The sequence below is a fragment of the Schistocerca nitens genome, chromosome 2, assembly GCF_023898315.1.
Source record: "Schistocerca nitens isolate TAMUIC-IGC-003100 chromosome 2, iqSchNite1.1, whole genome shotgun sequence".
Classification (NCBI taxonomy): domain Eukaryota; kingdom Metazoa; phylum Arthropoda; class Insecta; order Orthoptera; family Acrididae; genus Schistocerca; species Schistocerca nitens.
In genome coordinates, this window is record NC_064615.1 from 202,960,594 (window position 1) to 203,104,772 (window position 144,179).

The 144,179-nt window shown below is 43.9% G+C and overlaps 1 protein-coding gene across 1 annotated transcript; it reads left to right on the plus strand.

Moving 5' to 3' along the window:
* The first annotated feature begins 28,278 nt into the window (after nt 1–28,278).
* On the plus strand, nt 28,279–100,284 carry LOC126234924 (cuticle protein 21-like). The gene is made up of 5 exons (XM_049943663.1): nt 28,279–28,323; nt 28,858–29,085; nt 33,333–33,479; nt 44,151–44,351; nt 100,249–100,284. Exons 1-5 carry the CDS (start codon nt 28,279–28,281, stop codon nt 100,282–100,284), a joined length of 657 nt encoding a protein of 218 aa, XP_049799620.1.
* The last annotated feature ends 43,895 nt before the right edge of the window (nt 100,285–144,179 follow it).

Genomic DNA, 144,179 nt, shown 5'->3' on the forward strand with positions numbered 1-144,179 from the left:
TGACTAACGCATATTGGTGGTTACTTTCGAAATTTTTTTCCATTTATGCTCCACATCTTCGTCTTCACCACTGAATAGTTGAAGCTGACTTCGTGTATTAACATTCCTTGTAAAATCGTTGTCATACTGATACCACAGCCTTACAATCACTGATAACTTCCTCTACGTTAACAGCTTGGATAAGTTCAGGTCTGTTTGGTTCTAGGAGGTCTGAGATGACTAAGACGTTACCTTCATGAGTTAATTCTCTAACTATCTGCTCAAATTAGTTTTCGGATCAGACATTCAGAATTATGTTTCAGGAATCCATGTCTGTGGTACAAGTTTTGATAACATGACTCTCCCAATCTACACCTGGAAAGTTGAAGTCACCCTCGAATACAGCACCATGATCAAGAAAATTAGTAACAATATTCTGTACGTTTTATCTGAAGCGCTCTACCGCTAGAGCTCCTAACCCCGGCGGTGTATAAAAGCATCCAATTACCATTTTTGACAGTTCTTTGATACTTAACTTCACCCGGATTAATACACATACGGGATCTGTGATGACATCGCTAGAAATTATTGTTCTTTACTGCAATAAATACATCGCCACCATTGGCGACTAACCTACCCTTACAAGAAAAATTCCAGTCTGAATTTATGATTTCATTGCTATTCACTTCCGGTTTCAATCTACTTTCTGTTCCTAATACTATCTGGATATCATAATCTTCAATAAGCGATACTAATTCTGGGACCTCCCCTTCGATGCTCCTCAATTTGACTAATATCCTATTAACCTTTTCTATATTCGATCTGCAAGGACGGACATCCTCTGAGAATATCGTGGCTGATGTAACTTCGATTTTGGCAGACAATTCGTCTCTGGGGCTTTCTCTAACCTAAAGAAAACCATATGTACGCCACATGTACTTCGCTACCCTAGTAGCCGCTTCCTGCGTGTAGTGCACGCCTGCCCTGTTAAGAGGAACTGTAAAATTCTGCACCTGTTAGCCGAGGTCGAAGAATTCGCATCCGATACCGTCGCAGAGTCGTCCGAGCCTGTGGTGAAGATCTTCCACTCAGCTCCAAACCAGAGCACCGCGATCGACCCTGGGTACGCTACAAATAGACAGCTTAGCCTATACCGTACATACCGTGCTAGTTACCTTCACAAAATCAGTCATATGCGGGAAAGAGCCAAGGATTACCTGAGAACCCTAGCAGCAGGCGTCATTCTTGCCGATGTATGTCACTGTTTGCATCCTGTTGAGCCCAGTGCTCTCGATGGCTGCTGGCAGGGTCTCCACCATGTCACGGACGAAAACTCCTGGCAAACATACCCAGTGTACACTGGCATTCTTTCCCTCCCAGCACAGTATTTCGTTGCCAGACGCTGGAGCTCCCAATGACTAGCATAATCACTCTCTGCACTGTCCGGACAGAACAGCAGAATCGGCCACTGGCCCAACAGTAGTGACATCCTGTGCTGGCTCAACACTGAGTAGCACCTCTTACCAGCTGCTAATGCTTAAGGAGCCAGCCGAGCGTCCCGTTTCCGCTTTCACCTCCCACCTAGTGACAGGTGAACTCACAACTGTCCGCCACTTACTCTTCAGTCAGGAAGAATCTGTCATAATTTGCGTATAGGAAGGCACAGCGACAACCAGGTCACCAGGCGATGTCAACGGAGTCGCAGGAGTCGTCATCGGTGCCCCGATATCACCGCAAAAAAAAAAAAAAAAAAAAAAAAAAATGGCTCCGAGCACTATGGGACTTAACATCTGTGGTCATCAGTCCCCTAGAACTTAGAACTACTTAAACCTAACTAACCTAAGGACATCACACACATCCATGCCCGAGGCAGGATTCGAACCTGCGACCGTAGCAGTCGCGCGGTTCCGGACTGAGCGCCTAGAACCGCTAGACCACCGCGGCCGGCATATCACCGCAATTTCGAGCATTAGCTAGAAGCTTGTCGACGGTAGCGAACGCAGCTCCCAGCTGTTTACGGACACCAGCCAATTATCATTGTGCACGCTCACAATAAGCGCAGTCCATAGCCATACCATAGTGTGTAAAAAATTGATATAAGATCTCAAAAAATCCAAACAAAGCAGCCGAGATTAACGTAGAAAGTGCTATCAGACTCCACAAAAGAGAAAATGACCTGTCTTTGGGGCTACTGAGGTTGGAATGTAAGCAAATTATAATGAGAACAATTAGAAAACGCTAAGATCTGCTCTGCAGCTCTCTAACTATAGCCAGAAAGCACAAGTTCCGCAACCTCATAAATGATATACAAATTTCTCTACTGGAAATGGTTGTGTCAGCAGTTACTTTTTACTAGAACCTCTGCTTACCCAAAAGCTACTGCAGGAAATAAATGTGCAAACTCCAGTGCAGTGATCTAAACCGTATGCTGTGTTTCAACAAATGGTTCAAATGGTTCAAATGGCTCTGAGCACTATGGGACTTATCATCTGAGGTCATCAGTCCCCTAGAACTTAGAACTACTTAAACCTAACTAACCTAAGGACATCACACACATCCATGCCCGAGGCAGGATTCAAACCTGCGACCGTAGCGGTCACGCGGTTCCAGACTGAAGCGCCTAGAACCGCTCGGCCACAACGGCCGGCTGTGTTTTAACACGAGATTTAAATGAAGAGACGGGACGTGGTGCTTCTCACAACGGAAAATTACACGAGAAATCCGCTTTACACAAGAATGTGTACTAATATTTGCGCAAAAACGAAAACTTAGAGTAATTTGCTAAACACTAGTCTACTCTGTAAAATACACGGATATAGTTCACTCCTTTGCAGAAGTTCATGAGAAAAAAAGAAAAACACAAACTAAAGTATTCTATATCAGAAAGCAGCTGCTGCTGCTACCGCTCCAGGTGCATCCAGACACCTCGGCCTTTGCCACTCGATCCGAGTAGTTACAAGCATATTGGCACGACAGTCTCTGAAATTGGGTATTTGAGCGACGTTCGCCCGCATCTCGTGGTCGTGCGGTAGCGTTCTCGCTTCCCACGCCCGGGTTCCCTGGTTCGATTCCCGGCGGGGTCAGGGATTTTCTCTGCCTCGTGATGGTTGGGTGTTGTGTGCTGTCCTTAGGTTAGTTAGGTTTAAGTAGTTCTAAGTTCTAGGGGACTGATGACCATAGATGTTAAGTCCCATAGTGCTCAGAGCCATTTGAACCATTTTTTTTGAGCGACGTTCATATACTGCCAAGAAACAACATTAATTAATGGTGTACTTCTGTGTCTAGACCGAGTTGTTTCCATTTCCTCCACAGTATTTCAACAACCGCTCCAGTCGTCATCTTCAGGTGCTGCTAGTTGTGCGCGTGTTGCCCGCACTCCAACCAGACTGTGAACTACTATGGCCTCGCGCCGCCGTTTATACCTGAATACGAGTTCGACTCCTGACGTACACCTTGCACTATGATGCTCTATTGTTTTTCACAGCCCGCACTAATATTCTGTGAAGCGCACATTCCCTCTGTGTTACCCAGCTCTTGTGGATGTGGATGCCGGCGAGATCTTCATAAACTGAGTGCCCCCTTGTTTAAATTGAAACCTCCGTCCCCGTTTATTGGGTTTTCCAACATACACTACTTGATCAAAATCATACGGACAACAATATGTTACGGAGGACGGTAAGGGGGGGGGTGGTGGAGGGGAGGAAATCGACCACTAGATGTCAATAGAGGCAGACCCGCTGATACAAAAGAAGGCAGGACGAAAGAGCAGACACCACTCATTTATATAATCAATTCAATTAATTCGCCTGATGGGCAATGGATCCACCCACTCCAGGGCGGATGTAGACTTACGTCTGAGCTCGTGGGGGGGGGGGGGGGATGGGCTCTCAGAGTAGCGAGTGTGGAGGAAATGGACAGGGACTGCGTATAGGTGGTTTATTTACTTATTTATTTAATCGTATGGCTGGGACCCCCCCTCGGGCAGACCGTTCGCCGGGTGCCGGTCTTTCACTTTGACGCCACTTCGGCGACCTGCAGTCGATAAGGATGATAGGATGACGATAAGGACAGCACAACACCCAGTCCCTGGGCGGAGAAAATTTCCCGACCCAGCCAGGAATCGAACCCGGGCCCAGAGGATTGACAATCCGTCCCGCTGACCATTCAGCTACCGGGGGCGGACGTAATAGGTGGTGCTCGGTGACACTGCGGGTCGGCCGTAAGGCGTGCCCAGACAGTCCGTGCAGTTGCGATAATATTGTGTCCCGGATGGCGCACCTCCCTAGTAAACAGAGATCACAGGTTCGAATCCCGTCCGGTACACATTTTCACTCGCCACCTGCCGCAGTTTCCGTGTAACGTCCCGAAGCAGGTGACATCAGTAATCCCTTCCCTTTACTTTCCTTTCTCCCCTCCCCCCCCCCCCCCACTTCCACCTTCAATTTACATATAAGGAAGTATTGCCCTGTTAGCACAGAAGCAGTAGCAATGGAATAGATCGCTCAGGAGAGCTCAGTGACCTCGAACATGGACAGGTCATTGGATGTCACCTGAGCAACAAATCCATCAGGGACATTTCCACCTACTAAAGCTGCCCATGTCGAGTGTTGGTGATGTGATTGTGAAATGGAAATTGGAAAGAACGATCGTAGCTAAACCAAGACCAGGTAGACCTCATGTATTGAGAGAGAGGGACCGTGGGAGGGGGTGGGGAGTGATGAATCATGTTAAAACTTATGGCAATCCTAAGGAAGCGTTTCGGTCTGGCGAATGCCTGACGAAAATTACCTGCTGGCATGTATAGTGGTCGTGTGACTAGGGCCTCCCGTCGGGTAGACCGTCCACCGGGTGCAAGTCTTTCGATTTGACGCCACTTAGGCATCTTGCACGTCGATGGGGATGAAATGATGATGATTAGGACAACACAACACCCAGTCCCTGAGTGGAGAAAATCTCCGACCCAGCCGGGAATCGAACCCGGGCCCTTAGGATTGACAGTCTGTCGCGCTGACCACACAGCTACCGGAGGCGGACATGTATAGTGGTGACATTGAAGTACAGAGGAGGTGGTGTTACTGTATGGGGATGGTTTCAGTGGTTAGCGTATGGTCCACTTTTTGGATTGAGGAAATACTTAAGGCGGAACGGAATGAAGATGGAATGGAATGCGGAGACGATGTTTATTTCTATTAGCATGACAACGTATCCAGTCACAAAGCAGCATCCCTGAGGTAATGAATTGTGGACAAATGGTTCAAATGGCTCTGAGAACTATGGGACTTAACATCTGATGTCATCAGTCCCCTAGAACTTAGAGCTACTTAAACCTAAATAGCCTAAGGACGTCACACACATCCATGCCCAAGGCAGGATTCGAACCTGCGACCGTAGCGGTCGCGCGGTTCCAGACTGAAGCGCCTAGAACCGCTCGGCAACACCGGCCAGCACTTGTGGACAATAATAGTTATGAAATAGACTGGCCTGCCCAAAGTCCCGAGCTGATCCCAATGGAACACCTTTGTGATGAGTCAGAAAGTCGATTTCCTTTCAGACCCCGGCGCCTACCACCACTACCTTCTCTGGTTGCTACTTTTGAGGAAAATGGACTGTCATTCCTCCACAGACATTCAGACAAACAGTTAAAGATGTTGCCAGCAGAGTTCAAGCCGTCATAAAGGCGAATGGTGGAGACATCCCATTTAATGTACACTAATATGTGGGAGGATGCTTTTGAATGTGTGTGTGTGCGTGTGCATATGCCAACTCCTTTTCTCGCCCTATCCTCGCCACCCAACATGCCCTGCATTTAGGCAACGTAGCGCGTGGCACTGCCAGTCACATTAATGTGACAATCTGTCAAAAGCCTGCGTAACCGCCTTCGGCAATGCGGACTGCTGCGAGAGGTGCAGGACGACGGTCAGCGAGGTTCTAGAAGGTACCGACAAGGGGCAAGGAGCCATGCCGGCTCAAGTGCCTGGCCAGCTGCGCCAGGTTTCTCGGTTCAGGATCCATGGCGCGAACAGCCCGATCGAGGTGGTCCCACAGATTCTCGACTGGGTTTAAATACGGGGAATTTGGTGGCCGTGGGAGTATTGTAAGCTCATCCTGGTTGTCTTCGAACCGCGCACGTATACTGCGCTGATGACCTAGCTGTTTAGCGCCCTCCACCATAAATCATAATCATCATCACCTACACAGCGATTTGTGTGACACTTTCTATTGTCCTGTTGATGGACGGCGCAGTGCCGAGGAAAAACAAACTGCATGTAGGGATCGAAATGGTCCCCGAGGATAGACGCATACCTGTGTTGATCCATTGTACCTTCCGGAATGACGAGATCAGCCACTGAATGCCACAAAAATATTCCCCAGACCATGATACTTCTCCTCGTGCCTGGGTCTTTCCGACGGTTCTTGAAGGGCCATACACGCCAACTCGCATCTGTCCAGTGGTACATAGACCGCGATTCTTCTGGAAAGGCCGCCTGTCGCCACTCAATCGAAGTCCAGCTGCGGTATTGGCGTGCATATTCCAGCCTTCATCGCTGATGAACAGCAGTTAACATGGTTACATAAACCAGGGGCCTACTACGGAGTCCCATACGCAGCGATGTTCGCTGAACGGTCGTTGAGGAGATATTGTTCGTAGCCCTTCGGTTCATCTGGGAGGTCAGTTGTTCGAAAGTTGCACGTCTCTTAGCCCGTACACAGCTCCGCAGCCGTCCTTCACTCCTGTCGCCTGTGGCCCGTGATACCACGGTTGCTTCGGGGCAGTTTCTGGATGCCCTCCACTGCTAGTGCTACCACCTACCATCGTGAGTGGTTATTGCACGCTGACGTCGAACGTAGACGGTGGTGGCACTATCTCACTGGAGTGTATATATACGAGGGTTGGAACTTTTATAGTGGCAACTATTTATTTACAGCTTGTACAAAATAGATACGTGTTTCAAAGTTTTATTGACCTTCAAAGTAGTCACCAGCATTCTGTATAAACAGTTGCCAGCGATGTGGAAGTCGTAGGATACTCTTAGCAGTACCAGTTGTGATGACAGTTCGAGTAGCGGGGTCTATTGCCCGACGAATTTGTAGCAGTTCTGAAGCGAATGCTGTGAAGTGTTTCCTTCAGTTTAGAAATCGAGTTGAACTTACGAGGGCTTAAGTCAGGGGGGTGCAGTAGGTGGTATAGTACTTAGCAGCCCCGTCAGTCAAACAAATCAGTAACAAATTGCACTGTATGTGCTTGAGAACTGTCCTGCAAAATGATGGTCAGGTCCTGCAGAAAGTATCTGTCTCTAAGCTGGTCGTAAGTTGTGTTCCAAAAATGAACAGCATAGAGACAGAAGTGATAACACTTTCTGCAGGACCTGACCATAATTTTGCAGGACAATGCTCAAGCATGTACTGTGCAAGCTGTTACTGATTTGTTTGACTGTTGGGGCTGCTAAGTGCAATCCCACCTACTGCACTTCCCTGACTTAAGCTCTCGTGAGTTCAACTCGATTTCTAAACTGAAGGAAACACTTCTCGGCATTCGCTTCAGAACTGCTACAAATTCGTCGGGCAATAGACCGCACCGCTCGAACTGTCAAAACAACTGGCATTGCTAAGAGTATCCTACGACTTCCAAATCGCTGGCAACGGGTTATACACAATGCTGGTGACTACTCTGAAAGTCAGTAAAACTTTTGAACACGTATCTATTTGGTACGAGCTGTAAATAAATAGTTGCCACTATTAAAGTTCCAAGCCTCATATATATGGTGTTACAAAAAGGTACGGCCAAACTTTCAGGAAACATTCCTCACACACAAATAAAGAAAAGATGTTATGTGGACATGTGTCCGGAAACGCTTAATTTCCATGTTAGAGCTCATTTTAGTTTCGTCAGTATGTACTGTACTTCCTCGATTCAACACCAGTTGGCCCAATTGAAGGAAGGTAATGTTGACTTCAGTGCTTGTGTTGACATGCGACTCATTGCTCTACAGTACTAGCATCAAGCACATCAGTACGTAGCATCACCAGGTTAGTGTTCATCACGAACGTGGTTTTGCAGTCAGTGCAATGTTTACAAATGCGGAGTTGGCAGATGCCCATTTGATGTATGGATTAGCACGGGGCAATAGCCGTGGCGCGGTACGTTTGTATCGAGACAGATTTCCAGAACGAAGGTGTCCCGACATTGATCGGCGTCTTAGGGAGCACGGAACATTCCAGCCTATGACTCACGACTGGTGAAGACCTAGAACGACGAGGACACCTGCAATGGAAGAGGCAATTCTTCGTGCAGTTGACGATAACCCTAATGTCAGCGTCAGAGAAGTTGCTGCTGTACAAGGTAACGTTGACCACGTCACTGTATGGAGAGTGCTACGGGAGAAACATTTGTTTCCGTACCATGTACAGCGTGTGCAGGTACTATCAGCAGCTGATTGGCCTCCACGGGGACACTTCTGAGAATGGTTCATCCAACAATGTGTCAATACTCATTTCAGTGCAAATGTTCTCTTTACGGATGAGGCTTCATTCCAACGTGATCAGATTGTAAATTTTCACAATCAACATATGTGGGCTGACGAGGATCCGCACGCAATTGTGCAATCACGCCATCAACACAGATTTTCTGTGAACGTTTGGGCAGGCATTGTTGGTGATGTCATGATTGGGCCCCATGTTCTTCCACCTACGCTCAATGGAGCACGTTATCATGATTTCATACGAGATACTCTACCTTTGCTGCTAGAACATGCGCCTTTACAGGTACGACACAACATGTGGTTCATGCACGATGGAGCTCCTGCACATTTCAGTCGAAGTGTTCGTACGCTTCTCAACAACAGATTCGGTGACCGATGGATTGGTAGAGGCGAACCAATTCCATGGCCTCCACGCTCTCCTGACCTCAACCCTCTTGACTTTCATTTATGGGGGCATTTGAAAGCTCTTGTCTACGCAACCCCGGTACCAAATGTAGAGACTCTTCGTGCTCGTATTGTGGACGGCTGTGATACAATACGCCATTGTCCAGGGCTGCATCAGCGCATCAGGGATTCCATGCGACGGAGGGTGGATGCATGTATCCTCGCTAACGGAGGACATTATGAACATTTCCTGTAACAAAGTGTTTGAAGTCACGCTGGTACGTTCTGTTGCTGTGTGTTTCCATTCCATGATTAATGTGATTTGAAGAGAAGTAATAAAATGATCTCTAACATGGAAAGTAAGCGTTTCCGGACACATGTCCACATAACATATTTTCTTTCTTTGTGTGTGAGCAATGTTTCCTGAAAGTTTGGCCGTACCTTTTTGTAACACCATTTATATATATATATATATATATATATAATACCCAATTTCAGAGACTGTCGTGCCAATATGCTTGTAACTACTCGGATCGAGTGGCAAAGGCCGAGGTGTCTGGATGCACCTGGAGCGGTAGCAGCAGCAGCTGCTTTCTGATATAGAATACTTTAGTTTGTGTTTTTCTTTTTTTCTCATGAACTTCTGCAAAGGAGTGAACTATATCCGTGTATTTTACAGAGTAGACTAGTGTTTAGCAAATTACTCTAAGTTTTCGTTTTTGCGCAAATATTAGTACACACACATATATATATATATATATATATATATATATATATATATATATATATATATATAATGTGTGTGTAGGGTTTTGTAGCACGGTTTACACGGAATGAAGATTAAATGTTCGTCCCACCGACATCTTACCGAATGATGATAACAAATGCAGATGCCGTTGTCGTAATATGAGCCTGCATTAACGAGCACATGACGTCTGAGTAAGGCACAGTATCGAGTTCAACGCACACCCACTATGTAGGATAACCGCGTTGAAAATTGTGAAGAAAGAAGATTCAGGCTACAGAAGAACCCGTAAAAGCACGACTTTGGAGCGAAAGCTGGGTGCGCCTCGGATTTACGTAGCAAAGCGCTGTAAAACATGAGTTGCGTCACGTGTGTTTGCACACGTTACATCACCGCTGTCTACTTTCCCGTGATGGAGAAAATTGCAGACTGGCCGTGCCCAATTCATTGCTTTGTTTCCCTTATATCAAACGACATGACGGTTACCTAGTAAATTTACACTGAACAGCCGGTTTTGTAATCATAGAACGAGCGAAAATACTCCGAACACTCAGTTCTGTCGGAATTTGAGCTATATAAAATGTCGTGGCCATGTGATAACTTCTACATTGAAACTACAGAGAGAAGCGTGAATACACGACTGAAGGAACACAAGCCTCTTTATCAGCTAAAGAAAGTTGTAGCACATCACGCGCTTCACTCAGGAAACAATGAAGTGATGTTCCCGAAACAAAAATTGTTACTACAGTTTCGGACTGTTGAATCATGGCTCTATGGAGATACCAGAGAAATATATAAACAAGGAGACAGTTTTAACAAAAAAGAACAAGCAATGAGACTTAGTGATGTATGGACAGTAGCTACACAGAATCGATAAATAGTTTTTGGCTTTGACAACGATATATGGACAGTAGGGTTGGGTTGTTTAGGAGAAGAGACCAAACAGCGAGGTCATCGGTCTCATCGGAGTAGATAAGGACGGGGAAGGAAGTCGGCCGTGCCCTTTCAAAGGAACCATCTCGGCATTTACCTGGAGCGATTTAGAGAAATCACAGAAAACCTAAATCAGGATGGCCGAACGTGGGATTGAACCGTCGTCCTTACGAATGCAAGTCCAGTGTGCTAACCACTTCGCCACCTCGCTCGGTACATGGACAGTAGCTACACAGAATCGATAATAACTTTTTGTCTTTGACAATGATTATCTTTGCAGATAGTGAGTAATTTTCTTACCACGTCCGCTTTTCATGGTATTTATGTCGCTCCCCGGCGTCCGATGCGTCGGCCGGCAAGACTAAGATGAACCAGGAGCACCTCTGGAAATGTCCAACGCAGCCCAGGACAAAACGTCAGGATCAAAAAAGTTTCATGCAGCACGAAAATATAACCTGGAAGAATCACCAGCAACTAACCTGTTTTCTAACCACCCCCTCTTGTGTGTACTCTCCTATTTGTACGAGTGTCCTGCTTCTATCGATTTGCTTTAAGCTTATCTTTTGCGAAATACTAATCTGTTCATTTTTTCAGTCGCAGACATGTGTAGTTCTTATACTTTTAACGCATTTTTCATTTATTAGTTGTCATGTACTATTCCACTTAGTACGAGGTGCATTCAAGTTCTAAGGCCTCCGATTTTTTTCTCCGGACTGGAAAGAGATAGAAACATGCGCATTGTTTTAAAATGAGGCTGCGTTCATTGTCCATACGTCCCAGAGATGGCAGCCCTGTACGGTAGATGGAATTTTACCGCCAGCGGCGAGAATGAGAACTGTTTTAAATACTTAAAATGGCGACGTTTTCCTTACTTGAACAGCGTGCAATCATTCGTTTTCTGAATTTGCGTCGTGTGAAACCAATTGAAATTCATCGACAGTTGAAGGAGACATGTGGTGATGGAGTTATGGATGTGTCGAAAGTGCGTTCGTGGGTGCGACAGTTTAATGAAGGCAGAACATCGTGTGACAACAAACCGAAACAACCTCGGGCTCGCACAAGCCGGTCTGACGACACGGTGAAGAAAGTGGAGAGAATTGTTTTGGGGGATCGCCGAATGACTGTTGAACAGATCGCCTCCAGAGTTGGCATTTCTGTGGGTTCTGTGCACACAATCCTGCATGACGACCTGAAAATGCGAAAGGTGTCATCCAGGTGGGTGCCACGAATGCTGACGGACGACCACATGGCTGCCCGTGTGGCATGTTGCCAAGCAATGTTGACGCGCAACGACAACATGAATGGGACTTTCTTTTCGTCGGTTGTGACAATGGATGAGACGTGGATGCCATTTTTCAATCCAGAAACAAAGCGCCAGTCAGCTCAATGGAAGCACACAGATTCACCGCCACCAAAAAAATTTCGGGTAACCGCCAGTGCTGAAAAAATGATGGTGTCCATGTTCTGGGACAGCGAGGGCGTAATCCTTACCCATTGCGTTCCAAAGGGCACAATGGTAACAGGTGCATCCTACGAAAATGTTTTGAAGAACAAATTCCTTCCTGCACTGCAACAAAAACGTCCGGGAAGGGCTGCGCGTGTGCTGTTTCTCCAAGACAACGCACCCGCACATCGAGCTAACGTTACGCAACAGTTTCTTCGTGATAACAACTTTGAAGTGATTCCTCATGCTCCCTACTCACCTGACCTGGCTCCTGGTGACTTTTGGCTTTTTCCAACAATGAAAGACACTCTCCGTGGCCGCACGTTCACCAGCCGTGCTGTTATTGCCTCAGCGATTTTCCAGTGGTCAAAACACACTCCTAAAGAAGCCTTCGCCGCTGCCATGGAATCATGGCGTCAGCGTTGTGAAAAATGTGTACGTCTGCAGGGCGATTACGTCGAGAAGTAACGCCAGTTTCATCGATTTCGGGTGAGTAGTTAATTAGAAAAAAAATCGGAGGCCTTAGAACTTGAATGCACCTCGTAGATGCTAATAAATCTGATAATAATTTATTTATGCACAAAAGTTGTTGGCATTCAGTAAGTGCATCTAGTGCAGTAACGTTTTAATATTGCACTTGTTATTTCGTCAAACGTGGCATTTACGCGTTACTCCGTTTCTGTACCTATCTCAAAAGAGATTTAATACTCTATTAATTAATAACGAGCCTAATTATCACGCACTCATTAATTCGTTAACTATACGCAATGTACGTTATATTACAAAGTTTCAGTGCGAACATACTGTAGGCTATCAATAGCACATCACATTAAGGAATGGGGATAACAATCAGGCGATTTGAAACACACTGAACGTAATTGCCGTTTATCGAAGCACTTAACTCTTTTAGACGTTCCTTGCCCGCAAATTACTTCACTCAGGCATTTACATAGTTGCTGTGCAGTGAACTACATACCATCTGGGAGAGAAGTCAGTACATTCCACCTGAAAATCCTATCTTCTCATCTCTGTAAAGAAATCTTTCCACATTTAATAATTGTAGGAAAGAGTATTGTGCCTTGGAATTCTTTTCACATTTTCGAGTTTAGCCAGTTCTATAACAGAAGTTTAATACAGTTTCTTATTCCATTTTGAAATGATGGCGTTTACTTTTTATGTGTGCTGCTGTCTTTTTCTGAAATTACAAAAATTAATCCGGATTATTAAGTTGTTTCCAAATACGAAAAACTGCTCCAAGCTACAATATGGTCATGCACCTAGGCAAAAATATTCTATTCAGATTTAAAAGTGTTGCCATAGAGAAAATCTTGTCAACCTGTATTTAATAGTCCACGTGTTACTTTATTACGCTACTACACACCAATAATCAGTAAGCGAAATCAAATTAAATCCTTTTCAATGTACAAGATGATGCACAACCGACGAAGTATGACTTAACCTTTCAGACGTTATGTAATTAGTTTTAAAAATATACAGAATTTCACACAGCATAAAACTCTGAAGAATTAACAAGACCCTCCATAGGGTGTCTCAAACCTTGGGTCAAATTGAAATAGATGATAGCGGGTCTACAACCGATTATATTAATGTAGGGAACCAGTGGTCGGAAAAGCATATTTACTGTGTTATGGACATTCACAGCGTACACCGCAAAACAACAACGTAGCTCGTAGAAACTTTTCAAAGTGAATACCGCCAGTCTCAATGCATGCATGGCAACGGTGCATGAAGTTCTGCCACACTTTCTCAAAGATCCCTGGTGTCTGTTGTACCAAGAGACAGGCAGCTTGTACGTAAACAAGCAGGTCTTCATCCGTTTCTACGGGGATTTCATTCACCAACGCCTTAACGTAACCCCAGAAGTAAAGGTCCGGAGGTGTGCGATGCCCCGATCGCGCTGGCCATGTCATAGGACCTGCCCTTCCAATCCAACGATGAGGGTACGTGTTGTTCAGGTGCTCGTGGACATTATCATCGAAGTGGGCTGGTACACAATTGCGTTGAAACCACATCCTATCACGAACAGAAAAGTAGGGGTACAATCTCCAAGAACTGTGTCAGCACGCCTCGCGGGAATCACCATGGATGAATGAGGCCTAATGCGTGAACAATGCAAACTGTAAAAAGCTCGGCACTAAAGCAATAGGGTGGATAACGCATTGACAGAAGTGAACAAAAGACACCCGAGATCTCGGGGAGAGTGCGGCGGAACTGCATGCACCGTTGCAAAACATACACTGAGACTGGAGGTCGTCGCAGATAAAAATTACTATGAACTATGTTGTTTTTATGAGGTGTGGGCTGTGTATGTCCACAACACAATAAATGTATATTTCCGACCGTTGGTTCCCTGTCTCAATATAATCGATTGTGGACCAACTATCACCTGTTTCAATTTGACCCAAAAGGTTTGAGAGCCATTGTATCGTGCAGCGCTTAAGTATGTTGAACTCGTAATATTTATAATCACTGTACAAAACGTAGCCTCATGTCTCACACTAATAAAAGAGAAGGAAATGTTCTTCCTGCTTTAGGCAGCCAAAACAGGTAGCGACTCTTCCAAAAGTCTGTTCTCGTCAGAACTGGTCCTTCCGAGAACGTTGAATGTTGCTTTCAACATGGAAGTCACTCCCTGAGGTCTTAACAGATGTCCTACCATCCTGTTCCTTCTCCTTGTCAGTGTTTTCCATATATTTCTTTCCTCTCCGATTTTGCACAGAACCTCCCCATTCCTTACCTTATCAGTCCGCCTAATTTTTAGCATTAGTTTGTAGCAATTCATGTCAAACGCTTCGATTCTCTTCAGTTTCGATTTTCCCACAGTCCATGTTTCATTACAATACAATGATGTGCTCCATACGTACATGTCTCAGGGTCTCAGGCGCTTTGTCACGGTTCGCGCGGCTCCCCCCCCCCCACCCCCCTCCCGTCCGTCGGAGGTTCGAGAGTCCCCCTCGGGCATGGGTATGTGTGTTGTCCTTAGCGTGAGTTAGTTTAAGTTAGATGACCTCAGCAATTTGGTCCCATAGGATCTTACCACAAATTTCCAGTTTTTCAAAATGTACATTCTCTAGGCTTCTCTTGGCCAGGAATGCCCTTTTTCCAGTGCTAGGTTACGTTTGATGTCCTCCTTGCTCCGTCCGTCATCGTTTATTTTGCTGCCTAGGAATCAGAATTCCTTGACTTCACCTACTCCATGACCATCAATTCTCATGTTAAGTTTCTCGCTGTTTTCGTTTCTGTTACCTCTCATTACTTTCATCTTTCTTCGATTTACTCTTAATCCATATTCTGTACTCATTAGACCGTCATTCCATTCAGCAGATCACGTAACTCTTCTTCACTTTCACTCAGGATGGTAATGTCATCAGCGAATCGTATCATTGATATCATTTCATCTTGAATTTTAGTTCCTCTTCTGAAGATTTCTTTTATTTCCATAATTTCTTCTTCGATATACAGATTAAACAGTACGGACTAAAGACTAGATCCCTGTTTTACACCCTTTTTAACACAAGCACTTCGTTCTTGGTCGTAGAGTCGTATTATTCCCTCTTGACTCTTGTACATATTGTAAATTACCCGTCTCTCCCAATAGTTTACCCCTATTTTTCCCAGTATTTCGAATATCTTTCACCATTTTACATTGTCAAACGCTTTTTCCAGGTCGACAAATCCTATGAACGTCTTTTGATTTTTCTTTAGTCTTGCTTCCATTATCAACCGCGACGTCAGAATTGCTTCTCTCCTGCCTATATCTTTCGAAGGCCAAACTGATCGTCATCTAACACATCCTCAATTTTCTTTCCACCTACAGCTCTCTCCGCGCCATGTAACAATGGAATTCCCGTTACACTCATAATGTAACCCCCCTTGCTTTTAATTATACCGAAGGTTATTTTAACTTTCCTATATGCTCAGTCAGTACTTCCGACAATAATTTCTTCTTCAATTTATTCACATTTTTCATGCAGCCATTTCTTCTTAACTTCACTGGACTTCCTATTTATTTCATCCCTCAGCGACTTGTATTTCTGTATTCCTGAATTTTACTGATTATTTTTGTACTCTTTCTTTCATTGATCAACTGAAGTAATTCTTCTGTCACCCATGGTTTCTTCGCAGATACCTTCTTTGTCTACTTTTTTTCCAACGTCTGTGATTGCAATTTTTAGAGATGTCCATTCATCTTCAACTGCGCTTCCTACTGAGCTATTTCTTATTGCTGTATCCAAAGCCTTAGAGAACCTCCTTAGTACTTCTGTAATCCACTATTTTGCGTATAGATTCTTCTTGACTAATCTCTTGAACTCCAGCCTACTCTTCATCAATACTACATTCTGATCTGGGCCTGTATCTGCCTCTGGATATTCCTTACAAGTTAGTATATGATTTCGGAAGCTCAAACTGAAATCTCCCGACCTTCTCCAAGTGTACCTCCTCCTCCAGTGATTGAACAGAGTATTCGCTCATATTACCTGAAATTTCTGACAGAACTCAGTTAGTCTTTTCTTCTTTCCATTCCTTGTCCCAAGCCGTACATCGATGTTGTCACCAGTGGTCGGCGGAAGGTGCACGTGCCCGTCGACCTGGGACCGGACCGCAGCGACGCACGGATGCACGCCAAGACCGTAGGATCCTACGCAGTGCCGTAAGGGACCGCACCGCCACGTCCCAGCAAATTAGGGACACTGTTGCTCCTGGGGTATCGGCGAGGACCATTCGCAACCGTCTCCATGAAGCTGGGCTACGGTCCCGCACACCGTTAGGCCGTCTTCCGCTCACGCCCCAACATCGTGCAGCCCGTCTCCAGTGGTGTCGCGACAGGCGTGAATGGAGGGACGAATGGAGACGTGTCGTCTTCAGCGATGAGAGTCGCTTCTGCCTTGGTGCCAATGATGGTCGTATGCGTGTTTGGCGCCGTGCAGGTGAGCGCCACAATCAGGACTGCATACGACCGAGGCACACAGGGCCAACACCCGGCATCATGGTGTGGGGAGCGATCTCCTACACTGGCCGTACACCACTGGTGATCGTCGAGGGGACACTGAATAGTGCACGGTACATCCAAACCGTCATCGAACCCATCGTTCTACCATTCCTAGACCGGCAAGGGAACTTGCTGTTCCAACAGGACAATGCACGTCCGCATGTATCCCGTGCCACCCAACGTGCTCTAGAAGGTGTAAGTCAACTACCCTGGCCAGCAAGATCTGCGGATCTGTCCCCCATTGAGCATGTTTGGGACTGGATGAAGCGTCGTCTCACGCGGTCTGCACGTCCAGCACGAACGCTGGTCCAACTGAGGCGCCAGGTGGAAATGGCATGGCAAACCGTTCCACAGGACTACATCCAGCATCTCTACGATCGTCTCCATGGGAGAATAGCACCTGCATTGCTGCGAAAGGTGGATATACACTGTACTAGTACCGACATTGTGCATGCTCTGTTGCCTGTGTCTATGTGCCTGTGGTTCTGTCAGTGTGATCATGTGATGTATCTGACCCCAGGAATGTGTCAATAAAGTTTCCCCTTCCTGGGACAATGAATTCACGGTGTTCTTATTTCAATTTCCAGGAGTGTAGATTGAATACTTTCAGAAACGACTTCCTGACACTTAAATCTATACTCAATGATAACAAATTTCTCTTCTTCAGAAACGATTTCCTTGCCATTTCCAGTCTACATTTTATATCCTCTCTACTTCGACCATCATCAGTTATTTTACTCCCTAAATAGCAAAACTCCTTTACTACTTTCAGTGTCTCATTTCCTAATCTAATTCCCTCAGCATCATCCGATTTAATTTGACTACATTCCATTATCCTCGTTTTGCTTTTGTTGATGTTCATCTTATATCCTCCTTTCAAGACACTGTCCATTCCGTTCAACTGCTCTTCCAAGTCCTTTGCTGTCTCTGACAGAATTACAATGTCATCGGCGAACCTCAAAGTTTTTATTTCTTCTCCCTGGATTTTAATACCTACTCCGAATTTTTCTTTTGTTTCCTTTACTGCTTGCTCAATATATAGATTGAATAACATCGGGGAGAGGCTACAACCCTGTCTCACTTCTTTCCCAACTACTGCTTCCCTTTCATGCCCCTCGACTCTTATAACTGCCATCTGGTTTCTGTACAAATTGTAAATAGCCTTTCGCTCCCTGTATTTTACCCCTTCCACCTTCAGAATTTGAAAGAGTCTACAAATGCTAGAAACGTAGGTTTGCCTTTTCTTAATCTTTCTTCTAAGATAAGTCGTAAGGTTAGTATTGCCTCACGTGTTCCAACATTTCTACGGAATCCAAACTGATCTTCCCCGAGGTCGGCTTCTACCAGTTTTTCCATTCGTCTGTAAAGAATTCGCGTTTGTATTTTGCAGCTGTGACTTATTATACTGATATTTCGGTAATTTTCACATCTGTCAACACCTGCTTTCTTTGGGATTGGAATTATTATATTCTTCTTGAAGTCCGAGGGTATTTCGCCTGTCTCATACATCTTGCTCACCAGATGGTAGAGTTTTGTCAGGACTGGCTCTCCCAAGGCCGTCAGTAGTTCCAATGGAATGTTGTCTACTCCGGGGGCCTTGTTTTGATTCAGGTCTTTCAGTGCACTGTCAAACTCTTCACGCAGTATCTTATCTCCCATTTCGTCTTCATCTACATCCTCTTCCATTTCCATAATATTGTCCTCAAGTACATCGCCCTTGTATATACTCCTTCCACCTTTCTGCCTTCCCTTCTTTGCTTAGAACTGGGTTTCCATCAAAGCTCTTGATATTCATACGAGTGGTTCTCTTCTCTCCAAAGGTCTCTTTAATTTTCCTGTAGGCAGTATCTATCTTACCCCTAGTGAGACAGGCCTCTACATCCTTACATTTGTCCTCTAGCCATCCCTGCTTAGCCATTTTGCACTTCCTGTCGATCTCATTTTTGAGACGTTTGTATTCCTTTTTGCCTGCTTCATTTACTGCATTTTTATATTTTCTCCTTTCATCAATTAAATTCAATATTTTTTCTGTTACCCAAGGATTTCTATTAGCCGTCGTCTTTTTACCTACTTGATCGTCTGCTGCCTTCACTGCTTCATCCCTCAGAGCTACCCATTCTTCTTCTACTGTATTTCTTTCCCCCATTCTTGTCAATTGTTCCCTTATGCTCTCCCTGAAACTCTCTACAACTTCTGGTTCTTTCAGTTTATCCAGGTCCCATCTCCTTAAGGGGCTCCGGAAAGGCTCAAAATCATGAAAAGTTCAATTTTTACTTTTTTGCGTTTTCTGAATCTGCAGACTATTACCTTTTAGTATATATATAATTTATTCAATTCCGAAGACTACAACTATTTTTAAATTTTTTTTGAAATGTGTTCTATATGGGCGTGACCCACTGTGGCGCTGTTAAACTGCTGTCAAATGGTGTTATTATTAACGTCCGTGTTCATCAGGTACATTTTAGTGATGTGAGATAAAGTATGTGTTGTGGCTAACCTGTGATGGTTCAATATATATCGCTGGTGTGATTGTCGATTGTTTCATGTTTATTTACTATGTCGTTATCTCGAAAATATTCGTAATTAATTCTGTTTCTTGAGTCTCTGTTTTGTTGAAGTATAATAATGAGTAAAAGTAAAATTATTAGAAATCCTCTGAAGGCTTTTAAGAAAAGGAGAAATGTTGGAAAGCCAAAGGTATGTGTTATTACTGTAAACAATAAAGACGATGAAAATCCCCAACATAGCTTGTGTCCCAAAGAAGAAGACAGTTGGTGTAAATATAACAAAGGATTGCTAACTGGTGAAGTGTACACTCATAAGCATAGTCTGCCTCATGCAATAATGGAGGTGATAAAACCTATTTTCAGAGACTTAGCAGCACCTGAACTGTTGGAAAAGTGTATTCACGGATAAACTCAAAACCCCAATGAAGGTGTAAATAGTGTTATATGGTCGAGAATCCCCAAGACTGTATTTGTTGGAATAGAAACACTTCACTTTGGTGTGTATGATGCTGTTGCGACTTTCAATGATGGCAACATTGTAAGGTGCAAGGTATTTAGAAATATGGGAATGAAGATAGGTTCTAAAATGGTACGAGCGATGCTTGCTTTAGACAAGGAACGCCTTCGGGCTGCAGACAGGGCTGTAAAGAGTCTAGAAATACAAGCAAGAGTAAACAGGAGGAGGAACAAGAGGAAGCTGAAGGAGGAGTTTGCAGAGGATGAAGATAATCCATCCTATGGACCTGGAATGCACTAAAAAGTTAATCCAATCTTTGTCGCTCGATTCCCAAAACTTTTATTTTCTCATACTAATTACATGTTTTCTAAGGATCTTCCAAACATATTTGTTTCAAACTTTCAGTAAATGTTACACAGTACCTTCTGCATAATTTAACACAGCCTTTTTCCAAAAAACTGTATATTTTTGAATATATAAATAAAAAATTGCAAAAAAAATGTTGTGAATTTTCATTACAATTGAAAAAAAAATCATCTTTAATAACTGAACTAAAATTTTGTAAAATCCCTGTGTTAAGTTGTAGCCCATATTCCAATAAATAATCTGTAAAAAGTTCAACTTCCTACCTCAAATACTTTGTGGGGAAAGATGTAATTTATAAGCGTTATTTTAACATTGCAAGTATTCGGCGTTCCGGAGCCCCTTAAATTCCCACCTTTTTGCAGTTTCTTCAGTTTCAATCTGCAGTTCATAACCAATAGATTGTGGTCAGAATCCACATCTGCCCCTGGAAATGTCTTACAATTTAAAACCTGGTTCCTAAATCTCTGTCTTACCATTATATAATCTATCTGATACCTTTTAGTATCGCCAGGATTCTTCCAGGTATACAACCTTCTTTTATGATTCTTGAACCAAGTGTTAGCTATGATTAAGTTATGCTCTGTGCAAAATTCTACAAGGCGGCTTCCTCTTTCATTTCTTCCCCCCAATCCATATTCACCTACTATGTTTCCTTCTCTCCCTTTTCCTACACTCGAGTCACCCATGACTATTAAATTTTCGTCTCCCTTCACTACCTGAATAATTTCTTTTATCTCGTCATACATTTCATCAATTTCTTCATCATCTGCAGAGCTAGTTGGCATATAAACTTGTACTACTGTAGTAGGCATGGGCTTTGTGTCTATCTTGGCCAGAATAATGCGTTCACTATGCTGTTTGTAGTAGCTAACCCGCACTCCTATTTTTTTATTCATTATTAAACCTACTCCTGCCTTACCCCTATTTGATTTTGTATTTATAACCCTGTAATCACCTGACCAAAAGTCTTGTTCCTCCTGCCGCCGAACTTCACTAATTCCCACTATATCTAACTTTAACCTATCCATTTCCGTTTTTAAATTTTCTAATCTACCTACCCGATTAAGGGATCTGACATTCCACGCTCCGATCCGTAGAACGCCAGTTTCCTTTCTCCTGATAACGACGTCCTCTTGAGTAGTCCCCGCCAGGAGATCCGAATGGGGGACTATTTTACCTCCGGAATATTTTACCCAAGAGGACGCCATCATCATTTAATCATACAGTAAAGCTGCATGTCCTCGGGAAAAATTACGGCTATAGTTTCCCCTTGCTTTCAGCCGTTCGCAGTACCAGCACAGCAAGGCCGTTTTGGTTAATGTTACAAGGCCAGATCAGTCAATCATCCAGACTGTTGCCCGTGCAACTACTGAAAAGGCTGCTGCCCCTCTTCAGGAACCACATGTTTGTCTGGCCTCTCAACAGATACCCCTCCGTTGTGGTTGCACCTACGGTACGGCCATCTGTATCGCTGAGGCACGCAGGCCTCCCCACCAACGGCAAGGTCCATGGTTCATGGGGGGGGTAAGCAATTTAGGATACCTAAAAATCAGTGTCCCTCTAAGGTAGTCTTTAAATGTTCTGAAACTCTGTTAAGCAAGGAGATGAGGCGCCTCTACTCCTAGAAAGATGCGCTCGACAGGATTGCTTGTGATGAGTACACACAATTTGATGAACTTATGAAGGTACTAAATGCCTTTACATGGGAGTGCGGTCAACCAATTAAAGAAAGACATCATTGTAAATTTTCCCGCTTATGGAAAATTTATGCCAGTCCCATTAACAATGGTAAACCAGCTATCAGTGAAGTTTTCCCTCATGCCAAGAGAGTAGTCACTTTCACCGACTTACAGTTTAGTCATCAGCATAATGTCCTTCTAAATGAGGGCTTAAAACATTCAACCACTAATGAATGACAAACGCACCAATGATCTAATTGCTGACTTTAAACTGGCACTAGATTGTGCAGTCGATGATAATACGAGTATGTGAGCTTGTGAAGCCTGCGGTTTGATTGAGAAATTTTTTAATTCAAACAATACCAGTAGTGAACATTTAATTTTAAAGTCAGTTAATAATAAGAAACTTAAGAAGCACGATGCCATAGTGGTGGGGGCAGATAAAAGCAACGCGACCATTGTTATTTATAAGGCAGACTATACATTCAAAGTTAAGCAGTTTTTCAACGACAGTGCTATTGAACAGATAGAATGTGACCCAACGCAATACACACGTGGGAAGAAGCAGCATACTGGTTGACTATTCTAGGAATGTACGGTCTCGGAATTTGAACAGTAAACCGCACCGTGATGCAGTATGCCGCTTTTATAGTGTCTGCCACTGGAATTGGCAGAGCATCTCAGCGACTCTTTCGCACTTATTAAACGAGCCTGCAGCGAAACGCCCTACTTTTCTGTCGATCTTCTCTATTGGAATGAAATTTTCACCCTGGAGCGGAGTGTGCGCTGATATGAAACTTCCTGTAATATTAAAACTGTGTGCCGGATCGAGACTCGAACTCGGGACCTTTGGGTTTCCCGGGCAAGTGCTCTACCAACTGAGCTACCCAAGCACGACTCACACTCCCTCCTCACTACCTTGCTTCGGCCAGTACCTCGTCTCCTACGTTCCAAACTTCACAGAAGCTCTTCTGCGAAACTTGCAGAACTAGCACTCCTGGAAGAAAAGGTATTGCGGAGACATGGCTTTGCCCCAGCCTGTGGGATGGTTATAGAATGAGATTTTCACTCTGCAGCGGATGTGCGCTGATATGAAACTTTCTGCCAGATTAAAACTGTCTGCCGGACCGAGACTCGAACTCGAGGCCTTTGCCTCTATTTCTTCGCCTTCTCTATTTCTGTTATCAATCCAGTCTAACACGGACCCAGACTGAGCAGCTACGCCGAAGCATTTCTCAAACGAATATTTTCTAAGTTACCTCGTTTGGGTGGACTACACTATCTGAGGGTTCTTCCCCTGAATCTCAGTCTGGCATCTGTCTTGCCCGCAGTTAATGTTATGTGGTCGTTTTATCTGAAACTGCGCGTGTGTCTAGATGTGGAATGAATGTGCCTGTATCCAGTGATTGTTCAGCAGTCGTGTAATCATACAAATGGGTACTTCTGCCAATACGTGCCCAATACTTTTCATTTGTTTATGTTGAGCGTCATCTACCAATCACTACACCGTCAAAGCTATACATTTCTATACAGTTTTCTGACGCTGCGACTTCTCGTTATCCGACGGCAACATCCGCGATAAACGTCGTGGAATGGCTCGAATGGCTCTGAGCACTATGGGACTTAACTTCTAAGGTCATCAGTCCCCTAGAATTTAGAACTACTTAAACCTAACTAACCTAAGGACATCACACACATCCATGCCCGAGGCAGGATTCGAACCTGTGACAGTAGCGGTCGCGCGGTTCCAGACTGTAGCGCCTAGAACCGCTCGGCCACTCCGACCGGCAAACCTCGTGGAACTTCCGACCTTATACACTAGGTCATTTGTATGTTTTGTGAAAAGTAATGGCCCTATAACACTCCCATAGGTTACGACAGCACATCTGAAGACTCCTTTGTGAATGAGATGCTGTATTGTATTTGCTAGAAACTCTTCAATCAAATCACACAGCTTGTTGCATTCCGTAAACACTTATTTTGTTCATGTGTACAATGTGAACTATGTCTTTTCAAAGGCATAGACTAAAGGGGTTTTTATAGGGACAAATCTGTTTAGTATGGTGAAATTAAAGATATTAAACGACAGTCGACTAGGAACAGTATGTGTTAACCGATATCTCTGCTTCTACAGTCGTTGGTATTTTCTCGTGAGCAACAGGCATCGTCAAGACCACGAGCTGTTGGTGTGACGGGTGGCATAACTGGCAGGCGATGAAGACTAATGCTCTACGTTCCCTCGTGTTACCTATGAAATACTGTCTGTGTAGAGTAGACTCGCTCATACCTTAATGTATTACAGAACTGTCGGCTGAAATATTTAACACGTTACAGCTGGGAAAACGTAGGTTATTTTGAAAATACGGAGACACTGCGACTCGTCACTTAAATTGTACTGTTTTCACAACACGATTCCGAGCGTAAATTTCAGTCGCCGACTGGATCAATTAAAACTGCAAAGTGAAGATAGTTGTCGGCTGTAATTTTCTGGTGACATATTCACTGCATCCGCAAGTGAAAAACCGAAGATACAACCTATTATGCTGCAGTCTTTGCTTTCATCGTTTCAGTTGCAGATAGTACGACATATAGAACGAATAAAATACTGCACAAGACAATTGCACTGTGTTTCAAACAGTCAGCACATCGAGAAAATATGAAGAAGGTAATGTGAAGATGAAACCATAAAGGAAAAATATTTTACTTGCTTTTCAAATGGCGAAGTTTAATACGCATCTCCGTAAGGTCAACTAGTAAAAAAATGTGATATTGTCTACTTTGAATATCAGATATACTAACGTCCTTGAAATAAGACCAAATGATGTTCAAGTTCGAATTATTTCAAGTTACCATGGAATTTTATGTCTAGGTGAAACCATATATGAAGGAACTACGTACAAGGTCTTTCGTGCAACTTAAAGCTTTCGGAAACAGGACTGTTGTTTGTTATATATATTGTTAGTGCAACGTGGCTCGAAAACCAAACCAATTCTGTGAATAATTTCCAACTACGAAGTTGGAGAGCTATTCACTATCAAACCCGACGGTTATTTTCTTAATTCCTATAAATACTGCATGTTTAAGCAATCTGTACGTCTCTAGCCTTCGTACCCGCATGACCAAGGGCTCGAAAGTGCGATGACACGAAAGGACGCGATCAACACATTACTGTTACGAGTTCTGGGAATGAAAATTTTTATCGCCAGAATTTTGGGCAACAAAACAGAGGCGATATTAGCATACACTTAATGATTAGCTTGTATGCCCTACACTAGGGTAGACTTATAAATTTTGGTATATTTTCTTGGGATGCCTCCCCCCCCCTTTCATTCTGTATAAAAATGAACTGTGCGAAATTTGAGCTCAATAGCCCAGCCCTTAAAAAATCGAAAGAATTAGAAAAATATGATCAACTTCGTATATGGCATATGGCAAGTCCATTCACTTCCTAAAGTACTTTTTACTTTATGCTCCTTAACTGAAAACGCTTTCATTTACAGACCACATTGGTCGTGTGACGTGAAGGGTCGATGACCCCACGGCAGGTGGAGAAAGGACAGAGTAGGCCGATTCACCTCTTTTTGCGATCGTACGCGGGGCTCTCCATTGCTGGTTGAACTCTGAAGGGCAGGTATCAATCGTTACAAATATAGTGTAGTCGTTTTCAGTTCATTTGCGTGGGTATATTTACTTGCTTGGATACTATTCCTATAAAATAACTGTAGGCAAGCTGCCATACGCAATACAAATGTTAATACACTGCGCAACGCGAGTAGAGGGTCACGTTTTCGAAACCCTGTAATTGTCTCCCATTGCGACCTAGAAGTTTAAAATTTGGCTCAAAAGTGCCTACAATTTTCCTCTGTACTGCTACAAAAGCGTGGTGCCTGCAACGTCACCCACGCGCTCGGCAATGCTACAAACAGCAAGGTACGACACACGCAAAACAAAGACTAGAGAACAGAAGTTCACGTGAGGTGTAAGGTGGGTTAATGATGTCACATTGGCATCAAAATTGTGCCGAACCTCACTGTGGACCTGTTACTCGTCTCACCTCATTTTACCCTCATTTCATCCCTTCTTTTGACGCCTATGCGATGGAGGTCAGAATCGCTATGCTCGACCTCGAAATCACGTGGTTTTGTTACGCCTCACATGAACATCTATGCTGTGTCTTTTTTTCGCATGTGTCAACACCTTGCTGTTTGAGATGTTGCCGAGCCCGCGGATGAGATCTCAGTGTGTCACGCTTTTGTACCATTACAGAAGACAATAGTCAAATCAAAACACTTTCAGCCTTCTAAATTTCCAGATCTATTTCATTTTTGCTGCCAGTTCCAGCGTTTCACTATGCCATCTTCAGGCCCCCTGACCGATGTATAGGAAAATTCCACCTCTCGTAAAATCTAAACTGGGGCCAGTATATAGTCACTGGTATCCGTAGACCTCTTTCTAGCAGAGCAATCCCTTGGGACCAACACCTGCAGGTGTTGCACAATGTCGATTGGAAACTTCCTGGCGGATTAAAATGTAATTTTAATGTCCCACGAAGTTTCGGAACAACATAAATTTCGGTACAAAGAGAAAGACCCAAACTGGTAATTGTACTGACCATTCTAAAGAGGAATAATTCTTCAGACATAATACGCTCTAATATCAGTTATTTTCGTGACACAACTATTGGAGCCCTACACGGTTTCGTGTCCCACACTGTATCCAACACACGGTTTCGAACTGTCAGAAGTTTCAATAATATAACTCCTTCACGTACGAATGCGGTACCAACTCTTTAACGTTGTTGTTCTTCGTTTGGGACCTTTACCTATGTAGATTAAGGGAAGAGATATAAAAAGATTCAAATAAGAGCAACGTCCCGGGTTAGTTCAGGTAGCGTGGAAGTGTCTTAGAGACGCTGAATGAATCGCAGAGGGGGCAGGCCCGTGTCGCGAATCTAGGGCCCCGCACCACAAAAATTTAATATTAAAAATATCTTTGTTTTAATTGTATGATGCTGGCACTCTTACAGTAGTAAAAGACGTAGACGCAGCTGTATTATGCCGGCTGATTCCTCTGAAATTTTCAGTGATCTGCTGATGTGAATGAAGTCAGCATTCACCCAGCAAACTCCACGCTACAAGCGTCAAATTTGCACTGATTCCTGCTGAATGGAAAGGTCACTAAGGCTTTTAAAAGCATTGTTAATGGAAATTTGGCAGTTCGAAGTGAGTGCGATTTCGTGGAAAGCTGATCTCGTGCGCACCTCATTTCATCTACGACACAAAGTTTACGCCTTCCACAAACGCATATACTTGAGCTCTTGAAGCTGGAGACATTTCCAGATAAGTTCATTTATTGACGACATATTTCGGGAAAAGTGCAAGGCGTCCTAAGATGCTCGCGTCTGACAAATAACTTACTGTCTCGTGACGTCATACAAGTTCACGTGACCTCTGTGAGCGTTACAGTAGGAAATTCAAAAGTCGTATAAAGAAACGTGTGCGTGTGTGGGCGTTTCCTAAAAATGGCTGTATATAATTATTGGCTGAATAATTATACTACTACCAACTACTTACGGCCACAATACTATCTTTTTAATTGAAATACCGATTCATGCGTGGACGTGAATAAGGACTCTAAAGTACATACCTTAACAGGTATGAGCACTTGTTCATCCTCGATACTATGAAACAGATCTCTTCTACTGCAAGGTTTTTGCTTCCCAGTAGGAAGTGTTGACCAAAACAAGAAAAAAGTCTAGTAAACATATCGCCTAAAAAGAACAATTTAAAAGCTATTAACGCTTATTCGTCTTTTTGCTACTGTGAAAGACATCTCTTCTACTGAACAAGTGTTCAAAACTATTAAGGTATGCATTTTAAAGCCTATGTTTAATGAACATTTTTTATTGTTTTTGTCCATACTACCTCCTCCCAAAATACGTAAAGCAAAGAGCTTACAGTAAAAGAGAAGTGTTTCACAGTATCGAAAACGAACAAGTGCTCATATCTCTCAAGCTATGCACTTTAGAGACCTTGTTTACTAGATACTTCTTTTTTGTTTTGATGTAAGGAACCTGAACCTGTCCCTAAAGTTTGTCGATGTTATATGCGTACAGAAAATTGTTCATAGCTCTGTTAATTAACCGTGCTGAATACCGTAATGATTTAAATTCCTTTCAATTTTTAATCTCATCAAATCTTTAAATTGTACAATTGTGTAGTAAAATTTCGTACTGTTAGATAATAAACCTTAACTACTCCGTTTAAAGCTTTTGATTCGGAAATTGCTCTAAAATGGTCTTCCACTGTGAGGACCCAAACCACAAATTCAGCCTGCGGGTTTGAGCAGAAGATGTTACAAGAAAGACATTGTACTTCGTGGATGGGCTTGCAAAATTCCGAGTGACCACGTTCGAAAATCTACTTCCTGCAACAAAAATCTAGCGTAATGAGCTCGACGTTAAAATTTGAGAAATACGCGCCCATACTGAGGGAGCTGGACAGTCTCTCTTCCCACGCAGCATTCACAGTAACGGCATTCAGAACAGTAGTAGAATGGGATGAAAATGAGACTTGAGCACTATCTACTCTTCGCCACACATCGCGCTTGTGCTTGCTGAGAACAGTTTAGAGGATGTCCGTTTACTTCTGAAACACACTGTGCGAGCTGTACTTGGTTCGGTGTTAAAAATACCACTGTCCTGTTACGCTCAGATTCTGAAACACACTGTGTGAGGTATTGCACTTGGTTCACTGTCGCAAAACTCTGCCCAGGTACGTGCAGCTGATACAACAGAGTAAGTTATCTCGATTCAGCGTACGTAACCTGCCGCTGCCGCAACGGCGAGCCGTTTGTTCACCACCATTGCACAGGTGGCGGGCCTGCGCGGAGCTTTCTGGCTGGGCTCGGCCGGGCGGATTCGGACACAGCGGGGGATTCCCCCACCCGTCCACCCGGGGCGCGCGCCAGCCAGGGATGAGCCAGTGCCAGCAACTTGCACAACGCGCAGTCGGCTTTCGTATATAAGCTCCGGCCCGCTCACTTGGTGGTATCAGCTGAGGTCCCGACCCATCTCAACCACTACAGCCATGTCTCTCAAGGTAAGTTCCATTCTCTGCAGACCTTCAACTAGGACACAAACTTTTCAGTGCCAACGGTCTCAGCCCGATCGGAACTTTTCTTTTGGACTGGCGGAACTTCAGACTTCGCTCGATAAAACACTTCGGTGCCTTATTGAGAACCTACACTGCCCTAGGGGAAATAGGTGAAATTGTGCGATAACTAACCCACAAAAATTGCATATAAGAGCAGTTTTCGAATTAGAAGCCTATAACGCAGAATGTAAAGACTTATTTAATTTCACACAAATTTTTTGTACAATCTATGATTTAAGGATTCGATGAGATTAGAATACTGAAAAGAATAGAAATCATTAAGACTTTAAAGAAATTTTTTATAGCCAAGATCGCCTTAAAAACTGTTTTATTGACCTATTTCGACAGATAAGACTCATCTTCAGATCTTTGAAAACTTTTCGGTACGTCAGATTCGATTGACATTCATTGCTCATGCCATGTTCATCATAAAATGAACGCACAATGTAATATGACGTACAACCAAAACAGTTGTTAAAGGTCTGAAGATGGCATTTTACCTGTCGAAACTGGTCAATAAAAAAACAGTTTTGAATGCGATTTGGCTATAAAAAATTCTTTGCATACATACTGATCGCTCCTTCTCATTATGAGAAACCTTAGTCATTAAGATATTCAACACGATTTATTAACATCGCTATATATTTTTTAAAGAAAAAGAACAAAACTTAAAGGTTCATGTCCAAGCATAAGTAAGTATTTCATTTTTTTATATAACTTATTGTAACGAGAAGCACAGTTTTAAATAGTGTCTGTTACTGGCTAATTGGTTTGCACCTACACGTCATACTAATAGAGCTACTTATAATTGAGTTTTTTTAAATATCATGTTGAATACTGAGTGAAGCCGTAGCGTTGGATCAGTCTTATAGCTTTGAAGATGGGGCCTGTTTTTGATCAACTTCAGGTCTCAAAATGACCTTTTTGCACTGCTGTTCACATGTGACAAGTACAGTCGTAAAGCGATCTCGGCTTTAGAAGAACGATCTGTGACGTTTTATGGGTTCTCGTTTGTATCAAAGGAGGTATGGAATATATCGGCTTCCTTCTAAATCGATTTCAAACTGCCAAAATTCCGTTAACCGTTCCTCTATAAGTCTTAGCTGTTTTGCCGACTGAAGCGCCACGTGTTTGGCCGGAATCCACTGGGAATTTGACTCGAGGTAGCTACAGAGTTGAGAAGTGAATGCTGACTTCATTCATATCAGCTATCCACTAGAAAATTCAGGCGAAGAAGCCATTATAAGATTATTGCACCTACATCTTTTACGAATATAAGAGCACTCTCACCAGAGCATTAAGCAAAGACATTTTTTTAAGTATTATTGTGGTAAGAGACCTAGGCTAGAACTTAGCTAGCTTGCACGTGCATGCGACGATGAATAAGTTCACTTTCATCATTCATCCTTCTTTCTTCATTTATGCGTTTTTACTCCAGTAAGGCCTTCTGCATACATTATACACGACATCTTGCGTAAGGCTAGTGGTCACCTCTAGCGCAGTGTGAACAGATCAAGACCAGTCGGTGTCATTGACAACTACCAAATTCACCTGTATTCCAAGCCTGAAGAAGGCACAATTAGTTTGAAACCTGTCATTATGATAAAAATAACATACCTATATACTGTTCTTTGTTCATAAAAGCAAGCTACAAGATCACTGACGTGGTATAGCACGGAAAGAGGAACATATTCTGCTTTACATCTACATCTAAATTCCACATGTCACCTTCATGGTGAACTACCAATACCACAACTATTTCCCTCTTTGCTGTTCTATTCTCAAATTGTGCGCAGAAAGGACGACAAAAGGTCCGTATCATGGTCATTTTACAGAAGGTATGTGGGAGAAAGTAGTAAATCACCTGACTCTTCTTGAAACGCACGCTCTCTGAGTTTCAACAGTAATCTTTTTTACAACTTCTCTCTAGTAGCAGCCTAACAATGGAGTTTGAAGAGCATCTCCACAACATTTCGTGTTCACTCAACAAGAACGTGACGAAACGCACAGTTCTTCGTTGGATTTCCTCTATCTCCACTATTAATCCTACCGGAGGAAGATCCCAAACTAACGACCAATACTCAAGTATCGGTCGAGCGGATGATTTGTAAGCCTTGTGTTTCCGAATGATCCCGTGTCTGCAAGTCGTTGGAGCAACTTGCTGGCATTTTTCTTCGGATAGAATTGTTATCTTACCCGTGAACAAGGACAATGTTACTCTTGTGGTGGACAAGCGAGGTATTTTCAAAATATGCAGTGTGTAATATCAGGTCTATCTTATCACAGACTCGGTGCTGCCTCGACATAAAAGGTTGAGAGGGCCTCTCGTAACAACTTCCTGAAGAAAAGTTCCTTGCCGCAAGAGAATATCAAGAGTCTTAGCTCTTGTGCTGTCCCCTCCAGATTCTATGGTCTTCCGAAGATGCACAAGGAAGAGATTCTTCTTAGGTCTGTTGACAGTTGGCTGGTGCTCCTACATACTGTATAGCAAAACACCTTGTTACTCTGTTAATCGCACTTGTAGTTCGATGTATACATTTCATTAGGAAATCAGTGGTTTTCTTATGAGTAGGCTGATTACTTTTGAATAACTCTGATATCTGATATCGTCACTCTCTATCCACTTGCATCCCTCTGTCTGACTAATTACAGATAATTGTTTGTTTGGTGTTTCTATTTTGACATGTGCTGAGTTCCGCTTACTTTTATTCAGTACCCAGTTCCATGAGCAGACACGTAGGGTGGTCTTTGTCACCTATTATTGACAGTCTTTTTATGGAAGATTTCGAGGAGCGTGCCCTGGGGTTGGCAACATTGACGCTTCCCTGGTTTTTTTATTGAAACATAGAACACTTTTGTTGTTTGGCCTGATGGAAGTGTGAATTTGCACAGCTGTTATATCAGTTCCGTTGGTAGGCAACCAACTGACACTGATTTGCGTCTTCTGGCTAATAGTTGTCACTATCCGCTTCAGTGCGAAGGGGTACTTCTTACCTTGGATCATAGGGCCCACGTTATCGCAGACACTGAGAGCATATCAGCTGAGCTTCCCCATTCGGATGTGACCTTTTGCCAGAATAGTCAGAGAGAAAGATTGATCACACTTGTGATGCGCTATCGACTAACCGTGAATCGGTTGAGTGATGAAAATAACGAGTTAGCCCATAAATTCACGGCATCTTTGCCTTAGGCAGGTAGCATTTCCAACAGGATTGGTTGTATTTTGCGGAAATACGGTGTGAAGTCTGTTTTTTGACCACCATGTCAGATTAAGTCTCTTTTAGGATCTGTAAAGGATAATCTTCGTTCGTGGAAAGCTGGTGTCTTTCGTATTCCATACAGTTGTGGTATGTCATATATTGGTGAGATCATCGAGGTCGTGGAAAAGAGTTGCATAGAACATAAGGGTCACACACATTTACTTCAGCCAAGTGAATCTTCTATAGCAGGGCATAGCCTTGGTACTGGTCAATCTATGGAATATAACAACATAAAGAGTCTGGCGGGAGATTACAGCTAATGGGATATTGTCATTACCGAAACAGTTGAGACTCGATTAGTTAGGATCTTATTAATAGAGAGGAGGTTTTTGCTTAATGTCTGCATGGAATCCTACTATCTCTCCAGTCAAACAACAGAGGGAGAGAATTAATGCTACTTGCTCACCTGCTGGTAAGTAGAAGGTGGGCAAAACAAAAGTGCGCCGGAAAATACTCACAATAACACCGACACGGGATTGACTCTAGTCAATGAACATCTTAAAAGAAGATGCTGGGTAATGGCCATCGTTGTCGTCGTCACAGCGCTATGCTCTATTTATCAAACTGCGAGATACGTGTAGCAGTTCTGCCTCAGGGATAGCAGCAAGAGTATATTCAACGTTGTGCTGTAGCTCTTCCAGTCTGAGGGGATTATTTGAGTACATCCGATCCTCCAATTTTCCTTGCTCAGCTGTTAGAATAACTACCTCAAAACAGTAATGGTGGGGGGTTAGAGACTCGGTCCAAAACGTAGTTTTAAACTTTCAGGAAGTTTGAGACACTTTGTTATTGCTGGATAAAATGTTCTCGGTTAACTTGCCACGTCATATACGCCGTTTTTCGCTCTATTTTACGACGCCTGTGAACTGAGTTTCCAGACGACCACCCCCTCAGACGCGATGTTGTACAACTCGGCGCTGCATGTGTCCGCAGGCTCTGCAGGTGTGTGTGCTGGCGTGCGCCGTGGCCGCAGCGGCTGCCGCCCCCGGCTTGCTGGCTGCCCCCGCCGCCCCCGTCGCCGCCGCCGCCGACGTCGAGTTCGACCCCCACCCCCAGTACAACTTCGGGTACAGCGTACAGGTACGTACTGTGGGCAGTGGCAGCGACTGCGAGTGTGCAATGTCACGTGTTGTAGTCACTACAGTGTGCATCTTTTTAAGAACATCTTCAAGAGTGTAGTCACGACAACGTTGTACGGAGTCGTGCTGAAAAGTGCTGCAACCGAATTTTTTATCTCGTTCTCAACGTCGCTTGAGGCATCACATATTTCTCGGACGACTTTCCCGCTTCCCTGGCAAGTAACAACCCTCTGCCGTTAGAGGGCTTCGAATTGGAGAGTGTAACTTGGCGGTGTGTAATAGGGATGGGAAAAACCGACAGGTTAAAACCCATAAACGGTATTTTTCGGTACTTGTTTGGTCTCGATTATAACAAGTGTTTTTATTTTTTACTAATAACCGAGTAAAAAACGGAAATATCAATTAGCCATGGCAGCAGTACTAAAATTTTCAGTTTGGAAATAAACCTTTTTTAAAAAAAGGAATAGTTTTTATTCGTTAAATTAGCGTGGTTTTGAAGTATTACGGATATTGTAGAAAAGGGAAAAGCGATCAGCGCTATTTCAATAATAATAGCGACAGAAACGAACAACAAACACATGACACAAGAAATGGTACAGTATTGCCATTTGTCGTGGCTTAAGGTACGCGTGTATGTGCAAGAGATGCCCCCACCTGATCTATTCGGTAGTTTCTCGCTGTACTGCAGAGTGGCACCAACACTAGTCTGAATAGAAGTGACGTACCAATGAAGTACGATGCTTCATTCGCTTTAAATGGTTAAAGATTTGTCTGACATTCCTATGAAATAGTAAAAGAGGACGGAAATTATAGTAACAGTAATACATCAAAAACTTAGCAACAATTTATTCATAGTATAAAATAAAAATAGAAATTAGCTGATCTATTGCCTGGGTCTTCATAATATGCCTTTATCTGCTTGTATCCCTCGAAAACGGACAAATTCACGCGAAAAATACAGTTCTTCAACCTCAGTTTTCACTTTTTGGCACTTGCTATTCGTAATGTCCAAATATTGATACGATTGTAGAATTTTAGAACATTTTTTTTTTTTTGCTCGTGTATCATGTCGGTTTTGGAAACACAGAATCTACTCTGTAGGAATCAACATGGATTCCGGAAACAGCGATCGTGTGAGACCCAACTCGCTTTATTTGTTCATGAGACCCAGAAAATATTAGATACAGGCTCCCAGGTAGATGCTATTTTCCTTGACTTCCGGAAGGCGTTCGATACAGTTCCGCACTGTCGCCTGATAAACAAAGTAAGAGCCTACGGAATATCAGACCAGCTGTGTGGCTGGATTGCAAACAGAACACAGCATGTTGTTCTCAATGGAGAGACGTCTACAGACATTAAAGTAACCTCTAGCGTGCCGCAGGGGAGTGTTATGGGACCATTGCTTTTCACAATATATATAAATGACCTAGTAGATAGTGTCGGAAGTTCCATACGGCTTTCCGCGGATGATGCTGTAGTATACAGAGAAGTTGCAGCATTAGAAAATTGTAGCGAAATGCAGGAAGATCTGCAGCGGATAGGCACTTGGTGCAGGGAGTGGCAACTGACCCTTAACATAGACAAATGTAATGTATTGCGAATACACAGAAAGAAGGATCCTTTATTGTATGATTATATGATAGCGGAACAAACACTGGTAGCAGTTACTTCTGTAAAATATCTGGGAGTATGCGTGCAGAACGATTTGAAGTGGAATGATCATATAAAATTAATTGTTGGTAAGGCGGGTACCAGGTTGAGATTCATTGGGAGAGTCCATAGAAAATGTAGTCCATCAACAAAGGAGGTGGCTTACAAAACACTCGTTCGACGTATACTTGAGTATTGCTCATCAGTGTGGGATCCGTACCAGATCGGGTTGACGGAGGAGATAGAGAAGATCCAAAGAAGAGCGGCGCGTTTCGTCACAGGGTTATTTGGTAACCGTGATAGCGTTACGGAGATGTTTAGCAAACTCAAGTGGCAGACTCTGCAAGAGAGGCGCTCTGCATCGCGGTGTAGCTTGCTCGCCATGTTTCGAGAGGGTGCGTTTCTGGATGAGGTATCGAATATATTGCTTCCCCCTACTTATACCTCCCGAGGAGACCACGAATGTAAAATTAGAGAGATTCGAGTGCGCACGGAGGCTTTCAGACAGTCGTTCTTCCCGCGAACCATACGCGACAGGAACAGAAAAGGAGGTAATGACAGTGGCACGTAAAGTGCCCTCCGTCACACACCGTTGGGTGGCTTGCGGAGTATAAATGTAGATGTAGGTAGATCCCGGGTTGCAGCATGGTTTTTGAGCAGTTTCAAAAAGTTAGAATCAATAGGAAAATATAGTGATTTTTTGTAGTATTCGACGCATCGCCAGTTTTGAGAAAACCAGCAAACGGGGGCCCAAAGAAATTTTCTTTTATTTCCCTGTTTAACTTAATATTTTGATTCTATTTATCTTGAAATTGAGTCAAAAATTTTCAGTCTTCGTTCGATTTGCACGTTGATTACAGGAAATAACAGGTATAAAAAATCGAAAAGCGGTTAGTTCAGCAACCGCTTGTTCTGAGCGATTTTAACAGTCAGGTTAAATTTGGTGCGGTAAAAAACCGATTAACCGAAAACCGGTTATTTAAGCGATGACCACCATCCCTAGCGTGGAATGTAATTACGTCGGTGTGTGAGAATCAGCGGGCTGTAATCGAGTTTCTGAAAGTACGGATTCGAAGGGTTCGTTCACACTCGGAGCACTCTCTCCTTCAGCATGACAGCGCTGCGTCTGCTGCAGTCCGACACCTTGGGTTACTTATCATCGATCATCCTCCACACAGTCTCGACTCGGCACCCATCCGATTTTCGTTTGCTTCCAAAACTTAAAGAACTTCACTTGGCTAGTGATGATTACGCAATATCTGAGAGTGACAGCATTGATAATGACGAATGTAGAATCACAGAACAGGAAGTGATCCACACCATTCAAAAGCTCAAAAACAACAAGTCAGCAGGCGAGGACCAGATATCAGCAGAGATGTTAAAAGAGGGCGGAAGCAAACTACACAAAGAAATTTATAACCTTATCACAATGATTTGGAAAACTGAAACGCTGCCTAAAGATTGGAAAACTGCTATAATTTGTCCCATACACAAGAAAGGAAACAGAATGGAATGTGGAAATTACAGAGGAATCAGTTTGCTGAACATAACATGCAAAATCCTGTCAATGACCATTCTGGAAAAACTTAAACCTTACGCGGAAAACATTATTCAAGATTACCAGGCTGGATTTCGAACAAACCGCTCCACTACAGATAATTTGTTTACCATACGACAGATATTTGAGAAATACTGGGAATTTAACAAAAACATCCACTGTCTCTTCATTGACTTCCAGTGAGCCTACGACAGCATCCACAGAAGTAGCCTCTGCAACATCTTACGAGAATTTAGTATACTCAGTAAAATCATCAGGATGATACAACTGTGGCCGCGTGGCACTAGCCGAGCGGTCTGAGGTGCTGCAGTCATGCACCGTGCGGCTGATCCCGGCGGAGGTTCGAGTCCTCCCTCGGGCATGGGTATGTGTGTTTGCCCTTAGGGACTGACGACCTTAGCAGTTAAGTCCCATAAGATTTCACACACTTTTTTTTTTTAATATACAACTGTGCGTGGATGGCTCCCAGGCAGCAGTGAAGTTCAGAGGATCCATATCCCCCACCTTTGCAATTAAAACAGGCTTACGACACGGAGACGCTCTTTCATGTGTCCTCTTCAACCTTGCATTAGAGAAAGTGGTTCGGGAGAGTAATTTACATCTATACAATGGTCTCCGATTCAAACACAGTGAAGTAAAACTCCTGGCTTATGCAGATGATATAGTGTTGCTGAGTGAAACTGAAGAAGAACTGAAAGACATGTACAGATCTCTCAGGCATAGTGCCAGCAAAATCGGGCATTTGATTAACCAAGAGAAAACCGAATATATGGAAATAGATCGAGTCATAAACCCAAATCCTTAGCCGGCCGCGGTGGCCGTGCGGTTCTAGGCGCTCCAGTCCGGAGCCGCGCTGCTGCTATGGTCGCAGGTTCGAATCCTGCCTCGGGCATGGGTGTGTGTGATGTCCTTAGGTTAGTTAGGTTTAAGTAGTTCTAAGTTCTAGGGGACTGATGACCACAGCAGTTGAGTCCCATAGTGCTCAGAGCCATTTTTGAACCAAATCCTTACTCTGAAATTGACCAACATTCTAAATTCAGAAAAGTTCTCCAGTTTAAATACCTTAGGTCACGTTTCAACAGTAAAAATATAACAATGGATATAAATGGAAGAATAGCCTCAGGGTCAAGATGTCTGTACTCACTAATCAACCCACTCAAAAGTAAAGCTTTGTCAATCACCACAAAGATGATGATATACAACAGTATTATCTGCCCCATAGTACTACACGGTTCAGAAAGCTGGACGCTTACAAAGAATGAAAGACAAAAACTGAATGTTTTTGAAAGAAAAGTAATGAGAAAAATCTGGGGACCTGTGTTCGAGAATGGCGTATAGAGAATTCGAAAGAACAATGAAATTTACCTGTTAATGAAGCAACCCACTATCATCAATAAATTATAAAGTAGGAGACTGAAATGGGCTGGACATGTGGCTAGAATGGAAAACAACAGAATCACCAAGAAAGCATTTGAAGGAACTCTCCAGGCAACAAGACCATTGGGCCGACCTCGTACAAGGTGGAAAGATGACATAGAGAAGGACATCGCAGCATTAGTAATTTCCGCAGGGCGGAGAGAGGCTGCGAGAGACAGAAGACGGTGGAAGCAGATCGTTGATGCAGCGCGTGGTCTACAGGGCATGTGATCGCTGAGAAGAGAGAGAGAGAGAGAGAGTGATGAAGCGGTGCAAGCAGATGTGGGATTGTGGCTCCGTCAAACGAGTCAAACATTCTACAACGACAGTGTCAATAAACTGGTCTCTTGGTGGAAGAAATGTGTCCGTCTTCTGGTTGACTATTGAGAAATAAATATGTAGACGTAAAGAATAATGATATACAATATCAATAGCGTTTGTTTTATTCAAAGAGCTTTAAGAGTGTATGAGACATGCATTTATCTCTGAAGACTAAATGGGAGTACTTAAAAGAACAGCTATCGTAGCCGTTATCCTCTGCCTAATTTATCTGGGACGGAGATGCAACAGAATCGTGTGGGAGTGTGTCTAACACTCACCGTATTAAACGGAATTGGGTGCGTGAGGCGTGTGATAGAGACGCCCGCAACCGGCATATGGTAAATTTTATTCATTCTCTCGCACATGCAAGGGAGAATGGAGAATCAGGCCCTACTAGAGATATTTTTCATTCACAAAACTTGCGCAAAGGAAATACGTCTCCGTTTGTCCCAAAGGGGAATTTACTGAAGTAAGGGAAAATCACCTAAAGCTTCACCAGGCTCTGAGGTTCTTACTTCTTACTTGTTGGATTGATCCATTCGACGATTTGGGGGGGGGGGGGGGGCGGATTTTTTGAAATGGAAAGGAGAGAAATAAACATCACTGTAAATTTGTTATGCATATAATGGAACAAGAGGCAACGGCCTTGCCGCAGTGGATACACCGGTTCCCGTCAGATTACCGAAGTTAAGCGCTGTTGGGCGTGGCCGGCACTTGGATGAGTGACCATCCGGCCGCCATGCTCTGTTACCATTATTCGGGGTGCACTCAGCCTCGTGATGCCAATTGAGGAGCTACTCGACCGAATAGTAGCGGCTTCGATCAAGAATACCATCACAACGGCCGGGAGAGCGGTGTGCTGACCCCACGTCCCTCCTATCCGCATCCTCCACTGAGGATGACACGGCGGTCGGATGGTCCCGGTAGGCCACTCGTGGCCTGACGACGGAGTGCTATATACTGGAACAAGGGAGAAATGTGCAAGGTGGGGCTAACAATTAATGCTTGGAAAATAGAGTCTTTATTTACAAGCGACTGCACGAAATCCACGTGCACATGCCGTAACGAATTCGATAAGGTAGCGAACGTAACTGTGGGAACTGAACACGAGCAAACGAGAACGTGAGGAATCCTAGTCCTCTGTACATGCATTACCGATAGGAAGGTTATCTGCCTGAATGTATCGCACACCGCCTAAGGAAGGGAGAGCTAAGAAGAAGGAGTAGACAAAGGAAAAACGGGTGGCAGCGCCTTCTGTCTGAAGTGCAGTATAAACGTTAAGAAATACCACCACAAGCTTTGTTGTAACGGTAAATGGAGTAAATTACTAAGAAGCAACAACGGGAAGAGAGAGTAATCGTCTCAGCCGGCCGGTGTGGCCGTGCGGTTACAGGCGCTTCAGTCTGGAACCGCGTGACCGGCTTCAAATGGCTCTGAGCACTATGGGACTCAACATCTTAGGTCATAAGTCCCCTAGAACTTAGAACTACTTAAACCTAACTAACCTAAGGACATCACACACACCCATGCCCGAGGCAGGGCCAGAACCGCTAGACCACCGCGGCCGGCCCGCGTGACCGCTACGGTCGCAGGTTCTAATCCTGCCTCGGGCATGGATGTGTGTGATGTCCTTAGGTTAGTTAGGTTTAATTAGTTCTAAGCTCTAGGCGACTGATGACCTCAGCAGTTAAGTCGCATAGTGCTCAGAGCCATTTGAACCATTTGAACCATTTGAGAGTAATCGTCTGATGGACACTGCACACGTGGAGCAATCGTTTTACACAAAAGTAATAAATGGTATAACGAGTCACTGGAAAAAATTTGGAGGAGAAATGAAATAGACGTGACCGATAAATTGAAACCGAGGAGGGAGCTACATCCGAGCAATGAAATTAACACTGCTACCTGCCATTAGCGCTGAGGATGCATCACGGCCCAACGGACAAGCCCTCTACTTACAAACTGCATTATTGGAATACTCATAAAAATTTCACACGCAAAATTAACATTACACAATTCATTGCAAAAAGGGGCAGCTAATGGTGCTGATACCATCAACATAGACTGATTTCTAAATCAAACCGCATCTCGAATGACCTAAATTAGTCGTGCTCTCAGCACACGATACTCACCCACCGACGACTGGAACAACAGTGTCTTGAAAAGGCTCCTCTCTGTCTCCCTAAAGCGTAAGGTTGTTCTTCCTCCCACGCTGCCATTGAGAACCGATCGGTGACTGCGCACGGGATTAGGGGACCAGAAATCGAATTTTTATCAGAACTTCTAGCCCAACACAGCACGTGATTTGCTGGTTCTGTTTGAACAAACAACATAACGGCTGTAAAGTATCGGCAAAGCAAAGAAAACATAGTTGGCAGTGCTACATAGAAGAGTAGGAAATGATCCTCTTTGGCTGAAGGAAGAATTCTGAAACTAACCTCCCGTAACCACTGCAGATGGGGAGATGGCTCTGAGCACTATGGGACTTAACATCTGAGGTCATCAGTCCCCTAGAACTTAGAACTAGTTAAACCTAACTAACCTAAGGACATCACACACACGTCCATGCCCAAGGCAGGATTCGAACCTGCGACCGTAGCAGTCGCGCGGTTCCGGACTGAAACGACTAGAAACGCTCGGCCACCGCGGCCTGTGTAACCACTGCAGAGACAATTGCGGGAAAATGGCATCCACTGTATGGCCGCCATCAGACTAACAAAATAAAAAAAATTGAAAAATCTTCTCCATGTTGAACAGAGAGTAACAGAGCTCTCAAGGCGTACAAGATAAAATTAACGTTACAATATTATAGAAACCAATAAAAATGTGTATTTATGTAAGACGGCATTACAACATCCTTCTTACAAGTTTTCACATAAGAAATTCGGAGGCATTACTTTTCAGCATACCCTTCTAACTGTGACTGTATTGTATTGTATATTAACCGGGGGCCTAGAAACGACGGAGAGGCTCCGTCCCCGCCGCAGCCGCAGTGGTCCACAATCCCACGACGACTACCGCAGTCCACTTCACCCATCCGCCGCCCCTCACTGAACCACTCTTGCAGGGTTATTGTGCGGTTCGGCCCCCGGTGGACCCCCCCCCCCCCCCCTCCTCATGGAACGTCTCACACCAGACGAGTGTAACCCCTATGTTTGCGTGGTAGAGTGTAGAGTGATGGTGGTGTACGCATACGTGGAGAACTTGTTTGCGCAGCAATCGCCGACATAGTGTAGCTGAGGCGGAATAAGGGGAACCAGCCCGCATTTGCCGAGGCACACAGGAAACCGCCTAAAAACCATCCACAGATTGGATGGCTCACTGGACCTCGACCCAAGTCCGCCGGGCGGATTCGTGCCAGGGACCATGCGCTCCTTTCCAATTCGGAAAGCCGTGCGTTAGACCGAACAGCTAACCGGGTGGGCAACTGTGACTGACTCTTTGATCTTCCAGCGACCTGAATATACGAGTATTAAATCGTCATCGCTGTAGTACTCTGGTACTTCTGCAGTAATGTCGGACAGGTCCTAAATTTGTGTGCACGCAGTGTCAGTAGCTGCTGTATCAATAATTTATTAATACTGCTACTGTCTGCATTACCTACATCAAAATTATATAATACAGGAAAAAGGCCTGTTCATACATTAAACAATACTTTAACTGGGCGATGTATGGATACACAAGAACATGCCATTTAAATCTGGCCTTTTGTGCTTAACCTGTTAAAGTTTTGTCCAAGTCTAATGTATGAATCAGGTACTTGTCTGCATTTTGTAGTTTTGATGTAGATAACATATAGGGTTGATCTAGAAACAAATGATGATGATTGTGTACATATCCTGTAAATTAATGCTGTTTTATGTTACTATACATTAGTCATATTCTATGTATCCCGTAAAGAGCGGTCTCTGGGATATGGGAAGAAGGCAAAGCTATACACATAACTTAAGTGTAATAAAGTGAAATGACGTTACGTCACTCTATTACATTGCTTTAAATTTAAGAGTTCCTTCGAAGATGTTCTTCAGTGAAGTAGATGGAGTTGACCAACAAAAACGTCTGATTTAGCCTTAAACTCAATTACGTATTCTACATGTCATTAATGAATGTATGAGTTTTGAATTTGTTCTCAAAACACCCTGACGATGTCCCAGCAGGACAGTCTAGAATTCACAGCAGATATAATTCTCGTGGCAATATTCTGGATTCTGAAATTAACCCTAGAAAAATTTCCCTAGAAAACTGTTCCATAACGTACTAATCAATGGATAAAATGCAGAATAGTATCTTCATTTTTAAAGCCCCTATAGCAGTAACCACGTGTATTGCAAACTTAACTGAAACAAGGCGCTTCATTAATTCTACGCAATGGATTTACCAACTGAGGTTATGGTCCGTGTGTAGTCCCATTGTTTCAGAAATATATTTTTATGTCTGAGAAATCCGCGACAAATGTGGAACTGTGTCTGCTAAGACTTGTCAAAATTTAATGATAATCCATTTGCCTTGAACCATCTGCTGAAATTTCCGAATATTTTATAAGATGCCTTTGGAGCAAGAGGACTGCTGCTATTTTTAATCCTATGCTTGTATTATCTGCAGTATGTACAAAATTTCCGTCTTCTGTAACTGGAAGAGGAAGGTTGTATATCACAAACAATGATGGACCCATAATTTATCCTTGTGGTACACCACATCGTAGTTTAGTAATGTCATGTTTCGCAGTCATTTTCACGATTATTTTATCGATATGGTGTGGAACAGTCAGATTACAAGATATATATACACACATGAATAGTGCTAATATTAATATTACTGAAATTATTAGTTCTACACATGCAACTACATTTAGAGGTACAATTTTTTACCAGTTTTGAAACAAAAACTCGTCCACGAAATAGAAGGAGCTGTCTAAAAGAAAAAACTCACTATATCCGGTTCTGTACACCGAAGAGTCATACCGACAATTGATGTGGCATATGAACAGGCTCAGTTAACAGGGTAGATGTCTCCAATGTTTTTGGGTGTTCACATTGATGACAACTTGAACTGGAAGAAGCATATTACTGAGCTTCTTTTGCTCTTCATATAATCCCTAGTCTTGGTAGTAAACAGATCAGCCCCCTAACGTACTTTCCATACTTCCACTCAATAACGTCTTATGGAATAGTTTTCTGGGGTTAACTCACAACTTAGACATAAAGTACTGATTACACAAAAGAGAGCAGTGAGAATAATTAGTGGTGTTCACCCAAGGACTCCTATTTAAGGAGTTAGGTATTTTAACTGCACCATCAGACTACATATATTCGCTAATGAAATTCGTTATAAATAATCCACCTCAATTCACGAAGAAGAGTGATGTTCATACGTACAACACTAGAGGTAAAAATGACCTTTACTATCCGTTATTTCAGCTGTCAGTTGCTCAAAAATGAGTACATTATTCAGCAACAACAATCTTTGACACTTGCCCAACAACATAAGGTGTCTGGCAGGTAGCAGATCAAGTTTCAAATTCTGAGTGCCCCTTGTTATGTGATTTAGATGCCTGAGGATAGGCTTTGGTCTAAACAGGTAGTGTTAATAAAGCGACATAGAGCAGTCGAGCGCAGTCATTATTTTTCAACAAATCTCTCAGTCTTCTTGGTGGTGCAGTTTTCGGCAAGTGTTTGTGTAGTGTGACGAGTAGCGGAGGCGGGCAGTGAGAGCGCCGTGTGTCGGCAGGACGCGCTGACGGGCGACTCCAAGTCGCAGCAGGAGTCTCGCAGCGGCGACGTCGTGTCCGGCAGCTACTCGCTGGTGGAACCCGACGGCGCGCTGCGCACCGTCCACTACTCGGCCGACCCCGTCAACGGCTTCAACGCCGTCGTGTACCGCGGCGTCGGCGTCGCGGCGCCCCCGGAGCGCGTCGTGGCCGCCGCTGCCGCCCCCGCAGTCGCTGCCGCCAACGCCCTCGTAGCCTAGGCTCTCGCCGTGTACCCTGATGCCAATAAACGTTCTCGTTCCTAGCAAACACAGTCTCTTTTATTTCAAATTACACATGTACCTAGTCAGTAAGACTCATCTTCCTGGCCATTCCTCTATTGGACACCTTGTTAATCTGTGGCACAGGGAACTGTGGGAGTAGAAAGTGTCTAGCGGTTGCGTGGGCGTAAATCCTTTACAGTATTTGAATATATTTACTAACAAAGTTCAACAACTAATGGTATATACACAAGATGACTCAAGCGCTCAATTTTCCAAAATACGGAACTTAATACCTAACACAATAGAACGCACGATAAAACAATCTCCCCCTTTGAATTTCACCATAAAAGGGGTCATCAAATATTACACCAAGAATAATTAGACAATAGCGGAAGGAGAATGGACTGAGAGTAAATCGGAAAAAGACCAAAGTAATGACAAATAGCAGAAATGGAAATAGCAAGGAAAGTTACATCAAAACCATTGATCACGAAGTAGACGAAGTTAAGGGGACTTATGCCGCCCTGGAAGCGAAATACCCTTGACCGATACAAGGAAGACATAAAAAGCGGACTAACACAGGCAAAGAGTGCACTAGTGACCAAAAGAAGTCTGGTAGTATCAAATAAAGAGCTTAATCTGAGGAATAAATTTCTGAGAGTGTATGTTTGGAGTATAGAATTGTGTGGTAGTGAATCGCGGACAGCGGGAAACCGGAATAAAAGCATTTCGCATGTGGTGCTGTAGCAGAATGTCGAAAATTATGTGAACTGATCAGACAAGGAATGAGGAGGTTCCCTGCGATATCGGCGAAGAAAGGGCTAGGTGGAAAACAAGCAGGGAATAACGTGCTTGGTAAAATCTGTAGGGAAAGACAGAGATTGGTATACGTCCTGCAAAATAATTGAGAACATACAGTGCAAGTGCTGATCTGAGATGAAGAGGTTAGCACAGGAGAGGAACAGATGGTGGGCCGCGTCAAATTAGTCACAAGAATAAGAAAAACAAGAGAGAATAAGAAGGAGAACAAGGAAACACAATCAATAAATGAGAACAACAAAACACTGAACGCCAGCAATAAGAAGAGCTTTAAATTTCCACAACAATATAACAAAGTTTTCGAACTGTAACACACTAGGGCGCGGGCCGCAGTGGCCGAGCGGTTCTCGGCGTTTCAGTCCGGAACCGCGCTGCTGCTACGGCCGCAGCTTAGAATCCTTCCTCGGGCATGGATGTGTGTGATGTCCTTAGGTTAGTTAGGTTTAAGTAGTTCTAAGTCTAGGGGACTGATGACTTCAGATGTTAAGTCTCATAGTGCTTAGAGCCATTTGAACCACACTAGGCCACAGAGCAGATTCGTCGTGGTTGGAAATTGTGATCTCTTGACGAGCTAATTTGGCCAAGTCATAGACACTCGTCTGCACTGGTAACACCAAGCACAATCCCCTTTAACTGTCGTCGCCAGAAACACATCGCCGCTAATAACTCTCAGGCGCCACGTGCGCTGCATTTCCTGGATACATAAAGAAAAGCACTGCCCCGTGTTGAAAGCAAGCCACCCACAGCCCTACAAGTCCACCACACTGCCTCGCTGCTTTCCTGCACGATTTCCTGCTTCGTCACTTCCAGCCGGCTGCTCTCTTCAGCAGTGACTAGCTGTGCTGCCTTCTAGTTGGCTATCTTGATACTTCGCAGCAAAACTCGTGTGAAATTTGGCAGGCAGGAGACGAGGTACTGGAGAAATTAAATCTGTGAGGACGGATCCTGGGCCGTGCTTTGGTAGCTCAGTCGGTACAGCGCTTGTCCGCGAAAGGCAAAGGTCTCGAATCCGAGTCTCGGTCCGACACGCCGGCCGCTGTGGCCGAGCTGTTCTAGGCGCTTCAGTCCGGCACCACGCTGCTGCTACTGTCGCAGTTTCAAATCCTGCCTCGGGAATGGATATGTGTGATGTCCTTAGGTTAGTTAGGTTTAAGTAGTTCTAAGTCTAGGAGACTCAGATGTTAAGTCCCATAGCGCTTAGAGCCATTTGCACCATTTCGGTCCGGCAAGCAGTTTGAACCTGCCAGGAAGTTTCATCTTGATACTGTCTCCGCTTCGTCGAGGCCCCACTCTGCTGACGACAGTAGCAGCAGCCCCTTCTCGCATCCATGGTGCAGCCATCAACAACAACTCCCTGGACCAGCTCTGGGACATGTAAGAGCTCAGCTGGTACCGCATACATGGTTCTCCCTGAGGATAACTAAAGACTGGCGTGACGGGAAGAAAATATGGACACTACATTCAAATTAAAACAACTTGTTTCGGTCATGTTTCTCCTGACTGGTTTGAGACGACCCACTGCGACTTCTTCTCTTGTGCCAATCTCTTCATCACAGAATAGCGTTAGCGCACAATGTCCTTACTTAATTATTGGATATATTCTAATCTCTGTTATCCTCTAAAGTTTTACTATCCCTCAACTCCAGTGAAACTTATTCCTAGTCTTTTCTACATATTCGTCTTCTTACAGATTCCGTGAAAGACCTCATTTCTTACCTTATCAGTCGACTTCATTTTAAAGCCCTTATAATGCACTATGTATCACACGCTTCGAGTCTTTTCTTTTTTTGTTTTCTCCCATTACATGGTTCAGTTGCATACAGTCTTGAGCACTAAAACGCATATTCTTTGAGCTTTCTTCCTCAAATTAAGGCCCATACTTGATACTAGCACACTTCTGCTGTCCACTTTTTGCTTTTGCTAGTCTGCTTTTTTATGTCCTCCTTGTTTTTTCCGTCATGTGTTACCTTGCTTCCAAGGTAGCAGAGTCTCTTCACCTCGTCTCCCCAGTTTTAATGCAATGTTTATCACTAATCTCACTTCTACTCCTAATCATTTCCATCTTTCTTCGGTTTACTCTCAATCCGTAGGCCGGCCGAAGTGGCCGTGCGGTTAAAGGCGCTGCAGTCTGGAACCGCAAGACCGCTACGGTCGCAGGTTCGAATCCTGCCTCGGGCATGGATGTTTGTGATGTCCTTAGGTTAGTTAGGTTTAACTAGTTCTAAGTTCTAGGGGACTAATGACCTCAGCAGTTGAGTCCCATAGTGCTCAGAGCCATTTGAACCATTCTCAATCCGTAGTATGTGCTGACTGGAATATTTATTACAATCAACGGGTGCTGCAAGTCTTTGTCACGTTCACTGAGAATAAACTTCATCAAAGAATCAAATCAGTGATTTCTTGCGCACATCTTTTGCTTGCTACGTAAGCATGTGTACCTGAACTATTGTTTTCGGTGTTACCATTGCATATTCTAAGTACAGACTGAGCTGTAGGGGCGAAATACATCACTGCCCTGTATCCTTTCTAATCTGAGGACATAATTCTTGGTCTTCCATTCATACGTTTCCTTTTGGTTTTTATACATATTATATGGTAACTGTCTCTCCATACAGCTAATATCTATTTTCGTGAGAATTTCGAACGTCTTACAGCATTTTACATTGTGGAGCGCTTTTTATAGGTCTGCATATCATACAAACATGTCTTGACTTCTCTTGACAATAATAACAACAATAGTAATAGTAATAAAATAAATTTGCCAAATCGTAAAAACTGCTGACAGCGTACGACAGGATAAACGGTAGAAAAGAGAGAGAATGGATTTTCGTGGATTGCGAAGATCATATCGTGGTATGAATGGAGACAGATGTCATCAGAACAGAATTTGTGTCATAAGATCATAATTGCGGAAAGCAGGAAATTGGCACTCTGAGCAGGTGGGAGATCACTTACGCGAAATATTGGGAAAACCCTTATATCCGTGATCTAAGGCAATGCAGTATTTTATTTCTCACAAATGACCAGTGCGAGGTGCGGCCAAAAAGTAATGAATTTTGTAACATCGTTATAGTACGACTAGCGCTATTTTTACGTCGTTGTTTCGTTTATAGGTGTGGAAACCATCTGTACAGTGTCAGTCACGTCGAATATTAAGTCCAGGGGTAGACAACGTTTTTTACCTAAAGCCCACTTTTGTATCTCTGTTATTAGTAAAATTTTCTAACCTCCCACCAATTCCACAGTAATGGTAATTTATAAAGTAGGAAAGTAACTTTACTTTTATAAGATTTGTAAAGCAGAGCTACAGCAAGTTAAAGCATAGAATAGTAATACTTACTTACCAAATAATTTATGTCAAAATTTTATGAATGAAAATGTGCTTAAAACCCTTACTGCCTACAACCCGCAGTGAAAGCTGGAGCACCCACTAGTGAGCAGTAGGGACCATGTTGACTACCACTGGTTTAGTCTGTTATTTGCTGTCAAAGGGAGTACCCCCATGAATCATGGGGAGGCTTGTGTGCCTCAGCGATACAGATAGCCGTACCGTAGGTGCAACCATAACGGAGGGGAATCTGTTGAGAGGCCAGACAAACTTGTGGTTCCTGAAGAGGGGCAGCAGCCTTTTCAGTAGTTGAGGGGCAACAGTCTGGATGATTGACTGATCTGGCCTTGTAACACTAACCAAAACGGCCTTGCTGTGCTGGTACTGCGAACGGCTGAAAGCAAGGGGAAACTACGGCCGTAATTTTTCCCGAGGGCATGCAGCTTTATTGTATGATTAGATGATGATGCGTTCTCTTGGATAAAATATTCCGGAGGTAAAATAGTCCCCCATTCGGATCTCCGGGCGGGGACTACTCAAGAGGACGTCGTTATCGGAAGAAAACTGGCGTTCTACGGGTCGGAGCGTGGAATGTCAGATTCCTTAATCGGGCAGGTAGGTTAGAAAATTTGAAAAGGGAAATGGATAGGTTGCAGTTAGATATAGTGGGAATTAGTGAAGTTCTGTGGAAGGAGGAACAAGACTTCGGGTCAGGTGAATACAGGGTTATAAATACAAAATTAAATAGGGGTAACGCAGGAGTAGGTTTAATAATTAATAAAAAATAGGAGTGCGGGTAAGCTACTACAAACAGCATAGTGAACGCTTTATTGTGGCCAAGATAGACGCGAAGCCCATGCCTACTACAGTAGTTCAAGTTTGCATGCCAACTAGCTCTGCAGATGACGAAGAAATTGATGAAACGTATGATGAGATAAAAGAAATTATTCAGATAGTGAAAGGAGACGAAAATTTAATAGTCATGGGTAACTGGAATTTGATAGTAGAAAAAGTGAGAGAAAGAAACGTAGTAGGTGAATATGGATTGGGGGGAAGAAATGAAAGAGGGAGCCGCCTGATAGAGTTTTGCACAGAGCACAACTTAATCATAGTAAACACTTGGTTCAAGAATCATAAAAGAAGGTTGTATACTTGGAAGAAGCCTGGAGGTACTAGAAGGTATCAGATAGATTATATAACGGTAAGAAAGAGATTTAGGAACCAAGTTTTAAATTGTAAGACATTTCCAGGGGCGGATGTGGACTCTGACCACAATCTGTTGGTTAAGAACAGTAGATTAAAACTGAAGAAACTGCAAAAAGGTGGGAATTTAAGGAGATAGGACCTGGATAAACTGACTGAACAAGGGGTTGTACAGAGTTTCAGCGAGAGCATAAGGGAACAATTGGCAGGAATGGGGGAACGAAATAAAGTTGAAGAAGAATGGGTAGCTTTGAGGGGTGAAGTAGTGAAGGCAGCAGTGGACCAAGTAGGTAAAAAGACGAGGCCTAGTAAAAATCCTTGGGTAACAGAAGAAATATTGAATTTAATTGATGAAAGGAGAAAATATAAAAATGCAGTAAATGAAGCAGGCAAAAAGGAATACAGACGTCTCAAAAATGAGATCGACAGGAAGTCCAAAATGGCTAAGCAGGGATGGCTAGAGGACAAATGTAATGTTGTAGAGGCTTATCTCACTAGGGATAAGATAGATACTGCCTACAGGAAAATTAGAGAGACATTTGAAAAAAAAAGAACCACTTGCATGAATATCAAGAGCTCAGATGGAAACCCAGTTCTAAGCAAAGAAGGAAATGCAGAAAGGTGTAAGGAGTATATAGAGGGTCTATACAAAGGCAATGTACTTGAGGACGATATTATGGAAATGGAAGAGGATGTAGACGAAGATGAAATGGGAGATATGATACTGCGTGAAGAGTTTGAGAGAGCACTGAAAGACCTAAGTCGAAACTAGGCCCCAGGAGTAGACAACATTCCATTAGAGCTACTGACAGCCTTGGGAGAGCCAGCCCGACAAAACTCTATCATCTGGTGAGCAAGATGTATGAGACAGGTGAAATACCCTCAGACTTCAAGAAGAATATAATAATTCCAGTCCCAAAGAAAGCAGGTGTTGACAGATGTGAAAATTACCGAACTATCAGTTTAATAAGTTGCGAGGTGCCGGGGATAGCAGTGTATTTAACACTAAATTCTTCTAGAATCTTCATATGTAAATGTTGCTCTAACCCCCCCCCCCCCTCCCCTTTTCTAACTCCGTCTTTTTCTGTTGCACATGGATTAAGAAGAAACGCAAACTGACTGTAACCGACCCTGTAAGTGGAGTAGAAAAGAGTTTGGCACCTGCAATAATTTAATTTGATAGAAATTCATTAAATAAAGGTAAGTTTCATTAACGTAGTGAGAAATGAAAGGGTTGCTTTACCGATTAACAGAATGAAAGTTCTGTCCAAAATAACAATTTGATTTATTATGACTAAACACAAAATAATAAACAAAACACATCAAACGTTTAGAATACATAAAATTGGATCAAATTTGATGCTCAAATAAATGCTGTGAAGGTGAAGTTGTCCATAAACTAGATTGTGACATTTATGACGAAATGGTATGTGGAGCCAATTCCTTGCAACTCAAATCTTAAGAAAAACACCCAGCCAACACAACATTAATTGCTGATACTGTGAGAACTCAGACAATGAACATCCAAGACAGAACAAAGTTAGAAAAGACGAACAGGCGCTCTCTGCTGAGCTCTGATTATCACCTAGAAAAATTCCCTAATCTTCCGGTGCTGCGGACATACATTACCAAGCTGTCTTCTTAACTGCAAGAACACGATCTGGCGTACCGGAGGCGATGGCTGGTTGCTTCGACATCCCGTCGTGGTGATGATAATGTCGCGAGTACAGCCCGAAACAAATTATCCTGGTCTGGTTGTTCCAGACTAAAGACCTCCTAGCAATACAAATGCACCTCTGAGGGAGACGACGAAGGCCTGTCACACAATCACGGATGGTACAGTGATTGATTTTAACAAGCGAAGTAACACAGTAACTCCGATACAGTCAACTTAAGCCAAAACTGCTCAACACAGACAACAAAGGCCGCTTGTACGCAGAAAGCTCAATTCCAACTGTACTCGGAAAGTTATGTTGAAGTCGAAACTTCAGTAACTTCGTCAAACAGTTTCAATTAAATAAAAGTATATTAGACAGCCAACGGAAGGCAGGCTGTCCAGAGCAGCGAGAGCTCAGTCTTGTAACCTACTCCGACCGAAAGGCGAGAGCCGACTCCCTCAAGAGCAACCGTACAGGCCGAACACAGAACATTCCCGCCCCCACGACAGTGGCCATGGTTAAACGTTCCAATCAGCAACTCGAAAACCGGCGTAAAATTCCACTCTATTGCCGACGCACTATTAGTCTACCAATGGAGACACTTGGTGCCAATTTCTGCGCCGAATTTGCTACGTCACGGAGCTATCCCATGAGATAGCCAATCACAGTTATGATTTTGCAGAAAACGCGGCAATTTGCCCGCCAAGACTGCCTGGGAACACAAGTCATTCCCACACCTCGCTGGTAGCCCACCAGAAAGTGTTTTCACTAAGTTTCTGCGAAGTAACGGAATCTCTAGCCCAGCCGCTCCGTCAGGCCCCTGTGGGAGTGTCGCCGCCGCTCTTATGACAATGTCGGCGTCTGGAAAGCATCCACTCGACTCCCTCACACCTGTCGGCTTAACCATTTCAAGATCAGCAGTACCCGCCTGTCAATGGACCGCCCAAGTGACCAGAGACGCTTTGTGGGAAGTCCGCGTGGGAAGAAATAGCAACTTTTCACCGTATGCAATTAGAGAGGAAAATCGAATTATTCAGAGTAAGATAGAAATATGAGAGGGGCTCATGACATCTCTCAAAGTCACGGCTGCAAAATAATAACGCGAATTCTTTACAGACGAATGGAAAAACTGGTAGAAGCTGACCTCGGGGAAGATCAGTTTGGATTCCGTAGAAATGTTGGAACACGTGAGGCAATACTGACCCTACGACTTATCTTAGAAGATAGATTAAGGAAAGGCAAACCTCCGTTTCTACACTTAGAGAAAGCTGTTGACAATGTTGACTGGAATACTCTCTTTCAAATTCTGAAGGTGGCAGGGGTAAAATACAGGGAGCGAAAGGCTATTTACAATTTGTACAGAAACCAGACGGCAGTTATGAGAGTTGATGGCAATGAAAGGAAAGCAGTGGTTGGGAAGGGAGTGAGACAGGGCTGTAGCCTCTCCCCGATGTTATTCAATCTGTATATTGAGCAAGCAGTAAAGGAAACAAAAGAAAAATTCGGAGTAGGTTTTAAAATCCATGGATAAGAAATAAAAACTTTGAGGTTCGCCGATGACATTGTAATTCTGTCAGAGATAGCAAAGGACTTGCAAGAGCAGTTGAACGCAATGGACAGCGTCTTGAAAGAAGGATATAAGATGAACATTACAAAAGCAAAACGAGGATAATGGAATGTAGTCGAATTAAGTGGGGTGATGCTGAGGGAATTAGATTAGGAATTGAGACACTGAAAGTAGTAAAGGAGTTTTGCTATTTGGGGAGCAAAATAACTGATGATGGTCGAAGTATAGAGGATATAAAATGTAGACTGGCAATGGCAAGGAAAGCGTTTCTGAAGAAGAGAAATTTGTTAACATCGAGTATAGATTTAAATGTCAGGAAGTCGTTTCAGAAAGTATTAGTATGGAGTGTAGCCATGTATGGAAGTGAAACATGGACGATAAATAGTTTGGACAATAAGAGAATAGAAGCTTTCGAAATGTTGTGGTACAGAAGAATGCTGAAGATTAGATGGGTAGATCACATAACTAATGAGGAGGTATTGAATAGAATTGGGGAAACGAGGAGTTTGTGGCCCAACTTGACTAGAAGATGGGATCGGTTGGTAGGACATGTTCTGAGGCATCAAGGGATCACCAATTTAGTGTTGGAGGGCAGCGTGGACGGTAAAAATCGCAGAGGGAGACCAAGAGATGAATACACTAAACAGATTCAGAAGGATGTAGGTTGCAATAGGTACTGGGAGATGAAGAAACTTGCAGAGGATAGAGTAGAAAGGAGAGCTGCATCAAACCAGTCTCAGGACTGAAGACCACAACAACAACAACATAAAAGTTGACGAGAAAATTTGTACCATGTTTTTCTACAGGAAGGGAAGAAAGTCAAACCAAGTTTTAGAAACGTTAAATATTTCTTTTGACAAGTGTTCCCTGGGTGAAAGAAGGATTTATGAAATCTATAATCGTTTCCAAGAAGGCTCGTAAGACGTTAAAGATTATGAGCGTCCTGCATATCATAAACCGGTGAAATGGTGCAAAAACTGGAAATAATCATTATAAACGGTCGCCAAATCTCAGTCAGAGAAGTCGCTAGAAATGGTGGCGTATCAGCTGACTCATGCCGTGAAATCGAATCATACCAAGTGAAGAAACTTGGGATTACTGGTAGGACATCGAAACTAAGACACAATCTTCTGAGTAGGAACCTCCTGGAGCAGCAACACCAGCAAACACTGAACTAATGTGGTCGAATGTGAAGGCTACGCTCATTGGCTCTTCGATTTTCATGGTATAGTGTTCCATGGGTGTTTCTCACAAGGTCGAACGATCTGTAAGGAGTACTACACTGTTTGCGTGAAACAATGAGTAAGAACCTTTTGGATATGTTGCGAAACAATTCATAGCTTTTGCACCTGTTCACATTGCGTTGCTTGTTCGTGAAGTTTTGGTCAAAGTAATAATACCCCAGCCTAGACATTCATCAAATGTTAATCCAGGCGGCCTTTTTATGCTCCCAATAATAAAGAAAACCTTAAAGGTCTACCGTTTTACGACAACAGATCAGACTGAAGACGAATCACTGAGAAAGCTAAAAGTCATTCCAAAGATACAAGGATGAGTCAAAAAGTAAGGTTTCCTATTTTTTTTTGCAAGAAAAGTAAGTAGTATAAGCATAAGATAACAGCAGCAACATTCAGATAAATATGTAATTGTCTGGCGTTTCTTCATCAAGCTCGTGCTGTTGGAACATCCTGCTAAGGGCGTCAGCAACCTGATTATCAGATCCCTTAACGTGCCGAACCTTAAAATGGAAAGTCGAAATGCGGACTGCCCATCTCACGATACGCCCTGTCTTCTTAGGACGAGCTAGGACCCAACTAAGAGCCTGATTATCCGTCTCTAGGTCAAATTCTCGATGTTCGAGATAGAACCGAAATTTCTCCAGGGCAAATAACACAGCTAACACTTCGCACTCATATGCCGAGTAATTGAGCTCAGGCCCCTCCCGACGTCGGGAAGCAAATGCTAACGGACGCCTGCTATCTTGATCTTCCTGTAAAAGAACTGCTGCTACACCAGTATTGCAAGCATCGGTCTGGACCACAAATCTTTTCTTAAAGTCAGGTACGGCTAAATCCGGTGGGCTGGCAATCGCAGTTTTAATTCCTTCAAAGGCTGCCTGCTGACTTTCAGCCCAAACGAATTCTCATTATTTCTGCATAACAAACTTAACGGAGCTGCAAGTTGTGCAAAGTTTGGGGCAGATCTGCGGAAATAATTAGCCATCCCTACAAATTGGGCTACCTCCCTCTTATTTCGGGGCTGCGGAAAATTCCTCAACGGTTTAGTGCGTTCCTTGTAAATGCTAATTCCTTTCCCGGACACCAAGTGATTCAAAAATGACGCTTGACACTTAGCCAAGTTTATCTTTAAGGGTTTCACAGCTAGCCCCGCATCCCTAAGCCTGGATAGTACCTCCCGGATGTGCTTTAAATGCTAATCAAAGGAGGCACTAAATACGACCACGTCGTCCAAATAATTGAAGATACAATTGAACTTTAAATCACCTAAAATGTTATCCAATAAACTGGATAAAACTGCTGCACGGGTTGACAAACCAAACGGAACCCGGTTGAACGCATATAAATTGCAGTCCGTGACGAAGGTGGTGAGATGCTTAGATTCATCCGTTAAGGGTATCTGGAAATAAGCCTGATTAAGATGTAACACCATAAAACAAGATGCTCCCGAAAACCAGGTGAAACAGTTGTGGAGATCAGGCAGTGGCACCAGCTCCAAGATCACCTTTTTATTGAGAAGCCTGTAATGAACCACAGGTCGGAAATTCTGCCCCTGATCTTTAGGTACTAAGAAAATTGGGAAAGGATACGGGGAGGTGGACGGTCTTACGACTGCGTCTTTTAACAAGCCCTCAATTTTGTGTCGCAGTATCTTTATCTTAGGTGGTGACAAGCGATATGGAGACTGGCGAACCGGCACGTCATCCATGACACGAACATGGTATCCAAGGACGTCTGTGACTCCCAACGTGTCACAAAGTACGTCAGTAAATTCTCCCAAAAGTTTACTTAACTGTTTCCCTTGTTGAGTAGAGGGGTGGTGTACCCCAAGCAGGCACGTGCTACTACTAGTGTCACGTCCCATCCCCACATGGGAACGCGAACAAAAGGCTATTCGATCGTTGGGGGAAAATTTAAAGCAAAAGGCCCGGGTAGCAAAATCGAGCCGGCCGCGGTGGCCGAGCGGTTCTAGGTGCTTCAGTCCCGAACAACGCTGCTGCTACGGTCGCAGGTTCGAATCCTGCCTCGGGTATGGATGTGTGTGATGTCCTTAGGTTAGTCAGGTTTAAGTAGTTCTAAGTCTAGGGGACTGATGACCTCAGATGTTATGTCCCATAGTGCTTATAGCCATTTGAACCAAAATCTACACCATACCGGTCTTACGAATGAAATGATGCCCTAGAATTAACTCAGGCACCAGTCCCTTAACTAATAAAAACTTGACAGGCCATGAAAATTCACACACGAAACGATTTCCCCGCACAGAGGTAACTCTTGGCCATTGGCCAACCGACATCTCTCAGTCGAGGGAAGTACTGGAGATAATCTGCATAGTAACGGTTCATGCCCTATAGCCGCACAAACAAATGGTAAGGTACGCTTGGTGGATGCCTGTATACGAATACACCACCCCAGTCTCCGAGTATGCGACCCCACCCCCGCCTGGCGTCATTTCTCAGCGCGAGGCGTCCTTGGAACCGGGCATTCTCGTACTAAATGGTCACGTGCGCCGCATCTAAAACAAGCCCCTGATTCATTGAACCTCCCGCTCTACCTATCACGCTACCTTCTGGACAGGAGTTGGATAAGTCTTGATGTCCCCCCGTTAACTCATTTCGCTGGTTGTCGGCAAAAGACAATTTCGTAACAGAGATAACAAGATTCTCTAGCTCACGAAGAGTAAGCGGACGAGGAAAGAGTGCGATCCGAGACCTATTTTCAGACCGAATACCTTCCAAGGCATTAGCAACTAAATTCGCCTCGGGAACATCCATACGTAGTGCCGATACTGCCTCGCGAACCCGCTCTACATATACAAACAACGATTCGTGGGAGTGCTGCACGAGCCAATAATGCCTACACTCTAGCTCTTTGCGCATGCGGTCTGTCTGGTAACTTACCCTCCACGACCGATTGCCTCAGCTGCCCGATCGTCTTACCCTGTTGTAACGTTTCGAATAGCAGATTACTTAAGCTACCGCGTGCTAACGGGTAGAGCGCGATAAGTACTACGTGATGGGGGATCCTTAATGCGTCAGCATGCGACTAAAACTTAACTAGCAGCCACAATACCTGTTGTATATTTCCTAAGGTTTCAATTGACAATTTCCGAATACTATTTAAGAGACACATCATCAGGTTAGGGAGGCGGGCAAAATATTCTCCAGACCGATCACTTAGACCTCGGGCGACGGATCCACATTCGGCTATTGGATTGTCAGAAACACATTCTACACTATTTGTATCAGCCCCACTTTCTAGTTCTAAAGCTGATTTGCAAATCAAACAAAAGATTATTTAACTGAATGAAACGTGCTAACTACTCAGGGTTCGGTTCTAGAAGTTTGAGATCCTTTGCTGGTACATCGGCAAGCAAAGACCTTCTAAGGACACAACCCCCACTCTTCCTCATAGACATTGGCAATAGGGTCGGAAGAGGAATAGTCGATACTAGACCTGAGCCAGTGGCAAAAGACAGAAGAGTCTACTAACTCAATGGCGCCACGTCTCAACTTGGTTGGCCGAGATTTGCTTAGTGTGCAATGGCGGCAAATCGGAACCGACGAAGCGGTTGGTCTTGATTGCAATACGGACTGCCAGAGGTAACATCAAAACGTTGGCTGTGGGTTGGCCCTGGAGCCCCTCTCTGAGTGTGCACGCCGTTTCGAACGTTCGTTGGTTCAGTAGCGATTTGCCGTGTCTGTTGATCAGCTGTGTATTTATTGCTTTCAAAAATACTGGACTGTGGCGTGGAATACAGAGACAACATTAAAGCTGGTGGATTTTTATCGTCATTGTGAATGTTTATGCGACACTATGAACTGCAGTCTACAGCTCGTCGTCTAGTGGGTAGGATTGCTGCCTCTAGATCACGGAGTACCAGGTTCGATTCCCGGCCGGGTCGGGGATTTTCTTCGCCCAGGGACTGCGTGTTTTGTTGGCCTCATCATTTCAACACCATTTGGGAAAATGGCAAGACTGGACAGTGAAAAGATTGGGAATTTGTACGGGAGCTGATAACCACGCTGTTGAGCGCCCCATATACCAAAATCATCATCATCATATCCTCATCACTATGAGCTGCGGTAATAAAAACAAATTGAAAATATTAGATGGTTGGAGGGAAATAAGTTAGCTGTTAGTATGTAATCTTCATGATGTGAGAAAGTCAATGAAGCCTGTATTGATATGTATAGTGAAACGTCTACGTTAGATTCGTTTCATACTATTTAACTTGTCTTTCGTAGTGTCTCGTTCAGTTATTTGTAATTTAGTTTCGTACTACGTATTTGTCCCCAATCAGTGGTACACAGTTACGTTAAAGTATCAATTTGTTCAGTAAGCATCCAATCCTATGTACATTACCTACATTACGTTAAAGTATCAATTTGTTCAGTAAGCATCCAATCCTATGTACATTACCTACATTATGTGCTCCCAAATTTCCTTTCTCTCTTTATCATCTTTATGAATGAGTGAGTGAGTGTGTATGTTGAATTTGTCTTACATATATCGTAGCAGTCCAGCATCTGGCTGTCTGCAGTGGTGGCAACAGTGTAGCCAACGTAGCTTTCTCAGTCAAGGTAAAGAGATTTTTAACCTTTCGGTGGTAGTTCGACGGTAGTTAAGTTGGTGGCGGATAGGATCCCTCTTGTCTGTTCCGGCTACCTGTAGAAAGTGTGTTACAGGGAGAGCATGCTCCCTGCACTCAGGACTGGACCTCGAGTGAGTGAAGATGGTAATCTTAAGAGCGGCTTGACGTTGGTGAGTGTGTTAATGTGTGATAGTATGTAGCTATTCTGATGCACACATTTCATTTGCTGGTCAATTTTAAAGTTCGGTAGAAGAGCCAAATAAACTGGTACACTTGCCTAATATCGTGTAGGGCCCCCGCGAGCACGCAGAATCGCCGCGACACTATGTGCTATTGACTCGACTAATGTCTGAAGTAGTGCTGGAGGGAACTGACACCATTATTCCTGCAGGGCTGTCCATAAATCCGTAAGAATCCGAGGGGTTGGACATCTCTTCTGAACAGCACGTTGACAGTCATCCCAGATATGCTCAATAATATTCATGTCTGGGGAGTCTGGTGGTCAGCGGAAGTATTTAAACTCAGAAGAGTGTTCCTGGAGCCACTCCATAGCTATTCTGGACGTGTGGGGTGCCGCATTATCCTGCTGGAATTGCCCAAGTCCGTGGGAACGCATAATGAACATCAACGGATGCAGGTGATCAAACAGGATGCTTCCGTACGTTTCACCTGTCAGAGTCGTATCTAGACGTATCAAGGGTCCCATATCACTCCAACTGCACATGCCCCACACTGTTACAGAGCCTCCACCAGCTTGAACAGTCCTATGCTGACATGCAGTGTCCATGGATTGATGAGGATGTCTCCATAGCCGTACACGTCCATCCGCTCGATACAATTTGAAAGGAGACTTGTCCGACCAGGCAACATGTTTCCAGTCAACAATAGTCCAATGTCGGTGTTGACGGGCCCAGGCGAGGCGTAAATCTTTGTGTCGTGCAGTTATCAAGGGTACACGACAGGGCGATCCGCTCCGAAAGCCCATATCGATGATGTTTCGTTGAATGGTTCACACGCTGATACTTGTTGATGGCCCAGCATTGAAATCTGCAGCAATTTCCGGAGGGGTTTCACTTTTGTCACGTTGAAGGATCCTCTTCAGTCGTAGTTGGTCCCGTTCTTGGAGGATCTTTTTTCGGTGGCAGCGATGTCTGAGATTTGATGTTTTACCGGATTCCTGATATTCACGACACACTCGTGAAATGGTCGCACGGGAAAATCCCCACTTCATCGCTGCCTCGGAGATGCAGCGTCTCATCGCTCGTGCGCCGGCTATAAAACCACGTTCAAACTCACTTAAATGTTGATAATCTGCTATTGTAGCAGCAGTAACCGATCTAACTGCACCAGACACTTGTTGTATTATGTAGGCGTTGTCGACCGCAGCGTCGTATTCTGCCTGTTTCGTATATCTGTATTTGTATTCGCATACCTATACCAGTTTCTTTGGCGCTTTAGTGTATTTTTCAGAGTGCACTCACGAGCATATTTTCCGTAGTTACTAAGTTTTTCCGGTCTTTGCTTCGTGTATCCAGAACACGTGGTGTGAGAAGTTCATTACTTCAGCACAGGCCAAAAATTCAGTTGCCGGACTTCTCTTTTAACTGGAATGTATGTGTGATCTTTTCACGTGTGTATGTGTTTTATTTCTTCTACTTTTCATTTCGTTTCGATTTTCAGATTGTGCCGGGTTTGTTCATGCTGTAGCGAGTCGGGTATATATGTTACATCAAAACCTATAGATAAGCTACCTGCATAGGCGTATATGTCGGACCTGGCGGTTTAGTAGTAAAGCGCATCTCAGCAAACGGATAGGTGTTTGCATCGTTTATCGCTGGGACCGCTGGTTTTCTAGTATTCGTGTTAAATTAGCCTTCACCTCTCGACGATGTAAGGAGTCGCCAAAAACAACGTGTGGTTCTAATTCCACGTTAAACTGTAGGACCCAACTCTCCAGTTGGATAACTGAGGTAGTTAGGGACACGCAAGTCGTTGAAATGGCGTCCAATAGTGAGACTGGCATCAGGCCATTGAGCTACACGAAATAGTTATTATTATCGACATACATAATTTTCATGCGGAAGTCTCGGAGCGCGGGTCATACCAACACCGACTCAAAGGAAGGCCTCGGCGCTTGTTGGTGACGTCACGTCAGCTAGGCACGGCGAACGCCAGGTCTGTTGCAGGCAGAAACTCCTAGGCGTGCTTATCACTGTAAATCTCTTATTTTTGGACAAAATGTTTGGTATTGTTTTGGATTCTGCAGTTTTATTTAGATGAAACATTTTCTTACTATCGTAAAGCTACAAATGTAGATTATAGTTCTGTATTACTGAGTGCTGTAGAAACAAACGTAGATCAAAATGAGAAGATGCTTTACCCCATTGCAGGCTTCGGAAATTTTACATTCAAGTAACTATATTTACTTGATCCATTTTGTTATCGAAACTTACCCCAATCCCCTTACGATCAACTCGTTTCTTATATTTATTTATTTATTTTCGTTTTACATCGTCACTGGAAATGTGAACTAATTTACATGTGTAAATGTCCAACTGTTGCCAGTCATTAGATTACAGTCGCTTTCAACGAAAGGAAGTCTACACAGGAAAAAAAATAGCTTCATAGATCGAAAACACTGCTGAGCTTAAACTTTTTTAAACATGCACATTAGAAAAGATAAATTGAGAGGCATCCACATGCCTTGCTCATACTGTGGCATCAAGCAGTCAGGCCTGCAAGATGAGTAGTCTGCCAAGCGAGTGGATTCATTCTTATTTATCGAGTAACATGAACTCTCGTACTCACAATTAAGTTACAAATTATCCTCCTGTATGAATAATACGCAACGGAAACGCACATCTGACTATCAGTAATTTACAGAACTCTGACTGTTCACTACGCACTGGCAATACCACATTTTCTTTCTTTTTTATTTAATGGCTTTTATCAACACGTGGCCATCGCACTGAATATGAGTGGCGCACACATTATATATTCTGGATATCATGACAACATACAACTCAAAGGAAAAGTCCACCAATCTTTTTCTTTTCACTAACTTATTTATTCCGATAAATTCTATAACCTAAACACACAAATTCTATAACCTACAACAATAACACGTGAGAAATTCCCCCCAGTGGGCATGGCTTTACATTGGTGAATCTCTATCTTATGGTTTCGTAATTATTTAACTCTACAGTGCACTTTCTGGATGGGATGGTGGATCTTTTGCTATATCTCACACTTCGACTCTCACAACCATCATCACGAAACTTTCCTCCAGACCGAGCAGTACAAAAGGAACATGCATACCCACTACCTCTGAAACTACCTTGCTACTCTCCCATGCAAACCACACATACTTAAATTACATGACATACACCACACTGCAACATGAAATACAAGACAGGGAATAGTCACAACATTATCACTTTCAGCTTTCCCACTTCAATTAATATTTGTCCCAGTTTCACACGACACTGCGCCACTTCGTAATTCTACTTTCCTACTATGAACTCTGGAGATATATGCACGTCTTCCTGTGCAATGCAAGCCAAGTGGCGTTGCTGGATAGACGGCTGACTTACCTTGCTTCTCTCTCAGAGTATTATAGTTTGAATCAAGCATCACACGCAAGCATATCTCGCAAAGTAATATTAAGAACATATTCATCACACACACGAGTCCTCAACTGATACCATGGACGAGTACTTCTCTTTATCCTTTGTCTCATGCACAGATTGAGACACACACAGTACTCACCACGTGGAAGTACTCGTCTCTAATTTGAAGTCCTGCACACGCCATTTCTTAAATATTTCAACTTATAGTACACACGCTAGTAATTCAGCTTAACTTAAGCACACGGAAGTATTTCAACTTATTGCTACACGTGGTTTCATTGTGAGCGTTGGTCACTTCCGAAGATTACTACAATCCCATTGATATTACCTGCCTGACATTTAATTCTCCCCACAAAAGTTCCTGAAATAGAGAAATTATTATTTCAAACTACTCTTGAATATTCCACATGCATACCATGTCTCCACTCTTTTGTCTTTACGGAGCACAACTAAGACAGGTCTTAACAGCACAAGATCCAGCAGCAGAGTGCTGAAACATGGCCGTTCTTCAGGTCCTCTCGCACCTCTGCCGAAGTGGGGGAGTACCTTGCTACCGTATTGGTCAGCCACATTTCAGGCGCTCGAAGCTCAGGTAAATTTCATCTCTTTGGTCCCACCAAAGGTGGCCAAAGGATCGTCTCAAAGATTATCATATATTCACATTCACTGTCTGCGGTTAGCAGACGACCATACATTCATTCATTTCACAGATCTCACCAAACTGGATGTAGGGATTTATTTTGTGGGAGTGCACATGTGATCAATTAAATAAATAAATTGTCATTCTTTCCTACACTGGTATCCGGCTTCACTGTATTAATTGAAATTGAGTTATTTTACAAAAAAAAATGTGTTGTTCTGACAAAAATAATGAAGTATGTTGTACCTATTTTCAATGTCGGGCGGTACTGTACCCTTTCAAAGTATTCTCCTCTTGCACCTGAAAGGAGAAAGTTTATAAGATAAAAAAAATTTATTTGATAAAACAAGTATCTCTCTTTTGCCTCTTCTTCTGTCCCCCACCCCCTCCCCCAACGTGTACAATCGCAAGATATTTCATTGACATTCAGTGCTCCTCACCCCATAGTCAACCAAGAAGCCTAAAGAAGAGCACCAATATGTTCACAGTTTCTTGTAAAAGCAACCCAGTACAAACGTAACTTCCAAAGATTTAGAAATAAGGTAAAGAAGCACGAATTCTGTTGCTGCTAGACCATGACGTTGTTTTTGTATGTCAATCCTTAAAACAGGTGAAAATTTAAGTTCAGGAGAACACTATTTGTTAAGAAGTGTAACGAATTGCACAATTAATTGATTGCAGAAATCTCTCAGACCACTGTGTGTTGGTCAGCTACCGCCAGTAGTTTCACATTTTTCTGTGTCAGAGAGGGAGACACCACCATTATGAGTATGCCTGCAACAGACCTGGCGTTCGCCGCTCCTAGCTGACGTGACGTCACGAACAAGCGCCGAGGCCTTCCTCGGAGTCGGTGTTGGTCATACTCGCAATTGTTCGGTTTTCTCAGGCGCCTCGTAGATGCTACTCGACGATTGTGTGGCGCGGGAAGGCGTCGTGAGAGGCAGTGGCGAGGGAATGCGCGACCGGTGCCGGTTTCTGGGAGAGCGGCCAGCAGCCAGCAGCCAGTAGCCGGTGACAGATGGCGCAGGTGTGGATCGCCATGCAGGCCGCGGCGCGGCACGGCGGCACGTGAAGTGAAGCGGTTACCGCGCCGCTCTGCTCCCGGAAGCGCCGCTCTGTGTAGCCGGGCAAGGCGGAGCCGCTCCCTGCTCGCAACTGATCCCGCGATAGCCTTACCGGGCAGACGGATGGGGCTATCGAAAGGGCGGAGCGCCGATGCCTGCCGCGATTCGTGGGGATGGGGCTCGGCCCCGGACGAGGTCGGGCGAATGTCGGATCGTACCTCACCCGTCAGGCGGCCACTCGTGAGTCGTTGCGTTCACAGCTACTGCCAGGACGCATCCGTCGAGAGCTAAAGTAGCAAATGTGAACATCAATTCCTCCTGTGCTTCTCTGGCTGCAACTTGAGATCACTGTTTCGTAACAATATTCGAATTTAATTATGAATTTTAACAAGAAGTCTCAGAGCTAGGATCTGGGAATAGTAAGGTACTAAGTGATCATAAATAAAATAATTAAAAAAATTATTTTTTTACCACAGAGGCCTATGTTACATAAAAAAACTGATTCATCACAACAGGCAAACTTATGATTACAAGGATCAGCAAATTGAAAATAAATCTTTATACTCTAATAAACGTACAAGGATTTAACAAATATTTTAGTAGAAGTTCCTGTAATGAACAGCAATAGACAGCTGATACTGAAGGTGCTACACACGTCTGTGGAGCAGACAGTCAAACCATAAATGCAAAATAATATTTAAAGGCAAAAAATTGCACCTGTCAGTGAGGCAGACTCACTTGAGTATTGCTCATCAGTGTGGGATCCGTACCAGATCGGGTTGACGGAGGAAGTAGAGAAGATCCTAAGAAGAGCGGCGCGTTTCGTCACAGGGTTATTTGGTAAGCGTGATAGCGTTACGGAGATGTTTAGCAAACTCAAGTGGCAGACTCTTCAAGAGAGCCGCTCTGCATCGCGGTGTAGCTTGCTGTCCAGGTTGCGAGAGGGTGCGTTCCTGGATGAGGTATCGAATACATTGCTTCCCCCTACTTATACCTCCCGAGGAGATCACGAATGTAAAATTAGAGAGATTCGAGCGCGCACGGAGGCTTTCCGGCAGTCGTTCTTCCCGCGAACCATACGCGAGTCGAACAGGAAAGGAAGGTAAGGACAGTGGCACGTAAAGTGCCCTCCGCCACACACCGTTTGGTGGATTGCGGAGTATAAATGTAGAAGTAGATGTAGATGTAGAAACTTATCAAAGCATCTAAGTGAAATCATTAATGTGCGAAATTTAAAAACAATAACAAATAATAGACGTTCATAATTTAGTCAATGAAACCGTTAATCCCAAGTTTTTTAAAATAGGGGCGTTGCACACGTATGTGAAGCAGACAACATAGAATATTTTAAGATCAATGCTAAAAGGAACAGGTAACACAATCAAACGTTTCAAAAGAAACAAACTGTACACGTCTGTGTAGCAGACACAATACGATGAAAATGAAGATGTTTTAAGGAAAAATAACTAGCGCACGTCCGTGAAGTGGAAGGAGCAGAATACTGTAACAGAACTTAAATCATTCAATTATTAACGAGATATTTACTCTGAGGAGCCCAGGCGGTCGCTCGATTCAAAAAATGGTTCAAATGGCTCTGAGCACTATGGGACTGAACTTCTGAGGTCATCAGTCCCCTGGAACTTAGAACTACTTAAACCTAGCTAACCTAAGGACATCACACACATCCACGCCCGAGGTAGGATTCGAACCTGCGACCGTAGCGGTCCCGCGGTTCCAGATTGTAGCGCCTAGAACCGGTCGGCCACCCCGGCCGGCTGCTCGGTTCGAACAAATCCTAGAACATACAGAATACAAATTAGATTTACATAGCAAGCAAATGGCAAATCGTACACAGGCCAGTCGAACACAACAGTGAGATACGAACATCCAACAGAAGTTCTTTTTCCTCACAAAATCTAAGCAAAAGGAAATACTTAAATTCAGTGAAGCTGTTTTTTAGATCACGAAATACGCGCACCAATAGCTCAAATTACAATTAAATAAAATTTTGACTTACTGTAAACAGACGGAAGAGCCCGTTACACTAGACTAAAAACTTGTAATACTACGAAAACGCGTTACAACCTCCTTTCCTGAATACAATTCAGGACCACTATTTAATCTATAATAGATACTCAGAACGCAAATCAGATAGGAAGTGAAAGATCGCACAGGCTTCCCCCAAAACACACTAGCGTTAAACTTGAGACGAAGTGCTTTACTTCAAAAACACAAAAAAGTTAAATTTACAAATTCACGCCCTAACAATGCAAAGCGAAAATTAGAATCTAGTTAGGCTAAACATGTTCAGGTTTGTTCATATTTTTTTAAAAAAATGGTGTATATTTTATTGAAACTGTTAAAGCAGAAGTAGAGACATCTTGTTTGGAGCGAAATCGATACTGAAACTCTTTGATAAGATTAAAATGAAATATTAAGAAATATTACGCAAAAGGGTGTAATATTTACTTTTAAATATTGTAAAGATATTTATTTGTTATAATTACAATTATTAAATGTAAAAAGTATAAAAGATGGAGTAGTTGCGTCAGGAACGGAAAACTGTGTAAGCGTAAGAAAAGGTGGGAGCGGAAACGTTTGGCGCGCTTTGGCGGGCGCGAACAAAGTCAGTCGGTGGCCAGCCTCTAAGGAGGCAGCACGTACAGCGCCAGCATAATGTGGAGTTCGCCGTATTGTTGCATCTTGCCTCGGTTGGAAACTGCAGTTCACCAAGGCCTGGTACGGGGGGAAAACGGGCTATTGATTATAAGATGGATCATCGCTATGAAGAGGAAATAAGTCCGACATGGATAACTGCTCTTGGCCGTTCTGATATTAATGCAGTTGTTGCCATCAACGCCACCGTCGCTGATCACAGCTTACAGGGTACGGCATTTTAGCTATGTTTTATAGTGTGTGCCAGGAAGTTTAAATGAGCTTTAAGAATAATAACCATCATCCAAATTAACAATTGTGTCCACCTGGTAATTTATCCCGCTCATAAACCAAGCAGGATCCTAACCTGGTACATGAAAATTCCGAGTGACCTGTATTCAGCCAATACTGTGAAATCTTTAATATATTGTGGGCAAATCAGTGATTAATCAGTGAAATAATTGATGGAAAGAATAGCTCGATATGCTTGAGAAATATCTTTTCCCACAGTTGGAGACTGATGCGAACGACTTCGCTTACCAATAGGCCACGTTGGCATCTGGAAGTGCGGGAATTTTTAAATCAAAGGATTACTGAACGATGGGTCAGTCGCACTCGACCAAATGATTCAACCTTACATTACTGGCCTCCAAGGTCACCGGACCTGACTGTATGTGATTATTTCTTGTGAGGGTTTATAAAAGACACTGTTTATGTCCCTCCTTTAGAATGACAATGAATGAACTGAGACATCGCATATCAGCAGCTATGGAAGCTGTAACGCAAGACATGCTCGCGGCAGTGTGGGAACAATCTGAATACTGCAGTGACATATGCTGTGCATCTCATGGGCGGCATACTGAACACCCATGAAAAGGTGAAAAAAAAACTTTTTAAGTTTCCTGTTCATCAAAAAACAAAATTCATTGTATATGTTTATTCGTTTCAGAAATACAGACGTGCCAAATTGGATGATTCTTTATGATACAATATGTATATTAAATGAACTGGGCTGAAAGGAGGCTTGAACAGCTAAACACACATACGACCTGACAAAAAGGCTGAAGCACTCAGAAGACATGGATGTCATTGTACACCGAGGTGGCAAAAGTCATGGGATACCTCCCAACAAAGGGTCGGACCTCCTTTTGCTCCGCGTAGTGCAGCAAACGGACGTGGCATGGACTCAGCAGGTCGTTGGAAGTCCCCTGCAGAAATATTGATCCGTGCTGCCTTTATAGCCGTCTATAAATACGTAAGTGTCGCCGGTGCAAGATGTTGTGCGCCAACTGACCTCTCGATTATCCATTTTAAATGTTCGGTGGGATTCATGTCAGGCGATCTGGGTGGCCAAATCATTCGCTCGAATTATCCAGAATGTTTTTCAAACCAATCGCGAACAATTGTGGCCTGGTGATATGACATCGTTGCTTGGGAACATGAAGTCCATGAATGGCTGCAAATGGTCTCCAAGTAGCTGAACATAACCATTTACAGTCCATAATCGGTTAAGTTGGACCAGAGGTCCCTGTACAGTCCATGTAAACACAACCTACACCATTATGGAACCACCACCAGCTTGCACAGTCCGTTGTTGATAACATGGGTCCATGGCTTTATGTGGTCTACGCCACACTCGAACCCTACTACCAGCTGTTACCAACTAAAATCGGGATTCACCTGACCAGGCCACGGTTTTCCAGTCGTCAAGGGGCCGACAGACATGGCCACGAGCCCAGGAGCCCCTGTTTAGCAAAAGTGACAAAAAGCAGATTACAGAGTACCTGACGGCTCAACACAAAAGTTTTGTCTCAAGTATAGATAGTGTTGAGGATCAGTGGACAAAGTTCAAAACCATCGTACAATATGCTTTAGATGAGTATGTGCCAAGCAAGATCGTAAGAGATGGAAAAGAGCCACCGTGGTACAACAACCGAGTTAGAAAACCGCTGCGGAAGCAAAGGGAACTTCACAGCAAATATAAACATAGCCAAAGCCTTGCAGACAAACAAAAATTACGCGAAGCGAAATGTAGTGTGAGGAGGGCTATGCGAGAGGCGTTCAATGACTTCGAAAGTAAAGTTCTATGTACTGACTTGGCAGAAAATCCTAAGAAATTTTGGTCTTATGTCAAAGCGGTAGGTGGATCAAAACAAAATGTCCAGACACTCTGTGACCAAAATGGTACTGAAACAGAGGATGACAGACTAAAGGCCGAAATACTAAATGTCTTTTTCCAAAGCTGTTTCAGAGAGGAAGAGTGCACTGTAGTTCCTTCTCTAGATTGTCGCACAGATGACAAAATGGTAGATATCGAAATAGACGACAGAGGGATACAGAAACAATTAAAATCGCTCAAAAGAGGAAAGGCCGCTGGACCTGAAGGGATACCAGTTCGATTTTACACAGAGTACGCGAAGGAACTTGCCCCCCTTCTAGCAGCGGTGTACCGTAGGTCTCTAGAAGAGCGTAGCGTTCCAAAGGATTGGAAAAGGGCACAGGTCATCCCCGTTTTCAAGAAGGGACGTCGAACAGATGTGCAGAACTATAGACCTATATCTCTAACATCTATCAGTTGTAGAATTTTGGAACACGTATTATGTTCGAGTATAATGACTTTTCTGAAGACTAGAAATCTACTCTGTAGGAATCAGCATGGGTTTCGAAAAAGACGGTCGTGAGAAACCCAGCTCGCGCTATTCGTCCACGAGACTCAGAGGGCCATTGACACGGGTTCACAGGTAGATGCCGTGTTTCTTGACTTCCGCAAGGCGTTCGATACAGTTTCCCACAGTCGTTTAATGAATAAAGTAAGAGCATATGGACTATCAGACCAATTGTGTGATTGGATTGAAGAGTTCCTAGATAACAGAACGCAGCATGTCATTCTCAATGGAGAGAAGTCTTCCGAAGTAAGAGTGATTTCAGGTGTGCCGCAGGGTAGTGTCACAGGACCGTTGCTATTTACAATATACATAAATGACCTTGTGGATGACATCGGAAGTTCACTGAGGCTTTTTGCAGATGATGCTGTGGTGTATCGAGAGGTTGTAACAATGGAAAATTGTACTGAAATGCAGGAGGATCTGCAGCGAATTGACGCATGGTGCAGGGAATGGCAACTGAATCTCAATGTAGACAAGTGTAATGTGCTGCGAATACATAGAAAGATAGATCCCTTATCATTTAGCTACAAAATGGCAGGTCAGCAACTAGAAGCAGCTAATTCCATAAATTATCTGGGAGTACGCATTAGGAGTGATTTAAAATGGAATGATCATATAAAGTTGATCGTCGGTGAAGCTGATGCCAGACTGAGATTCATTGGAAGAATCCTAAGGAAATGCAATCCGAAAACAAAGGAAGTAGGTTACAGTACGTTTGTTCGCCCACTGCTTGAATACTGCTCAGCAGTGTGGGATCCGTACCAGATAGGGTTGATAGAAGAGATAGAGAAGATGCAACGGAGAGCAGCGCGCTTCGTTACAGGATCATTTAGTAATCGCGAAAGCGTTACGGAGATGATAGATAAACTCCAGTGGAAGACTCTGCGGGAGAGACGCTCAGTAGCTCGGTACGGGCTTTTGTTAAAGTTTCGAGAACATACCTTCACCGAAGTATATTGCTCCCTCCTACGTATATCTCGCGAAGAGACCATGAGGATAAAATCAGAGAGATTAGAGCCCACACAGAAGCATACCGACAATCCTTCTTTCCACGAACGATACGAGACTGGAATAGAAGGGAGAACCGATAGAGGTACTCAGGGTACCGTCCGCCACATACCGTCAGGTGGCTTGCGGAATATGGATGTAGATGTAGAGAGATGCGCTGCAGGCGATGTCGTGCTGTTAGGCACTGGCATTGGTCGTCTGCTGCCATAGCCCATTAACGCCATATTCCGCTGCACAGTTCTAACGGATACGTTCGAGGTACTACCCCCACATTGATTTCCGTGGCTGTTTCAAGCAGAGTTGCTTGTCTGTTAGCACTGACAACTCTACGCTGTTCTGTCGTTAAATGAAGGCTGTGGTGAGAGGTAATGCCTCAGATGTAGTATTCTCAGCACACCCTTGACACTGCGTATCTCGGGATATTGAATTCCCTAACGATTTAGGAAACTGACTGTCCCATGCGTCCAGTTCCATCTACCATTCCACGTTCGAACTCTCTTAATTCCCGTCGTTTGGCAACAATGATGTAGAAAACTTTTCACACGATCACTTGAGTAGAAGTGGCAGCTCCACCAATGTACTGCCCTTTTACACCTTGCTTGCGCGATAGTAACGTCATCTGTATTCGTGCATGCCGCTATCCCATGAATCATCATTGGATATGTAAGTGACCGGAGTTGTAATTCTCTGTGACAGGTAGAGTGACCACGAGAGCGCATTAGTGTTGTTCGTGTTTAGTGTTGTTCCGAGGCCTCGTAGGGTATATAAGAGGCTTGAAGTGAGTCAGATATATAGTGATCACTGCTAAAGACGCAGAGATGCCGCGTATTCTTGCGAGACTGCGTTATCAGCTCTGACAGAGTTTGAAAGGAGTCTCATTGTGGTTCTTCATTTGGTTGGCTGGTAGCACGTACAATTTCCAGTTTTGTGGGACATTCATATTTGACAATGACCTGATGTTGGACGGCATGAGAACATGTGGTTAAGATTACATGTCATCTATGTTCCAATCGACCAAGCCTGACCAACGCAAGGGAGGATCGCCATATTGTGCACCGGGCACGTTGTAGCCCCTTCACATCTGAGTGTACTTCGGAGGACAACTAATGGACTGCCTGCAACATTCTGTCATCCTGCACTATCGGTTGGAGACTACAAGCAGCCAGATTACAGACTGCGTAGGCTGCTATTAACACTATAACACAAACAGGTGCATTTACAGCAGTGATGTAACCAGTAAGCATGGACTGCTTATGAATGGCGGCACATCAGATTCGGAATAAATTGTGCAGGTCTGTACTACCATGTACGGTCATCATTGGCGAGTATCGCGGCGAGCTGGGGAGGTGTCCCATTCCACCAACGTTTTCGAGGCACAGCGGTGTAACTCGTGGCGCTATTGTGTGGGACGCCATCTGGTATGACCTCAGATTATGGCTGGTAGTGACTGAGTTAACTCTGACAGCACAACGGTACGTCACGCACGTCCTGCGTCCTCATGTGTTACCTCCGACGCCACAGTATCGTTGTGTCATTTTTCAACAGGACAATGCTCGTTCACACATTGCACTTATCTCTATAACTGTCAGACGTTGAGGTAATCCTGTGGACAGCGAGATTCACAGATCTGTCCCCTGTTGAATGTGTGTGGAACCAGCTCGGACGTCGGCCCAGTTGTGGGTCAGCTTGCCACAAGATGAAACGGCTTTATGACAACTTTCCAAACCGAATCAGTGCATGCATCCAGAGCAGAGGGAGTGCAACGTCATACTGATAAGCGGCAACATTAAACCAACTTCTCCGTAAATTTGACTGGATTTTGTAACATAACATAAAATACTCTGTAAAACCATGAAATTTCATTTCATTTCCTCCTTGGTGCTTGAGATTTTTGGCAAGCAGTGTACACGAAATGGACGTGTACATTATTTACGTTATGGGACCATGCCTCGTTCAGATCAATTGACCTAGATAATCGTACCCTATCGAACATAGTATTCTTGGTAGGCCTTTTGGACAGGAACACAATCTCAGACTGGGCGGGCTGTAATGGAGATTGGCACTGGGACAGAAACTCAAAAATTAAAATTCAGTAAGTAAAGTTGCTGGTTCAAATGGTTCAAATGGCTCTGAGCACTATAGGACTTAACTTCTGAGGTCATCAGTCCCCTAGAACTTAGAACTACTTAAACCTAACTAACCTACGGACATCACTCACATCCATGCCCGAGGCAGGATTCTAACCTGCGACCGTAGCGGTCGTGCGGTTCCAGACTGTAGCGCCTAGAACCGCTCGGCCACCCTGGCCGGCAAAGTTGCTGCTCCTCGCTCCTACATTATGTTGGAAATTCATACAGAAAGATCTTTTTTTGCTCTTGAGCAGTGGATTAGTGTGCACGCTGATTACTCCCCCCTACTGCTCTGCGATATCTAGAAAGGTTCTGCGTTCTGAGGACTACCACTAGTGGCCTTTGAGTGAGAGGTTTTCATCATACACTGAAGCGCCAAAGAAACTGGTACAGGCATGTGTATTCAAATACAGAGATACGTAAACAGGCAGAATACGGCGATGCGGTCGGCAACGCCCATATAAGACAACAAGTGTCTGGCGCAGTTGTTAGATAGGTTACTGCTACCACAATGGCAGGTTATCAAGATTTAAGTGAGTTTGAACTTGGTTTTATAGTCAGCGCACGAGCGATGGGACACAGCATCTCCGAGGTAACGATGAAGTTGGGATTTTCCCATATGACCATTTCACGAGTGTTCTGTGATTATTAGGAATCCGGAAAACCATCAAATCTGCGACATTGCTGCGGCCGGAAAAAGATCCTGCAAGAACGGGACCAACGCGGCTGAATAGAATCGTTCAACGTGACAGAAGTGCAACCCTTCAGCAGATTGCTGCAGTCTTCAATGCTGAGCCATCAACAAGTGTCAGCGTGCGAACCATTCAACGAAACATCATCCATATGGGCATTGATGACTGTAGGGCACAAAACTTTACACCTCGCCTGGGCCTGTCAACATCGACATTGATCTTTTGATGACTGGAAACATGTTGCCTAGTCGGACAAGTCTCGTTTCAAATTGTATCGAGCGGATGGACATGTACGATTTATGGAGACAGCCTCTTGGATCCACGTCAGCAGGGGACTCTACAAGCTGGCGGAGGCTATGTAATGGTGTGGGGCGTGTGCAGTTGGAGTGATACGGGACCCCTGTTGCGTCTAGACACTGACAGGTGACATGTACGCAAGCATCCTGTTTGATCACCTGGATCCATTCATGTCCATTGAGCATACCGACGAACTTGGGAAATTCCAGTAGGACAATGCGACACCCCACATGTCCAGAATTGCTACAGAGTGGCTCCAGAAACACTCTTTTGAGTTTCAACACTTCCGCCCGCTTGCTACAAAACTCCCCAGACATGAACATTATTGAGCATATCTGGGATGGCTTGCAACGTGCTGTTCAGAAGAGATCTCCACCCCCTCGTGCTCTTAAGGATTTATGGACAGCCCTGCAGGATTCATGGTGTCATTTCCCTCCAGCACTGCTTCGGGAATTAGTCGAGTCCATGCAACATCGTGTTGCGGCACTTCTGCGTGCTCGTGGGAGTCCTACACGATATTAGGTAGGTGTACCAGTTTCTTTGGCTCTTCTGTGTATGTTGACATGATCTTAGAAGTGGAGCAGTAAGATGAATCAGCACCGAACGTTAGAGATGACGAGTGGGTGCAGTGAGTATGCGGGGTCTGACGGAGAGATGATGGGATATCTGAGGCTCGTGTAACTCTTTTCGTCACGCCGTAATTACACGAACAAGCAGGGTGCTTTTGTGTTTCTGTTACATTTTAAATGTAATTCACCGTTACTTTTGTTGTTATTCTCTCGTGAGCTCCTAAAAAACTGTTGTATGTGTAACACTGAACAGCTCAGCGTGGCTATACTCACTGATGTGGCCCGTCATGAATTCCTCTCCTGTGCCAACCTCTTCATCTCAGAGAAACACTTTCAAATTACGTTCTCAATAAATTGGAAAATGTACTCCAATCTCTGATTCCCACTACAGTGTTTGACCTCTGCAGCTTTTTCCAGAACCAAGGAAGTCTTAACAGATATCTTACCCCAAGCTGTCTCTTCTTTTTGTCAGTGTTTTCTGTATGTTCCTTTCCTCGTCGATTTTCCTGAGAATCTCCCCAGTCCTTATCTTATCAATACACCTGATTTTCAACACACTTTTGTAGCATCGCGTCTCAAATGCTTGGACTCTCTTCTTTTTTAGTTTTCCCACAGTTCATGTTTCACTAGCATACAACGCTGTGCTCCAAACGTACATTCTCAGAAATTTATTCCTCAAATTAAGTCCTACGTTTGACAGCAGTAGACTTCTCTTGGCTAGGAATGCCCTTTTTCGCCAGTCTTCCTTCCTCCGTCTGTAATGGGTTATTTTGCTGCCTAGGTAGCAGAATTTCTTAACTTCATCTACTCTGTGACCTCAATTCTGATGTTAATTTTTTCGCTGTTCTCATTTTTGCCAGTTCTCATTACGTTCATCTTTCTTCCACTTACTCTCAATCCAAATTCTGCATTCGTTAGACTCTTCATTCCATTCAGAAGATCCTGTAATTCGCTTTCACTTTCACTGAGGATAGCAATGTCATCAGGAAATCTTAAAACTGGTGTCCTTTCACCTTGAAAATTGACCCCACTCTTGAATCTTTCTTTTACTTCCGTCACTGCTTTTTCGATGTATAGATCGAACGTAGGGGCGGAAGACTACATCCCTGTCTTACACTCTTCCTAATTCGAGTGCTTTGTTCTTGGTGTTCCATTTTTTCCCCCTCTCATCTCTCGTACATATTGTATATTATCCGTCTTTCCCTATAGCTTACCCATATTTTTCTCAGAATTTAGAACATGTAAACTATTTTACTTAGTCGGACGCTTTTTCCAAGCCTTGATTTTTCCTTAGTTTTGCTTCAACTCCCAAACTGCCTCTCTGGAGCCCTAATATTTCCTAACGCGAAATTGACGAACACCTAACACATCCTCATTATTCTACTAGTCCCTTCTTCTGTATATTATTATTGTTAGCAATTTGGACGCATGAGCTGTTAAGCTGATTGTTCGATGATTCCCACACTTGTCGACTCTTGCAATCTTCGGAATTGTGAGGATGATGCATTTCCGAAAGTTTGATGGCGTATCGCCGGACTCATACATTCTACACGAATGAGAATAGTCGTTTTGTTTCAACTTCCCCCAATGATTTTAGAAATTCTGATGGAATGTTGACTTTCCGTTCTGCGTTATATGATTTTAAGTCTTCGAAAGCTCTTTTAAATTCTGACTCTAATACTGGATCCTCTGACTTTTCTATATCGACTCCTGTTTCTTCTTCTATGACGTCATTAGGTAAGTCTTCCCCATCACAGATGCTTTCAATGGAGTCCTTCCTCCTATTCGTTCTCTCCTCTGAATTTAACAATGGAATTCTCATTGCACTCTTGAAGTTACCGCTCTAGCTTTTAATTTGACCGAAGGTTGTTTTGACTTTTCTGTATGCTGCGTCACTCCTTCCGACAATCATTTCTTTTACGATTTCTTCACATTTTTCATGCTGGCATTTCGAATTAACTTCTCTGCACTTCCTATTTATTTCATTCCTCACTGACTTGTATTTGTGTATTCCTGAGGTTCCCTCAACATTTCTGTACTTCCTTCTTTCATCGATCAGCTGAAGTGTTTCTTCTGTTCCCCATTGTTTCGTTGCACTTACCTTCTTTGTATTTATGTTTTACTTTCCAGTTTCTATGATGCTCTATGGGAGACAAATCAGGGGATTAGGCGAGCCTGTCAGGCATCTGTGAATTCCTCAAGGAGTCTGTGGTGTGGACTGCAGTGTGGTGTCTTGCATTATACTACTGAAGTATGCTGTTTGGTAACTTGGGCATGAAGAATATGACAATAGTGTTAACCATTCTTAACACATATTGGTGGAAATTTAGCGTCCTTTCATCAATTAACGAATCATATCCAATAGTGTGCTCCGCCACCCCCTCTCTCCCCCTCCCTTTCCTTATGATTTAAGAAGTTGGAGAATTTTGGGTCTCGAGGATCGCTGCTTCATGTGATTTTTCACCAGGTCGTGACAAACAGAAGCGAGACTCAGTGCCCCAGCTGTTATACTCTGTTGTATGTTATGTAGTTTCTGCGGTAAACGGGCATCGCAACTTAAGATCGCAACAAAGCTTGGAGTAATCTGTTCCCGATGGTAAGTGGTGACCTTCCATATCTGCAATTATTTTACTTCTAGTCATCCGCCTATTCATCGGAGGCAGTCTAATGATCCTATGATCCTCTCGTAGTCTTTTGGAAGGACCTATCCATACTCTTGTTGCCACACTGTTAAATTTAGCCCATCTCACCACCAACCATTCTGCAGTCACTGGACGGCAGCCAAATGTCTTTGCGATCTGTACGTATGATGCTCCATTGTCTCTCATCCCAATGGTTCAGCATTTCCCATATTCCGGAATATGGTGATAACTGCACTTGCATATCCTGCGGACATGTTGTGTTACCTTGTCCACCTGAAAAGTTTTAGCACAAACACCCAGTGCCATCACGTTCTCACACCATTCTTCGTCTGCAGCAATTCCTTTTTTTTTTCTTTGCTTAAAATACTCAAAGTAAGCTCGCAAAGGCATAAAACTGTAATCAACGTATTTTACGGCAGGGAAGTACTTGAGTATGAGTTTGGAAGTATGTGGTCACTGTGTTCAAGGTATAACACTTCTTATTTCTGTGAGTTTAGTGACAATAAAAAAACCGTATGCCAGAATGAGACGAGGGATAGTCATACAATTACTACCTTGAACAACGGTCCATTTTATCAATGAGCTGCACCATTTCATTTTGGCAACAAGTAAGACCGGATTGTTTCCTGTAATCACAATATTTTGTTTGTCCAACACCACTGATGATCATAAAGAAAGGAGTATCCAGATACGGAAATGGTTTGTCACATATAGGAACTCAGCGCAATGCGGTTCGTCGATGACGTAGCAGCAATCGCCGGAAGCGAACGGGATTTGAGACAGGTGTTTAGTGAAACAGGGACGTGTGCCAGATGACAGTTATAAAAGTACGTTACCCTAGTCATAAAAATTGCATATTACCTGTAATATAACCAGACAGTGTTGCCTGGTAGCCGACCGTATTGGCCGAGCGGTTCTAGGCACTACAGTCTCGAACCACGCGACCGCTACGGGCGCAGGTTCGAATTCTGCCTCGGGCATGGATGTGTCATTAGGTTTAAGTAGTTCTACGTTCTAGGGGACTGATGACCTCAGAAGTTAAGTCCCATAGTGCTCAAAGCCATTTTTTTTTTTTTTTTTGCCTCATAATGTTGGAGGCAATACATTTCCGGGTCAGAAGCGTCAGCGCGGCCCACGTTATGGTACGAGACTGGGAAATACGAGCTAGGCACAAAAAGGAGAAATTGGGATATGTGGATTTTTTAAAATTATTTTTTGAGTAAGTGAACTGCTTCCGACACTAATTCGTGAACTGGTTCTGGATACATTTTTTCCAGAATGATGAAACACGATTTTGAATGTATCGTTTAATCGTAGTTCTTCCGAAAATTAGTAAGATGAAAAGCAAATTAAAAGCCCGTATATCAGATACTACCAGACTAGCGATCAAGTTTAATTTTTTGGCTGCTGGTAATTCATTACAGAAGTCTGTTGAGCCTCTTTAAAATTCACTTTTCATCGACATGCTTCTTAGTATCGGACGATCGCAATGCTTTCTTGGAAGGACAAGGAATATGTTACAGCAGTTCGAAGTAGCAGTCAAATGTTTATGTTAATATTTTTGATATTTATTTCTGCAGTACAGTGACAGAACTATGAATTTCGTAAATGCAATGGGAGGTAGAAAATAATGCATACACTACAGCAATTAAAAAAGAAGACAGCTGGTAAGTTGCTGCCCATGAGCACGAAAACACACAGGATGAAACTTGTAAATAGTTTAGTGCTGTGTCGCCAGAGGATACGGTACGTAGCCATACATAGGGAAGGCTCCTCACGGCAAGCCCAGCCACCAAGTGGCGCAACGTAACTGTGGTAGGTCGTGGCAGACAGCGTACGTAACACGGACTTATGTTACACTTCGTCATACGTCATTCAGATAATCCTGAAGTGACATACATCCGCCATCAACATGGTCCGCGGACGGAAAGGGCGCACAAAGCACGATCATGCTGCAGCCTGACGTCACGCAAATATACTCTAAGGAAAAAAAAAAAAAAGACGCAGAACGAAGCAATTATCCGCATGGGATGGAAATCGGTAGATGTGATGTGCATGCACAGACAAACAAATTACTACACTTTGAGAAGAAAGAGCTTCACAATCTGAGAAAGTCAATAATGCGTTGGTCCACTTCTGGCAATTAAGCAAGTTATTCCGTTTGGAATTGATTGATAGAGTTGTTAGATGGCCTCCTGAGGGATGTCGTGTCAAATTTTGTCCGACTGGTGGGTTAGATCGTCAAAATACCGAGATGGTTGGGGGACCCTGTCCATAATTCTCGTTCTCAATTGGGAAGAGATCTAGTGACCTAGCTGGCCAAGGTATGGATTGACAAGGACGAAAACAATCAGTAGAAATTCTCACCACGTGCGGGCGGGAATTATCTTGCTGAAATGTAAGCCCAGGATGGCTTAGCATAAAGAGCAACAAAACTGGGTGCAGACTGTAGTCGACGTGCCTCTGTGCTGGAAGGGCGCCGTAGATGACAACTAAAGAGGTCCTGCCATGAAAAGGAATGGCACCCCAGACCATTACTACTTTTGGTCGGGCCGTGTGGAGGGCGTCAGTCAAGTTGGTACCTCACCGCTGTCTGGGGCGTCTCTAGACACGCCTTCGGCCTGGAATCTTGTTGACTGGAGTAGAACTGTCTTCAGTGATGAGTCCCGCTTCGAACTGAGCCCCGATGACCAGTGAAGTCGTGTCTGGAGACACCAGGACAGCAATGGCATACCAACCCGACTCCCACTCGCCATAATGTTTGACAACCAGGAGTGATGGTCTCAGGCGACATTTCTTTTCATAGCACGACCCCATTTGGATGTCATTCACGGCACACTTCCAGCACAGCGGTACGTTGACGTACGTCGACGATATTCTACGCTCCGTTTTATTGCCCTTCATGGAAAACCATTCTGGGCTTACATTCCAGCAAGATAATGGCCGCCAGCACACGACGAGAGTTTCTACTGCTTGTCGTCGTACTTGCCAAACCCTCCCTTTCCAGCAAAGTCGCCAGATCTCTCCAAAACTGAATATGTTAGGAGCATTATGGCCAGCGCCCTCCTCCCATCTCCGGATTCTGATGATCTAAGGTGCCAGTTGGACAGAATTTGGCGCGACACCCCTCAGGATGACATCCAACAAATCTGTCAATGAATGCCAAGCCGAATAACATGCTTCAGAGTCAGTGGGTTCCCAACGTGTTATTGACTCGCTCAATTTATGAAGCTCTTTCTCTTTAATAAATCCCCCTATTTTTGTCAAACTGTAATCATTTGTTTGTCTGTACATGTACATGACATCTGCCAATTTCCGTCCCATTCGGATAATACCTTCGTGGTACGACATTTTTTTGGCTTAGTTCTCAAAGAACACTCATCCGCCAATTGCGAATATAAACTGACAAATGGTTCCACTCAGTCAGTGCGTCACAGTGTTTCACAATATCCACCGAGGATCCGGCGAATGTGGCAGAATTCATTTAACGACAGTGCCTCAAGACACCATCAGGGCTTATCTACTGTCACCGCCAGGAGACTCCTACTGGGCGTTTTACTAGTTAAGATAGTCATCATTCACTGAATTCAGAATCAGAACAGTGATCGTACTTAGAAGTGCAAGTAAACTTTTATCGACGATGCTACACCTCATCTTCCTACTTAAGTTGTGTAATATTTTCTTTTATAAATTATTGTAAACTGTTGTTGATGTGCTTTACCAGTTTCTGCCCAGGTGCAGTTTTGTCAGCCGAGGTATATACAGGATGAAGCGTTGGATATTTTCTGAGGTATAGTACCTACCAAAACAGGGAAAAATGTCTAGTAAACATGTGTTCTAAAATACATACTTGAAGAACTTTGAACGCTTGTTCAATTTCACTTCTGTGAAACGAAACGCATCTCTTCTATTGAAGGTGTCCACAGTTCCTAAGGCCTGCATTTTAGGCACTCATGGTTACTAGACATTTTTTCCTTGTTTAGGTGGGTACTGCCATCTCAGTATATTCTACACTTTTTAACACCCTCTGTAATATAAAATTCACTGCATTTTTAATTCTTTGAAACAGCGTTACGTCGACATAAATATTTTACTGCCAAAGATTAATTTGGGTCTCCTTGAAAGAATGGTGCAAAACCTTTTTCAGATCTCCGTTTTACGTTTTTATGCTTATGTAAAATGTGATAGTGAGTGATTTATGACAGTTTTGTAAATATATCTTCCTGTAGCTACCTCCTAATTTTATTAAAGTGTAGTATAAAATTCACAGTTATTCACAGTTCTGTCCCCTCTTAAGACACAGAGGATAGCAAAGCATATCGATGCTGCTCTCTCGTCTTCTTCACTTCACGGCAACAGCCGACTTTTTGAAAGTACAGTTGCTTATTTTTACCTATATGTTTTTTCCAGATAGTGTCGAGCAAACTGCATCTAGTGGCTAACGTAAACTGATCGTAAAATAGTCTAAGTCGCTTTTATATCTACAACTGATACTACTTGTGTAACCGAAATACAAATCAAAACCACCTCGGACTGTTTATAGATCAGTTTCAGTTTATTACGAATGTTTGTGCCCATTCAGCAGGTAATTCGCTTGGCCGTGAGGCGAAAAAAATGAAAAAGCAGAAAATCAATGTTTATTACATAGATTGTGAGAATCTAAATTGAAATATAACAAACACAATGTAAGTAAAGTTCCAAGATGCTACTCCAGGCGGGTGTAAAATGAATGTGCGCAACGGAAAATACTGAAAGCGAAAATCAAGATTTGGCCCCGTCTATGCCCTGAAGCAGATCTTAGGATCTCTTAATTTTGATATTATTTCCTCCTTCTTGCTCTTTAACATATAAATTACAGCCTAAACGTAAATGAATGATTCAGGGAACTAGTAACTACTAAATGATAAATGTTGTTTCTGCTTATACATTTAATGTAAATTAAAAAACTCCTTTATACTACAAATGTTTATATTTCCTAAGTAATATTACTGCTCAATTGGCCAATTATGCCCCTTTTTATGGCTACGCGATCTAATACAAATAATGCGAGATGACTAACATCATCTAAGTACCAAACACTAGAAGACAATACTTTCAAATATGATCTACAGTGGTATGCAACCTCAGTGGAAATAAAACTTACATGATCACTGCTGTTTAGCCTTATAGCCCTAATAAGCCGAAGCAGTTAGCAATATCACCGTATGTACTGCGTCCAGTGCGTCGGAGTGATGGTTCTAGCCGGCCGGGGTGGCCAAGCGGTTAAAGGCGCTACAGTCTGGAACCGCGTGACCGCTACGGTCGCAGGTTCGAATCCTGACTCGGGCATGGATGTGTGTGATGTCCTTAGGTTAGTTAGGTTTAAGTAGTTCTAAGTTCTAGGGGACTGATGACCTTTGAAGTTAAGTCCCATAGTGCTCAGAGCCATTTTGATGGTTCTCGTACACGTCTGTGACCATGGAAGAACTCCAGCCACAAAATAAACTCTTTCAAATACTAGGACGGCAGAAGGAGGTCCTCTGGCTAGTATAATCTAATACTGTCTTCTCCTCTCTGTGTTCTACAGACAAGAAACGCAAACTCCCAGCCACAAGGACGGAATTCAGATAACGTCTCTACGTGAGTATAGTCAGAAGAAGTGCTGTCAATCACTGAACGCTGCGTACTCAATGACGACTCCCTACCTGGAGGCGAAGTCCAGAATCGTATAAGTTTGTAACAGTACATTGCCTAACCGTTCTAACTATAAAATCTCCTGAGAGCAAAGACAGCAAGTCCGTCTGTACCAACAAAAGCTGATACCGAGCGACCGTCAAACATGGGTGCTCAAAATGGAAGACCTCTTTCTCTCCACTGCTGGCTTCCCAGCAAAGCTCGTCTCTCGCCCCTTATAACTGCAGAAGGCGAATCGTATTCTCGAAACCACGGAATATTCTTTCTCTCTACAGATTCTTCCAAACGCCGACCAACCATATTTTAGTCTTTTGTCGTTCAGCGCGGAAAGTTTGCAAGGAATTACGAGGGTCACTCCAAGAGAAATGCACTCTATTTTTGTAAAAATACTGTTTTCATTCTGCATGTGTGAAAGTTTTACAGTGTGTAGATACATCCTTCCTGCTCGTTTTCAAACTTAGTTCAACCTATTCCCGTGAGTGGCGCCGTCACAGCATGTCTTCAAGATGGCTGCTACACTTGACGTTCGTCAGAAGCAACGTGCTGTCATAGAATTCCTGTGCTGTGAAAACGAGACAATGGGAAACATCCACAAGAGGTTGAAAAAGGTGTATGGAGATGCTGCTGTCGATCGCAGTACAGTTAGTCGATGGGCAAGCAGGTTACGTGATGAAAGCGGGCACGGCAATACTGAGGATTGTCCTCACAGTGGCAGGCCTCGTACTGCACACACTGCAGACAATGTGCAATGAGTTAACGAATTGGTGACTGCTGACAGACGCATCACACTGAACCAATTGTTACGCTACGTTGGAATAGGGGAAGGAAGTGTTTGCAGAATACTGAAAGTGTTGGCGTTAAAAAAGGCTTGTGCCAGGTGGGTTCCCAGGATGTTGACAGTGGCTCACAAAGAAACAAGAAAAACGGTATGCAGCGAACTTTTGGACATGGCTCCATCATTTTTCACCAGAAAAGAAGAGGAAGTCAATGGAGTGGCATCAGGCAAATTCACCCAAGAAAAAAAAATTCAAAACCACACCTTCTGCTGGAAAAGTTATGGCTACAGTGTTTTCCGATTCCGAAGGACTCTTGCTTGTGGACGTCATGCCAAGTGGAACGACCCTAAATTCTGATGCATATGTGACAACACTGAAGAAACTTTGAGCTCGACTGAGTCGTGTTCAACCACATCCGAAAAAGTAGGATGTTTTGCTGTTGCACGACAATGCACGGCTACATGTCAGTCAAAAAACCATGGAAGCGATCACAAAACTCGGATGGACAACACTGAAACACCCGCCTTACAGTCCTAACCTGGCTCCATGTGACTATCATCTCTTTGGGAAACTGAAAGACTCTCTTCTTGGAACAAGGTCTGAAGATGATGACTCCCTCGTGCACGCTGCCAAACAGTGGCTCCAACTGGTTGGTCCCGAATTTTACCGTGCGGGTATATAGGCGCTGGTTCCAATATGGCGTAAGGCAGTTGAGAGGGATGGAAATTATGCGGAGAAATGAAAATATTGTTCCTAAAGGATGTATCTACACACTGTAAAACTTTCAAACATGCAGAATAAAAGATGTATTCAAAAAAAAATAGTGTACATTTCTTTTGGAGTGACCCTCGTACCTATCAAAAATGGTTCAAATGGCTCTGAGCACTATGCGACTCAACTTCTGAGCTCATCAGTGCTCTAGAACTTAGAACTACTTAAACCTAACTAACCTAAGGGCGTCACACACATCCATGCCCGAGGCAGGATTCGAACCTGCGACCGTAGCGGTCGCTCGGTTCCAGACTGTAGCGCCCAGAACCGCACGGCCACTCCGGCCGGTTCGTACCTAACCTCGTTAATTAGGAATACATACAATGGTACGTTTCTCAGAGTAAAAATCCTCGGAAATAACCCAGCCTGCGTGATTTACGAGGCAACTTTTCCTCATTCCTCTCTGTGTCCAAGATTTTCAGAGTTTCCGAAGTATTATCCAGTCATCCCTCCGGCCCCGCTACAATATCGGCCAATCGCCGCTGTATTTTGCTTCAACGCTAAGGTGCCCCGACCGTCCGTCTTTGGTACTTCATGTGTTAAGCCGGACCAACACACCTGTGTGGGCTTTTCCACCCTCAGCCTGAGTTACGCCTGCCGTTTCATTTCCACTAGCGTTCCTACCTCTACTGGTATAGGCAATCATTCATTACGCCATTTTGGCAATAAAGACAATCCATCACCTTTCATCGTTAACAACTATTTGCAAGGTGTATATGACAATGTCAGTCTTCTTTAAATATTCATACATACGATGTACAACCTATCAAATGGTGCCTAATTCCGGTTGTAAATCGTGGCAAAGTATGTAGATGAGTGCTTGTAAGGTGCGAAATTATAGCCGCCTTACAAAGTGTGAAATTAGTAGTCATGATCAGAGTTGATTTTTAATTGAACACATAATCGATTTCGTCTTTACAGTAGTCATCAGACTTTTTTTAGAGTCGTCAGTCTGATGGTCCGATGTGGCCCCCCACGAAGTCTTCTGCTGTGCCAGCCTCTTCATCTCAGACTAGCACTTGCACCAAACCTATGAAAGGAAATTGAAAACAAAAGTATTTCAGGATGCGGATGGTAAAAGTAAGCTAGCTACCTTGCAAAGGAAACAATACAAATGACTTACACTTGGCGGCCGAACTTCCCCGAATGGGCCTCCCGGCCAACAATGCCATACGCTCATTTCATTTCAGTAAAATGGCGCAAGAAAATGTACTGGAATGCTTGACTTCTGAACAGAAAAGAGGATGAATTAACGAAATACAGTAACAAAGAGGCGTCTACATGAATGTCCAGGTTGAACATTACACCATTCAGCCTAACTGCGATCGCTTTCCTGGTATGCGGCGATACCGGGTTCGATTTTTGATGACCACTAATGATCTGAAACGAGGAAGGCCTACACTCAGCCTCAAAGGCACAGCCGAGCACTTGTTTGAGTTAATAATCGGGGTGATTCGCTGCAGGCTACGAGCCACCAGAGGTCGTTTAACCGCCGGTTCGGAATAACGCCCTCCAGGTCCTAACGACAGCGTACGCATTCTCCTCACTTCTGCCAGGCCTCCGGTGATACCGAAGATAACTGCGTGTCATCGCCACACATTCCGCGTTGTGCCATTCTCTTCCTCGCTGGCGTCATCAACCAAGGAGGTGTCGTATAAGTCACATGAAACGCCGTCAGCTCTGTTTTTGCAGTTACGGGTGGGACTTGCAGTTGTTAATTACGCTTTTCCTCTCACTTGCGGCTACTACGCCATCACTATAAATAGCGCACTGACCTGATTTAAGCTCACCGCCTTACATGGAACAAAAGGTTACGATGGCACGCAGTAGTCTCTTAGATATACGACTGGCTCAATGAATTTTTAAGTAACAACGTCACCACACAGCAATTAGATTTTTGTAATTGTTTATATTTATGGTACGTGAAGTTCTGAACTAAATACACCTACATCTACATAAATAGTCCACAATCCACCGTAAAGAGCATGGCGGAGGGTACCCTGTACCATTGCTAGCCATTTCCATTCCTGTTCCAGAGCGAGGGAAAAACGACTGTCTACATGCCTCCATGTGAGCCCTAATTTCTTGTATCTCATCTTCCTGGTCGTTACGGGTAATGTATGTTGGAGCCAGCAGAGTCGTTCTGCAGTCAGCTTCAAATTTCGATTCTCTAGGTTTTCTCAGTAGTGTTCGTCGAAAAGAACATCGCCTTCCCTCCGGGGATTCCCATTTGAGTTCCCGAAACATGCACGTAACACTTGTGTGCCGTTCGAACCTACCAGCAACAACTCTAGCAGCCCGCCTCTGAATTGCTTCGATGTCTTCCTTTAATCCGACCTGGTACGGATCCCAAACACTCGAGCAGTACTCGACACTAGGTCGCACCAGCGATTTATATGCGGTCTCTTTTACAGACGAACCACAATTTCGTAGAATTGTGTTAATAAGACGAAGTCAACCAGTCGCCATTCATCACACCAACTGGACCAACTGGAAATTTTGTCCAAGTGTTCTTAGATCCTCCAATAGTCACTCAACTTGAACACTTTACCGCACACAACAGCACCATCAGCAAACAACCGCATATTGTTGCCCACCCTGTCTGCCAAATCATGTAGGTATGTAGAGGATAACAGCGGTCCTATCGCACTTCCCTGGGGGAGACCTGACGCTACTCTTGTCTCTGATGAAAACTCGCCGTCGAGGACAACGTACTGGGTTCTACGACCTAAGAAGTCTTCGAGCCACTCACATGCCTCTGAACCTATTCGATATGCTCGTACCTTCTTTAGCAGCCTTCAATGGGACATCGTGTTAAACGTTTTCCAGAAATACAGAAATATGGAATTTTCCTGTTGCCCTTCATCCATAGTTCGTAGTATATCACGTGAGAAAAGGTCAGGTTTAGTTTCGCACGAGCGATTCTTTCTAAAACTGACAATGTGTTCAAGGATTCTGCAGCAAACCAATGTAAGGGATATTGGTCTGTAGTTTGGTGGGTTTGTTCTTTTGCGCTTCTTATATACAGGAGTACCCTGCGTTTTTTTTCCAGTCGCTTCGGACTTTGCGCTGGGCGACGTTGTTGTAGTTGTGGTCTTCAGTCCTGAGACTGGTTTGATGCAGCTCTCCATGCTACTCTATCCTGTGCAAGCTTCTTCATCTCCCAGTACCTAGTGCAACCTACATCCTTCTGAATCTGCTTGGTGTATTCATCTCTTGAACTCCCTCTACGATTTTTACCCTCCACGCTGCCCTCCAATGCTAAATTTGTGATCCCTTGATGTCTTAGAACATGTCCTACCAACCGGTCCCTTCTTCTAGTCAAATTGTGCCACAAACTCCTCTTCTCCTCAATTCTGTTCAATACCTTCTCATTAGTTATGTGATCTACCCATCTAATCTTCAGCATTCTTGTGTAGCACCACATTTCGAAAGCTTCTATTCTCTTCTTGTCCAAACTATTTATCGTCCATGTTTCACTTACATACATGGCTACATTCCATACAAATACTTTCAGGAACGACTTCCTGACTCTTAAATCTATACACGATGTTAACAAATTTCTCTTCTTCAGAAACGCTTTCCTTGCCATTGCAAGTCTACATTTTATATCCTCTCTACTTCGACCATCATCAGTTATTTTGTTCCCCAAATAGCAAAACTCCTTTACTACTTTAAGTGACTCATTTCCTAATCTAATTCCCTCAGCATCGCCCGACTTAATTTGACTACATTCCATTATCCTCGTTTAGTTTTTGTTGATGTTCATCTTATATCCTCCTTTCAAGACACTATCAACTGCTCTTCCAAGTCCTTTGCTGTCTCTGACAGAATGACAATGTCATCGGCTAACCTCAAAGTTTTTATTTCTTCTCCATGGATTTTAATACCTACTCCGAATTTTTCTTTTGTTTCGTTCACTGCTTGCTCAATATACAGATCGAATAACATCGGGGAGAGGCTACAACCCAGTCTCACTCCCTTCCCAACCACTGCTTCCCTTTCATGCCCCTATACTCTTATAACTGCCATTTGGTTTCTATACAAATTGTAAATAGCCTTTCGCTCCTTGTATTTTACCCCAGCCACCTTCAGAATTTGAAAGAGAGTATTCCAGTCAACATTGCCAAAAGCTTCCTCTAAGTCTACAAATGCTAGAAACGTAGTTTGCCTTTCCTTAATCTAGCTTCTAAAATAAGTCGTAGGATCAGTATTGCCTCACGTGTTCCAATATTTCTACGGAATCGAAACTGATCTTCCCCGAGGTCGGCTTCTATTAGTTTTTCCATTCGTCTGTAAAGAATTCGCGTTAGTATTTTACAGCTGTGACTTATTAAACTGATAGTTCGGTAATTTTCACATCTGGCAACACTTGCTTTCTTTGGGAATGGAATTATTATATTATTCTTGAAGTCTGAGGGTATTTCGCCTGTCTCATACATCTTGCTCACCAGATGGTAGAGTTTTGTCAGGACTGGCTCTCCCAAGGCTGCCAGTAGTTCTCTCATGATAAATGCAGGTTAGATAAGGGACCGATGCTGCGAGAAACCGATTTGGGATTCCGTTCGGACCTGGTGACTTACTTGTTTTCAACTCTTTTAGTTGTTTCTCTACGCCAGAAGTGCGTATGTCATTCATACGGGAGTCTGGACGATGGTCAAACGACTGTGTGTTTGTACAATTTTACTGCGTGAACGACTTATTTAGCGTGAAATTTAAAACTTTGGCTTTCGTTTTTCTATCTTCAGCTTCCATACAGGTCATCAAGTGGCTGGATGGAAGCCTCGGACCCACTTAGCGATTTTACATAGGTCAGAATTTTCTCGAGTTCCCTGTCAGCTCTTTTGCTAAAGTGTTATGGTGATAGTAGTTGTATGCTTCGAGAATAGATCTTTCCACAGACACATGAATCTCTAATGACCTTTGCTTGTCGTCATTTGCATGTTCTGTTTTGAACCGAGAATGCAACAGCTTCTGCTTGCTCAGCATTTTCTGAATTTCCTTGTTAAACCATGGTGGCTCTTTTTCGTCCTCGATCCACTTACTAGGCACATAATTCTTCAGACCACGATTTGCAGTCTATTTAAAATTTTTGCATAATTCCTCTGAGTGATATAAATTCACTGTCTAAGTGAGTTGCTAACAATTGCTTATCTGCTCTTTCTAGAAGAAACTCTCTCCTAGCACTCTTAAATGATTTAATAACTTTCGTAACCATATGTGCTACAATGACATCATGAACGCTAATCATCGTTTCTATACCGACGTTGTCGATAAGGTCCGGCCTATTTGTAGCTATCTCTGCCGAGGAAGTTCGGTGAAGTCCTCAAAAACTCGAGAAAATCGACTGTGAAATTTTTCAACCAATTTAATATGCTATTATAAGGCAGATACCTTTCGACAAGGACTATGGGTCTGTGGTAGAGTTCTCGCTCGCTTCGTGGAGAACTTTGGTTGGCCTGGCGAAGTCAAATTTTTAAACAAATGTGCGTGTTATGTGAGCATCTACGTAAGTTGTAAACTGTAAAAACATAGAAAAAATCACATGTTTTTGAATTATACAGTCTTCATGAACAGTCTTTTATATAGGATTGGTAATTAAATTTTTTATTTATAATAAAAATTTGTTTTTGTGTGCAATATATAACTTATAAAATAAAAATGAAAATGTTGGTTTGCTCAAAATCTTAAATCTCCGGAAGTTCTTCACCGGTTGCTTTGAAATTTTGACACGACGTAGCACTCGAATGTGAGCGTGTTTTAACAACGTTGCATTCGAATACGCGCGTATATTTACATAAAACACCTTATTTTGAACAAACGAACACGACTTTTTTGCTAACAACTTATCCCATGTATATACAATATGTCATGTTCGTTGCTTCAAGTGTTCAAAATCTTTAGTCTCCGGAAGTTGTTCATCGATTACTTTGAAATTTCGACCCAACGTTGTATACGAATACGTGCTTGTTATTGTATACCTATTTTACCGTGTATAATATACAAATAAAAATGTCGTACGTAAAGCGGAAAAATTGCTAACAAAAATCTCGAAAATTTCTTGACCGATTTACTTCAGATTTTCTACGATAATCTAATGAGCCTTAAGACGAACACAGGCTCCAAATTTTTAATACATATGTAATATATGAAGGCGTAACACTTTTATCTATAGAAGAAACCGCTTATATTAATGATTATAGAGTAGTGCTCCAGTGCTTGGTATCCTAATCAACTCGAGATGGCAGCAGACGTTGAACGAATACAGAGATGCGCTATTAGAGTCGTAGTAATTAGGTACACTTCGTACGAAAGTGTAGCAAAGCTAGTGATGGAACTCAATTGGCAATATTTGGAAGAACTGCATCATTGATCTCATGAAATCCTACTGGGTAAATTCAAGGGCGTACCCAGGATCTGAACTGGGGGGAGGTCATACTAGTCTCAGGAAACAAGGACTCGAGACAACATACAGCACTTCTCATTAAATAAAACAGTAAACTAGTGAAAAACTTTCAATAAACATTTTAAATACAAGAATGCACTTGTTTAAAAATACAACTTTTAATTCAGTAATAATCTTTTAGGATTTGCCGACAGTAACGTGCCGAAGACGAAAAAATTACTCCCGGATCTGCGCGAACGAGTTCGAATGTCTCCCCCGGCCCTCGCTGGGTACGCCCATGGGTAAATTTAAGAACCAGTATTAAAGGTTATGTCACACTGTGTCACGCTCTCCATCCTTTCCGAATCCGAAGTTGGGCTCTGTCTCTTTAATGATCACGTCACTGACCTGACATTAAACCTTAACCTTCTTTCCTTATTTTTTCATTGAAATAAAATTGTGCGTTATCAACCTGACAAAATCAAAGGCACTGTTTATAGTGTACTGTCCAATTCGGATTTTACGAGCTGAACACAAAAAGTCTGAGTAACCGTATGCTATCTTATTCATCAACACTTTATATACTGGTAACGTAAGAAAAATGTAAATGTCGTATGGCAACGTCGACTGGAATATCCTACGCGGTGGATTCAGCTGCCTGTCGGAAAAGTTGTTATTCCTCTGCCCATACTGACCCCTTGAGGCGTAGCGCCGTATAACGATCCTGCCTTGGAGGCGATTGGTTATTGATGAAAAGCGCGGACTGACGCGGGAGAATGTTGTTTTGCTATTGGCTATTGGTAAACTGACCAATGGTAAAGCAGTATTCTTCGCGCGCCTTTCTCTGCTGGTAGAGAAGACTTAGAGTGTTCTAGAGAGGAGTCGGAGTCTAGCCATGAAACAGTTCGGACATGTGTAGTAGTACTTCCGATGGAAATGGGAGATGTGTCTCAGAGCTGGATAGTGACAGATGTGACGCGAGACTGGACGCGCACGTAGTTTATGTATCAGCCGATAGAGGGCAGTATTCGATAGGGGACTGTGATTTAGTTTCGATTGTGCCCACTAGAGTGCATTAAAGTAATAGAATGTTTTTCATAAACTGCTCTAGTATTTTCATAAAGTGTTATTATGTCTTTTTGTGTATGTAAAATGTTATAAATGTGTTTTAGCAGTATGAATGATGCGTGAGTGTGGTTTAAGGTTAATATGAAGATAATTGTTTAACGAGTTATGTAGTGGGATTTAGTGTGGGGACATTTCGAAGAAGTACAGATGTGGACAAAGGGGATTTTTGTAGAATAGATTTGTAAAGTATGTTTATGGTAAATGGAAAGTTAATTCAGGTACAAATAACAATAGTAAATAACTTTATGCATAAACAAAACTTCAGTATATTAGATAATTAAGTCGGTAAAAAGTGCAGTCGTTAAATTTACTATTTTTCGATTGGTTATTGTCCTTCGGTATGGGATATCAATCGAGTTCTGAAAACGGTAATAAGATGCCGCTTCAACTAACATCTTGTTTCTTGAACGGTGCTACATTTTGATTGTAAACTGCCCTTGCTCATCATCCGCAAATCATTCCATTAATTGACTACAGTACCTCGAGGGTTGTCTTTCTATATGTTAAATATCGTGTTCGATGTGAATTCTTAGCTTCAGAGGGTGGTGTCTACGCTGCTGAAATGTTCTTCGATGTACTGAAGCGCCACTAAAATGAAACAGACAGGAAGCGAAAGGCCCAGCCTACACACTAACGCCGCCGGCAGTTGCACTGCACGTAGGAAACTGTTCAAAGTCTGTCGCCATAACAAATCTTCTTTTCTTTCATTTTACAGTAAGATGCTCAGTTATACCGGAAATCATTTTTGAAATATTGTAACTTGGTAACATCCTCGTCAAATACTAACATATTTAAATTATGGAAAAGCATATTTTAGGTTAGAGCCATAAAAATCTCTCGCAAAGGTTGCCCAACTTCAGGTTTGTCAGATAAAAGCAAGAAGGCTTCAGGTCTCTCAAAAAGGTTCCCTAATCTTCGTGTGTATCGGAGAAAAGCAAGAATGCTTCGAATTCAAGAGAGAAACGCTTGGCTACAGAGTAGAACTAAGTTAGTATGGCATGAACTACAGGCCAGATGGAGGAAAAAGCCGTATCTTGAAATTTATCTTATTAAAATATAAAAAAAATTAGAGGAAAAAATAAACGCTATTATTAAGACAGTATTGTATTGTATGGAACTGGGGACCTAGAAACAACGGAGAGGCATCGTTCCGGCCGTAGCCCGCAGTGGTACACAACCAGACAACAGGCTACAGCAGTCCACTCACCCCACCGCCGCCCCACACCGAACCCAGGGTTATTGTGCGGTTCGGCCCGCAGTGGACCCCCTCGGGAACGTCTCACACCAGACGAGTGTAGCCCCAGTGTTTGCATGCTAGAGTAATTATGGAGTACGCGTACATGGAGAAAGTGTTGCGCAGCAATCGCCGACATAGTGTAACTGAGGTGGAATAAGGGGAACCAGCCCGCATTCGCCGAGGCAGATGGAAAACCGCCTGAAAAACCATCCACTGGCTGACCGGCACATCGGACCTCGACACTAATCCGCCGGGCGGAATCGTGCCGGGACCGGCACGCCTTCCCGCTCGGAAAACAGTGCGTTAGATCGCACAGCTAACCGGGCGGGCTACTAAGACAGTATTGATTAATGTAGGAGTCAGACAAGTTCTCTCGAAGCAGCCAGCCCAGTATTCACGTTAAGTGATTGTGAGACACTACTTAAAATCTAAATCTAGTTAGCTATATACGAGTGTGTTTAGGATTAGAAGCCACTTTCTGTTTCCTTAAGCACTGCACTACTGCACTGCATCGGGTGACATGAGGAACGAATACATACAACAGTGACAGTATTAGCTCAAAATGTTCAAATGTGTGTGAAATCCTATGGGACTTAACTGCTAAGGTTATCAGTCCCTAAGCTTACACACTACTTAACCTAAATTATCCTAAGGAGAAACACACACACCCATGCCCGAGGGAGGACTCGAACCTCCGCCGGGACCAGCCGCACAGTCCATGACTGCAGCGCCTGAGACCGCTCGGATAATCCTGCGCGGCAATAGTATCAGTAACAACAAAAGCGACAACAGTAATGATATTTATTCACCCTTGCAATAATTTCGTACAACGATATAGCCAAGTCAGTTTTTAATGTGATGTACAGTCTCTCACACAGAATGGTGGTACCACATAGAAATATATACCTTAATAGAATACAAAAGCAATTAAAATATTATACAGCAGTTTCAACCTAGATACACATGTGACACAATTATGATCGTGTGATTACGATAACTAAAGCTTTAATGAAACCACTGAGAAGTTAATGTAGGTTTGGCATTTCTAATGCCGGACCATCAGTGGAAACTAACGTTGCAAGCGTGTAACTACAAATTCAGCCGGATATGAACTCTAAATGCATCATAAGTAATTCCCTTGTAAGACTTCTAAATCGTCAATTATCGCTAACGTACTTACTTTAACTCACTTTTTAGTTGTATTTGGGAAAGCAGGAGACTGTGTATGATCCATTTCACCATACTCGCATTTTCTATGAATGCTAGGAACAAAGATAACAAGCTACTGTATGCTCATATATTCAATAAGCAAAAAGATGACAGAGAATCTGACGTAAGAAGAACCCATGAAAGAAACTATTCCAACAACCTTTTACAGAACGCATAGTTGCTTTGCAGATGATAATATGCTTTATCTACATGTGTAAAAGTTACAAATCTGTCATTTAATGGTCTTCAGTAAAATGATTTAAAAGATGGGAAAAATCAGGCATAAACAATAGTTTAACAAAAGTTAATACTTCCAGAATAAATGGTATAATACCCTGATGGCGGAACGGTAATAATGAAACTCTTTGGATGAAACCGAACGATGTTTTACATTAACTAGAGGCAATATCCAAAAAAACAAGGCACAGCTATCTTTCTTCAGAAAAACACAGAATAATTTGTCGAAGAGAAAGCTGAGGAGAAGAAGTCTTATCACGTACAGCTTACGGCAGTTGCATTATTCTTACAGATATGTGGTTGTAAGATAAAAAAAATCCCTAAGAGGTGGTAGATTTCTAAAACAAGAAATCATACCAATCAATAAAGGAAAACAGTGGATTTTCCGATGGCTAGCAGGTATACAAATTCTGCCATTTACCGCGACTTTAACTTCCTGTATAGAAGAAAAGTACAAAATTTATCAAGCGTATGCTATTCACATACCAGGATACAAACAGTATGATTGTCTTTCTTGTAACTTTGTTCGTTACAAAGATATGAACAACAGTACGTCTTCTATAATCACAGCATATTTTTTATTCGGTAATCCACTTCCTGTACTCAATGCCTGTTCAAAAACTTATCGCAGCGTGACACTGACTTGAACATGACATTATTAAAAACATAACTTGAAAGTGACTTATCTAAATAAACGATTTGGGAGACAATCTGAGCAGCCGTCTTAGGCTGTTTGCAGCTGAAGCTGTCGTTTGTTGGCTAATAAAGTCATCAGAAGATCAAAACAAACTGCAAAACGATTTAGAAAAGATATCTGAATGGTGCGAAAATCTGCAATTGACCCTAAATAACGAAAATTGTGAAGTCATCCACATAAGTGCTAAAAGGAATCCGCTAAACGTCGGTTACACGATAAATCAGTCAAATATAAAGGCCATAAATTCAACTAAATACCTAGGAATTACAATTACGAACAACTTAAATTGGAAGGAACACATAGCAAACGTTGTGGGGAAGGCTAACAAAAGACTGCGTCTTCTTGTCAGGACACTTAGAATATGCAACAGATCTATTAAGGCGATTGTCTCGTGTACTAAGCAGACTGCCTACACTTCGCTTGTCCGTCCTCCTTTAGAATACTGCTGCGCGGTGTGGGATCCTTACCAGATAGGACTGACGGAGTACATCGAAAAAGTTCAAAGAAGGGCAGCACGTTTTGCGTTATCGCGAAATATGGGAGAGAGTGTTACTGAAATGATACAGGATTTGGGCTGGACATCATAAAAGAAAGGCGTTTTTCGTTGCGTCGGAATCTTCTCACGAAATTCCAGTCACCAAATTTCTCCTCCGAATGAGAAAATATTTTGTTGACACCGACCTACATAGGGCGGCACGATCACCACGATAAAATAAAGGAAATCAGAGCTCGTACGGAAAGATATAGGTGTTCGTTCTTTCCGCGCGCTCTACGATATTGGAAAAGTAGAGAATTGTGAAGGTGGTTCTATGAGCCCTCTGCCAGGCACTTAAATGTGATTTGCATAATATCCATGTAGATGTAGATGTATTAGCACACAGTGTAGGTACCTGAGTAACTTATGTTGTCTACATGCTGTAGTAAACTTTGACTCTCCACAGATGAGTAGCATTTATACCTTCCTTTTGTTAGTGTACATTGTACTCACACAAACCTTTAACTCAACACTGTTGACTGAATGACTGCTGCGCATTTTTCTTGTGTTAACATTTTTTTACTGTCACCTCCAGCGAGATAGCTAGTTGTCCAGATACCAGCACTGCTAGTACAAGAGAGTCGAAGTCAATTTTGTGTTACGTTTTTAAGAACGTGAATGGTACGCTGTGACACATTTTTGATCAGGTCTTCAGGGAAGGAAGTGGTTTACCGAATAAGAAAATTATAGCGTGCTATTTAAAAAAAAGACATGCTGCTCTTCATATCTTCATAATGAACCAACTTACAAGAAAGGTAATAATGCAGGTTGATGTCTCCCTGGTAGCAAACCAACATTTTCTTGATAAAGTGTTTACTTTGGTTGTGGACAAGAAGATAGTTTTTTGGTGATCAGCACAAATGGGGCATCCTATATTTCAGACCTAATATGATAATGCATTTGACTGGAAATTTGAAAGGCAATTTATGGTACCTGTACTGTTACGCAACAGAAGTGAGGGCATTCCACGAGCAGTGGAGAGATAGGCCGCACCCTCTCAAGAGGCATCGGGGCGCGGTGCCGAAGACGCGAGTCATGCCGATTGAAGAGTGAACGGCGACAGCGTTACCAGAAATACCACACTGTTGCAAAGAAGCCACCCAACTGCAGTTGCATCCTTCTGTTGTTACTGTACGGTCAATTCAAACTAGAACGGACGAGGTTTCGTCGCAAAAAGATCAGCCGCTAAAAGAACCGGTTTATTCGCTGCAGCGACTGAGGGAAGTGGAAATCTCCACGTTTATTGCTGGAGGGGACTGCGGACGGCGTTGAAAGGAGGTATAACGGATGCTGTCGCAGCGCAATTAATTTAAATGGACCACTTATTTACGGTGAAATGGTTCAAATGGCTCTGAGCACTATGGGACTCAACTGCTGAGGTCATTAGTCCCCTAGAACTTAGAACTAGTTAAACCTAACTAACCTAAGGACATCACAAACATCCATGCCCGAGGCAGGATTCGAACCTGCGACAGTAGCGGTCTTGCGGTTCCAGACTGCAGCGCCTTTAACCGCACGGCCACTTCGGCCGGCCATTTACGGTGAATGAGGCTTTTTAAATGGAAGTCCAACATACTCGTAGTTTACACTGATATCGTAATTACGTCTAGACATATCTTTAAGAACTGTAACTACCAAATGAAACTTGAGAAAAAAAATGTACTCGTCCAGAGGATTTTTCACTGTAGAAAATCGTTTGGCAACATAAAATGGTACAAGCTGTTCGAAATTAGCAGAAAAATAGGTGTAATCTGTAGGGAAAGAGGAGTGAATTACAGTGTGTAGAAGTATCGAGAGGGAAAAAATAAGAATGGACGACTAAGAACGGAGCGCTCGGATTAAGAAGAGTGTGAGACAGGGATGTGGTCTTTCACGCCAACTGGTCAATCTATACATCGAAGAAGCAACGACGGAAATTAAAGAAAGTTTCAAGAGTAGCAATAAAATTCAGGGTGAAAGAATATCGGCGATCAGATTCTCTTATGAGATTGCTATCCTCCGTGAAAGTGAAGAAGAATTATAGGACCTGTCGAATGGAATCAATAATACAATGAGTACAGTACGTGAGGTGAGAGTGAATCGAAGAAAGACGAAAATAATGAGTAGCAGAAATCAGATTAGCGACAAACTTACAAAACTGGGGACCACGAAGCTACAGAAATCAGCCACCTCGGAAGCAAAATAATACATAATGAGTGAAGCAAAGAGGACATAAAAAGAACACTAGCGCAGACAAAAAGGGAGTTCCTGGCCAAAAGAAGTCTACTAGCATCAAATATTGGCCTTAATTCGAGGAAAGAGAATGTACGTTTGGAGCACAGCATTGTATGGTAGTGAATGACGGACTGTGTATACAGTGGAAAAAAATGGCTCTGAGCACTATGGGACTTAATTGCTGAGGTCATCAGTCCCATATAACTTAGAACTACTTAAACCTAACTAACCTAAGGACAGCACACACATCCATGCCCGAGGCAGGATTCGAACCTGCGACCGTAGCGGTCGCGCGGTTCCAGACTGTAGCGCCTAGAAAACAGTGGAAAAGAAGGGAACCGAAACGTTTGAGATATAGTGCAACAGAAGGATGAGTTGAGATGTGGTGTTACAGACGGATTACTGTGAAAATTCATGGTGAAACCTTCAGCTGTCATTTATTTTTCACAGTTCGCTATAGTTTCTGTCAGCCGGCCGAAGTGGCCGTGCGGTTAAAGGCGCTGCAGTCTGGAACCGCAAGACCGCTACGGTCGCAGGTTCGAATCCTGCCTCGGGCATGGATGTTTGTGATGTCCTTAGGTTAGTTAGGTTTGACTAGTTCTAAGTTCTAGGGGACTAATAACCTCAGCAGTTGAGTCCCATAGTGCTCAGAGCCATTTGAACCATTTTATAGTTTCTGTCAATGACCATTATCAAGCGTAGCTGGCATAAGCGGCAGGAAAGTTATGTCATAATTTGAACAAAAGTAATTTGCTCTTTTAAGCCCACCATACTACGTAAGAAAGTTATCATACTAGTAACTGTGTTCGAAAATTTTCGTCAAGAAACGAGTCCGCATCGACAGCTAGTAACACAGAGCATGCGTATTGCAAATTTAACCTTGAATCCTGTCCCTTGTTAATTATTTACCCAACTCATCATTACCATAAGCAGGATCCTTTTCCTATAAAACCAACAACTGGATGGCAAATTGTTAAGGGTGAGGATCTACTTAAGTATGGAAGTATTGCATGTACCAGAAAGAAGAAGTTAAATTTGTTCCTTTTAATTTAATGAAGCGATTTTGCTTGTTTAGCTAAAGCTATTAATGAATCTGGTACTACAACATTTTCAGTGACTTCTTTTTGAAACAGACGATAATTAATTATTGTATAGTGTTGGACGGGTTTTGCGTGGAAAAGGACAAGTTCAAAACTGTTTCTGGAATGTTCCACACCCGAATAAAACCACAACTGACGGCTGCTGGGGAAGTTCCCTAGGTGTTTACCGACAAATATTTATTTTCATATAAGGTATTGAAACGTCCCCTTCGAAAAACTTATGAATGACTGTGCTGATAAACCTCTTACATTATTTGCTTTTCAAACAGCTGAGCAAAACTGAACGTACTCAGACATTACTCTTTTTACTTATTCTTGTGGTGTCACCGCCAGACACCACACTTGCTAGGTGGTAGCCTTTAAATCGGCCGCGGTCCGCTAGTATACGTCGGACCCGCGTGTCGCCACTGTCAGTGATTGCAGACCGAGCGCCACCACACGGCAGGTCTAGAGAGACTTACTAGCACTCGCCCCAGTTGTACAGCCGACGTTCATAGGAATGGTTCACTGACAATCACGCTCTCATTTGCCGAGACGATAGTTAGCATAGCCTTCAGCTACGTCATTTGCTACGACCTAGCAAGGCGCCGTATTCAATTGATATTTATATTGAAGCATGTACAGTCAAGAGCGATGTACACCAATTATGGATTAAAGTTAAGTATTACATCAACTACGTACTTTATTTGCTACTAAAAATTCCCTTAACTGTTCCAGACCTCACGCCAGTCAGCGTGTAATTAAACGCGTGCATTTCGGCCTCCTCTAGCAACACGGTGTTGGCTCTTCTGCCAACACTACAATTCTGATCAACACTAAAATGACACACAATATTTTTAGCGCAACTCTATCTGACTTTTAATAATCCCTACAAAAGAATGGCCCTGACTAACAATAACCTATACCTTTCATGAATCACTTACCTCTCAAAAAACTTCCGTTACTCAGACTACTGCAATACAGCGAGCGCCAATACTGCCAGCTAAATAAAAGATTCTAACTACTGGTCACTAACTACTGATAGGCATAGTTAGCAAACGAAAGATTTTGATAGCAAACAAACAATGTATGTATCTTAATAGTGTTCAAAAGTCATTATATGACATCCAGTCTTACAAATTTACTGTCTCTGATGGACACACGTCCAGATCATCCGCTCTCAAAACTCCGCCATTTCTCTCCCCACAGCCACCACTGCTGGCGGCTCACCTCAAACTGCGCAACGCTACGCGCTGCTCACATCCAGCTGCCCAACACTACAATAGCGACTATTTCAACAATGTCCACCAGCCACAGACTGCACACAGCACAGCCAGTGATTTTCATACAGAGTGCTAGGTGACGTTACCAACATAAAAACCTAAACAGCCTACTTACAGTATAAAGACACTTTTGATGCTGAACAGGCCATTGAATACCTTGTCATTAATTCTTTACCTACAACTTACAAAAAACACCTACAGTTGTGTTTAACAGATACCTCCTTTAATTATAGTTTTCTATTGTTATATCGGACTTCGCGCCCAAGTAATACATTCTAAGGAAGTGTAAAATGTTTTGAAAATAAATATATTATTTTCAACCACAATTCACGTATTTTACCAATCCTTTCAAGGGGAAAGAACAAGAAAATCATCTACACAGTATGATTACTATCTTTACATGAATTCACGTAATAAACGTCATCTTTATTTATTTTCATTTTATTGAAGAGTCAGCGACCGAATTTCATGACGGATCGTCTTTACTTTGGTAAGGTCACCTTTGCTTTATTGTTAAATGCCATTGCTCTAACTTCGTTATGACATTGGCAGAGTTCTCTAGTGAGGCACTCATGTTGAGTTGTTGCCTGGCATTGGCGCCACGTGGAGCATCGCTACCGTTGGTGGGAGGACTGGGGGCAAGTGTCGGAACACAGCGGTAGATCCAACAGTGATTCGCCTTGCGCCATCGAAATCGTCTCTTCCGAGATTATATGTTAGAGACGCGAAATTTAACCGACAGGTAGAAGATTCTGTGACACGCAAATGATTATCTTTTCAGAGCATTCACACAAGGTTGGCGCCGGTGGCGACACCTACAACGTGCTGACATGAGGAAAGTTTCCAACCGATTTCTCATACACAAACAGCAGTTGACCGGCGTTGCCTGGTGAAACGTTGTTGTGATGCCTCGTGTAAGGAGGAGAAATGCGTACCATCACGTTTCCGACTTTGATAAAGGTCGGATTGTAGCCTATCGCGATTGCGGTTTATCGTATCGCGACATTGCTGCTCGCGTTGGTCGAGATCCAATGACTGTTAGCAGAATATGGAATCGGTGGGATGAGGAGGGTAATACGGAACGCCGTGCTGGATCCCAACGGCCTCGTATCACTAGCGGTCGAGATGACAGGCACCTTATCCACATGGCTGTAACGGATCATGCAGCCACGTCTCGATTCCTGAGTCAACAGATGGGGACGTTTGCAAGACAACAACCATCTGCACGAACAGTTCGACGACGTTTGCAGAAGCATTGACTATCAGCTCGGAGGCCATGGCTGCGGTTACCCTTGACGCTGCATCACAGACAGGAGCGCCTGCGATGGTGTACTCAACGACGAACCTGGGTGCACGAATGGCGAAACGTCATTTTTTCGGATGAATCCAGGTTCTGTTTACAGCATCATGATGGTCGCATCCGTGTTTGGCGACATCGCGGTGAACGCACATTGGGAGCGTGTATTCGTCATCGCCATACTGGCGTATCATCCGGCGTGATGGTATGGGGTGCCATTGGTTACACTTCTAGGTCACCTCTTGTTCGCATTGACGGCACTTTGAACACTGGACGTTACATTTCAGATGTGTTACGACCCGTGGCTCTACCCTTCATTCGATCCCTGCTAAACCCTACAGTTCAGCAGGATAATGCACGACCGCAAGTTGCAGGTCCTGTACGGGCCTTTCTGGATACAGAAAATGTTCGACTGCTGCCCTGGCCAGCACTTTCTCCAGATCTCTCACCAATTGAAAACGTCTGGTCAATGGTGGCCGAGCAACTGGCTCGTCACAATACGCCAGTCACTACTCTTGATGAACTGTGGTATCGTGTTGAAGCTATATGGGCAGCTGTACCTGTGCACGCCATCCAAGCGCTGTTTGACTCAATGCCAAGGCGTATCAAGGCCGTTATTACGGCCAGAGGTGGTTGTTCTGGGTACAGATTTCTCAGGATCTATGCACCCAAATTGTGTGAAAATGTAATCACATGTCAGCTCTAGTATAATATATTTGTCCAGTGAATACCCGTTTATTATCTGCATTTCTTCTTGGTGTAGCAATTTTAATGGCCAGTAGTGTAGTTTTTCACCATCGGAACAAATTTTCGTGCGACGACTACGATTCGTCTCTCGCCGGTTTCATCACGCGATTTCCGATTTACGTAGCAGGTTTGCATGTCTCAATTAACCCACTGGCGTACACCGCGTTTATTTTACGTAACTAATGCCTTCATTTATATCGTTCTGAGATTATTATTGTAGTACAGTACTAGAAACATACTTTAACGTGCAATTCCTCAGTGTCTATCTATTCACGCAATGTCTTTACGTTTACGATAATATGGACTTCCGACATATACCTTTACATTTCGATACACTACTGGCCATTAAAATTGCTACACCAAGAAGAAATGCAGATGATAAACGAGTATTCATTGGACAAATATATTATACTAGAACTGACATGTGATTACATTTTCACGCTATTTAGGTGCATAGATCCTGAGAAATCTGTACCCAGAACAACCACCTCTGGCCGTAATAACAGCCTTGATACGCCTTGGCATTGAGTCAAACAGCGCTTGGATGGCGTGCACAGGTACAGCTGCCCATATAGCTTCAACACGATACCACAGTTCATCAAGAGTAGTGACTGGCGTATTGTGACGAGCCAGTTGCTCGACCGCCATTGACCAGACGTTTTCAATTGGTGAGAGATCTGGAGAATGTGCTGGCCAGGGCAGCAGTCGAACATTTTCTGAATCCAGAAAGGCCCGTATAGGACATGCAACATGCGGTCGCCCATTATCCTGCTGAAATGTAGGGTTTCGCCGGGATCGAATGAAGGATAGAGCCACGGGTCGTCACACATCTGAAATGTAACGTCCACTATTCAAAGTGCCACCAACGCTAACAAGAAGTGACCGAGACGTGTAACCAATGGCACCCCATACCATCACGCCGGGTGATACGCCAGTATGGCGGTGACGAATACACGCTTCCAATGTGCGTTCACCGCGATGTCGCCAAACACGGATGCGACCATCATGATGCCCTTAAACAGAACCTCGATTCATCCGAAAAAAATGACGTTTCGCCATTCGTGCACCCAGGTTCGTCGTTGAGTACACCATCGCAGGCACTCCTGTCTGTGATGCAGAGTCAAGGGTAACCGCAGCCATGGTCTCCGAGCTGATAGTCCATGCTGCTGGAAACGTCGTTGAACTGTTCGTGCAGATGGTTGTTGTCTTGCAAACGTCCCCATCTTTTGACTCAAGAATAAAGACGTGGCTGCACGATCCGTTACAGCCATGCGGGTAAGATGCCTGTCATCTCGACTGTTAGTGATACGAGGCCGTTGGGATCCAACACGACGTTCCATATTACCCTCCTGAACCCACCGATTCCATAATCTGCTAACAGTCATTGGATCTCGACGAACGCGAGCAGCATTGTCGTGATACGATAAACCGCAATCGCAATAGGCTACATTCCGACCTTTATCAAAGTCGGAAACGTGATGGTACGCTTTTCTCCTCCTTACACGAGGCATCACAACAAAGTTTCCACCAGGCAACGCCGATCAACTGCTGTTTGTGTACGAGAAATCGGTTGGAAACTTTCCTCATGTCAGCACGTTGTAGGTGTCGCCACCGGCGCCAACCTTGTGTGAATGCTCTGAAAAGCTAATCATTTGCATATTACAGCATCTTCTTTCTGTCGAGTAAATTTCGCGTCTGTAGCACGTCATCTTCGTGGTGAAGCAATTTTAATGGTCAGTAGTGTATTATGGTGAACACATACTTGGCTGGCTCTGCTAACACACTTATTTTAATTGTCCTATTATAATGCAGTTTTGTTTAGGGATAATTTGGGACTGACTCAGCTCATATATAGTCTGGTCTCTAATGTGGAAACCGTTTTTACACACCAAGTCAGTCAAATAAAATAGCGAACCTTTATTCTTTATTTAACAGGAAGGAATCGCGAGTCACGCTCGATTCTCACCACATTCAACACAGTATAATCCCGAATTATATATAAAATCCAAGTAGTTTGCAACCAAATCCAACAGGCCTCCTTGATAAGCATCATACTTTATTCAGCAGCAAGGTTTCAGATGTATGAATGCAAGCAAGGAAAAATATATATCGTACATCCTACAAGTAAAGTGAAACATAACTAATTCTACGACAAGAGGTGCATTAAGTAAAATGTGTGTGGAGTCAACAGAAAAAGTATGGCTCATCATCGTCTCCTCACATAGAACTGCTTTTCAGTGTCCCTATCTTTACTCAAGATATATTTATTGCATCCCTTTCTGTATTCTCCAAAAGTGTTCATAATTACTTACTACTATATTACCTACATCCTATGTTCGTTACTGACAATATGTAGATATTTGCAGATATAGTTTTATCCATAGTGACATCATTCATAGATAATGCCTGCTTAAAAGTGGTGTCATACAGGACTTGAGCTGGTTCTGTTAGTTCGCATTTCAACGTACTTCATTTCGCAGTACCAAGAAGCAATTGATGTAGAGAATTGAAATTTCGGGAATACATTTGTTTAGGAAATATTGAGAGGTGGCACACCAGTCTCTCACTTTAACGGCACTATCAGTCAGATATTTTAGATCACAATCTTGTTGTTCCCCAGTACTATATTTGGTATGTGTGGTTTAGGTCTTTTACATCAGGAAATAGTGGGCAGAATGTTCATATAACTGTATGTGTAGCCTGTAGAGAACTTGCACCCGAGGGGCCATAGCGTAGGCGACAGAGAACATGGAGAGAGATGAACTGTGGGCCATAAATGCTGAGTCCAGTGATCTGGCTGTGCGAGTGACTCTGGGAAGCAGTGCTCTGGGGATTATAGCACGAGGGCTCCAGTTAACAAAAAATTTTACCTGGGACAGGCGACAGTATATCATGAAGGTGGCCAGTTGGCGGAAAGTGGGTGGAGGAAGCCATTTAATAGAGACTGCTGTAATCTGAGCTTTTGTGCAAATGGTGGGAAGGTCAAATATTTTCTTTTGGCGAGAGGCAGAAACATATATTTCACGGGCACGACTGTCTGAGAAGTTTAACAGCCTTCATTGAGAAATTGGAAATGGTTGGCCTGGAAAGATTAGGTCTCTCCATAAATGAGGAACTGTGGTCCCATCTAGGTAGACGTTTTTTGCCGAAACATGGCCATGCTTACTATGAGAATGTGCCTCCCTAGTCTAAAATATTCTATTTTCAGACAAGAGAGATTCTGAGTCACTCGCTGGCTCCTCTCAGCATATGCAAAGCAGAGGCTTGCTCCCCCAGTGTGGGATCCCTGGTGCTGTGTCGGGATTGGCTACTAGGTCAACAGAACAGTCAAAAGGTGAGATTCAATGAGTAGAGGATAGTTGGACTGGTATGTACAATGTAGAGGCTTTTTATTTTATTTTTTTAAATTTTTTTTTTTTTTTGCTTCCATTACCGAAGCTTTGTAGTGAAAAGTAGTTGTGATTCTTTGCTTTCTTCGTCTTCTGGTCCTCCTCTGGTGAAGATCTTCAAGACTTTCCCTAGTGGATGAGACATGGGGTCCGTAACTTGTGGTGGACTAAGAACCACTGGCAGTTTCCAACTGCACCAAGAGTGGAGCTGCATATCATCTTGGACATATCGTGTTTTGTGAGGGTGAAGCTATTCGTCCTGAGTTGGCCCTCTGACATTTGATAATTCCAGCATGCACTGTAGTGCCTGTGCGTGAAATGGTTTTCGTCGGACCAGCGAACGGGTGCAGGATTTCAGGGCTCTGATAAGGACGCTGGCGACGTTCTAATAATGAGAACGCCAGTCCGCGCAGTTTGTAAATTTTCGTGGACATGTCAGAACATTACAGCAGTCGCAGCTCTCCATTTGTCACCTGCAGCGCGCCGTTTTTGGTTGCCACTTGAATCAAGTTGAAAGAGTAAAGTATTGCTGAACCGGCATACGGTTGTTAAATGATACACTACTGGCCATTAAAACTGCTACACCAAGAAGAAATGCAGATGAAAAACGGGTATTCATTGCAGAAATGAATTATATTAGAACTGCCCTGTGATTACATTTTCACGCAATTTGGTTGCATAGATCCTGAGAAATCAGTACCCAGAACAACCACCTCTGGCCGTAATAACGGCCTTGATACGCCTGGGCATTGAGTCAAACAGAGCTTTAGGATGGCGTGTACAGGTACAGCTGCCCATGCAGCTTCAACACGATACCACAGTTCATCATGAGTAGTGACTTGCGTACTGTGACGAGCCAGTTGTTCGACCACCACTGACCAGACGTTTTCAGTTGGGTAGAGATCTGGAGAATGTGCTGGCCAGGGCAGCAGTCGAACATTTTCTATATCCAGAAAGGCCCGTATAGGGCCTGCAACATGCGGTTGTGCATTACCCTGCTGAATAGTAGCGTTTCGCAGGGATCGAACGAAGGTTAGAGCCACGGGTCGTAACACATCTGAAATGTAACGTCCACTATTCAAAGTGCCACCAACGCTAACAAGAGGTGACCGAGACGTGTAACCAATGGCACCCCATACCATCACGCCGGGTGATACGCCAGCACGGCAACGACGAATTGCCATTCGTGCACCCAGGTTCGTCGTTGGGTGCACCATCGCAGGCGCTTCTGTCTGTGATGCAGCGTCAAGGGTAACCGCAGCCATGGTCTCCGAGCTGATAGTCCATGCTGCTGCAAACGTCGTCGAACAGTTCGTGCAGATGGTTGTTGTCTTGCAAACGTCCCGATTTGTTGACTCAGGGATCGAGACGTGGCTGCACGATCCGTTACAGCCATGCAGATGAGATGCCTGTCATCTCGACTGCTAGTGATACGAGGCCGTTGGGATCCAGCACGGCGTTCCGTATTACCCTCCTGAACCCACCGATTCCATATTCTGCTAACAGTCATTGAATATCGACCAACGCGAGCAGCAATGTCGCGATACGATAAACCGCAATCGCGATAGGCTACAATCCGACCTTTATCAAAGTCGGAAACGTGATGGTACGCATTTCTCCTCCTTACACGAGGCACCACAACAACGTTTCACCAGGCAACGCCGGTCAACTGCTGTTTGTGTATGAGAAATCGGTTGGAAACTCATGTCAGCGCGTTTTATGTGTCGCCACCGGCGCCAAACTTGTGTGAATGCTCTGAAAAGCTAATCATTTGCATATCACAGCATCTTCTTCCTGTCGATTAAATTTCGCGTCTGGAGCACGTCATCTTCGTTGTGCATCAATTTTAATGGCCAGTAGTGTATTCACAGCTCCCTGTTCTCCGGTGAACCATAGGTTTTGGTGTATTTGGTTGTAGTTGATTCTATTTGAATATAATTGGGCCTCACAGTGGATTCATTTAGAAGAAGTCAGATTGCATTGTAAAGGGATTAATGCAGCGGAGAACTTGTATAGCTTCCACCCCAATAAATGCTTTGCCAGTCGAGCACCATCCCTTTCCTGATTCGTGTTTGTCGTTTATTTGTGTAGATTTGTCAGCTCACTATAGTTATAAAAGAATTAATAAAAACTTGGCACTAGTTTTGTAAACTTAAATACGCCACTGTTCTCATTCACAACTTCAACTATTCACCATTTTTATTTTATTGTGGTGATACATGGATACACCAACAATTCAAGTTTCAATCTTATTAAATTAGCTAATTTGGTTATCAATTTGAGTTCTGAAAGTGACTGCAGGCATAGCCAACAAAAGCGCCACGAGTAAATTCAGTATTTTCATACATGAAACTTAAGAGTTTAGCTCACGATTTGAGGGTTGTTGAGAAGATAATACTTTTCTCTATGTAAAGATAGTAACATTTAGCATCAATCGGACGTGTATTTATGATCAAAGCAAGCGACGGCCTGCAATTGGAATCCCTTGGCCAGGATCTCGAATCATGGAATTTCTGTGATATAGTTGGCGCGTTATCTTAAGGAACAGGCGCGTTTTTTCCTTTTTTTCAAAGTGAGACAATGGTGCACTGAGAACATTTAGACTCCGTTTTGGCGCTATTTCTTGTATCTCAGAAATTTTTATTATGTTGTAGTCGATTTTTGTCAGTGTATGTGCTGTTTGTGTCATCTATTTTTATTTCTCAATGTATCTTGTCAGTGACTTCTGGGTTACTTCTTGTCTAATGTTGCGTCTTTGCTAACAGAATTGTGAAAGCTTTTGTGGAGCAGACATTTTAGAGTAGGTTTTGTTTAAAGGGCTTAGGCAAAAATGCGTGCATTATATGGAAGAAGATCAGAGTAGAGTTGTGGCGCGTGATGCATTAGAGTCGCTAACTTGCGGAAGTAGCAGTTGAAAAAAAGGTTTAAATGGCTCTGAGCACTATGGGACTTAACATCTGAGGTCATCAGTCCCCTAGACTAAGAACTACTTAAACATAACTAACCTAAGGACATAAGACACATCCATGCCCTAGGCAGGATTCGAACCTGCGACCGTAGCTCGTGGTCGTGCGGTAGCGTTCTCGCTTCCCACGCCCGGGTTCCCGGGTTCGATTCCCGGCGGGGTTAGGGATTTTCTCTGCCTCGTGATGATTGGGTGTTGTGTGATGTCCTTAGGTTAGTTAGGTTTAAGTAGTTCTAAGTTCTAGGGAACTGATGACCATAGATGTTAAGTCCTATAGTGCTCAGACCCATTTTTTTTTTGAAGCGCCTAGAACCGCTCGACCACAACGGCCGGCAAGTAGCAGTTGATCTGAATACTTACGAGAAGGAAAGCTCGTGTATGTAGTGAGAAAGTCTGCGCACTAATGTCATCCATAATGGAACACGAGCTAGTTATTGATGCAGAACAGCGGAAGAACTTCATTTAAATCATTCTGCAAACGAGGCACAGACGTCAAATGCAGAATACTTCAATGATGAGGGTTCATTTCACTCAGGAAATGAAAGCGAGAAGGATGCCGAGGTGGCAGGTCACGCAGTTTCTCTAAATATGGAAAGAGGTGTAGTCAGGGAAAGTAACAGTCTGATTTCGCGGGCAATGCGCCATAGAGCAGCTGACTGGCGTGCGTCTAGTCCAGGATACGTTACTGGCAGTACGCAGTTAGAATCGATCATTCAATTTATGCTTGAGGCAGAGAAGGACGACAGAAAGAAGACCAAAGACAGGTGATGCTCATGAATGAAATTAGGGAAATTCAGAAGCGACAAGGCAGGACGAAGTAACGAAAGAAATTAAGGAAATTCAAAGGAGGGTTGGGTTGGGATGTTTGGGGGAAGAGACCAAAGAGAGAGGTCATCGGTCTCATCGGATTAGGGAAGGATGGGGAAGGAAGTCAGCCGTGCCCTTTCATAGGAACCATCCCGGCATTTGCCTGAAGCGATTTAGGGAAATCACGGTTAACCTACTGAATCAGGATGGCCGGACGCGGGATTAAACCGTCGTCCTCCTGAATGCGAGTCCAGTGTCTAACCACTGCGCCACCTCGCTCGGTTTAAAGGAGGGCTGAAGGGTTTGCAGAAAACGTAAATCGGGTCAGGAATGAAGTTAAGAGTGTAAAAACAGAGGTTGAAGATATTAGGCAAACGTCAGATGAGACGCGAGAAGTGGTGGTACAGTTCGGATGTGAGGCTAGGACAGCCAGATTAGTAGCACGAGATGCGTCGAAAAATGCCCAAATTGAGCGAGATCAGGCAGCGCTGGCAAAGGTCGAAGTGAGCGCAACCAGGAAGGATATTTCTCTTCTTAAAAATCAGGGGCAGAGAGTAACTGGAAAGACACAGGAAGACATGTTAGGAATCCAACGCGTCTCACTCCTCAGAAAATGAGCTGGCGGGTGAGGTGAGACAAATTCAGCTAGAAGCAACAGTACGTCGCCGTGATTTCGTGGGTCACCAGCAATGTCAAAGACAAAATTTTGGAACCCAACCTGGAGCCACACGTCCCACGGCACAGGCCGATAAACGGCAGGAGCGGCCGCTTAATGGGGAACGGCGCTCGGCCGAGCGCGCGAAGTCAGCGGCGCGTAGTACACAAAGCACGGAGCCGGACCACAAATGTGTGCGACTCAGACGTACGGAAACACTACTACGTGACTCTGGTGACACGAGAGAAGTTGCAGCATCAGAAAATTGTAGCGAAATGCAGGAAGATCTGCAGCGGATAGGCACTTGGTGCAGGGAGTGCAATTGACCCTTAACATAGACAAATGTAATGTATTGCGAATAGATAGAAAGAAGGATCCTTTATTGTGTGATTATATGATAGCGGAACAAACACTGGTAGCAGTTACTTCTGTAAAATATCTGGGAGTATGCGTACGGAACGATTTGAAGTGGAATGATCATATAAAATTAATTGTTGGTAAGGCGGGTACCAGGTTGAGATTCATTGGGAGAGTCCTTAGAAAATGTAGTCCATCAACAAAGGAGGTGGCTTACAAAACACTCGTTCCACCTATACTTGAGTATTGCTCATTAGTGTGGGACCCGTACCAGATCGGGTTGACAGAGTAGATAGAGAAGATCCAAAGAAGAGCGGTGCGTTTCGTCACAGGGTTATTTGGTAAGCGTGATAGCGTTACGGAGATGTTTAGCAAACTCAAGTGGCAGACTCTGCAAGAGAGGCGCTCTGCATCGCGGTGTAGCTTGCTCGCCAGGTTTCGAGAGGGTGCGTTTTTGAATGAGGTATCGAATATATTGCTTCCCCCTTCTTATACCTCCCGAGGAGATCACGAATGTAAAATTAGAGAGATTCGAGCCCGCACGGAGGCTTTCCGGCAGTCGTTCTTCCCGCGAACCATAAGCGACTGGAACAGGAAAGGGAGATAATGACAGTGGCACGTAAAGCGCCCTCCACCACACACTGTTGGGTGCCTTGCGGAGTATAAATGTAGATGTAGATGCAACAACATTCAGGGATCGGTCGGTCATGAAATCTTGGCGGACGTGCGTTTGCATTTAGAGTAAGTCCAGGGGCGTAAAATTATGAATGTTTCGACTTGAAACATTTCCTCTCAGTCAAAATTTCCAGCTTTTCAAAGATAACCACAATTAATTTCATCCAAGTCATGGATTGCTCAGTATGATAGGGTACTACTTGAGTCATGGCCACCAGTATACAAATTGGGTTTTGTCTGTAGATACCTGGAAGGTTCAATAGCAGAGCACATGCGTGGTGCTGCAACAAACTGCCACAGTTACGGCGAATTCAGAGAGGCTTTCCTAAATACTTATTGGTCACAGGACACCCGAAAAAGGATTAAACACGAGATTATGTCAGAGAGGGTTTACGAAGGATTGGGGTGCATTGTGGTATCCCTAACTGCTCATTAGCAAATTAAATGACAAAGAGTCACTCAAAAGCGCTCTACAAGAGATAGACTCTGTCAAGAAAGCAAAAAACGCGAGAGACTAAGTGAGACAAAAATGGTTCAAATGGCTCTGACCACTATGGGCCTTAACGTCTGAGGTCATCAGTCCCCTAGATCTTAGAACTACTTAAACCTAACTAACCTAAGGACATCACACACAGCCAAGCCCGAGGCAGGATTCGAACCTGCGACCGTAGCGGTCGCGCGGTTCCAGACTGAAGTGCCTAGAACCGCTCGGTCACAAGGCCCCCAAATGAGACATAATGAACGAAATTTTCAAGGTACATCTTGAGGAAATAATGACGGGCAAAATACAAATACAAACAGGCCAACAACAAACCAACATCAAAGTCAAAGATTTAATAATGAGCCTCAGTGGAATGATAGGAGCAAATGGGGAATGTATGGCAGTAACTTTCACAAAAACGAAAATAGCGACAGGAGGGAAATTCAAAATTCTAACCACTTCGTGCATCCGGTCTGGAACTCAGGGCAAAGAAGCAATAATGGAGGGATTGGTTGGCGAAGTCGGCAACGCGATCACCAGAACAACATAAACAACGTAGTGGAAATCAGACCAGCTAACCCCTCAAACAGAAACCGCAGCAGAAATCTGCGTAGGATCTGACAGACGGCCACTGCGGCGTCAGCCCAAAACAAAGCCGCAGATAGTATCGGTACGGGCAACATTAACTTATTACAGTATGAGGACACAGGAGGATTTTGTATGAGAAAAAAGAGGTGATCAGCAGACAGGATTTACACCCCATCATTCATGTAACCGTAGGTGACGTCCGTCTGACGGGAATTATCAACATTGGGAGCCACATTACGGCCATATCAGAGAGTGCATACAATAGATTCATCGAAAAGTACCCATGGCCTGCGCTCAAAATCACTAAAACAAGAATACAAGTAGCCGTGACGGGGAAGCACACTGAGCTGCAGTTTTAGATTCGACTGGTGGTTAACTGCCAAGGGCATATGCTAGAGACAAACTTCCTGGTCGTCCCCGCTCTGTCTATCGATACAGTACATTGGAAGTATGAATTAAACAACGCCTTCAGTCACAACTTTTTCGTGTTTTATTAACTAAACGATGCATTTCGGATCCTGTGGGTTCATCGTCAGGTGTAATTTGTCTTAATACATGAAATGCATTTCACCTCATTCAGGAGAAGAAATAAAACATATATTAAGACAAATTACCCCTGACGATGGACCCATCGTGTAGTTAATAAAACACGTTGTTTAATTCATACCTCCAATGTTTTGAATACAGTCACGTTTTAAGCTGCAAAATATGGATAAAATTAAATATCGATGCATTGTTTGGAACGTACCTCTTAAATGAACAGCTAGCCCTTCTGTATATAGGACTAGGTGATGTTATCCTGCACAAAGCGGGAGTTTCACTACCAATGTAGAGGGAGCCGTAGGACCATCACGTCGATTCTGAAGTAGACCGACAGCAGAAAAGGGACACAAATTCATCAAGAAGTGCACAATGCAATAGACTGCATGCTGAACAACCTAGACAATAACCCAACGCGTGAAAGGGGGACAATCGGTTAAGAGAGAACGCAGACGTATTCTTGCCAAAGACAGGTGCAATCAGAAATTTCGAACATGTGTTCCTGGTGGGACCACAACAAATTTTTTGTGTCACCCCACACGATACCACTGGTATACCGGCAGAAATCTACTTGGAAATTAATAAAATGCTGGACGATGATATTATCGAACCAGCGGCCCCAATGTACAATAATCCAAGCACTGTGACTGAGAAACAAGACGGCATGATTCACTTGGTGCTAGATTAGCGCCAGATCAACACGATAATTGAACCGGAAACGGATCGACCAGAAAAGCTAGAAGATCTGCTACAAAATTTCCGTGGTTTGAATTTAAGATCGACCTTCTGCCCAATAACAGTCCCAACTGACTGCCAGCAATACACGGCACTTCTTGCGTGCGGTAAATGCTATCAGTTCAAACGGTTACCATTCGGTTTGAATGTCTCTTCGGTTGCTTTCATCAGCGGACCAGACAGAATCCTTAGTGACTCTATTAAACGAACTATCACGAGCAATGTGGACGATCTACTGATTGCGGAGCCGACGTGGAGGCAACACAACAAGAGCCGGCCGGAGTGACAGAGCGGTTCTAGGCGCTACAGTCTGGATCCGCGCGACCGCTACGGTCGCAGGTTCGAATCCTGCCTCGGGCATGGATGTGTGTGATGTCCTTAGGTTAGTTAGGTTTAAGTAGTTCTAAATTCTATGGGACTGATGACCTCAGAAGTTAAGTCCCATAGTTCTCAGAACCATTTGAACCATTTCTGAACACAACAAGACGTTAGGGGAAATCCTCCGTGCCTTCAGAGAGTGTACTGTAACTGTAAATATCATGTATCGTAACGTCCAAAGTCAAATTCCTTGGCCACATCATTACGGCAGAGGGAATTTCTCTGGATTCCGAAAAATACGAGGGTGGGAACCTTAATAGTGGCAACTATTTATTTACAGCTCGTACAAAATAGATACGTATTCCAAAGTTTTACTGACCTTCAAAGTAGTCACCAGCATTGTGTATAGCCCGTTGCTAGCGATGTGGAAGTCGTAGGATACTCCTAGCAGTGCCAGTTGTGTTGCCAGTTCGAGCGGCGCGGTCTATTGCCCGACGAATTTGTAGCAGTTCTGAAGCGAATGCCGTGAAGTGTTTCCTTCAGTTTAGAAATCGAGTTGCACTTACGAGGGCTTAAGTCAGGGGAGTGCAGTATGTGGTATATCACTTAGCAGCCCAATCAGTCAAACAAATCAGTAACAGCTTGCACTGTACGTGATTGAGCCCGCATCTCGTGGTCGTGCGGTAGCGTTCTCGCTACCCACGCCCGGGTTCCCGGGTTCGATTCCCGGCGGGGTCAGGGATTTTCTCTGCCTCGTGATGGCTGGGTGTTGTGTGCTGTCCTTAGGTTAGTTAGGTTTAAGTAGTTCTAAGTTCTAGGGGACTTATGACCACAGCAGTTGAGTCCCATAGTGCTCAGAGCCATTTGAACCATTTTTGTGCGTGATTGAGCATTGTCCTGTAAAACGATGGTCAGGTCCTGCATAAAGTGTCAACACTTCTGAAGCTGTTTTCTGAGAAAAAAAAAAGAGGTTACTGATTCACCGTGTTGAAAAAAAAAAAAAATGGTTACTGATTTACCGTGTTGGAAGCACTGTTGGTCGTCTGGGACTCCTGGAAATTCAGATTCTTGTTGTATCATCGAGAAACGAGAGTATACACCGACCACAAGGTGTTAGAGTTTTTCTCACAACAAAACTCCACATAAAACACTGACAAGCCTGGTTCTCGCATTACAACAATTTGAGTTTACAGCCACTCACGTACCTGGGGAAGAGAATATTAATGCTGATGCGTTGTCACGATCACCTATAGGATTGGAGAGAAACAGTGTGAATCCACTGCAGGAGGAGCAATTCGGTCTATACTGTATAAAAAATGTAGTATTTGGAAATTGTGTGCCAGTGAGCTTGGAAGACATTGGGAGAGAACAGGAGAAAGACCATGCTCTGTGAGTCTTGATGGGGAGACTGAAGGACCGTGCAGAAACAAAGATTAGGCAGTTATATTTGTTAAGTAAACGGGAGCTTTTCCATCGTGGAGAAGGGGAAGATGTATTGTGGCGCGTCTGCGTCGCTGATGAAGTGAATAAAGTGATATGGCACACACAGTTGAGTTACAGGTACCACACTATGCTATTTTAGAGACGTGGAAATGAGAATAAGGAGAGTACTGGGGCTGTGTAAGGCATGTCAGAAATCGAAAGACACTACAGTCACAATGCAGGTGCCACAGTATTCTTATCATTCCGACGAAATTAAAGCATATGGCCGCTACAGATCTCATGGGACCTCTCCCACGCACGAGTAGGGGGGTACCGCTACATAATAGTGTTGTGCATCTAACGTCTAAATACGTCGCACTGACGCCACTGAAAAAGGCTACTGCACAAATGGTGAGCAAAGCTTTTTTTCAAAGATTTCCTGTAGCAAGTAGGACATGTGGACAGAATAATCTCCAACAATGGACTCCAGTTTAGCTCAAACAAATGAAACGCCGTGTTGAGACGGCACAGGATAAGACCAATCGTCTCCGGAATAGAGAATAATGAAAAGCCGCGGGAATCTCTGCCGCATCTACTGCACGAAATGGCAGCCCATCTTGGATAACTTCTTTCATGATTTCCAGGACTTAATGAATGAGCTGCCACACGAAGCCACAAGAATGACACCAGTGTTCGTGCTAAAAAGTAGGCGGCCCAATGACCTGATTCGCGAGGTAGTTGACTTTCCGCCGCGAACCCTGAAACAACACAGAAATATTGTAGAACCGGCTCTCAGACGTATGTGGGTGACAGGTGCGAAGAGAAAGGGTGCATGGGACAGGAAAGCTTGGAAACGAGAGTTTCAGATTGTACAAAAAGTTCTCGTAGAAGCTTCCCGCTTATTTATTTATTTATCGTATCCAAGACATCACCATTTTACAAAAAAAAAAAAAAAAAAAAAAAATTATATTGCAATGCAAGAGAAGCAGTTATAATACAATAATACATGGTTATAAGGTAAATTAACTACAATAATATAGAAAAGTATGTAACATATAATGATAAGCGCTAAGGATGCGAAACAGAGCGATTTTCATATCCCACGTGAAGCCCAATACACTGCAGCTTGAATAGCCTTGTCATTTGCTTCAAATAGGTCTTGAGTCGAACACGGGTTGTTTAGTTTCCTGCAGACCAGTAGGTGTTGTGGGTCTTGCGGTTCTCCACACTCGCAGGGCTCGTCTGCACTGATGTAGCCCCATTTTTCCAAGTTTGCTCTGCATCTTGATACGCCTGTTCGTAGTCTATTCAGGGCTTTCCAGGTCGTATATGGGAGTTCAGAGCCAGCTGTGGGTTCTTCCCTGGGGCTATTCCCTGGTCTTCCTGGGTCCACATTGTACCACAGCTCTTCTCGTCGTGCTCTAGGCGATAAAAGAGTTGCTTCAGTTGTTCGTAGGAAACTCTTCCTTGATTTAAGTCGGCGAGGTTGAAGATTGTATCCGAACATTGGATGCCTGGGATCTGTCTCCTGTTTATGTTTCTCGATTTCTGCGGCAGTCCTTCTTCTGATGTCTGGCGGGGCTATGCCCATGAGGTGGTACAGCTGCTTTGTGGGAGTTGGGCGGAGGCATCCTGTCACGATGCGTCCAGTCTCATTCAATGCTATATTTACTTGTTCAGCGTGGGTGGTATTTTGCCAGACGGGTGACGAGTACTCCGCAGTGGAGAAACATAAAGCTAAAGCTGCAGTGCGGAGAACTGTAGGTTGCGCTCCCCATCTGCTATTTGTTAGCTTGCGGATGATGTTGTTCCTGGCACTCACTTTCATCTTTGTGGCCAAACAGTGTTCCTTGTAGGTGAGAGCACGGTCAAGTTTAATCCCAAGATATTTTGGTGTGTCGCAGTGAGATAGATGTTGTCCCTTCCAGCTTATGTTGAGTTTCCTCCTTGCTTCCTTATTACGTAGGTGAAAAGCACAGACCTGGGTTTTTGCTGGGTTTGGCTTGAGGTGGTTATTATCATAATAGTCACCCAGCTTTTCAATCGCTAAAGTTAATTTACTTTCTACCTCTTCAAAGGTTTTTCCCTGGGTGGCAACGACTGTATCGTCTGCATACATGAAGGAGCGAGCGTCCATGCTGATCGGTTGGTCATTGGTATAAATATTATACAGCAATGGGGCGAGGACGCTACCTTGAGGTAGGCCGTTGTTCTGGGTCCGCCATCGGCTCTTCTTCGACTGCAGCGTGACAAAATACCGTCTATTCTGCAACAGGCACTGGATGAATTGCGCCAGTCGGTAGTCTTTTGTGGTGTTATATATTTTTGATATTAACTTACTGTGGTTTATGGTGTCGTAAGCTGCTGTAAGGTCGATAAAGGCTGCACCTGTAATTTGTTTCCGCTCGTATCCATCTTCTATGTACTGTGTAAGGTTGAGGATTTGTCCACAGCATGACCTTCCTGGGCGGAATCCTGCTTGCTCTTTAATTATATTCTTGTCTACATGTTCTGAGATGCGGTTAAGGATCATTCTTTCTAAGACTTTATAGAGCTGACAAAGCAGGGAGATAGGCCGAAAATTTTTAGGGTCTGTGGGTTTTTTTCCAGGTTTTGGTATAGCTACTATATTTGCCTTCCGCCAAGTCTTGGGGATTTTCATTTTAAGAACACGTTTGTTCATCATATCTAGTAACCACCGTCTGGTAACAGGTCCGAACATTTTTATTTGTTCTGGGCGTAGATCATCTAGGCCAGCGGCTTTATTAATTTTCATTATGGAAATGGAATCTTCTAATTCTTTCAGAGTAAAGGGGGTGCCTAGGTGGTCTTTTTCTTGAGTGCCTCTCTGTAGTTTCTTTCTTGGGTGCTTCCTGTTGGTTTTACCATTAAGTAGAAGTTGATTTGCTATTTGATTTGGTGTGACCTTATACAAATTTTGTGTATTAGATGAGGGGTCATTATTGATGTTTTTAAGAAGTTGCCAGGCCTTTCGGCTATTCTGTTTCATGTCTAGGTTTGTGATTAGACTACACCATTTCATTGTTCTTGAGGCTGATATGGCCTGGAGGAGTTCTTCTCCCGCCATAGTTGTTTCCTCTGAAAAAGGGTTTTCCTCGAAGAGCTGTTGGTAATGTTCCAGAAGAACCTTTGAGTTTCCGTCAAGTCCAGGGATATAACTAGTTCTGCAGCCTCGGGGGATATTTCTTCGGGAGACAGTTTTAACTAATTCAATGAAAGTGTCATATTTTTCCGGGCTAGCATCAAGGTTCTGCACCTCTTTGTCAAGTTCTTCAGAGAATTTGTCCCATAGGGCACGTTTAAAATTAAAACGTCTTTGGAAATGGGTGGTTGCTGGTTTAACAACTGCTTCAACCAGACATAATATAGCTCGGTGCTGTGTATGTGGGAGGGGTTCTCCCACATCCTTCCTGGTTTCATGTGCTACGTTTTCGCTGACAAAGATGTTATCTGGATTGTATCCACGGTTCCACCTGCTGCTGTTGAAAGAATATGGAAGTTTGGGGTCGTGTATTAATTTAAGGCCAGTTGAGTCTGCCCAGGTTTCTAGGTCGTCCCCACTTTTGTCAATGTGCCTGTACCCCCAGGCTGATCCATGACAGTTGAAGTCGCCCATTACTATTTTCGTTGGTTGTGAGTTGAAGTTGGTTGGCTCACTGAATCTGAACTCCCTGCTCCGTGGCTTATATATAGACGTCACAGTGCAGGACTGTAACTCTACAGTCAAGATTTCGATGTCTTCTTGAGATGTCAGTTCTGCAGATATAATACCTAAGCCCATTTTGGTGAAGATTGCGCTGCCATATTGCTCGTGTGGTCTTTCAATTACTAATTTCATTCCGTGGATCTTTGGTCTTCTATTTGTGGGGCCAATGTGGGTCTCTTGGATTAGTAAGAGATCACAGTTGTGAGTTTTACATGCTACAGCAAGTAGCACTTCTTTCTCATGAGAGAGCCCATCAATGTTTATGGACATTATATTTAGCGCTGGCTTTGATAAAGGCCTTTTTATGGTGTCTTGGTGTTGACGCTCCTAACGTTCTAAAGAGAAATGCCTGAAAAACTTTCAGCAATAAATATCTTCTGGACTCGTCCGCTGTAAGGAAATGACGCAAAAATTCACAAAATTTCTTACGTAACTATTGGGATACTTGGGTACTGGAGTAGTGCTAGTTAGTGTAAGAAAAACATGAAACTAACGAAAATTATTATTTATTTTGCATAAATTCTGAGAAATCACAATGGCACTTTAAGTTATGAATTGAGCAAGTTATACCTTGGTTCTTTTCGGAATGTAAAGTTACCTCTCAAGGATAGGATACGCTAGTGAAATTTTTATACAAAGTGTAAGGTTATTATTGACTTGGCAGAATGGCTGAGAGGTGCGCCTACTCAATTTGAATAATTATCCTTTAGAATGTTGCTAGGTACAGTCGAGGCTGTCGTGTGTGAAATGCAGTGAAGTGTATTGTTGTGGAGGAAATATGGCGATCTCAATAGCTGTTAGCTGTAGCGCACAATACTGTAAGCTGCAATGACTGCTGTCTGCGCCGCTCGCTGCTGACAAATAAGATAACTCTCGTTCTATCTCGATTGACCTTCGCCAATCAAACTCTCCCTACGCCTTGATGAAGTCAAGGATTCCTATTCACCCCTAGTCTAACTATTGGCGTGGTACACCGGTCAGATAACCAGTCCACCACGATGCCACTCAAAAATTCGCTTGCAGGCGTTTAACTATAACTCTGTCCGTTCACACTGCACAATAAGTGTGTCGGCCAACACAGTGAACAACGCTTAATCGCAAGGACTCAATATGAAGAGTTGCACTTCGATTCACTCTCGACAGAGGTGCTCTCCCAGTGAAGTACTGAGGAGAGACTTATTCCTCACTCCAAGAGCGACAATGGAACGGCGCCTCTCCGCGCCAGACGTGAAGGGGTATATCTTTCGGTCTCTTCCATTACTCTTTCAGCTCAAGGCGTCAGAAATATCGTCTGCCAATCAGCATTGTTCTTCTAAAATGGGAGAATGACGTTTCGTTTAAGGCGACCAATCCGGAAACCTATTGTATCGGCGTTTGGCGTTTGCTGTCTCCCTGCGAAAATCTCTGCAACTGCGTTCTATGTGTAAAGAATGCATAGGCTTGCTGCTCCCACACAATGTAGCGGAATTTGCTTTTAAGCCAAACATGGGGTTGTTCCTCCTTTCCCTTGGGCGAACGCTGTCCGCTCCACGGGCGGCCACTGACCGACGTAGATGGGTTGGGACCAGCCTCCTGGCGTGCGGTTGCCTCTCTCGAACTAAAAGCTCCTGTGACCGTTGTGTCTGGAATGTATGTGTGTACGCCAGCCTCAAGTATTTCAACCACGGTGCGTACTTGCGATTTATTAGTTATTTGATTTCGTTTACATGAATTCATACAACATTGACTTTATCTTATCGAGTTCGGGTTCGAATGAAGCGTCTTGATGTGCAGCATATGATTGTGAGGGCGAAATATGTAAGCAATGAAGGTCAGGAGACCACGACGTCTTACAAGGTCAGGCACCAGACTGACGTGATGACTCTAGTGTAGCTCAAGGGCGATGGTGGTGCGGACAGAGTCCTGATCATCCCTTTCACTCGTGCCAAAGGAGAGTGGAAGCATGCACAGGCGTGCCTTGCCTGCAGCCAGCAAGTAACGGAGGCTCACCCCTGGCGTCAAGTGACCACCTGGGACCATCGTTGTCTGACACAAGAATTTCGAAGACCTGACCTGAATGTAACACCGCTGCCGTCGTGAAAATAGGGACTGGAGAGGGCCAGACCAAGTGACTGACGTCTCTGGCACTTGCTACAATATTGACAACTGCTGCTGGAGGACTGTCTTCAACAAGAGCACCCGTTTGTCATCTGCTGCCCCATCTCCGCTCTGTCAATAGTCCAGAGGCCTAGCTGTTGCTGCCATAGACTGGAGACAGGTCCTACCACGAACACTGCTGCCAGCATTGATGGTGTTAAATAATGGTCAACTCATCTGCTACACCTGCACATCCAACCTGTTACACACGTCTTGAGTGTAGTGCTGTGTTTATTTGTCCACATAATGTTAAAGTTCATTTTTTGACTTTTTAAAGACCCTTGAGAAGGGAGTAGTAGGTGATGTTTTTAATTTTTATTTTTGTGCGCCTTGCTGTATTTGTTTTATTAGGTTAGAGGTAATCTTTTAACTTTTCTTTCTTACTATGTTTGTCATGAGGGACAACACCATTTTTAGATATGTACTATCCAAGATTGACAAAGTATCACACACAACAACTACACTAATATTCAAACAACTTTTCGAAACTGACTCATCTTTTTATTTTGTCTCTGTCATTTGTGTAAAGTCTCACTACGTTCACATGTGGCTTAAATTTTCTTTTCTTTGTGTTAACACCATTTACTCTGTTATACGGAAAAGACTAGATTTTCTGAATGCTTGGATAGAATTTGTCATGTCATTGTCTCTATGGAAGATTGAATCGCTGAGAATGCTTGCGCAGTGGTGACAAAAACTCTGAGACGATATTGTATTGTGGAAACCTCTGCTTCAGTGTGAATTGGTTTGTTAAATGTCTGCATGACCTTTTAACCATTCAGTCATTGTATTTATGGTCATCGGTGTATGTCAAAGATCTGAGGGGACATCCAGCAAGTCACAAAAGATTTGCAGGCATGCAGCAGTGAGTGTGTCAATGGCCCCTGGTTTAATTAGCTCAAGACAGGGTGTGGCCTTCTTTTTTATTTGGTTGGCAAAGCTGTCATGGTCTGGCATGTCATTCTTACATTCTCAAACAACCAGTTAGAGCGTCATAATTTCTTCTGCCCCATGACACACTAACCTCTTTATTGAAGTGTGACGTTCCCCATGCAGAAATTACTGGATAATGAGGAACTAGTGAAAGGTGGCATGCCACTCTCTCACTTTAACAACGCTGTCAGTCAGATTAATATTCATAGTTTAGGTACTACATTTGGTATGTGTGGTGTATGACATTTTACATGAGGGAACTGGGTGCTTAAGTCTGGAACCGCGCAACCGCTACGGTCGCAGGTTCGCATCCTGCCTCGGGAGTGGATGTGTGTGATGTCTTTAGGTTAGTTAAGTTTAAGTAGTTCTAAGTTCTAGGGGACTGATGACCTCAGATGTTAAGTCCCATAGTGCTCAGAGCCATTTGAACTATTTTTTTGCATGTGTACCCTTTAGAGATCTTGAACCTGAAGGGTCATAGTGGAGACGACGGAGAATAGGGAGCGAGATGGATTGTGGGCCTTATATGCTGAGTCTAGTGACTTGGCTGTGCGAGTGACTCTGGCAAGAAGTGCTCTGGGGACTATAGCTGCAGAGAGACTTTGGGCTGTGACAGTCCCTTTGTTCCACTTAGGGTCAGAGCAGGAGGCCGTCAGATCGCAAAACATTTTACTTGGGCCAGACGACAGTCTGTCACGAAAGTGACCAGTTGGCAGAAAGTAGACGGAGGAAGCCATTTAAAAGAGACTGCTGTAATCTGAGCTTTTGTGCAAACGGTGGGAAGGTCGTAAAGATCCAAGCATTCTCATGTTAGAAGCTGGGACGATACGGACAGAGCGGTTGGTGCACTTGTTTAGTGGAGGCAAGACTGTAATTCCCCAGACGCCAGGAAGTCGCCAGGTTTCTTTAGCTAGCAGCAAAAACATATATTTCATGTTGGGTATTAATGTAGGGTATTGATAACTGCTTCAGCTGTGTTTTGGTTCTTTATTACTGTACCACTATCGGTTTCGTAGCGTTAAAGCGACATCTTCAAGTGACATATGATTAAAACATTAGGGCAGAAAAGCTCTGAATCTTTTTTGCTAACATTCGTTGTCCATCAAATACAATACACCGCTAAAAGACGGTATGTCTTGGATTAAAAACTGGATTTCACGGGCATGGCTGTCTGGGAAGCTTAACTGCCTTCTTTCAGAAATTGGAAATGGTCGGCCTGGAAAGATTAGATCTCTCTTTATAACACCCGTGGTCTAGGGGAGAGGAGCGCCGTGGTCCCGTGGTAGCGTGAGCATCTCCGTAACGAGAGGTCCATGGTTCAAGTCTTCCCTCGGGTGAAAAAAACAGTGCGGCTCTCGCAGCCGAGCGAAGCAGACGTGCGGTGTGTGCTCTCCGCTGTCAGAGAGGGCCCGCGCGCCTTGTTTACTTTCTTCGGCCGACACTAACGTGACGCCGTAGCGCTACAAGACCATGGCAAACCTATACAGAAGATCAACCTTGAAATTCACATTTCGGAACGACTTTACCCGACCAAAGGCGCTCGAAGTCGAACGCTTTTTAAAAGAGGAAGCCAAGATCCCGGCTGCCGACATTGTCGGCATTCACTTTTCGATCGTCAGTAGCACGGTCTATGTAAAACTCATAAACGAAACTACATGCGACAAGGTGCTTCGTGAGATGAAACAAGAACTACGCTTCTGCCACGCAATGGGACTGCGGACTATACGCATATTCGAACTTCCATTTGAACTCCCGGCGGCAGAAGTTGTAGCGGCGCTCCGCCCCTACGGCACGGTACACGAACACGTGGCTGAAAAATGGACCCAGTGTAAGACGTATCCAGTACTCAATGGAGTACGCCAAGTGCGCATAGATCTCCAACGACACGTGCCATCCTATCTACAGATAGGAGGATGCCGGGCCATAGTTATTTATGACGGCCAGCCGAAGACGTGTTCCGGATGCGGCAAGGAAGGTCACCTTCGTTCCGAGTGCCTCCAGCGTCGGATCACACAACTCCCACCGAAGGACGTTGCACCACCAGCGACGAAGACTATTCTACGCGTGACTTACGCGGCGGCGCTCACGACGTTCTCCGCACAACAGACACAGCCGACCGTTTCAGCGGTACAGGAATCACTTTCCACGGACAAAAACCTAGATGATCCGCCGACCTGGCCAGTGGTGGAAAATAGTACTACGACTCTGGAGCTACCGAACGCGACAGACATTGACGGCAGTAAGATGGCAAGTGATTCCCTTATTGTACCGACCGAAGCGTTTGTTCCGGCGGAGCGTGAGTCAGTGCCGTCTTCTGACAATGAAGGCCATGTACGGAAACAGCGATCACCGAAACGCCGAAAGCGCCGTCGTCGGACCGTGTCGGAACACAGTGGTTCGCATTCGGCAGGGGAAGAACAACTGACCACTCAAGAAGCCAGCCGCGAAGCTGAGGCTGTTTCCACTGACTCCAACCTTGCAGAACAGACAGAAAAACATGTAGCTTTCGACCATCAGCCCACTGACAGAAACAGTGAGCAGCGGGAAGGTACCAGTGCAGGCAGCGAAGTCGCCCGGTCCCTTACTATCAAACATTCCGAGGCTATGGAACATGAACAGACATCCGCGCCCGCTTCGTGGGCCGAGGACGTCGAGACACAAGATCCCGATCCGCGGCCAGCTGAAGCGTCGCCGGATCATGCCACATAAGCAGCACAAGGAGGACCGCGTTTGGCGGGGGGTGACATCACTTCCGATGTTCGCTTCTCTCCAACTTCAACATGGATAACCTCGCCCAAACAACGCGTTGCCAGGCTTACCGCCTGGCGACTATAAATATCAATATGATCAGTTCTCCTGTCAAGATCCAACTTTTGAAAGAAACCATACGAGCCATGGGAGTAGACTTTGCTTTCCTACAAGAAGTGAAAACGACTGCACTCCCGCACTTTTACGGTTACGCCACACATGTGACGCCCGGTAGCCCTGCAGACACCGGAGTGGCAATATTAGTGCGTGAAGGTATTGAAGTTACCGACGTCACTTTTCTTCCCTCCGCGCGAGGAATAGCATTTACGGCACTCAACACCCGATTCATTGATGTTTACGCGCCGTCGGGTACCACAAGACGTCACGACCGCGCCAGATTCTACTCCACAGATGTCGCTCCCCTTTTCCTTGGACGATACGACCACAGCGTCTTCGCCGGCGATTTTAATTGCGTACTTCACCCCAAGGACCAAATCCCACATTACATGCCTTGTCCGGAACTGGGTGCGATGATCCAAGAACTTCACTTGAGCGACACGTGGGAAAAAGTCCACGGTAACCGCTCTGGCCACACTCACCTTACCAGTCATTCGGCCAGCCGACTTGACCGCATATATGTGTCACAAGATCTCACACAAGGTGTGGTGGACGCCGAACTATGGCCTCAAGCCTATTCCGATCACAGTGCCTATATCTGCACTATACACCTACGCCCCCAACAAGTCTGGCGCAGCAATGGCTTTTGGAAGCTCAACATAACTCATCTCCAGGACCTGGATTGCCGTCGGCAAGTTGCAGCAACGTGGACTGACTGTGAACGCCGCCACCCACGGTACACCTCGACCCTGGAGTGGTGGCTCCTCTGTGCCAAACCAGCAATCCGTAGGACACTTATGCAATATGGCAAGGACGTGACTGCGTGGCATCGACAGACCCTCGGTTTTTACTACGCGGCACTCAGGGACCTCGACGCCTTACCCCCTTCCCCGGAGAGACAACATGACCAAAGCAGAATCAAGGCTCACATACTATCATTGACGAAGCGCCGACTAGAAGGTGCAGTAGTCCGCTCGCGACGGCACGACCGAACGGTTGCAGAGGAACCCACTATGCATCACGTTGTGGCGGATAAGCGCCGACAACGCCAACATTTAATCACACAACTCAGGACACACGACGGTCGCTTATGTACGACCCAGGCAACCATAGTAAAGGCGGTGGGGGATCATTTTCGTCATCTTTACAAGGAAAGAACCGTCGATGACGAGGCCACTACTGAAGTGTTACAGCAGGTAACACGTACTATCGACGAGGCTACCGTGAATGCACTAACAGAGGAAATCTCACTCGAAGAAGTCGAAGACGCTGTGGACAAAGGTGCGGCCAATAAGTCTCCTGGCCCTGATGGATTGCCCATCGAATTCTACCGGACTTTCCGTGACATCATGATGCCTCGCTGGGTTATAATGTTCCGCGAACTTATGTCTCCAGACTGTGTTGTGCCGCCAGCGTTTGTAGAAGGTCTTCTCATACCGGTACACAAGCCAGGTGGAGGGCTATCGATTAACGACTATCGGCCGCTTACAATGCTGAACGCCGATTACAAGATTTTCACCAGGATTATGGCGAGCCGTATTAAGACGACTTTGCCGATGATCCTCGCTCCAGAACAGACGTCGCAGGGGGGAGAAGCCAACATACACATGGCCACCGGTGACTGCAGGGACTTAATAGCGATCGCTTCTGCGTGCCGTCTGAGAGCGGCGATCGTCTCCGTCGATTTCAACCGCGCCTTTGATAGAGTGCACCACAACTTTCTCCTACGAGTGATGGGCTGTATGGGATTTCCCCCGGGCCTCATCGACACCCTACGGCGTCTTTGGACCGCAGCCAGCTCACACGTCCAGGTCAATGGAAGGACGGTAGGACCAGTACCCATTAAGAGGTCTCTAAGACAGGGTTGTCCCCTTTCTACCTACCTTTATGCAATCGCACTCGAGCCACTCCTAGGGGGCCTTAACCACCGCCTATCTGGCATCACGCTGCGGGACGTCACCTTTCGCTATAGGACATACGCTGACGACCTGCTACTGCTGGTTCGTTCCAATGACGAAGTTCGAAGCGTACTAACCTGGATTGAGCGATACGGACAGGCCGCAGGCAGTCTTCTGAACATCAACAAGTCGGCGGCGTTGGATATTGGGCGTGGTCTCGGACCGGAAGCCCTCGCTCCCCTCCCACCAGTTTCTGATCTGAGATATTTGGGAATCACGTTCAAGAAAGACGTACGTAAAACAGCTGCAGCAAACTACCGACGGTTATTACAGATCATACGCGCAATGGTGCGACAGAACCTGCTCCGGGACTTGAATCAGCTACAACGTGTTGAATACCTGAACCTCTACGTGGCATCAAAACTCAACCACGCACAGGTCCTCCCACTACCGCTGCAGATAAGTCGTCGGCTTCAGGCGGCCTTCAGTTACTACGTTTCCGCAGGTCATATCTTTAAAGTACGATACGACACTCTTACCCTCCCAGTGCACAAAGGAGGACTGGGATTGGTAAACGTCAGGGCGAGAGCAGCTGCCCTTTACATGAGCAACATGAGGAAACGATGGAAAAGTCAATATACCTCTCTCACGGGTCGTTTACTACAGGTCCTGATGCCAGTCTCTAACGTCCCGCCGGTGTCGGTAGCGCACGTCGCACCACAGCTCTCCCATATGTCGACCTTCATTCTTGATTACAGCTATGTCAGCTCGAACTTCTCCGCCACACGTCCACTAAAGGCGAAAGATTTTTATACCAACCTTATGCGGGCTGTTCCCCATAACGTGGTGGAAAACAAGTACCCTACGGTTCACTGGCCAAGAGTGTGGAAAACGATACACCACAACTTTCTGTCATCCACGGTGCGTTCGAAGTGGTATCAGATCGCCAACAAAAAATATGCCACACGACAGCAACTTCACACAATTGGACTGGCAGACTCCCCTTATTGCCCAGATTGTCACCATTTGGATACCGATGAACACCGTTTTACTTGCGCATCATCGTCCGGAGTTTGGCGACTAACACAGAAGATATTGGCTTGTTACCTCCGGGTCACACCTGAAATGATTGACCCTCAGACCCTACTCTGTCCCGATGAAACTTACTTTCCGGCTGCAAAATATCATGCGCTTACATGGTTCAAAGGACTTACCGTCGCCTACATCTTTAGCGAGAAAGAGCAGCTTGATTACTGGTGGTTCCTACAAAATGCTCACAATGCCCTCGAACGCACACCGAAATACCGTACGCTGTTCGCAAATTATTTACGCAGCGTTTTCGTTAACCCCCCACTCAGCTGGGGAGTGCCAAGCTGCGGCTAATGTTATGTGCCGCATCACACTAACGGCTGAACGTTCTGCCTTGTCAGCCATGAGCGAAGGAAGAGACAAGCTGCTGCAAGGATGCTGTTCTCCTTGAGGCACTAGCGAAGCAGAATACCCTTCAAAGCAGATGCCCTTCAAAGGCGCTATTGGAGATATCAGATAACGATGGCGAGGCTCCAAGTGGAACCAGTTACATTATTGAAGAACCTTTTAGTTGGAATTACATCAGTGATTTATATTTTTACTTTTTTGATTACTCTTTTATACCACCTTTGTTGTTAACACTTACTTGTAACACTTAGTTACTAGAATTCTCATTTGTACAAGTTACCTAAATGTAATCATGTAAAAAAAAAAAAAAAAGAAAAGTGCCAAGGATAGCCCTAACCTTGATTTCCTATATTTCCCCTGGTATATAGGCAGCTCTCTGGGGTGGGTTTACTCAGGAGCCAACGCCTGAAGTGGATCAGATTTTTTTGTTATAGGCTGAAAAGTGGCGGTGGCACTAAAAAAAGGGGTAGATAAAAAAATAAAAAAAACAAACAAAAAAAATAAAAAAATAAAAAAGGGGTAGCGGAAAAAAATATAAAAAAAGAGAAAAAAAACAAAAAAAGATAAAAAAGGGGTAGCGTCTTTGATTCATAATCAAAAACGTCTTCGGTCTCGGGTTCGATCCCCGCCACTGCCTAAATTTTGATAAATAATCAGCATTGGCGGCCGAAGACTTCCGGCATAAGAAGTCAGCCTCATTCTGCCAACGGCCTTGTCAAAGAGGGCGGAGGAGCGGAAAGAGGTTCAGTTCACTCTCTTGTCCTAGGGGTGGGGAATTGCCCCTAAAGGCGGAAGAATCAGCAATGATCAACGACATGAGGATGCAGAAGGCAATGGAAACCACTGCATTAAAGACACGTAACGTGTATCCACAGGACATGTGGCCTGTAATTGAAGAAGTGTCATGATGATCTCTCCATTGGCAAAAGATTCCGGAATAGTCCCCCACTCGGATCTCCGGGAGGGGACTGCCAAGGGGGAGGTTACCATGAGAAAAAGATTGAATAATCAACGAAAGGATAACGTTCTACGAGTCGGGACGTGGAATGTCAGAAGCTTGAACGTGGTAGGGAAACTAGAAAATCTCCAAAGGGAAATGCAAAGGCTTAATCTAGATATAGTAGGGGTCAGTGAAGTGAAGTGGAAGGAAGACAAGGATTTCTGGTCAGATGAGTATCGGGTAATATCAACAGCAGCGGAAAATGGTATAACAGGTGTAGGATTCGTTATGAATAGGAAGGTAGGGCAGAGGGTGTGTTACTGTGAACAGTTCAGTGACCGGGTTGTTCTAATTAGAATCGACAGCAGACCAACACCGACAACGATAGTTCAGGTATACATGCCGACGTCGCAAGCTGAAGATGAACAGATAGAGAAAGTGTATGAGGATATTGAAAGGGTAATGCAGTATGTAAAGGGGGACGAAAATCTAATAGTCATGGGCGACTGGAATGCAGTTGTAGGGGAAGGAGTAGAAGAAAAGGTTACAGGAGAATATGGGCTTGGGGCAAGGAATGAAAGAGGAGAAAGACTAATTGAGTTCTGTAACAAGTTTCAGCTAATAATAGCGAATACCCTGTTCAAGAATCACAAGAGGAGGAGTTATACTTGGAAAAGGCTGGGAGATACGGGGAGATTTCAATTAGATTACATCATGGTCAGACAGAGATTCCGAAATCAGATACTGGATTGTAAGGCGTACCCAGGAGCAGATATACACTCCTGGAAATTGAAATAAGAACACCGTGAATTCATTGTCCCAGGAAGGGGAAACTTTATTGACACATTCCTGGGGTCAGATACATCACATGATCACACTGACAGAACCACAGGCACATAGACACAGGCAACAGAGCATGCACAATGTCGGCACTAGTACAGTCGCAGCAATGCAGGCTGCTATTCTCCCATGGAGACGATCGTAGAGATGCTGGATGTAGTCCTGTGGAACGGCTTGCCATGCCATTTCCACCTGGCGCCTCAGTTGGACCAGCGTTCGTGCTGGACGTGCAGACCGCGTGAGACGACGCTTCATCCAGTCCCAAACATGCTCAATGGGGGACAGATCCGGAGATCTTGCTGGCCAGGGTAGTTACTTACACCTTCTAGAGCACGTTGGGTGGCACGGGATACATGCGGACGTGCATTGTCCTGTTGGAACAGCAAGTTCCCTTGCCGGTCTAGGAATGGTAGAACGATGGGTTAGATGACGGTTTGGATGTACCGTGCACTATTCAGTGTCCCCTCGACGATCACCAGTGGTGTACGGCCAGTGTAGGAGATCGCTCCCCACACCATGATGCCGGGTGTTGGCCCTGTGTGCCTCGGTCGTATGCAGTCCTGATTGTGGCGCTCACCTGCACGGCGCCAAACACGCATACGACCATCATTGGCACCAAGGCAGAAGCGACTCTCATCGCTGAAGACGACACGTCTCCATTCGTCCCTCCATTCACGCCTGTCGCGACACCACTGGAGGCGGGCTGCACGATGTTGGGGCGTGAGCGGAAGACGGCCTAACGGTGTGCGGGACCGTAGCCCAGCTTCATGGAGACGGTTGCGAATGGTCCTCGCCGATACCCCACGAGCAACAGTGTCCCTAATTTGCTGGGAAGTGGCAGTGCGGTCCCCTACGGCACTGCGTAGGATCCTACGGTCTTGGCGTGCATCCGTGCGTCGCTGCGGTCCGGTCCCAGGTCGACGGGCACGTGCACCTTCCGCCGACCACTGGCGACAACATCGATGTACTGTGGAGACCTCACGCCCCACGTGTTGAGCAATTCGGCGGTACGTCCACCCGGCCTCCCGCATGCCCACTATACGCCCTCGCTCAAAGTCCGTCAACTGCACATACGGTTCACGTCCACGCTGTCGCGGCATGCTACCAGTGTTAAAGACTGCGATGGAGCTCCGTATGCCACGGCAAACTGGCTGACACTGACGGCGGCGGTGCACAAATGCTGCGCAGCTAGCTCCATTCGACGGCCAACACCGCGGTTCCTGGTGTGTCCGCTGTGCCGTGCGTGTGATCATTGCTTGTACAGCCCTCTCGCAGTGTCCGGAGCAAGTATGGTGGGTCTGACACACCGGTGTCAATGTGTTCTTTTTTCCATTTCCAGGAGTGTAGACTCAGATCACAATAAAGTAGTGATGAAGAGTAGGCTGAAGTTCAAGACATTAGTCAGGAAGAATCAATACGCAAAGAAGTGGGATACGGAAGTACTAAGGAATGACGAGATACGTTTGAAGTTCTCTAACGCTATAGATACAGCAATAAGGAATAGCGCAGTAGGCAGTACAGTTGAAGAGGAATGGACATCTCTAAAAAGGGCCATCACAGGAGTTGGGAAGGAAAACATAGGTACAAAGAAGGTAGCTGCGAAGAAACCATGGGTAACAGAAGAAATACTTCAGTTGATTGATGAAAGGAGGAAGTACAAACATGTTCCGGGAAAATCAGGAATACAGAAATACAAGTCGCTGAGGAATGAAATAAATAGGAAGTGCAGGGAAGCTAAGACGAAATGGCTGCAGGAAAAATTTGAAGACATCGAAAAAGATATGATGGCCGGAAGGACAGACTCAGCATACAGGAAAGTCAAAACAACCTTTGGTGACATTAAAAGCAACGGTGGTAACATTAAGAGTGCAACGGGAATTCCACTGTTAAATGCAGAGGAGAGAGCAGATAGGTGGAAAGAATACATTGAAAGCCTGTATAGGGTGAAGATTTGTCCGATGTGATAGAAGAAGAAACAGGAGTCAATTTAGAAGAGATAGGGGATCCAGTATTAGAATCGGAATTTAAAAGAGCTTTGGAGGACTTACGGTCAAATAAAGCAGAAGGGATAGATAACATTCCATCAGAATTTCTAAAATCATTGGAGGAAGTGGCAACAAAACGACTATTAACGTTGGTGTGTAGAATATATGAGTCTGGCGACATACCATCTGACTTTCGGAAAAGCATCATCATCACAATTTCGAAGACGGCAAGAGCTGACAAGTGCGAGAATTATCGCACAATCAGCTTAACAGCTCATGCATCGAAGCTGCTTACAAGAATAATATACAGAAGAACGGAAAAGAAAATTGAGAATGCGCTAGGTGACGATCAGTTTGGCTTTAGGAAAAGCAAAGGGACGAGAGAGGCAATTCTGACGCTACGGCTAATAATGGAAGCAAGGCTAAAGAAAAATCAAGACACTTTCATAGGATTTGTCGACCTGGAAAAAGCGTTCGACAATATAAAATGGTGCAAGCTGTTCGAGATTCTGAAAAAAGTAGGGGTAAGCTATAGGGAGAGACGGGTCATATACAATATGTACAACAACCAAGAGGGAATAATAAGAGTGGACGATCAAGAACGAAGTGCTCGTATTAAGAAGGGTGTAAGACAAGGCTGTAGCCTTTCGCCCCTACTCTTCAATCTGTGTATCGAGGAAGCAATGATGGAAATAAAAGAAAGGTTCAGGAGTGGAATTAAAATACAAGGTGAACGGATATCAATGATATGATTCGCTGTCGACATTGCTATCCTGAGTGAAAGTGAAGAAGAATTAAATGATCTGCTGAATGTAATGAACAGTCTAATGAGTACACAGTATGGTTTGAGAGTAAATCGGAGAAAGACGAAGGTAATGAGAAGTAGTAGAAATGAGAACAGCGAGAAACTTAACATCAGGATTGATGGTCACGAAGTCAATGAAGTTAAGGAATTCTGCTACCTAGGCAGTAAAATAACCAATGACGGACGGAGCAAGGAGGACATCGAAAGCAGACTCGCTATGGCAAAAAAGGCATTTCTGGCCAAGAGAAGTCTACTAATATCAAATACCGGCCTTAATTTGAGGAAGAAATTTCTGAGGCTGTACGTCTGGAGTACAGCATTGTATGGTAGTGAAACATGGACTGTGGGAAAACCAGAACAGAAGAGAATCGAAGCATTTGAGATGTGGTGCTATAGACGAAGTGTTGAAAATTAGGTGGACTGATAAGGTAAGGAATGAGGAGGTTCTACGCAGAATCGGAGAGGAAAGAAATATGTGGAAAACACTGATAAGGAGAAGGGACCGGATGATAGGACATCTGCTAAGACATGAGGGAATGACTTCCATGGTACTAGAGGGAGCTGTAGAGGGCAAAAACTGTAGAGGAAAACAGAGATTGGAATACGTCAAGCAAATAATTGAGGACGTAGGTTGCAAGTGCTACTCTGAGATGAAGAGGTTAGCACAGGAAAGGAATTCGTGGCGGGCCGCATCAAACCAGTCAGTAGACTGATGACCAAAAAATAAATAAATAAATAAATAAATGAGGAAGTATGATCGTATCTAGGTAGACATTTTTTGCCGAAGCATGGTCATGCTTACCGTGAGAACGACGTCTCGCGAGTCTAAAATCTTCTTTTCTCAGACAAGAGAGATTCTGAGTCAATTACTGGCTCCTCTCACTCAGGACATGCAAAGCAGAGGATTGCTCCCTAAGTGTGGGAACCCCTGGGCTGTGTCTGGATTGGCTACCAGGCCAACAGAACAGTCAAAAGGGGGGATTCTATGAGTAGAGAATAGTTCGATTGGCTTGTACAAGGTGGAGGCAGTTTTGTTTTTGTTAATTCGTCTCCAGTACCGAGGCTTGGTGGAAAGTGGATGTAATTTTTTGCTTTCTTCATCTTCTGGTCGTTCTCTGGTGGAAATCTTCAGGTCTTTCCCTAGTGGGTGAGACTTGCGGTCTCAAACTTGTGGTGGACTAAGAGCCAGGGGCAGTTTCCAACTGCACCGACAGTGGAACTGCTTATCATCTCGGACATATCGTGTGTTACGAGGGTGAACTTATTTGTCCCGAGGTGGCCGCCTGACATTTAACAATTCCTGTACGCACCGGCGTGCTTGTGAGTCAAACTTTTTTGGCCAGACCAGAGAACAGGTGCACCTCACATTGAAATTTGACGGATTTCAGGACTCTGATAGGTACGTTTTAAATGTTCTAATAATCAGAAAGCCAGCCCGTATAATTTGCATATTTTTGTGGACGCGTCAGAACATTACTGCTGCTGCCACAGCACGCCGCTCCTCACCCACAGCGCGCCGTTTTCTGCCGCCGCCTGAATCAAGGTGAAAGGGTCAAGTATTACTGCACTGGCATCGGGTTGTTGAATGATATTCACAGCTCCCCGTTCTCCGGTGAACCATAGTCTGTGGCGCATTTGGTTGTAGTTTATTCCATTTGAATGGAATTGGGCCTCACAGTGGATTCATGTAAACAAAGTCGGATTGCGTTGTAAAAGGGATTAAGTCAAGGGAGAATTTGTCTAGCTTCTATCCCAATGAATGCCTTGCCAATTAAGCACCATTTCTTTTCTGATTTGTGTTTGTCATTTTTTTGGATTTATCAGCTTGTTGTAGTTACAAAAGTTTTAATAAAAACTTGTCATTATTTTTGTTAACTTAAATACGCCCTCAACTATTCACCGATTTTTTACTCTGGTGATACATAGATACACAAGCAATTGACGGTTCAATGGTATTAAATTAATATGAGTTCTGAAAGTGACCGCAGACACAGGCAACACAAGTGCCATGTGTAAATTACTTAGTTTCGTATATAAAAATTGAAGGCAATTGAGAAGACAATACTTTTCTTTATGTAAAGATAATAATATTTAGCATGACTCGGATACATATTTCTGATTAAATCACCTGACGGCTTGCAATATATTTAAGTGATTCACACCACAAGATCACATGTTATTGAAAGCGCGAGATAAGCCATTGCAAATTTGAAATGCTGGTACATTAATAACCGGTGTAACCGCCAAATGTTGAAGGCAAGCATACAAATGTGCATGCATTGTACATGTGCCGGATGTGGGGTGGAGTTCCATGCATGTCGCACTGGGTTGCTTCAAGACAGGGACAGTTAATGTTGGTTGAGGATGACGCTGTAGTTGTTATCCCTGATGTCCCACATGTGCCCAATTGGAGGGAAGCCTGATGATAGAACAGGCTAAGGCAACATGTCGACACTTTATAGAACATGTTGGGTTACAGCAGTGGTATGTTGGTGAGCGTTACCCTGTTGCAAAACACACCCTAGAATGCTGTTCATGAATGGCAGCACAACAGGTCGAATCACCAGACTGACGTACAAATTTGCTGTCAGAGTTGGTGGGATAACCACAGGAGCGCTCCTGCTGTGATACAATATCGCGCCCCAGACCATAGCTCCTAGTGAAGGTCCAGTGTGTCTAGCACGCAGACAGGTCGGTTGTGGGTCCTCAACTGGGCTCCTTATAATCAACACTCACCTTTCACTGGCAAGGAGGGAGAACCAGCTTTCATCAGAAAACACAACAGACCTCCATTCTGCCCTCCAATGAGCTTTTGCTTGACACCACTAAGTCCCAAATGACGGTGGTTTGGAGCCAGGTGAATGCATGCTAGGGGGTGTCTGGCTCGGATCAGTCCTTGAAGTAACTGATTTGTAACAGTTTTTCATGTCACTATGGTGTCAGTTGCTGCTTAAATTGATGTTGCAGAGGCCGGCCGGAGTGACCGAGTTCTAGGTGCTGGAACCGCGCGACCACTACGGTCGCAGGTTCGAATCCTACCTCGGGCATGGATGTATGTGATGTCCTTAGGTTAGTTAGGTTTAAGTACTTCTGAGTTCTAGGGGACTGATGACCTCAGCAGTTAAGTCCCATAGTGCTCAGAGCCATTTTTTGATGTTGCAGGTGCAGTATGATGCGCCAGAGGCATATCCCAAACACGATTGTCTTCCCTCTCGGTAGTGCCACGCTGCTATTCGGAGGCCGGTCTTCTTGAGACAGTACGTTCTCGTGACCACCGCTTCCAGCAGACACGTACAGTGGTATGGCTTATGTCTTACAACTACTTCTTGGAAAAACAATTTGATCAAAAGTGTAGCACAGAAAAACAGCATCAAACAAAGGAATTTGAGTTTTTGGATGTGAGGTCCGCCAGGAATTTGAGTACAGGAACTAGGGGTTGCATTGAATATTTACGGCATTATGTCAAAGTGAAAATGGTGGTCAATTTGAAAATTTGTGATCACATACTTATGTTAATGAAATGGTGGCAAGTCTGTGTAGAATATCATACTCATTTTTCGTTTACTTTGACAATTTTAGGACATACTGAAACTAAGTGTTGTGTGGTATGTCAGATAAGTACGATACATGTATATGTAATTATTTAACTTTTTCTTGTCCTCATCGTGACGAGTAATCAGTTCATATGTTTTGATTACGTATACTTTCCTGCGAATTACTTTTGATTTTGAGTAAAGACGTCGATATGTCAGATTTCAATTATGCCCCAGTAGCGCCGAAAATATGCAACTGCGACCCTTAGTTCCTATACTCAAATTACTTTGCTTGAGACTGTCAATCTGCCCTTCACTTTCGGTCAAATTGTGATTCTGCACCCTATTCTACTTTCTTATTGCTACTAATTTATGTTTGTTCTAGCCTCTACAATATAGATTCATCATCATTTTAATCAAAATACAATACAGCATAGTATTAAGTTAGAAATTTGATTTAATCTACTCCAAGGAGAAAATTCGATTCACTTACAGCACTGTTTGTCTGAAAGAATTTGTCGCAATTTTTCTCTAGTATTTTACAACTCAAATGTTTACATTACTTAAGTTTGTAAGTAGGCTGTTTATGTTTTTTATTGGTAACGCCACGTAGCGCTCTTATGAAAATCACTGGCTGTGCTGTGTGCAGTCTGTGGCTGGTTTGCATTGTTGTAATATTCGCCATAAGTGTTGGGCAGTTGGCTGTGAACAGCGCGTAGCGTTGCGCAGTTGGAGGTGAGCCGCCAGCAGTGGTGGATGTGGGGAAAGAAATGGCGGAGTTTCGAAATTTGAAAGACTGGATGTCATGACTTTTGATGATATTAAGGTAAATACATTGTTTGTTCTCTATTAAAATCTTTCATGTGCTAACTATCCCTATCAGTACTTAGTGCCTTCCGTAGTTTGAATCTTTTATTTAGCTGGCAGTAGTGGCGCTCGCTGTATTGCAGTAGTTCGAGTAACCAAGATTTTTGTGAGGTAAGCGATTTGTGAAACGTATAGGTTAATGTTAGTCAGGGCCATTTTTTGTAGGGATTTTTGAAAGTCAGATTGCGTTGCGCTAAAAATATTGTGTGTCAGTTTAAGCACAGTCGTGTATAATTTTTCTAAGGGGACGTTTCATATATTTTCCTTTCAGCTACATATTTCTGGTTTCACGTTATAAATTCCATATTCTACACTGAGTTATTGTGTATGATCTTGCTTGAATTGTATTTTGCATTATGGTTTTCGTTTACCGTGCAGAATTATTTCTCATGTAATAAAATTGTATAGTGTACATCAGTGCCATATATTGTCATTATTTTATGTAAGAACGTAAGTAGTTACACCTCCAAGTGTAGGTAAGAGAATTAGTTATTCTTAACGCTAGGGTCCTATATCATACAGTTAAAGTGTAAGCTAATAAGTAGTTCATGGCTCAATGTTTAGGTCATAACTTAGTGTATAACTCAATTTGTCTACATAGCGGAAACAGAGTAACAGTACATCATATTTTCCGTATTTAGTGCTTAGGTGTGGCTCTTTACTTCACATGATTTCTCTCCTCAACACATTTATATATTCCTAGGCATACTTATACATTAGAACAATAGGGTCCTGCCTCAGTTCCTACCACTGCATTCAGTAAAAAATCCTTCATTTTGTGATAGGACGTGCATTTGTATCGTCCCCAATGCAAAATTAATAATATATAAATTAACTAAAACTCTGGACCTCCTCTAGGGTAACCCACAGCACACTCATAACAACTGCACACTATTAGCAGAACAGAATGAACACAGCACACATTATTTTGAAATGCTTACTCTTTGTTATCTTTATGACCTGCACAGTATGCGCTCATGAAAATTAAACATATCGTGGGTCAGATTTACATTTGTGAGACGACGTGGCAATTTTTGTGTTTTCCATAAGTTAGTAGAATTGCTCTTCTGATGTTAGGTACATTTGTTACTGGTGAAATTATGTTTTTGGAGATTCTCCCAGCTATTTATTTTGCACGTGGCTGATAAATAAGGCAGTGAAATCTCTTTACTCGTCTGGAGCATGTTACCCTTGTTTTCTTTTATTACAGGATAGACATGAATGTAGTCCAGGTTTAAGATTAGTTTATTTTGCTATAAGTACTCGTATGTCTTTTTATAAGTATTCTCTTCGTAGTTTGTTTACCGAAAGTATCCCTAAAAATAAATTTCTGTTTACCACTTCCTCGTATGTCAGGTACCGGCAATTTTTTTTCATATACATTTGAACTAAAATAATGCTTACGTTTCGTCGGATGCTCAGTATATAAATTTCCTTAAATCTTTGCGTGGGAATGAACTTAGTATCTCTTCTAAAGTGTGCTAATAGATATCACCCTGGGTGTGGAATATCGGCGATCACACACGGACCTGAGTACAGTGACGGCCTTTTACGGTTTAACTTCGTAGTTTAGTTGATTTTGAGAGTGTTCTAAGGAGAATGTCTTCTCCGATCCGATATTCAAGTGAGTGTTTTAGCCTTTTGTCAATGATTTATTTTCTCCTTTTTAAAGCATTTGGTATGTAATACTCATGTTTATTGCTGTATTTGTACCCTATTTGTTGTGAGCACTACTCATTTTGTGACCTACTGATATAATGTGCCGCGCGGGATTAGCCGAGCGGTCTGAGGCGCTGCAGTCATGGACTGTGCGGATGATCCCGGCGGACGTTCGAGTCCTCCCTTGGGCATGGGTGTGTCTGTTTGTCCTTAGGATAATTTAGGTTAAGTAGTGTGTAAGCTTAGGGACTGATGACCTTAGCAGTTAAGTCCCATAAGATTTCACACACATCTGAACATTTTTTTGATATAATGTGCATCCCATTGATATTTTTTGAAGGTTATTCCCTTCCATGATGAGATGGCTGGAACAGCATCCCGTTTCCATAACTGCGTAAAAAGAGCCAGACTTGGGTGCAAAGTTGTTTTTGTTACAAATAAGGAGTTTCGCGTGGTTAAGGCTTTCTCAGATTTTCTAAAAGAAAAGGAAAAGAAAAGATGTAATTAAGCAAAATTACAAGATGAGGAGCATGGTTCTAAGCTAAGCTAACGTTTTAAAACATATTTGAAAAATTTTAAAAAGTAAATTCTCACGAAAGGCTATCAAAGCATTACGTATCACTGGCTGGTAGGGCGGTTAGTCAGAACGATGGTAACAAATCATTTAAAGGGAGAACCGTCGAACAGGATACACTGGAAGAAACCAAGGTTATAACTGAAAAGGATAAAAACCGGGGATAAATATATGAAGCCAACGTAAAGCGGAGGAAGGGACAGAGAAATAATGTAACAGAAAATACCTTCAAGTAGTCAGAGCCGCCAGCTGAAGCGCAGCGTAGGGCGATACATACATTGAATGACCCTGGATAACGGGTCACTAAACGGTCTAATAGACGGCCGCATTGAAACTGGGGTGCATACTAAAACCATGTTGCCCGCAATGGCAGGGACGAACAACAGAAGGCATTAATGTCGGTGAAACTTAGCTAATCTATGTGTAAGACTAACAAGAGAACTCCCCATCGCACCCCCTCAGATTTTGTGGTAAGATAGCCCATTGGATTGCTCTCCAAAACCTGAACACAGATGAAGCACGAAAACAGGAAGAAGGTGTAATGAACTGTGAAAAAAGAAGCAAAATAGCAACAATTAACGGTGCAAGCTCAAGATATGCAATATAAAGAGAATTGCAAGAACCACTGCATCGTGGTTGTGTGATCACGACAATGGACTGCAAGGCGGGAGATCCGTGTTCACACTCTGGTACCGCGCGCCGCGGAATTTGTATCCGCGCCAGACGTCATGGACGTCGAAGACCCATTGAGGGCCCCACAGTGGAACACGTGGTTCCAGCAGCCAATAGCGGCGCCCCCGATGGCGTACTTAAGCGCCTGCCTCTCGGTCAGCCAGGATGATGCCCTCTCTCCCTCCATTTATCCCTCCTATCAACTCTGATCCTCACCCCGCTCCTTTCCTCCGTCCTTTCCCTGGGCTCCCTCTCCCCCTCTTCCATCCTCTTTTTTCCCCTCCTACCCTCTCTCTGGCCCCCTTCTCTCCCCCGAGTCCTTTTGCATTTCCCTCCTCTGCCTTTTCCCATTCCCTTTCGCGTCTGCCCTGCCCCCCCTTATGGGTCCTCTACCTCCTTCGGTTCCCCCCCTCTTTCGTTTTTCCTCTCCTCCCTCCTTGTTTTCCCCCTCATCTGTCCAGGTCCTCCCCCCCTCCCCATCTGCCCTTGGCTATAGTGTGTCATCTTTGTGCCGACATTTCAGTGCAGTGTTTACGGTGAGTGTTCAGTGTTGTGTGTCTTTTCCGAAGTGTTGCGAACAGACATCATACTCTCGCTGGGTGTGATTTTTATATCTCTTGCGAACAGAAACCAGACTGTCGCCTTGTTTTTTAATTGTCTGTCTACTATGTTACCTGTGTGCTTCCTGTATATTTTATTAGCATTGCCAACCCTTTGTTTTATGTTTTAACTTTCCACAATTTTACGCCGTTTTACAATTTAAGTCACCGTTTTATCGCTTGCTTTTATTGTTTCTTATCCTCTTCTTAGGTTTTAAAAAGTCTGCAGGCTGCAGAGCAGCGTACTAAGCTGCTGCCAGCCTGCCCCCTTAGGGGGGAATCGAAATTCAATAAAGGAAAAAAAAAGGTCAGCCAGCCAGTGTAATCTCGCGTACGTCTGTTGACACCTCGCCTCGCGCTAGACAGCTTACTTCCTTGTTCTGTGTACGAGTGGACGTGTTTGTTAGGTTTCATTGTGACTCCGTTGTTCTATCTTGTTGTTGTTCGTTCTGTCCTTCGTTGGTCGTGTCCGTCCTCTCCCGTTGTGTTGCTGTTTGCAGGCCTCTCCGCGGGTCCCGCCGCGCTTTCCGTCGTTTCTACCCCGCGTCCGTCCCGGTCCCAGTTGCAACACACATCTTCCTCTTGCCCCATTTGTTGTTTCCAAAAAGCTATAAACTTTCCGTCCGGTCATTTTGACGTGACTATTCCCCCTTAGTTATCTTGGCAATTGTCATATTATACAATGGTTACAGAATATGAATCATGTGGTAAGAATATATGTTATAAATAGGGGGAGCAGGTGAGATGCAACATAGACCTCTCACAGAAATGAAAACAACAAATAAACCGGTGGGAACTATGTTGCAACAAAGGAATGCAAGAGACCAAACTTCCAAATCGGCACGAGAGAATCATAATATGTGATACTTGTGAAGAACACACAGGAGGTACGTACTTCTGGAGGTTCCTTCCTTACACCCTGCTGTTGCAGACGGACGCTACACCACGACACAGACACAAATTTGAATAAAACGAACAGGCACGTCAATGACCGGACGGACAGCTAATAATTTTGCGAAAAAAAAAAATGTGTGTGGGACACGAAAGAGATCCGAACACGAATCTCCCCCTTCGCAATCCAGCGTCGTGTCCACTTAACCACAACTACGTGGCTGTTCAACTTCGCTCGATAACACACATCTTTAGATAGGACAAGTCACTGTTTCTAGTTTGCTTCTTTCTTCACAGTTCAGTACACCTTCTTTCTGTTTTCACTCTTAATCTGTGTTCAGGTTTTGATGGGCTATCCACTGGGCCATCTTACCACAAAATCTGAGACGAATACGATGGGGAGCTACCTTTGTGAGAAGAAGCAGTTACAGGCAATAAGTAAAAGCGATTAGATAGCACCTTAACTGAAAATGTATGATAGCACCCTCCCAACCGGTGATACGTAATGCTTTGATAGCCTTATGTGAGTGTTAATTTGCTTTTGTTTTTAGACATGTTCAAATAACTTTTTAAAAGTTTAGTGAAGCATAGAACCATGCCACTTAACTTGTAATTTTGTACAATTGTATCCTTGCTTTTCCTTCTCTTTTAGAAAATCTGAGGAAACCTTAACGAGCCGAAACGCGTTATATTCAATAACAATAACATTGTACTCGAGACTGTCTCTTTTTATATGTTATTTTTCTTTCCTTACGAAAAACATTTTCTTAGTACGTGCAGAAGTTGCATGTGTAATGAGTTTACTTTTTGTCTCGTGACTGATCCCATGATGAGAGGCGAAACGCGTAATCTATTTAGGAAACAATAAAATGCGGCCAAGACTGAAGAATTTTGTTTGTTATAATAATATTGTATTTGATTATAGTTTGTAAATAATCAGTCGATGAAGGGAATTACCGGGTGATCAAAAAGTCAGTATAAATTTGAAAACTGAGTAAATCACTGAATAATGTAGATAGAGAGGTACAAATTGACACACATGCTTGGAATGACATGGGGTTTTATTAGAACCAAAAAAAAAAAAATACAAAAGTTCAAAAGATGTCCGACAGATGGCGCTTCATATGATCAGAATAGCAATAATTAGCATAACAAAGTAAGACAAAGCAAAGATGATCTTCTTTACAGGAAATGCTCAATATGTCCACCATCATTCGTCAACAATAGCTGTAGTCGAGGAATAATGTTGTGAACAGCACTGTAAAGCATGTCCGGATTTATGGTGAGGCATTGGCGTCGGATGTTGTCTTTCACCATCCCTAGAGATGTCGGTCGATCACGATACACTTGCGACTTCAGGTAACCCAAAAGCCAATAATCGTACGGACTGAGTTCTGGGGACCTGGGAGGCCAAGCATTACGAAAGTGGCGGCTGAGCACACGATCATCACCAAACGACGCGGGCAAGAGATCTTTCACGCGTCTAGCAATATGGGGTGGAGCGCCATCCTGCATAAACATCGTACGTTCCAGCAGGTGTTTATCAGCCAGGCTGGGGATGATGCGATTCTGTAAGATATCGGCGTACCTCTCACCCGTCACGGTAGCAGTTACAAAACCAGAATGACGCCTTTCCTCGAAGGAAAAAGGCCCGATAACGGTAGATGTGGTAAATCCAACCCATACCGTGACTTTCTCGTCGTGCAATGGAGTTTCAACGACAGTTCTAGGATTTTCGGTAGCCCAAATTCTGCAGTTGTGGGCGATGACAGACCCTCGGAGCGTGAAATGAGCTTCGTCGGTCCACAACACGCTACCCAACCAATCGTCATCTTCTGCCATCTTTTGAAACGCCCACACCGCAAATGCCCTCCGCTTCACTAAATCGCCAGGTAACAGTTCACGATGCCGATGGATTTTGTACGGATAGCATCGGAGGGTACGCCTCAATGCCAACCAAACAGTAGTGTATGGAATGCCGCTGCAACGTGCGACTGTACGAGCGCTGATTTCCTCGTGCATAGACGAACCCACTACAATCTCCATTTCTTCCTGAACTGTCTCAGCAGCATTACGCCTTGTGCTCGGTCGGCCACTACGGGGTCTATCGTCTAAACAACCCGTGGCTTCGAACTTCGAAATCATTCTCGCCGCAGCTGCATTTGTTAACGGACCTTTACCCGTTCGAATCCCTCTCCTATGGCGATAGGATCGTAACGCTGAACTAACACATTCCCCATTCTGATAATACAGCTTCACTAAAAGCTCCTTTTCAGGTAACGTCAACATGCTGCGACTGCTCGTGCATCTGATTCTCTCTCCCATTACAGCTCCTTTTATACACGATTGTCATGCGCACTAACTGAAGTTTTCTGTCCAGAGCCATCTGTCGGACATTTTGTGAATTTCTTTTTGGTTCTAATAAAACCCCATGTCATTCGAACCATGTGTGTCAATTTTTACCTATCTACAGGGTGATCAAAAAGTCAGTATAAATTTGAAAACTTGATAAACCACGGAATAATGTAGGTAGAGAGGTAAAAATTGACACACATGCTTGGAATGAAATGGGGTTTTATTAGAAAAAAAAAACAAAGTTCACAAAACGTCCTACAGACAGCAAAACTGCTACCGTGACAAGTGAGAGGTACGTCGATATGTTACAAAATCGCATCCCCAGCCTGGCTGATAAACACCTGCTGGAACGTACGATGTTTATGCAGGATGGCGCTCCACCCCATATTACTACACGCGTGAAAGTTCTCTTGCGCGCGTCGTTTGGTGATGATCGTGTGCTCAGCCGCCACTTTCGTGATGCTTGGCCTCC

Coding starts and splice junctions, on each gene's coding strand:
- LOC126234924 (XM_049943663.1), top strand. CDS start 28,279: ATGGTCTTCCACTGTGAGGACCCAAACCACAAATTCAGCCTGCGG. Junction 28,324..28,857: donor ACCACAAATTCAGCCTGCGG/GTTTGAGCAGAA, acceptor ACCATTGCACAG/GTGGCGGGCCTGCGCGGAGC. Junction 44,352..100,248: donor GCGTCGTGGCCGCCGCTGCC/GCCCCCGCAGTC, acceptor CTTTAATTATAG/TTTTCTATTGTTATATCGGA.